General features: G+C 40.1%; 3 protein-coding genes across 9 annotated transcripts; 1 reads left to right on the top strand and 2 right to left on the bottom strand.

Moving 5' to 3' along the window:
* Positions 1-22,521: 22,521 nt before the first annotated feature.
* On the bottom strand, positions 22,522-33,421 carry ets2 (ETS proto-oncogene 2, transcription factor). Its single transcript, XM_088921819.1, has 10 exons — positions 33,169-33,421; positions 31,486-31,554; positions 28,101-28,221; positions 26,895-27,014; positions 26,289-26,489; positions 25,931-26,014; positions 25,302-25,523; positions 24,563-24,826; positions 24,349-24,467; positions 22,522-24,008 (listed from the first exon to the last, which is right to left on the bottom strand). Exons 2-10 carry the CDS (start codon positions 31,546-31,548, stop codon positions 23,793-23,795), a joined length of 1,410 nt encoding a protein of 469 aa, XP_088777945.1. The 5' UTR covers positions 31,549-31,554; positions 33,169-33,421; the 3' UTR covers positions 22,522-23,792.
* A 15,317-nt stretch (positions 33,422-48,738) lies between these two features.
* Positions 48,739-111,352, top strand: erg (ETS transcription factor ERG). 7 transcript variants are annotated; one of them, XM_088921118.1, is made up of 12 exons: positions 48,739-48,810; positions 69,499-69,593; positions 94,009-94,223; positions 100,357-100,508; positions 102,323-102,370; positions 103,343-103,546; positions 106,353-106,433; positions 107,051-107,122; positions 108,012-108,074; positions 108,602-108,658; positions 108,869-108,916; positions 109,200-111,352. In XM_088921118.1, the coding sequence occupies exons 2-12, from the start codon at positions 69,555-69,557 to the stop codon at positions 109,718-109,720; spliced, it is 1,500 nt and encodes a 499-aa protein (XP_088777244.1). In that variant the 5' UTR covers positions 48,739-48,810; positions 69,499-69,554; the 3' UTR covers positions 109,721-111,352. The 7 variants fall into 7 exon arrangements, with proteins under 7 accessions (XP_088777244.1, XP_088777248.1, XP_088777246.1 ...); XM_088921122.1 differs by lacking the exon at positions 106,353-106,433; XM_088921120.1 differs by lacking the exon at positions 102,323-102,370.
* A 4,435-nt stretch (positions 111,353-115,787) lies between these two features.
* Positions 115,788-119,964, bottom strand: kcnj15 (potassium inwardly rectifying channel subfamily J member 15). The gene is made up of 2 exons (XM_088921125.1): positions 119,806-119,964; positions 115,788-117,828 (listed from the first exon to the last, which is right to left on the bottom strand). Exon 2 carries the CDS (start codon positions 117,800-117,802, stop codon positions 116,732-116,734), a length of 1,071 nt encoding a protein of 356 aa, XP_088777251.1. The 5' UTR covers positions 117,803-117,828; positions 119,806-119,964; the 3' UTR covers positions 115,788-116,731.
* Between the last annotated feature and the right edge of the window lie 24,215 nt (positions 119,965-144,179).

The following is a 144,179-nucleotide window of genomic DNA, read 5'->3' on the forward strand; positions in this document are numbered from 1 at the left end:
GGGGGCGCTCACCCTGTGGTCTGTGTGGGTCCTAATGCCCCACTATAGTGACGGTGACACTATACCGTAATGAGATGAGACGTAAAACCGAGGTCCTGACTCTCTGTGGTCATTAAAAATCCCAGGGCTTTTCTTGAAAAGAGTAGGGGTTTAACCCCTGGCATCCTGGCACACTATGGCTGCTGTCACACCATCCAGGTGGGGCTGCACACTGGTGGTGGTGGAGGGGATCCCCATTACCTGTAAAGTGCTCTGAGTGGAGTGTCCAAAAAAGCACTATATAAATGAAAGGAATTATTATTAATTAGGTTTTTGTGTGTATCAAAAAAGCCTTTCAACTTTGCGAAACTTGCATTTTAGTGCTGGGCTTAAGATTTGTGATTGGTGGGTGGGAAAAAACTGGTCTGTGTCAGTCAGAACAGGTTGAAATAATTGGAGAGAAGGTAAAAACAGCCACAAATGAGCCAGTGAGCACTTTATATACTCACGATGAGTCATGCATATGTGAGAATTGAAGCCATTGAAAAGCACTGTCTAGATCTTCTGTGGAAGTAGAAAAAAGGGATTAACTATAATTATTCTGCAACCTGAGATGAAAAATACAGAACTCAAATGCATTTCTGTCATCATTCTCTCTGTGCATTAAATTAAAAGAGTAAATCATTGGTGTATCTTGCATTTTCCGTTTGAATACTTTTTAAATAATTATTTTGGATCCAAATTTGGATTGGAGGAGGGAATTGCTTCACAACACTTAGGACTCATGTTTATTTAGTAAACAAGTAATAAAAGTAATAAAATCTTTTCATTTTGTCATGAGGTGGCTGGTTTACTACTGAAATACTTGAAAAATTGAATTACTCTGGCACTTTTCCTATAAATACATATAAAATCAGATGAAGTCATTGTCCCAAGTAACCTGTTAACATCATAATGAGAACATGGAATTATGTTCGTTTACCTTAAGTATTTTAATAATGTTTTCTCTCAGCCTCTCTTTTCTCTCTTTAATGAGCAAAAACTATTTTTTTCCAGACACATTATATGAAACAGGAACTAGGAAAGCATTAAAAATGTGATTAATTAGTGACAAACAGTATATAAGCGCATGATTAAGATGGGAAATGAATATGATGGGCATATTAATTTCCACTGTATCTCTCAGATAGTAACCTAATTGATGATGCAGGTAACAAAATGGAGTAATTCAATGCTGCTTTCTTGAAATGAAAAATCAGTCTCGGGGCATTTCATAGCTGCTCAAAAAACAAGGAATGTACACAATGAAGGGCGAAGTCTTCAGAGGGTTTGATCAATATAATACCTTATGAAGGCTTCCAATGCATTTTCAAGATAGGCAAAATGCCTGTTCTTGCTTGCAGAACCATGGGCACAGTTAAAACTCTTTTCCTTTGCATGTATTTACAGATCTCTGTTTCTGTGGAATGAAATACCCCTGTTGAGTTTGGAAAGGGTTCACCGAGAGACCCTGGCAGCAGCTTTCTTAACAAAATTGTTCTCTGACTGAGACTCGGGGACTGTCCTTTCTCATCTCAGTAATACTTACCGCAGTGTTCCCAATGCTTCCCAGCACTATTAGTTAAAGTGCCTTTGATTTTTTTCTGGGCAACCAAAAACTGTTTTGACCTGATCTTATTCTGTTGTTGTTGTTGGTTTTTTTTTTCATTTAGAGTTCGGTCAACCAGGTCTCGCCTTTCCCAAAAAGGAAAGCTGTCTCGGTTTGCACCGCAGATATTGCAGGACACAGATGCTTAACACATGCAAGATTATCTGCGAGAATAAAACAAAAAGTCACAGCTACGTTCAGACTGCAATTAGCCTAAATAACCGTAGGGACAGGCATCATGGAAGTAAACATGATCCTCCCTTGTTTCAGGAATTCACACACTTTTCAGGTGAGCTCATGGACTTGTGGAAGTGCCTCACCCCACCCTCACAGAGAGGGTGGGCACGGTTTTTGACGACTTACGGTAAAAGCAATCTGGGTGGACCTTATCCAGGAAAGTGGCTGTGCCTGCTGCTGGCACACTGTTCTTTGTTTGGCTGATTTTCCACTCATCAGAGCTGGAACTCTGCCACTTCAAGCAAACCAGGTGCTTTGATCAGATTACGCACTCTGGGGCTGTATGGGGGGGGGGGGGGAACCTCTTCATCTCCTGTCTAGGAGAATGTCTGATAAAGACAGAAGTAAGAGCTGGCTATGATAGTTCGCAGACGTGTTATGAATAGATTCACCTGCGTACATTTTCACTGTGTGTTTAGATATGTATTTGTCTAGCAGGTTTCATTCCAGTATTGATGCATCTCTTGTTTTGCTGAGGTGAGAAGTTTGACGAGGTGAGAAGCAACTGAAGGGACTCGTATTCACTTTAACATACAGACTGTTACCCTTAGCTATGCTCGTCGATGCGCAATTAGTGTGTTTCGGTTCTTGAAACAAATAATGAAACATAATATGCAGAAGAAAATTTTCATGCTTTTTATAAATGTTGTGATATTTTTAAAGAACTCAGTATTACGAGAGATTGGTGTGGTGATATACTCTTCTGAATGTTGTTTGTTGTGAAAGGTGTACTTTTTTGGGGGGGCAGACTTCAGGCATATTTAATTTAAATGTGAGGTGGATTCTTTAATTGTTTTCCAGTGTTTACATTTGTCATTTTGAGTGTTTTGGTTTTGTTCCCTTGAAGGCCAATCTTAACAAATCATCTGGGGAGAACATCTGAATCTTTTACAGTTTGATCAATAATAGCATGTCGTTGTTTCAAAGAAAAGGACTGTGGTCTTCTTAAATCACATCACCCACAAGTTCCATGGTTAACACTCATTTTGGGGTGCCCCTGGATTCTGTGGGTTTCCACAATGTGGCCTGTCAATCTTTTTGACAAAAAATGGTTATATGGAGAAAATAAGGGGACAAGTTAAACAGCACTATTTATTTCAAATGGGTATGTCAACACTGGGATATTTCCTACAGTTTTCAGGCCTCTGTGGTCTGAAACAGCTGTGCAATAAAAGCTTGTTGTAATGATCCACTTGAGCATTTTAATGAACCAAAGAGCAGGTTGCCATGGCAGCCAGACGTCACTGGTAAGAATGATGACAGGGTGTATTATTACATTATAACACAGCTTTATGTTTTAAAGGGGGGTGTGGGGTTGTTTTCTTTTTTTCATTAAGATGCTGTGAATCATGCTTTGTAATAATAATAATGTTAAGGACATACAGTACAAACCAATGCCAAGATATGCACTTTTTTTATTGTGGGGCTTGGCAGTGTGCATGTGGGTGCTTTCATTTTTAATCTTCAAGTATAAATTCACAAAAATCCAGGAAGAGTAAGCACTGGGGAGGAAGTAAGAGAAATGAAAATTAAAAAATCATAACATTCTGCTTATAATATGCTACTGGACATTCTTTAACTTTTTTCTCCTGCTTAGTCACTTATACAAAAGCAAAGAGGGAGGGCGGCTCTAGTGAAGAAAAGTTTCATTCCAGAATTACAAGTTTCCGAAACACTTAACCAGGTAAAAACAACTGGTTCCAAACGCAGTGCAGATCAAAGTGGACACACAAGGTCTGGTTTTCAAAGCTGCAAGGCAGTAGAACTTCTGAAGTGCTTGTGAAAAACACAGATCTGCACAAAAGTGGTACCAGAACACATTTGCCATGTCAAAATGAAATATAACCCTTCACAGGTTTAGAACTAGGGTTTCAGGATGCTGTCATAGTGAGTTGATACAAGATCTTGGGATAAATGCCAGCAAACATAGTCTGATTTATTCCCCATGTTAAACAATTTTATAATAAAAAATGATCTACACGCGATTCTGCTCTTTCCACACTCTGTAATCTGTTTTGAAATGTATTCCTCTTAATGTTTTATACCATGTTCTGTTTATGCTCTGAATAATTTTTATTTCGACTTTTTATCTCAGTGAAGAGCTACGTTACTGGCCTGTTTTCCCAGACTTGAGTCAATGACACTAGCCATGAAGGTTCTATGAATTATGCAGTTTAATGGCATTAGAAAAACTGTTTTGGCATTCTTGAGCAAGCTCTGCTGTTCTGAAGTTTTGCCAGCTTTGGGTATATTCTACACCAGACACATACAGACTGTCCTTTGTAATGCTAGGCGATGACCGGAATTCATCATTATTTTATGTAGTGCTTCTAAAAGTATCTTCTCAAAATGTAAAAAAAACAGTTATGAAATGAAAACGGTAACAAAGTTATGAGGTAACAACATTAGCACCAAGAAATACAAAGAATCGGGAAGATACAAGCAACAGATATCAATTACATAAAAGCCTTTCTGCAGAAGAAGCTGGATTTGAAAGTGCTCAGGGTAGGTGAATCTCTGATGTACCTGGGGATACAATTCCAGAGCTTTGGGGTGGGGAGTATTAAGATAACAGGATTTAATTCATACACAGGGGAGCTTATTGTTTTAGTTCTGGCCCTAAATGCAACGTGGTACAACAGATCACAATGTTCGACATGTTCATCTTTGTGACTGAGTTTGACTGTCTTCTCCAGAGTTGATCTGTGATTTTGGCTGATGGAGATCCCCATTGTAATGCTGCGTGGAGCAGGACCCTATGCAGACGGTATAATCCAGAAGTGAGTGGAGTAGAACAACCGGGAAAAGACGAGGATCGGGGAAGGTTGACAAACGGGGGGGGGGGGGCGAGACGACAGTGAACTGGTGCTCGGGGAGCTTGGCCATGGCAAACAAGTCCAAGGGAGTCCAGGCGAAGTTTAAAAGTCCAAAAGTCCAAAACCGGGAAATCCAAACGAGACGAAAACAAGACACAGTTATAAACCGGAACGGGATCCGGTGCAGGGACGGGGTGCAGGCGCTCCGAGCCCTGGACTCAGATGGGTCAGGAGGCCTATAGGAGGCCTATGCCCTCAAGCCACGCATGTAGGGCGACTTGGTGGTAGGTGGGCCTCTCCTGGCATCTGTCTTCCAATGCAGAGCCCAGAGTAGCGAGAACACCCAGCTTAAATAAGGCGGGGAAGGACTGGGGGCAGGTGCATGGAATCAGCCAAAATGTGAAAGAGCCAGAGCGCCCTTAAGAGGAGGGATTACGATTGTGATAACCAAAGTTCAATAGGCAGCATGTCCAATTTAGGATCAGACATTCATGCCTCAGACAAGTCCCTCATAAGGCTGTGGACACTGAGTGCTACTCCGTCAAAATCCTTACAAGCAGAAGTGAATCCAGCAGCCTAGAAGGGCTGAATGCCACAGGCACTACTCACCAATACTTACACAAGATGTCATGACAGAGCACATATGTAGGTTCTGTCTGAATCATCACAGGCAGTCATACGAATTGTGACTTGCTGAAGAAAAATGTCAAGACACTGGGATGTTTGATGGAAAACTGTGACTGTCTTGGATCAAATGTTCTGGCTTTGATGTTGCAGTTCTTCCTATAAAAGAGATGAATATACATAAGTATAAGTATTTCTGTTAGGGATGTAGAAATCCTCTAGATCTACATTTCCCAAAGATCCCACAACATTGAGCCTGCATACAGTAGTTACACTTTTTCAGATTTCCACAGGCTTTTAACACTAGACAATTGTTTCCATGTTCAAAATAAAAGTAGGCTGCAGCATGTGTCATTGTCTGGAAATGATCAAGGAAACATTTTGCTGTAAATAAGAAAAAGACCCAATTTACTGTATTTGTACAATCAAGAACGACTTGTGTGGGATTGTTTTGAATTCCAGAAGGGATACTTGCTCCCCCAAGAAAAATGCCTGGTAGCACAGGAGTACAGTAAGTGAGCTTTTGTTTCTTCAAGGTGACAGTAAAACTGAAAATCCAAGAGTCAAAAACAGTACCTTGGGTTTTTACCATGATTTTGTAGGATAACTGTAGTTTTCCTTTTCCACTTTAGGAAAATAGTAGGTAGTTAAACAGGTAGCACTAGATTGAAGATATTCTGCAGTTGAAAGACAAAAATAATTCCATACCTCTGCATGTGTCAAATAAATGAAAAAAATAGTGTTACCTTACAGATTTGTACTTTATGCTGTATTATTACCTTTTAGGAAGAGACACCCCTAAATAAAGCCAGTGTTGCTGTTGAGAGTGATGTTAGTGGACCAGTAGGTGGTGCTCTTCCAGACAAGTGCCCAATTGTAGCAACTTAGGACACTGCTGTATGAGTTGTCTTTCTTTGGATGAGACATTAAACTGAGGGACTCCCTACAGGACTGTCCAACAGAGCTGGGGTGTTGACACCAGTGTCCTAGTAAAATTCCACTCTGGGCTTGCGCCTTGCGGCAGACTGAAAGCTCCCTGTTAATGGAATTACTGAAGTCACTTCTCATTTGTCAACCTGATTGACTGTGTGGTGGGTTGGTACTGCACTTACAATTATTGCAATTGGACAGTGATGTTACAACAGCTTTTTCCCTACTTTGCTTATTAGTAATCTGTTCACAGATCTGTTTAAAGTGCGGTGACATAACATGCCTCAGACTGTTAACAGTTCATCCTCTTTTTTTTCAGAAGAGCGTAAACTGTTATTTTATACAGGCATTGGAATGTGGCCAAGTTACTTTGTGAAAACACATAAAGTAAGTCTTCAGTGTTAGGACACGAACTGGAATTTCCCAGGTGTGTCTCAGAGTACAGCTGCTGGTATCTTTCCTTCTGTGTACATATTCCTGTCCTGAAACACTGTTCAGATTAGTTTTATACTGTAGCTTCACTCAGTTTCACTACTGATGTCTTATTGTGGAGGCATTTCTGTATGGGGGGAAAAATAAGGAGACATAAAAAATACTGGTTTCCATGGTTTGGCCTTTTTGTTGTTCCAATTATCACAGGTTAAAAAAAATGTGGCACTGCTACCCAGTGGTGGATCAAGTAGGTTTCCTTTTATATGTTAAGGTCGTTCGGATTAAAACACTATACAAATAAATACACAGCAGAAAAATGCAAAACAATACTATTATGTATGTCAGCTCTGAATCAGTAATTGTTTCCCCAGTTCTGAACAGAGGTTCAAACACAGGTTACCCTTTGCCTTTCACCCAGCTGGCCTGTGACACATGCCTTGTTCAGAAGAGGTGCCATATAGCCTTTTGTTTCACCTGTTTCGGTAGTAGATGAAGTGTGTCTACGTTATGGTTGTAGGAGTATGGAACACCATGCTGGTGAAGTCAATACCCTGACTGCCTTCAGGAAGGAGCTGGAGGAGATCCTCAGATCAGCTGGCTGCCAACTCGATAAGCAGAAAGACCTCTGCTCGGTCGGAACCGTTCTTGTGATCGTATGTTCATGCTGCTGTTCCGGTATGAAGATACTGGTATAAACCTATCCTGCTGGCCACTATTCTGTGGCTGACAGATGATCTCCCAGTGTCCCCCTGCACCTTGGCTAATTTTGTGCAATCAGTCAGGCAATCAAGCAATCAGGACACCCTGTGTCTGATAAGAAACAGCACAGTCTGAATTCAGACACTACGTTATAGTAGCTGTAGTGTTAACCTTGCACTTTGCAACCTGCATTTTGGATAGCTGTACAAAGGTCATTACAGACCCCTGTCAATGCTGAGGTGGTACTGGTACAAAGTACAGGATCAGGTTTTTCTGTGAACTCTGAAGAAATTGACACCCATTGCCGTAATATGTAATGTTTATGGATGAAATTGTGACAAAAAACATCTAAAGTTTAAATGCGATTTTAGTAAGTGCTGCATATGGTGCAGGTAATAAAAAACAGAAAAATGACAAAATCATGTTCTTCAGCATTACAGTGGGTTTATTGTATTGGTTTAATACCCAGAAAAATGCTACTCAGAACTGCAAGCAATACTACAGTGACAAAAGGATGCAACTTATTTTAAAGAGTCTTAATGTCTTCTGGTAATAAAAAATTAACACATGTTCCTTTTTCAGGATGTCCTGAGAGTGGAAGCATTTCTGCTGCCACTCTGCTATTTTTCCTGATTTTCTTCAAGCAGAAGGTACTTCTTTGAATGGTAGTTTGCTGAATATCTTACCACTGGTACACAGAACAATACGTGATTGGGGGGCGTAGAGAGTTTCAAAGCAGTCTGACAAACAGCTGGGAAAATTGCTGCTTTTATTACTCTAACAAGGGATCAGGCCTCAAGATAGAAATAATTACTCTGTTTTCCTGCAGTTGTATCCCACATAGGCCAATGTAGCTGATGGTAATTGCACAGGAAGTAGTGAGAAATGGAAAAATAACAATTAGACAAAATAATGATAAAATCTGAACAGTTAAATTTTCGCCGACATGTTTGCATCAGATCCCTATCTTCATAGTTCCAATTGAATTTGAGAGGCTGCGTGTTCTTCACTTCACCATCTTCACTGAATTACATGGAGCTGAATGACTCTTAAGGGTTCAGACTCAGTGATGTCCAGCACAATCATCTTATTGGATTAATTTCTATATTAATTGCAAATCAGCTGTGCTGTCTGCTGGCTGTGGTTTAATTTAATTTACTCTGCAATGTGTCTTCTGGTGCTTTTAAGCATTATTTTTTGTCGCGAGTCACAATATTTCTGGGCAGAATTACGATATTTGGCCCTTCAGTTGAAGAGATAAAATAATCAACCATGTGCCTTTTAAATCAAACTGTCCATTCAGTAAGCACTGATCACATTTGCCAGTGCTGAGTTACCAGCTTAAGTGTGGTTTGGAAAAGCGTAACATCGTCCAAAGTGACTTTGCTGTCAGGGTCAGTTCTGCTGGCACAAGGCCTAGGTTGCTAGGCGTGTAAAAGACGAAGTCCAAGCCCATCTGCTTATACTTCATCAGTGCTACTTTGAGAGAAAAGATTGCTCAGGAAGATTTCAATACTAATAATTATAATAATTGCTTACACTTATATAGCGCTTTTCTGGACACTCCACTCAAAGCGCTTTACAGGTAATGGGGACTCCCCTCCACCACCACCAATGTGCAGCCCCACCTGGATGATGCGACGGCAGCCATAGTGCGCCAGAACACTCACCACACATCAGCTATCAGTGGAGAGGAGAGCAGAGTAATGAAGCCAATTCATAGATGGGGATTATTAGGAGGCCATGATTGGTAAGGGCCAATGGGAAATTTGGCCAGGACGCCGGGGATACACCCCTACACATTTCGAGAAACGCCCTGGGATTTTTAATGACCACAGAGAGTCAGGACCTCGGTTTTACGTCTCATCCAGAGGACGGCGCCTATTTACAGTATAGTGTCCCCATCATAGACCCACATAGACCGCAGGGTGAGCACCCCCTGCTGGCCCCACTAACACCTCTTCCAGCAGAAACCTTAGTTTTTCCCAGGAGGTCTCCCATCCAAGTACTGTAAGCACTGTATCTTGGTGAAGACCACCTGAAAGTAATCTCTATGATGATTGATTGATTGGTGGACGGTTGGTTGATTGGAAAATGACTCCACAGTTGTGGTCAAAACATCACTGACAGAGAGCGCTCCTTTGACATGTCCTCTAAAAATACAAAGAAGGACCCAGTGATGGTACATTCAGAGAATTGTAGCTTTCATCTGGCCCTTTTCTAGAATCAACCTTAGTTCTATAACAACAAAATGGAGTATTTAACAAAATGCCTGGAGGGATGACAGCAACCGAGGTCTCTTGCTCTCACTTGCCATCCTCTGTGATGTAATTTCATGAAAAGCCATCACCACCACAGCGAGCCCCTCTCTCTTCCTCTCATCGGTCTTCCTGCATCCCTCCTCCAGCCTGTCTCCACCTTCGAGGAGGACATGGACACAACACAGAAGGCTGGCGCCCCCGGGGACACAGGGCAGGACTGGAAACAGAGGAGGGGTCAACAGAGAGCAGCAGAGGAAGATGCGTTCTGCTCTCTGCATCTGTTGTGGAGAGACAGGATAGTGGTGAACATAATGGACTATATTGTTTTGGACTGACAGAACCGAAGAGGAAGCTATAGACATTTGAAGGAGAATGAGGAGTTTTGTGCTTTCTTCAGTGTGGCAGGAGGAGGCATGCTAGGATACTGGAAATTAGCGGATTTGGGAGCGTGGTGTTTTGGGATTTCTGGGAGGACTTTTGTGTTTTGGTTACTGGTGACCAAAATGTCCATTTTGCTTTTTTGTGTACGTCCCCTTGTGGACTGTTTGTTTTTCTCATGTATGTTCTATTTGAGTAGATAATGATGTACAGTGAATGGAATAAAAAGGTCAATTCTGTAGTAAACAAAATCTCCACCTTTGCAGCTACCCCTAGTGTTAGCTCCTCACTCTGCAAAGAGGTCCTACACGTGTTTTCCTTGTCCTCTGCCAAGAGTATTAAGCCCAGGTTTCTTATGCTTGACTTCTCTATAAACTTTCCAAAGTGCATTGTCTTATTGGATGTTGCTATTTCTTGACAGCCCTCAAATACATTGTAATGCATTCTTGCTTTTCAAAGAGTGACGCTCTTCGCACACTGTGAATGCATGCTCAAATAATGGTATCTGTATACCAGCCAAATGGCTCCGAACATCATCCCTGGGAACTGGAATCAAATGAAACATGAAATATCATGACAAGTAAAGAAATTTATTTTTTTCCATGTTAAAGCTTGTTGATTCACAGCATTTCAGTGATGGCATTAACAACACTGAACAATAGGTGACACTTTAAGATTATAGACTAAGAATACCCTAATCACATTTCAATTTTTTTTTTTAATTTAATCTTGTATTTTTTAACTGTGTATTATTAGAGGAATTTATAGTCCCCAGAGGACAGCTGAATTGAACATGTGCTTATTTCACATGCACCAAAAATTGTCAACTATAATTCATGTCTAACGCCAGAAATCCAAATCTTTGCGAATGAGTTTGCTTGCCAGCCTACAAAATTCATGACCTATAACGTATTCATGACTTGTTTACTTCTGGTTGTTGTTCAGTGATTTTCTGTTCCTTGACACCATTTTTTTCTAGTGAATTAGCAATCAAATGGCTTCCGAAATCTTTAACAGCCGGGAGACTATGTACGAAAAGGATTCGTTGCGGATTAATATACAGAAAGCATCTTAACCACATGATATCACTAGCAATACTTGCAGTATTGCAATGATAATACTGCGCTGGACAAAAAAAAACTATTCTTCATAATTATTTCACTTTGTATTTTAAAAAATAAAAATGAATAATACTTCAAGGTACAGTACATAAAAAAATTAAATACTGGGTACAGGGAAACGCTTGGTCTACAATGAAAAAAGTTATTTTGAACGTAAAAAAAACATTCAAAAGCGCACCGAAACGTCGGGTTGCTGCCATTAAACCAATGTTTAAAAAGAGTTAAAAAATAACAAGCTTGAAATTCGCTGTAGCCGTGCAATATCTACATTTAACAGGCGTTATTATCTTAGACGTGGGTATTTCGTGCATTGTCAATAAAAGAGTATCGCATTATAAAACCCGGAGAGCCGTCACCCCCACTGAGCCCGTGCCAGAGGTGCCGGGCCACCTCCTTACTCAGGAATGGGTGTGCGAGACCAGTGACGTCTATTGAAATGCCCCAGGCAGCTTCGCAGGTAACCGCTTGCAGATGTAGCTGCCTGTGGTACTGGTGTCAAGAATGCAATTCTAGCGCGCCCTTCAGCTATTGCAACAGCTCAGGTTGCGATTCCTGGCGCCGGGCCGCAGTTCCGCGAAGTGAGAGCAGAAACAAACAAGACGTCGCAAAGAAAATTAACATCGAGGAGAAGTGGGGGGTAGGGGTCCACCCAGTGTGAGTCAGTTCACTGTGACTCTTGTCGCTTTGACAGTTTGACAATGGAAAGCAATGTGACTGGACATTCCCGCAATTTGTCGACGTGGGAAAGAGCTGTTCGTTGTTTCTGCCCCTGTTTTGGACGACTTTTTTTTTTCACCCCCGCCTAGAGCAAGCTATATCAAAACCGTCTTTCGTTGGGCATCGTTGGTCGAGCCAGATCGAAGACTAAAACACTTATTTTGTGCCCCTGAATGCTGATCACTTGGGCTTTAGTTTCCATCCACGGTACTTAGGGTTAGAAAATTAAGGGTACACACAAAGCCGATATTTTGGTTTGTTTTGTTTTAAGTCAGGGCGATTTAGCACACTGGCTAAGCAGCCGAACCCGCGTCCCCTGCGCTCAAGACCGCTCTCACCGCAGAGCAGAATGAACTCTGGCCTGAGGAGTAGCTGAGATTCTGGTCTAGATGTTAACTTTTTACCTTATTTAAACTGTTATGGAACATGTGGCGTTATACGAAAGCGCTTCGAGAAACAAGAATCATGTTGGGCTGATGAAGCGCATCGTATTCCAACTAAAATTAATAATAAAAAAAAAACTTTTTCAATTGTTTCTCGGTTTATGGATTTCATGTGCGCCTGTAACGGTAAAAAAAAAAAAATCCACACTTTTTAATATTTTTCGTTAAAACGCACCTTAGCTGCGTAGATTGCTAGTAACCTAAATCCAAACTGTGTAACTGGGTTTCAAGCAAAATAGCTATGGATTGTCTTGTGATTACTTTTATTTTGGGTTAATTTTCAGAAATCCCGAAGAAGGATCATTCTTCTCCTGGAAAGAAGAGTTATAAGAAATGAGAAATTACACCATTTCAGAATAGATGAGTGGAGCAATGTGAACATCTGGTAGAGTTTGGAATAGGCCAACATTAAGCTCTTTATACTGGAATGAAGAGCACTGGACCTTCCATTTTAGTTTTGCAGCTGGCTGTTTATGAGCTTCCTGTGACTGTATTTAGTAATATCAAATAAAATAAAATACAGCAAACATAACATCCAAAAACTGCAGTGAATGACGACACAATCTCTCCATGTTTGCGAGAACTTCCTTTTGTTGAAGAAGATAATCAAGACACTATGTGTTTTAATCGAAGGCTCGGCAGGAATGGCAGAAGCCAAGGTCTTCCTCACCTCTGCTACTCTAACCTGTAATTCTCCATGATTCTTCTTTTTCCTGAAAAAAACTACCAGTACCATAGTGAAGCCCTCTGTCTCATTTGTCTTTCTGCATCCTTCACCCCATCTGCAATGTTTCAGTTACTGCTTGATTCCCTCCTTGCGTGGCGGTCCTAACGTCCTCAATCAAGTGGGTTAAGGCAAAACATCATATGTGATTTTACACTCCCTTACTGTAACTCTTCTCAAGACTTAGAAAACTGTTTTTGCAATTTTGTGCAGATCAGCAAGCAGGGTGTGGCATTTCAAGAACTTCGAACCTCTGTGAAACAAAAGCTAAACAAAAATTACATTTATTTTACATACACATATATGCTTTTGTTAAATATGTTTTTTTTTGAGGTCTCATGACATTTCTATAAGAATCATGAGCTGGTAGGCCAAATAATCATTTGTCTAAACAGCATATACTGTATTGCTGATTGCTTCTAATGACCACATTTCTGTATTAACTGGAGTGCCCCCTTTCCGTTAAAATAATTGGGAAAACAGCTGTATTAAAGATGAGAAATGAGTTTTGTTGTCTGAGGAAACATTTAGTTGCATGTATTTTTGGGGTCAATCTATGGGGCCAGGTTTTATAGCTTCCTATGTGAGGGCTTTGCACAAAGCTTCTCATCTGGATATCTTAAATGCTGAAACAGCAGAGGATGTACTTTACGTCACTAGTTTGTTGTAGGACGTGAGTGAAACTTCATATTCAGCACTGAATGGTACAACAGGAAGCTTTCTGATTGATATCTTAAGGTTGAATTTCCTTTTGACAAAAAATATGCCTGTACATAGCACACACAGCATAATTGGAGGTCTCTAATACTTTTTTAAGCTCTTTTTTGGTCTTTGCATGTTTCGGTCTTGAATAATGTAAGATCATCATATTTTTCTCTCATTCATATTCATATTGTCTTCACGCTCATCATCATTTAAACTCACCACAGTAAACAAAAGTTGATAACAAAATTCAGTATTCTGGATGCCTTAAAAAAATATATTTTATAGGGGGTCTTATAGAACAACCTGATACAACAGTGATCACATCTTTAATTTTAAACATCTAAATTGCATGGTAAAACTACAAAATATCACTGTAAAACCTTCATCATCTCTGCACTGTTCCTCTATTAAAAAACATTCTATTATGACCTATTGTTGTTTTGTCACAGCCAGTAGAGATGGGATCCTGTTTTCACTGGATGGATTAAAGAGATATTAAATTTGTACACTATTCATTTTAGTTGGAAATGAATAAGTTTTACCTGCAGTGCCCGTGTGGTGCAAACTACTGCTTGAATTTACAATTTAGGTATTTAAAATAAGATGAAAAATGATTTAAGGTCAAAATTTTAGGTCACTTTAAGGCTTGTTATGAATTAAGGAATTAAGACTTGAAACATCTTCAGATGAATCCCAGGAATAATTACATGTTATAATATATTGACTCTGTAACAAAATAATCATTAAATTAAACTGCCAGGACATCGAATAAAAGAGTATTAAGAAAGGGAAAGCAATGTAGAGCCTTTCTAGACAGAGATCACTTTTACTTTTCACAGTTCTTGCCTTGGCCAAAATTAGAGCTGGAGGTCAGGAGGGCTTATGGCTGTACAGTCTAAAACAAACCAGCTTTACATTTGCTTTTCAACAGCTTTCCGTTTCCTCGGTAAGTTTATTTTAAATAGTTTGGGTGGAATTTTTACATATACAGTATCTCTCTTGTGTACGGAGGGCATCTGAAGCATGTATTTACAACATGATGCAACTACTGTTGAAATGCAGTTCACATAAGTCATTAGGTTTGTTACATTGCTCTGTGGCTTGCTGTTTGAGAACATCATACTTTCCAAGGTTTACAACCTATCAGAAATGTATGAGCTGTACCAGGTGTTTCTGATAAGACGCTGACTGCCGCGGGGACAAGCTGAAAATGCATTCAAGTCTTCTCAAAACTGGCAATGTGTGTGATGTGACTAATGCACGTCTCACTTTGTGTGAACGTTCTTTCAAGGGAATAAGAACATTGTGCTGTTCTCAATTTCATGACTGTTTTCACAGGCCTGGATTAACACTTATCAAGTTATACCAGACTTGACATAATATCTGGTAGGGGAGTATATAAAATTTGCTGTCTTTGGCACTGAAATACCCTGTCATCTTACTAGGCATTGCTGAGACTTGTATACTAAATGTCTTCTCTTATCACTGGATCTGCCTGATCCTGTGTAGACAAAGCTCATGAAAGATAGTTAAGAGGTATACATTTGGAACAATGTTCTGTGTACTGGAACGTTTCATTGGTCTCTGTTTTTTTATTTGAAATCTTGAAGGGCTTTGTAGGTACCTGCCATTAGGCCTTTCCAAAAATCATCTGTCTATACCTGCCAGGTTAGTTTTGCAGATACTGTACAGGAGTCTTTATTCATTTACTCTTAGTGGTTTGGCAAATTCTGAGCATCAGCATATGGGGTGAAAATTAGGACATCTTGCGGGCATGACTCAGCTGACGAGGTGATGTTAAAGTGAGATCCAGCAAAAATAAGTCAGTTTAGCTTGTTCTGAAGGTAAAAAATTGATCTCAGAGGAAGGGCAATATCCAGCAAGCCCTCTGCTGATATCAGGATGCCTGACAGATGACTTGTTAACGTTGTTTCCTGCAATAATTTGACTTGCAATAATTTTGACCCTGATAAGGTTTTGTTTTACAGTTCCAGAGAGGTTCAAAATTAGTAAAGGCTTCCATTCAAAGCGCAAATTGGGCTTGAAAGACACTGGTACAAATATGACAAATCTTTGTCAAATGACGACATTGCCTAGAATTTTCCCGTCAACACAGCTGAGGATCACTGGGGATTGATTGAGTTGAGTCGACTCCACTTTCTGCACAAAAGCAACCCGCAAGGTTTGACACCTGTGAGCTTGTAGTGTTGTGTTGAATGTAGTAGTGTTGAGTAGTGTTGATAGCTGCACCTGTACTCCCTCTGATGCCCTGTTTCTTCCCCCCTCACAGTGAGAATGAAGCAGGCAGCCAGGTAGTGTATAATTCAGAATGTGTGCATATCTTGTCTTCATCTTTTCTGTGCTATTATGAGAGCTGACATGATGAGCTGATTAAGAATTGTCTTCAAATTTCTCATGGCATGGGAGATGAAGAATCCAAATAAAAGAAAAAAAAGTAAATGAAAACATTTTGTTCTCTTAGAGGACTTGGACCCAATTGAACATGTGTGCACGCACAAAGACACACAGATGTATGCGGAAGGATGTTGAAATGCTTGATACCAGATGGTTTTCAATACAGTGTTCAGAACAATGCAGTGAGCAGTGGGCCTTCACTTCTATGGCTCAAGGCTGCTCTGATTTCCACTGAGCTGTATTTCTCCTGTGTGAGGCTCAAACAACCTCTTGTGTTGTGGACCGAAATGGTTGGTGCTCTTTTTGCATCGCTCTTCTTTAGTTGCATCCACTTCAGATAAGGAGGGTCAGGCGTCAAGGCCAGCCCTTAAGCCTCTGCTTCCTGTTGCAGATAGTGCTTTATCAGGCACTTTATCAAGCATCTGTGATAAAGATGCCAGTGCAATAGCACACCATAGTCATCAAATAATAGACAGCAATGCCTTGCTATAAATGCCTGTCCATGTTATATTGTGTATAGGAACAGTCACACTATGAAGGCTCTCATCAGCCAGATCTGCAGGTATGGAAAGCTGGCATTTATCAATCTTGGTCTGATTCTTTGACATCTTGCCATTAGACATCATGGATGATGTTCTGGGGTCAGTTTTCCCCAAGACACGGCTGCCCTCACTGTCACAGTACTCATTTACCTACTGAGCTACAGTAGGTAAATTAATACAAGAGCTACTGTAGCTAGAAGATAAGGTTTACAGTATAGTCACAGTTCACCAGCCTGCCTTGTTCAGCCAACACTGGAATTTAGCAGAAATAGTTATTTAATGCTGGGTTTTGTGCAATGCTCATTACACTTAAGCAGCTGTTAGTGAAGTATTCTTACTGCACTGAAGTTGCCTGCCTGTGTAAGCACAGCAATAGGGCCTGTAAGTCTGTGGTTTGCAAAGTGTGTAACCTGTTAATTCTTGTTTTGGGCTTGTTTCAGTCATGTACAGTAGCACTCATGTGCACCACAAAGCTGGCACAGCAAATTACAAAGCAAAAGGCAAGTGTCTGCCAAAAATATTAGGTAACTGAATTCATTACCAACAAATTAAAATATTTGCGAAGTGGCCATGTTTCAAAGCGCAGTTCTGAGAAAAATGGTTCCTGCATGTGTGCAAATTTAATCTCTCAGCAGTTGATCAGTGTGTCAGTCAACTCCTCCACTGAAGATTATATGTTGGCCTCCTCTGTTCCCTCTGTTTATATGACAGAAGAGTAGGCGTTTCTATCTCATCTGCAATCAGTTCAAATAACCACCCCTCAGGTCTCAATGCAGGACTGTTTCAATATTACCAGGTTAAACATACACCCTTTATTATATCTAAACAAACACAATGCCTACACTAATTATTTGCACATAGTCAATGATGTGGATACGTGCTTTCAAGGTTAGTCTTTTTAATCCTGGAGTCAGAGTAACACTAAGATCAAACTGAATTGGACAACTGCATGAAGTTTTTCCTGAAATCCATTGAACTTATCTAAACCTTTTCTGACTTCATTCAATCCATTTTCAGTCCTGACACATTCTAGGCACGTCCCCCTCAAGTCCAAAGTCTACCGCTCAAGAAGTAAAGAAGTATTTTTAATAAATCAGGTTGTGCAGCATTAATATCAGGTGGTCATAGTGAAAGACATCATTTTCTATTATTGTTTTTTAAAGGTTCCTGTTTGGCTTTTATGTTTTAAATAACTGGTTACGTTCCTTTTAAAATGCACTGTGTTGCTTTTTTCAATTTTCTAATTCTTCTTTGGAATATCAATGTTTTTTCTTAAAAAAGCATTTGATGAGCTTTGCCGTTTCTGGCTACAAGTTTTCACATTAATGCATATTTTTTTAAAGTATTTTGCTTATTTAGCTGTGGGTTTCCAGATCACTCAACTATGGTTAATGAATGCATCTATTTTAAAATGTGTGAAGAATTATGAAATTATTCTGAATGAAAAATTAAACTGTTTAAAGGGTGTCAAAATCTGTGCTGCAATGCAGCTATTAGGGTGTGTGCTGAGTATTTTAGATGCTACACTATATGACATTGAATTCATTCCTAAAGAATTTTACAATTAAGCTATGTTTTCCTTTGGAAAAATATACTGAATGTTTAATTAATGTGTGGTTATTAGGATTTAACGTTTTAGAAGACCTTTAACATCTGCCTTTAGAAGATGTTAGAAGACCTTTAGAAGACCTTTAACATGGAACCTTATTCCAGATGTCAAAGGTATTCTAAAGCAGGATTCTAACATAATTCCATTTTTTAAATCAAATCTACTTCCAGCCTGTGAAACAAGAGAGCAACATAGTGTTGCAACGTCCAAGTCACTCATTAGAAAATTGAAGCCCATGTCTACAAAAATCTATCTTTTCTCAAGTCAGTACATCAGGGGCGAGTCAGCCACGTGCACTGACACGTCAGTCATGTTCCTTTGCGATGAAAACCAGATGCGTGAAACATGAACACACACGAACACATGTACACAAGTCGTTAATAAAACAGCAGAGGCTTGTCATGCATTACTCATGTGTGACACACAGTTAAAACACACGCACCCGGATTTGGAGATTTGGAATGGTCAGTTTTTTGTTTCCAGCACAGGAATGCCAGTATAATGGCTCTGTGCCTTTGAAGAGTGTTTACAATATGAATCAGCAAATGTCTGTCTTCAATAATCATAAACAAAGTCTGTTCTTTAGCCGCCTTGGCACCTGATGCAAGAAAACACATTCTTAATCACTGTTCGTGAACACTGTAGGAAAACTACTGGTGAAAATCTTGAATAGTTTTGTGTTTTTTGAAAGCACAAAAAGGGCTGTGTTGAGACTGCACTTCTCGTTTTAAAGTTGTACTTATAGTTTTAATAGTCATCAATCTATAAACCCCTCTTTACTTTAGCATTTCCAGCGTAGCTGGTTCATTTATCTACAGTTATCTTCAGTTGTCTACATGAGTGCTTATTTGCTCAGAAAAAAATAATTTTGCTTGTGTATACATAAAGTGCTCTATATGGTTATCATTATGTCATTGTCTTAGGATGCATCCCATTGAATTAATTAGCTTTTAACAACCACTAGACTGCATGTAAAAAGTATTTTTTCGTTGCGTGTATTACTTGTGCATTAGCTTGATGATATGACAAAATAAAATCATATATATATATCCTTTCTAATGCTGGTTTGCTTGCCGATTTTGTCTCAAGAAAATACATAATGCTGTTCTTTGATAAACATTTTTGTTTCTTTTTTTAAAACCAGGTGAAGTGGCTCTGTGCAGGTTTGGAGTACAAAGTGCTCTGTGTTATTTTAGTGATGTTCCAATGCTTTCACCCTCTGAACCTCTCCACCAAGGACCACCTACGCTTTGGATAGCTGCCAGCTGTAGATCTGCCCCCAGATTGGGGGCCTGCCAAGACAAGGCAAGCCAATCGCTGGTGCTTGTTTACGAACATGCTTTTCACTACAACTCATCTCTCTCTCTCTGACAGAATAGGCACAGCTCAGTCAGTGATACAGAACCATAGCTGATATGAGAACAAATGCTAACAGTCTTTCCACAGCAGAACTCTCTAAAGCAGACTTCCAATTTCAATTTTTGTCCATATAATCTCAAAGCCAAAGACTGCAGACTGCTGTTTCAATGCTATTAGGACTCATTAGCATGACATGGCAATCATTAACTGGTGGAACAGGAATATATTTCTAAGAACATCACTGTGATTAATGGGAATTAATATAAATCAGATCTTTCACAACCCTGAGATACTGAACCGTCTAAATTGTAGACTTCTGAATTTGTTTTTCTGCATATACAAGGTCAGCTTTGTGATAAGTCCTTAAACAGGTGAAAATGTTTTCTTTTACTTTATAGACACAAAAAGCACGATTAGGAGTATTTTTGGACAGGTCTGCCTCCATAATCATCCATAAGGACAGCTGCAGACGTGGGGTGTCCATTCAGACAATCTAGCCTGTTTGGTTGATAGTAGCTAATTCACCCAAGGGTCTCATCCTGCTGTTGCTTGAGCTTCAGCAGCATGGCTTGGTAGCTGGCTAGTTCCCCTCTCCCACAACCCTTTGTTAACACAATTGTCTCCCGTCTTCAATTTCAAATCCACTTCCATTTGTGTCTTCTGGTTTATACTTCACTCTTAATTCTGAGGAAGTCCACTGGGATGACTTTGCCAATGCAATTGGAGGATTTTGAATATTTGGATCAGGAGACCCTATAGGCTCCTCAGTTCAAGACTAAAAAGCTTCTGTTCTTTCATTTTGAAACTGTAGGACATTCCTTTAATCCCTGGAATGTATCTGGTTGCTCTTTTCTGGACTGATTCCAGAGCAGTAATGTCTTTTCCCTAACATGATGAACAAATGTTTATTCTAGATGAGGTCTTACCAGTGTGTTAAAGAATTTTAACACAACACCCCTTAATTTGAATTCTACAGTTCTGACTACATATCCTAACACTGTGTTTGCCTTTATTCTGCTTCCCCACATTGTCTAGAAAATGACATGTCAAAATAAACACTTGTAGTTTTTACTACCTGTAAGCGGAATCGGGTGATGCTGGTCATTAGTATTCCATGTAATTTTCAATTCTTCTTTTCCTGGATCTCAAGGCTGAGTTTTTACCTGCCTTGTTCATTTTGTTTTCCACTTGCTTTTCACATGCTTTATTTTCATTTTTCATACAAGATGGTGCATGAAACCAATTTTGCATTCCTGGGCAGGATGAATCATGTTTTCCTTATACACATTTTAAAAAACACAAGCTCTACAGGGAAGGGAGCCTTTTAATAGATCTGAAAATGATTCAGCCCTTGAGAAAGCAGACCAGTTCTATCCCAGTGTAGGCTGACAGTTTACAATCATGAGCTGAAACACAACAGCAGCAGAAACATTCCCTGTGTGTATGTTTGCTATATACTTAGCACTGAGTGCTTTGCCTGTTTCTCTAAACTGCAGAAACAACCCAACAAAAAATCCAATATTTCACCTTGGATTCAGTAAAAAAGTACTACATTGATAATGCTCCTGAACAGGGAGATCTAATAAAAGAATTGTTTACTTTAAAATTGTGCAATTATTATTGTTCTGGCTAACATTTACTGTTCTCCAATGAGAAATTTATTGCTTGTGCACTAACTGCAATAAACCTTCCTTCTCAATTATATTGTGTTTTATTATAGGGGATTGGCATAAGGCATTTGCCAATACCTTTTGTTTAATATCCTCAGGCCCCAGAGGATCAGCATAGCAACTATTACTGACACTGTGCAACAGCAGCTGTGTGATGCTCATTGTTTGCTGAGCGTTTTACAGACTGTTTACACAATCTGGCCAAGTTGCACACAGTTAATTGTATTTGGTTTTAATAATGTTTTATCTTCTGCAGCTAGAGTACTTTTATCTGTGTTATGTATGAATAATGTTTCAGGTATTCGGGCACCAGATGTTAAAGATCCCATAATGCTGGGTAGTTTTACATATTTGTATTTTCCTATATAAATACTGTGTTATACTTTCTCCAACAGATATGCCTGTGACTCAACTTGTCATTGAGACACTAGTGTCCAAGAGTATCATACTGCATGTGCATTTTTAGAGTAGTTTATTGCCATGTGTACAATGGAATTCTTAATCGCACTGATCTCTCAGGACATACACAGTACAACAGACAACACTACACAGTGTAGACAACAAAAACAATGAATATATTGTGAAAAAATAAATATGTAGTAGTGAGACCAAGAAAAAAAAAGGTAAGACTATGTAAAAAAGTGCAGAGTGCAGGTGTGTATGGAGTCTGAGGCCCTGCAGTTAGCTGTTGTTGAGGATGCACAGTGCAGTGGGATAGAAGCTGTTCTTGAGTCTAGTGGTCCTTGCTTTAACAGTGCAGTATCGTTTGCCAGAGGCTAGGGGGGAGAACGGTTTGTGGCCAGGATTGTTGGGATCCTGAATGATGGGTTGGGCTTTATTGCGACAGCGGATGGTGTGGATCCCACCAATTGATGGTGAATCACAACCTATGATCCTCTGTGCCTTTGTAGTGCATCTCTGTCACGCATGGTAGCACTGCTGTACCACACAGTGAGGACACTGGTGAGGACACTTTCTCTGGAGCTGCAGTAAAAGTTCATGAGGAACTGCTTCCCCAGACGGCATTTCTTTAAGCACCGCAGAAAGTGCAAGCACCGTTGTGCCCTTTTCAGATTTGCTACAGTGTTTTGGAGGTAATTTAATTCTAAATTATGTGTCACATGGAATCCTTTACCTGTTTTTTTCCTCCTGACATCCACTGGTTTGAGTGACAGTAAATAGTTTTAACAAAGAGTGACAACACTAAATGGGTAGAAAAAAATAAAGATTTATTACAAGAATTTGTTAACCTCTTAAGGTTTAATTATGTGCAGTTTAAAAAGCTGCTACACAAGCTGCTCCTTTTGAGACAAAAGGGTCAATTTTAATGTTTTAAAAAGAACGGTTAAGCATTCATTAATCTTATTAATCTTAAGTACACTTCTTACAACTTTGAAACAAATCACATACACAGGGATGTTGATACAAGATGAAAGCACACAATACAGTACATAATACATAATACAATTTTAAAAAGCTATTTACATCAGTGTATCACTTTGGCCATATAGAATAATAATCATAATGTTTAACAGCTCAATATAATAACTAAATCCAGTCTAATAATAAATTACACAGTATGTAAACCTGCTATCAAATCACCAATACATTTTAACTGTCTCCATTCAATTCAAAAATGTGAATTCCTCAATATAAATATATATTTAAATTCTTTGAGACTAGCTTCTTTCAAAGTACATTTCTACAAAAATCAATTCCCCCTCAAACATGTGCCTGTACGATCTTTAACAGCAGTTTATGCAAAAGCCTTATGAGAGATGTTAACTGCTTTATGTGTTGCAAAGATGTATGTGTTGGAGTCAGCCTTTAAAAAAATGTCCTTTTCCCCTTTAAATTCAGTCTGTCAGTACCCAAAACGCAAACTTCAAAGTCATTTTCATTGGCAGTTGATGAAAAGTAGTTAATAAGTAAATCTTTTGATGTTTTTTGGTTTATCTGACTTCTAACTCCATGTATACTCTGAAGCAAAAATGCTTAAAAACAGACCTAAGGCAAGTTATTTACACAAATCATTTCCTTGACAATCAGCCACGTGTCTATCTCTCCACAGAAAGCGCGTTCAGTCCTCCTGTCACCTCCAAAATCAGATTTTGCAGCTGCAGTGCAAAACAGAGGTGGAGAGGAAGGACAAAAGTCAAGACGGCCTTGAACAACAGACGTCCCTTTGTTGGCTGTGTGTGTGTGTGCGAGTGCGCTCTTGCAGTTTAAGCTTAAAAGCGATAAAAGAAGGTCTTTCCTCCGCCACACATGCTGAGGATCAGTTCTCTACAGACGAACATGTACAGAGATTCCTGTTCTTATCCAGCTGTACCCACCAGCGCAATGACATTTCAAGACAGGACATCTTGTGCAGGGTGACCAGCTCAAAGACCGTAAATACGACCTCAAAAAGGACCGAACCGTTACTTAAAAAGTGTCAGGAGGACACCTCTCCCCCTTTTTTCCAGAGCACAGACAGCGGTTCAGTCCTCAGTGTCGGGCTGAACTCCCAGCATGACGTGCAGCTCCTCTGCGGAGTAGCCCAGCAGGTTGTGCAGGTCACAGACAAAGCGGTAGACGTAGCGCTTGCCCGACGTCTTGTGGATGATGTTCTTGTCGTAGTAATAGCGCAGACCCCGGCTCAGCTTCTCGTAATTCATCTTCGGCTTGTTCTTCCGACGACCCCAGCGCCGGGCCACCTGGAGGAGCGAGGAGAGACAAGGTAAGGGAGAAGGAGGGACAGGCAGACATATCCAACATCGGCTGAATGGTCCAGAGCTGCTGTGAATTTCAGTTTGCTCATCCTTCTGTGGCACAGAAGAAATTAAGACAACAGGACAACAATGTGTGGAGACTGGCTTGCGAAAACGGACTTCCAGGTCATGCAATACAGCTAACGCCAAACACAGGAGTGCAGAGTTTTTGCTGGTGTGATAGTTTCAAGGGTCTGTTTCTCTTTTTTAAAAAAAATAAAGCCATGTACTTTAGGTTAACAACATATTTGTACATGTAAAGGCAGAGGGGGACAGCAGGACTGACCTCATCAGGATCGGTGAGTTTGAACTCCCAGCCATCTCCGGTCCAGCTGATGAAAGACTGGCAGGACTTGTCCGTCAGCAGCTCCAAAAGGAACTGCCACAGCTGGATCGGTCCGCTTCCTGCAGGAGGTAAAACAGGAAAACGGTCAAGGGCCGGCCACATTAAACAGGAAGATGTTGCTATGCCACCCCAGCAAAAGGAGACAGGAGCTGACCTGTGAATCCAGCGAGGACAGAAGCCGGGATGACTGGCTTGCCCAGCTCCTGGGGTTCGTTTCTCTCCTGCACGTAGTCTTTGAAGGACAGCCCCTGCTTGTGCAGGCCCAGGGCCCCCCCGCTGCAGTCCTCGTCGAAGCTGTCGTGGGAGGGAACCCGCTGCATGTCCGCCAGAGAGGACTGGCTGCTCCAGGACCGCAGGGCTGACTCGCTGCTGTCGAAGCTGTCTATGCTCTCCACAGAGCTCTGCTCCTGTGGGGCAACTGCGGAGAAGCAAACAGGGACACCATTATTTTTGTGTTCTATAACTGTTGGATTCATATACAAAGCAACAAAACCCGGCCAATATAGAAATGGGACCTCACACACAAAACTAAGCAGGGTGAAGAAGGGGAATTCAACATATTCTGGCAATAATGTCATTAAACAGTTGTGTTAGAGGGCTCGTGAACAAATAAGAGAAACTTATTTTCTCTGTCATCGCTCCTGCAACTTGTACCAGGGCAGTATTTAGATATTACGTTGTTGTCAAGTGTTGTAGCTCCCATGAAGGCAGACGTTTGCTAACTCTTAGGTTTCCTCAAGCACACAAAAACAGATAGAGGAGAAGGATCAGATTTTCCAAAAAATGCAATTCAGTGGCATCTCTTTGGAGGAATAAAGGAATTCATTTTTGCCCACCACTACACATTAAAGGACTTTGAATCATATGATAAAAAAGCAAAGATTAGCACTTACAGGGTTTACAGACTCCTGAGTTTAGGTTGTTCCTTGAGAAGCCCTGGTTGACAGAGAAGTAGCCAATGTTGACAGTCTGCAGTTGGGGTTTGGGAAACATCTGAAAGTCTTGTTCTGTGGCCAACACTGTGGTCTTGTCAGTGCTCTCAAACAGTTCTCTCAGCAGACTGCTGGTGTTATCAGAGATCTGCAGAGCACACTGGGTCTGCTCAAGACTGAATCCTACAGAGGGAAAGAGCTCACTTTTACCTCCACTGGACATACAGCATACCAAAGGGGTCACAACAAAGCTTTCCTGTGTAAACATGTAAAACATGCCAGTGCGATGCCTATTTTTGCAATTGATTTGAGTCATTTTCACACACATCAGGGAATACTTCACCTTCCTTAGCCAATTCAGAAACAGTGAAAAGTGTAATAAATAAATATGATGTTCTTCTGATTCAGTGTTACCTGGATACCATGAATATAAAGGTACAGTGGAAATAGAAATTGTCAGGTGTAATGATAGAAAAAAACAGGAATACAGAGGAACCCAACTCTATACAGAGCCATTGGTGAGGGCACCGCTGTAACTTTAGCATATCTAAAACAAAGCAGTACAGCACCTGAAATATCCAAGGACTTACCTATGGAATTGTTGTTAATCCACCTGGACATTGTGGTAGGAGGGACACTAGTGTTGTTGCACTGAGACTGTTTGTCCTGAACATCTGTGTGAAAGAAAGACAGAGGTACATGATGTGATTAAGCCAATGATCTTCAGCTGAAAGTGTAATACCTACAGTATCTGAAGGAATCTGATTCATATTCGCAATTATCCGATCACGTGTTGAGATTCCTGCATTCCAAAAGGAGGAAGTCCACCTCTAGGGCTTTAAGGTGAACCTCCACTGTTCTCTTAGTGATGAAATGTTTTGACCGATGGGTTGAATAGAGTATTTAACACAGGGCTGGAAATGCATGAAAACCTAATTCCCCCTTTACCTTTCATCATCTGCTCCAGGTGCTCCCAGAGGATGTCCCCCACAAAGTCAGGAGCTAGCTCCAAGAAACGCTCCTTGCCCAGATCACACAGCTCCTGCCCGGTCATGTTGAAGCTGGAGAAATTGACTCCAGCCAGACTGAACTCGTTCGCTGACCATCGAAGCCACTGAATAACTTGCTTCTTGCTCCACACACGTGGGTCTGCCATGGAGAGAGACTAATCAGCACCCTGCCACAGCCCGATTACTCCTCAGATTGCTGTGCCAAAACACCTGCCTACCAGTAGGTCCATAAAAGGCTCAGTGTTGATTTGAATGTCTTCAGGTATCTTGTGACACAGTTACTGTATATACTGCACAGTACAATAGCCTAATAAAACAATAAATAGCCTCAGAAAACACTTAAAGCTGACAAACAACCTAATATTCCCTATTCACCTTTAGAAGGGTAATAATAAGGACTGAGGCTACAGGAGTAAGGGGGCAATCTTTCTGAACGACAGCCGTGAAGGGCAATGGCACAAGGCAGTTTTATATATGATTCAAAGCCAGGGCTTTGGGGGTGTCCGCTGTGAGAAGGTGAGAAGACATCTTGAAGGAGACTCACCGTTGGGGATACCACAGCGCAGCTGCTCCTTGGCAAACCCGCTGAAACTAGCCTTCAAAGCCTGGCTCATGACCGCTTTGCTGCAGGGCGTCAGCAGAGGGACAGTGCAGGAGCCCAGATCTAGGAGATGCAAAAGAAACAGACATATTGATTACTAAAGGCCAGTGAAATGGGGTTCCTGGTGTTTACTTTCTTCAGTGCAGTAGAAGATGGATCTTGCCGGCCACATGGGCCTTTCACTATGCTAGTTAATAACAGACTGACGTGTACCACAGATTTATCTCTGCACAACTGGCTTGGCTTATGAGTTTAATTACTAGCTTAGAATCTCTGATGTTTTAGGGATCCTTTTCTTCTCTGAACATGTTCTCTGTGTGAGGAATATAACAAAACCAAGTTCCAGATTCCAGATTTGAGAGTACTGCACTCAAAGAGATCCGAGCTGTGCACTTCTGACCAGCTGTTTAGAGGGCAAGAGAAACAGCTGGATGCTGTCGGCTTGAATGAATGGAAAAGCCACAGTTGCACAGGGAGATTCCTGTGGGCCAGTTCTGGCTTTGATCTTCACTGCAGGGTTGCTGAGGTTGTCAAACCGTGGTGGTGGTGTGCGTGTGATTGTTAACAACAATCTCTGACGACTCTTTCAAAAAACTTCCCCTTTTTATTAAGTAACATCATTTACATCATTCTGGTCTATGATGTTGTAACTATGTTTCATAATTCTCATGTAACACTAAGACGCTAATACTGACACATACTGTACATTACACAGGAGTTTAATGACAAAATTTGCCTACAAGGGGCCTTTGTGCTAAATGAGGCTAACACACTGGACTTTTGCAATTTCAGACTGGTTCCACCTTGCTTGGGAACAATGTTTTGAAAAAAAATTTTTCCCCAACTTGGTCATCAACAAAACAGTGCAAATGATCCTTGTTTTCTGAATATCCAAGGTCTTGGTTTATTTTTTTTCTCCATCAGCTCAACCTCTCTCAATCTAAAAGTAACATCTGAGAAGGACATTCATTCACCTTTTTTGCATTTACTCCTAAATTTACTCTATAACTATCCCAAGAAGTGAAGATTTATGCACAATTTTCCTTTTGAATTTTCAGTTTTTCATTACTGAGGTCAGGCGAAAAAAGTATCATTCTATTATCTTGGAGGACAGGATCAAGTCTTCTGGAGGTCTGTGATGTATCTTACCATGTGAAATGGAGTCAAGGCCTGAAGGCACCTCCTGGACTGACTGTTCATCATCTGAAGCAAGATAGCATCCCGCAAATAAGGACATGGGGTCTTCTAGGACATCAAATGCAGTCTGACGCTGAGGAAAAATAGGAGATAAAAAGAGAGCTTAAATGACAACCTCTGCATTGTTGTTTTTAGCTAAAAGGTGCTAATAACCATTCCTAGCCTGCTCTTAAATTAGATCTGGTTGCTTTCATTAAAAAAAAAGTAATTAAAAAAAAACAGGTTCTATCTATAGAGTAGGTTTATTCTCTCCATATTTTTATAGTCTTATGGTCAATTATCTGGTACATTGAAAGTCACTGAAAGGATATCGGTATGATGACATTTAAAATGTAGCTCACCATACTCATCCAGCTGCCAGAGCAAATAACTCTGTACTGGCACAAAAAGTGTTTATATCTCAAAAGATGAAACTGAATGGTCAGAAATCAGAGAGTCTACAACTTTTACAATCCCAAGTTTGAAATTCCACTAAGCAAGCTATGAAGAGAAACAAACTGGTATTTTCAAGAGTGGAATTAAAACCCATTCAATGGGGCAGTGCAGCTGAAGGACAGTCAGTAGGCCTTAGCAGACAGCACTGTAGAGAGTCCACACCTTTTCTCTACCTTGTCCTCTGCCACCGAAAACATTCCACTATCTGAGATGAACTGCAGCCTAAAGGCGACCATATATGGACTTCCGTTTCCAGTGGTGGTGGTGTTAGGGGGGCTTTAACTTTATTATCTGAGAGAGGTGATAATTCATCTTGCGGCTGCCGGCTGCAGCTCCTAACTGTATATGATCTTCTGCGTGGGAGTGCGCTGTTTCAACCCAAAACTGCAACCAATTCCTGCCTCCCGTTAGATCACGATGGGTAGATTGCTGCCTTATCTAGACATATAAAAGCAGGTCATGCCCTGACTTAGACAAATCTGAAGTGCTTCTTTTCTTTTTTGTTAAACCAGTCAAAGTTTACAACAGAGGTTGACTGATTTTATCATCTTTTATCCTTCCCAGTTTTTTTCACAGCTTACTTTCTCTCTGACAGCCTTCTGTCAGCAAACACCAAAGGGCCAAACCTGCTGTCTGCTGCCAAGAACAGTACTTGGGCAAAATTAAAAAAGAAATCTCACCTCTAACACCTGCTTTCACCCCCAGTTTCTTAATGAGAGTGCTTAGCCACAGGAGCCATCATTCATACTCCCACACCTTACTGATAAACACACAAAAGCTTGGCTTGCTGGGCCAATACTGACCTTTTCAGTTCAAACACAGACCTGCCACTGACGTCTTTGGATATTTCAGTGTTTTGTTTCTGATAACAAGTAATACAACCAGAAGCCTCAAGCTTAGCACTAGGAGTTAACTGTATTTCCACACATGCGCGTAACACTGTGTGAAGACAGCTTGTGCGCACCATCTGCGACATTAAATCATTAAATGCAATCGCTTGAGGGTGATATCTTTGTATTTTTTATATATTTTACTGGAAAAAAAAGTGTGTGTGGTATCGTTCCAAACACACGAATAAATATCAATGCGAAAAACGCCCTCACTTTGATCTTGTTTGCCGAATTTTAGCCATGCGAGTGACAGAAAAATAAAGCTCAATAAAAATAATGTGCCGTGATCAGACACCTTGCTGTCTCCTTTCCTCGTGTTTACTCCAGCTTCTGCATTTAATGGGCAATTTAGGCTTCTGGAAACAGCACATCTCATAAACAATTTAAGAAAATAAATGTGCTTGGCCTGACCTTTACCGGAGTATAACAGCCCATGCTATGGCTAATCTAGAAGGTGTTCAGATGAGAATTTTAGTGTCCTTATACAGCTAATCTTTACAGCACATGGTTGAAACATTAAAAAGCCACAGCAGCTGCAGTGGAACCTGGTGTATCCCTTAGGCACCCTTAATACACCCACTGTAGATTACTGTAGATTAAAACTGCATTGTAAATATTAATATCAATAGGATGACAAATGTTTAGGAATTACTGTACTGAAAAAAAGCTTCTTGGCACACACCAGTTAGCAATACCTGGTCTGTGTTATTTCTGGCCTCACTCAAGAGTGAAGACAATCTTCTTTAATTTGTTTTGGTTTTTCATTTTGTCAACAAACTGATAAAAAGACCAGCAGGACTGTATTTGCATTAGAGCATACTACAGAGTTTCGACATTCTCTCTTTGGGCTGACAGCCCCTGGGCTGGGCTTGAGTCTAGGTAAGAGGAGTATGGTATGAGATTACTCATAGGGTCTAGTCACACTCTGATTGTGTCTGTTTTCACATCTTCTTCCAATCTAGCACTTGGGTCACATTACTAGTGCACAAGCAGTGCGTTGTTAAAAAAGGAGTAAATATAGAGAAACCTAGTGAATGATTTATTCAAATAAAGCAGTTACAAGTTCAAGGTGGAATTAACTTGAATACAAGACACAGTAGCACAACAGAACCTGAAGTGTGTGTCAGTATCTTAGACTTGGGTTTAACCCTGCTTCTGGAGAGAAAGTCTTACAGGTCATCCTAATCCACTCAATTTTATAGCTCACCATAAATCAATTATGCAAGTAATCTACTCAATTACAGAAACCTTGATCTCAAGGGCTAAAGGTTTTGTTCCAAAATGAACTGTAAATTACATTAGTTAATGAATCACCTGTAATTGATACAGCCTCAAGTATACCCTATATACTCGCTTGTACACATCAGACCCAATTTTGTAGAGTATACAAAGATGTAGGAAGATATTCTTTGAAGATGACCGGCACTTTTGTTCTCTAGAAACAATTTTGATGTTTAAAACCAATTTTCCGGTTGAAAGACTTTGGGTGTTTGCACTGAACCATTTCATCATCCCTACTTGAAAGGAATTCAGACCAGCACAGCCTCTCTTTACTGGCAAGTGAAAGGTTTTTCAGAACAACAAACACTTCAAAGTCTCTGGATTTGTATGTCCCTTTGTTGTCTGAGGACTAACCGAGGTTTTCAGAAGAGCTTCAGAGTTGTATGGATTAGATACCTCAAATACAAAAACTCTTCTACAGATCATCCCGTTTATTACTACAGTACATAGTCGGACGCAGCATTTTTCAGTGGAAGTAAAACTCACACAACTGCTACTGAAGGTAACAATTTCAATTCACAAGTCAAAGGCGATACTCATACGTTTAACACAAAAAGACATGAAAAGCAACCATCATTTACGAGATTAAAGCAATTTATGTCATTGTGCAGTGGCATTTAAATAAACCTTGATATATTGCAAGTGGAGTAATCATGAAGTATTAATTCTCAAATTGTGATGACTGAAGAACACACTTAAGAAAGGGTGAATTATTTTCTCCGTCTTCCTACCTTAAGAATGCCGCGGTAGCCGCAAGACAGAGGAGCCACCTGATCCATACCGACCTCACACATCGCGATCTAAAGCAAGAGAAAACACGTTAGATTTGTGCAGCGCTTTATTATAAATTATTCATTCACAAGTGAAACACCAGGATGAGCAACAAACCTTCCCAAACAGCGGTAAGTGAAGGTTTGTTTAAAGACGTTACAGTGACACCCTGAGACAAAAACCAAATACGATAGCGTTCAGCGACCAAGCAATTACAAAACAGGACCCCTTTATCACCGTGCAGTGTCATTGCATTTGACTCCTAGACGGTCTATGTATTTTGAAGTACCGCCATATATTCGACAAGAGAAATAATCATAATAATAAACTAATTTTACATATTAAGCAATTATCCCGGGGCGCTAACCGAATAATGAGACAGGGATACACGACCTTGCAGATAATATTTAAGATGTATTTAATATTTAAGCTCATCCAGAGAGTATACAACTTAAAACAGACGAGTAATGATAAAACTACAGTAAGTTTATTTCAACAAGTAGACACAGATATGAGGCGCTGTATAACACTTTATTTCAACCAATGCTTTACTTAATGTCTACACTTTAATAAGAATGGTAGAGTTTGCTATTTTTTTTACGAGAAGCGGATGAGTCACGTTACTTTCTTTTTCCACGCTTTGAATTCCGCCTTGCGTTTTACACCGACCAAACAAACTGATTCAGTTCCCACATCAAAGACGCGAGTGGAGCTCCAGAGGAAATCTGGGAGTCCTGTCTGTGGGTCTTTTGTTTAGAAGCAATGCAATTAAGGAATGAGAATTTAAACCAGAATTAAGAGTAAAGAACCCAGACAGCAGGTCTCGGACGATTACTCATGTATGTTTTACATCACAGTCGGAATCTTTAATGATGTCTCTCATATATAATACGGCGTTTCTGTTATTACCTAATCTATACACTCCTTACACAGAAAAGCGCATGATTTCCTCATTGGTCACAAGTTTAACAGATACCAGAAATGACTCACGCTCGCTCGTCACAGAGTGGGAGGCACCCTTGATACAACTGAACAGCGAGCCTAACGTGTATTACTGACAATTACCTCGTTCATTTATTAAATCCAATTCAGTGTTGCACCGCAAGTTTGATTCATTAGAAAATCGTTCAAACGCACAACAAGAACCGCACGTAAGATGGAAATGGTCAAAACTTGACATTTTTTGTTAGTGACTTAAACCTCGATCACCGAATTGTACAGGCAGGAGAGCAACGTATTTGACTTAACCGATATCGGAAAAAATAAGCCGGACGTACACTACTGCATTGTCGAAATAATAAGTCAAAAACTTCACGTGATAATGCAAAAACCAAAAAAAAACAAAACAAAACAAAGATCCAACCTAAAACGCCGGTGGCTTTTAAGCGGTTAAGGAAAATTGTGTCGTTCAAATAACAAATGAAAAATCACAGAACGACTTTCAGAAATTCTCATTCTTACAACAATACAGGTTAATAACTAATATAATATAATGCCGCACCCAAATGTAAATAACTATGTTACATTGCTTCAAGAGAAAGACAAAAAAAAAATTAAATTCGATAATTAAATTCACCTTTACTCAGGTGATTTTCCTAGCCCAAATTTGGGGCTATGCACAAGCAACACCGCACACTGCTTACCTGTTGAAGACGTTCTACAGAGAGAGAGAGAGAAATAATAACAAATCTATTCTTCCGAAAAGCAGGAAATGTGTATATCCACAATAGCTCGATCGTATTCCAGCGACGTCCTGGCGGACTAAATTCCTCAAAACAGACAACCGATTGACGTTAATCTTCGATCTGTAGTAGGTGCTTGAAAAGACGGCTGCAGTTTTTAACCTGCTGTCTTCGGTGGATGTGAATGATCCGGCTCCGTGCGGCTCTAATTAATGAGGAAGTACAGATCACTTTGCTCCTTTCATAGACTGGAGACCAGTCGCTCCGGGGAGGAGCAAACAGTAAACACTGATCTGCCATTCACACAGAGTAGGTGTTTCATCTACCCAGACTAGTACAGTACTAGTACTACACTTGTGCCGCCGAGAATTGTAAAACACCACGCATGAAATAGTTTATGATTATACTACAACCGTAGCTGGAAACGATATTTGGAACTGAAACTCCGCACGTTTCCTTTAGTGTGGCTTCTTACTGTACGTATACGTAGAGGTCAATTCCACGCTGAAAAGTAAAAAGAAATAAAGAGAAAAAAAAATAAAACGTTTCCACAAACTCGTGAAAAGGACTCCACAGCCCACACGTGCTTTTCCATCTTTTTACTTTGCAATATTTAATCAAACCTCTGCCGTACTCGTTGCCTTGTAACCCTCAGACCGAGGCAACTCCCTGCTCTAGCTTCTTAATGCACTCCACATGTTACAGCTGCGAATGAGCGCCATTTCTGTAAATATACAGTATGTACCTGATATAAAGTACGCAGGCAGTGCTGACGATGTACGTTATTTATTGTACAAACACATACAGTACACGTCTATGTAAGAATTCAAAGGAACACGTAAAGGTTTATTCCATGCTGAAAAGAGAAGAAAAGAAACACCACGTTTCGGCTGTGGAGCCTTCTTTGGGTGTGTTTGAATTCTATCTCGCACGTGGGGAGGGCACATTGCTTGTGTTATTGCATACATAAAATGTCCCTGAATGCATGGGATAGCTTGTTCGTTTCAAGAGCTCGTTCATTATATTCTAGAAGAGATCGATTGGAAGTGTATCAGTAACCTTCAAAACCCTGTTCCCAATGGATTCGCTAAAAGTTGCTTGAAATCAATTTGTTTGCCCTTGAATTTCATAAATTGTGCTCTGGGTGCATGATCACTTGTGTTCGGTTTGCAAGTCTTGGTATGAGAGAAGACTATGAGCATTAAAATATCTGACAGAATGTGAATCATTTTTTATTGGCAAGGTGTACTAACGGGATTCTGATTTTGAAAAATAGCAAAATGGGAATGCCGCATCTGAGATTTTGCAAGCCCTTCCAGTCAGTGCTAAATTGTAATTATATATGTAATTATAGACAATTTAAGTAGTTCTTGAAAGAAATTGCAGTCTTATTTTGGCACACCACTGAAGGTGGTAATTGCATTTATCCTAGACACTTCATTTGCTGGGGATTTTGTACCACGAGTCTTGGTCAAAGAAAACACCGTAAAACCCTTCCTAGCCATGAAGTAACTCTGTACCGATGGAAGCTGTACAGTATAAAACCTGATACGAAAGACTTCATCTCTGTTACATAAAACGCAGCAATTGCTATGGTACTGCACATGCCAAGAATATACTTTTCAAAACACATCACCCATTCTTAGGCTTGTCTCACAGAGAAGCACATCACGACCAGTCAGTCAACAGGTTTTGCTCATCAATAAGTGCCGCGGTACAGCACTGCAGTCTTGTCAGAAGGCTTAATGACATTGATAACATCTAAACTGGAATTACTGTGAAAATCACAGCAGGGTCGTGGGAGTGTGGCACAAGGTGCCCACCCGTGTTGCTGAAGCCGATACCCTGGTTTCTGTGAAGAAATGGCTGGATGTGACACTTGGATCAATTAACTACCTGCAGTAATTGTCTAAATAGGCAGAAGGGCCTCCTCTCATTAGTAACCTTGCCTACGTTGTCACGCAGTCTGCTCTTCCAGATTGTGCTGCTTCATTTACTAACGACATGCTGGCACATTAGAGCTACAGTATCTCCCACTATAACAGAGCTCATTACTAAAGTAAAACAATGGAAATAACACAAGAATCTAAATAGTTTTATTGATTGATTTTGAGCTGTTTCAGCTTTTTCACACAGGCTGACCTCTGTTTAACCCATCGCTTTTAAAAAAACATAATATAGTCCAGGCTGACATCCAGTGGTCTTACCATGTCTTGAGAAACTATTATTTTAGTGTGACTAGATGATTGTTGTGGTAAGATTGGGGGAAATCAATGGGGGGAAATCTACACTCTTTTTCTTCTCCTAACCAGCCCATTCACACAAGTGCAAGATGTCCATTCATGCACGTGATCTATAGGTTTTAAGCTCGGCAGTGCCTGTCAATAGAGTTCCCGTTCAAACTGGTGACAGCATGACATTAGGGCACAACTTACTCTAGCATGACCTTTTATTGCACTTGTTTCTGGGTTTGATTCTGTCTCCTCCATTAGCAGCTTAATGGAGCCAGTTAAGTGGATAATAAGTACAATCAGTGTTTTCCAGGTGCTGATTGAAGAATGCTCCTAAAACCTACAGGATCTCAGCATTCAAGTACCAGCGTTGCCTGTCCTGCTTTGTTGCTTCAGCCTTTTCGAATCAATTGGTTTTCTAGTACAAAAAGGTTACCCATATTGGTGAGGTGTGCACTGGTTTTCATCATACAACAGTGAGGTGCACAGCATCAACACCCATTTCTTTTCAATTAAAGAGCTGTTCTTCAGTATAAGCTTTTTGGTACTTCCTATTGAGCAAAATCTTAATTGCAAATGTGTCAAATGCTCTCTAAAACATTAAAGTAAAAATGATTTTTTTTATTATTTGTTTTCCCATGTTAATTTCAGCTGTGCTTTGACTCGCTGAAGACTCGCAGTTATCCGGTGAAAAAATGTTAATATCGGTTTATTGATCACTATTTGAATATTTCATTAACATTTTTTTGGTCATTCTTTCAATTCAGTAATCCAGCCTATAACTGAATAGCTCCTTTCATATTCAGGTTCCCTTGGGATCCAACCACTGTCATAACCATAAAAATAATGATTTTATAAGTGTATTACCAGGATGTTTATTAAAATGGTAGTAACAGCTGCCAAAAAGGCATTTCACTCTTATAAAACCTAATGCCATCAACCACAGTTTTCTGCGCTCTGGATTAATAATTCAAGAATAACTGATCATCTGATGTAGTCATATCCATAGCTACTACAAACTGTGTGACAAATAAACGTGCCTAAGACCACGCTTCAGACCTGGTGAACGCATGAAAGCTGTGTGAACCTGCAGATGGATTTTGTTTACCACTAAATAAGCCATCGCCTAGCAACCCCTACATCTGGCTTTCCCTGTGCCTTTGTTGTGAGGCCTTGGTGTACAGGATCATGCAGTCAGAGGCTTCAGATGAATACATCAATCAGTACAATGTCTTTAGCTGCTGTGTCTCTGTTAGCTAGCCGGTGACAAGACAGTGCAATAGTTTCAGAAGGACAATACCATAAATAATACATGAAAGCAGCTGGAGTGTTAAAAATGGACACCTCGGAGCACGCAATCAAAGCAATATTCTGAACATGCTTTGGCCAGTCCGTGACTATTTCTGTTTCTTTCACATTTCATAATCTGCATGACCCACTGTGAATGAAACATATTGAACTAGTACTTTTTTCAGCACTTGCTCTTTGAAGGGTGTGTACAAGATTTCAGATCTCAGTTTTTGATTGCCCTTCGTATAGATAACAGGATTTTAGGTGGAGTTGTCCTCTTTTATACACTTTCACACTACTATAGAATACAACCTATTCCAGTGGGCTCTTCACTGCAGATTTAGTAACTGAATTACCAGGACAGATTTAATGGCCTGATTGAAAAAAACAACCTTTAACCATTACATTAAGTACCCAGATCTGACTGGACTAGTAGTACAGTCTCTAATCTGATACCAAAAAACTAACTACACTTTGCATATTAGCTTTGCAAAAAACTAAACCATTTGACAACAGCATCAGTAACGCTCCTCAGAAGTAGTCAGCACATTATTTGTGAAACAGCACTTGAAAAATCTGTATTTAAAGATAAAAGCATGTCAATTCAACATCCACACTGATCTGAGTGCTATGAAGGCCTTTATAAACAGCTTAGCGCCAAGGATTTTTAATTGCAATGCATGAATTATGTTGGGAAAATATCAAGTCTTTGTATTCTCTATATCCTCATATGAATCACAGATAATTGTGTTCTTTAGTTTAAATTCTAAATAAAGCAAATGGAGCATTTCTTAAAAGATGGCACTGTGCACATACAAATGATCCGCTGTAAATTAGAAAACAACAGAGTGAACAATTCATACCTTTTTTCAGTAAAGGACAGTAAAACTACACCTCTTTGAAACCTTTCATGCTGGTGCAAAACTTTCTTCTTTAAAAGCAGATATCAATAAATTACCCAGACTATAATCCAGCCATAACATGACATCAGTGTTGTGTTGTAGAGGGTTCACCTACAGTACCATGCCAGAGCACTCTAAAACAAAAAACTTTAGAAAATCTGATTGATGTCTGTAAACTGTAAGTGCCACTTTGCACATTACCACTTGCATTTACCTGGGTGATATTTTAAACAGATAAATACCAGCTGCAAAAATAGAGTGGGTTAGCATACTTTAAGTTCCCCTGTGTTTTGACTGCATGATTGCTTTTCCATATAAGCCAGCAGATGGTTAAGAGGCACTATAAAACAACACTAACCTAAGAATTAAAAACACAAATGATCGGTAAATCTCACATTTGTTGGTAATGATAATGTTGATGATAATGATTGGTAAATTTCATTTGTTTCCTTGTCTGATCTGTACAAAACTCAAAAAGCCATCATGCTTTAATATGACTTCTAACATTAGTATGTACAGTACATCATCTTTACATTATATATACACATCATTATATACTTTCTTCTATGAAATGTTTGTTTCAAAACAAGTACATTTCTTTAGCACTATGAAAGATGTTATATTGAAAACCTTGAGGTTTCTACCAAAAATGATTGATAAACCCAGAGATAAATCAATAAATGAATCAGGGAGCTGAAAGACAAATTAACATTCACAAATCACTTTCGTCTTGCTATGTTTTAGGCTGATCTCACAAACCAAGAATGGCTGGGCCTGGTCAGTACTTGGCTTAGAGACCTCCAAGGAAATCCAGGTTGAATGGGTTAATAAAGGAGACAGGATACATGGATAAACCTGGGCTTTAACTGAATGGGGAACACCAAGTGATGTCTGACCATACCAATGTGTATATAACATTGAAGAAATAATGTTATGTGCATGTAAAAGGGGGTACCTATAACATCAGGCAATGCTTTTTTAAAAACACATTTTTTTTAAAAAAAGAGAAGGTTTGGAATAGGTAATAAGGCTTTAGCGGAAGAAGACTTTTGAAGAAAGTGGAGCATAACACTTCACGCAATTTCTATATAAATTAGACATCGTCTGGTAAGGTTCACTGTAGCATGCTGACCCCAGTTTGGCCATAACTCAAAATCAGGACATTAAACTCCATAGGAATGATTTTTACGATAACACATAAACAACTTACTTAGTTGCTTACTTAGGAGAACCAGATGCTGCGTGAAAGTCCTTGACCGCCTTCATTCCTAAATGCAGGTGAAGTGAAATGTTTTGTTTTTCTTCAGCGCAGCCCATGAAATTCAGGTCGACAGAGAGATGCTTTATGAAGGCACTGGTTGAGATGCCGAAAACAGAACTGGCAGGAAAAATGCACCTCAAGCAATTTGTTATGCTTGTGTTGTGAAATCTACACTCACCTTTTCCACAAAAAAAGCAGAAAAAAAGTTGTCCCGAGAGAATGTTGGGAAAACCCAAAAAGATTAAAATTACTGGAAGTGGGGGAAAAAAGCCGACCGACTAATGAAAAACATTAATAGTCTTTGTGATTTTTAAGTGTTGAAATATTCAGGATGGTGATTCAGGGTTTCAAATTATGGATACTGTATACTCAGACAGCTTTTTGGCAAATTCATCTTTTCCCTTAAAGGCTTTAAACCTTCACTTAAGCAGACAAATTAATGAACAACAACTTAACTATAAACTAGTATCTATCAAAGAAACTGAAAATAAGCGACTTATTGCTTTCAAGGTTTAGTTGGCATTGCAATCTCGTCAGAAAATGCAAAATTGTAAATAAGTGTCACAGAGTGGCAAAAAATGGGTTAGGGTCAACAGGTGTCAGGGTCTATGATGACTCATAGGTTTGTAATGAATGGCCGGTGTCATTTGTCTTTGTCTTTCCTTGTGAGCTTCCTGTTGATCAAAAGTGGTCCTTGTGCGGACACTCGTTAATTACCACACCATTCAGAGTCGAGGGATTGGAGTCTAAAGTCTAACTGGACCTCAGACTGAGTGGGGGATCTCTAAAACAGGGTGTGGATACGCAATGGCCATCTGCACACAGCCCACTGTTACCTCGACGCACACCCAAGACAAAAGCCCCAGTCATGAGAACTCAAGAGCACACAGAGGTAATGAAACTGGAGGAAACAGTTTGCACCAGAGCACCTAGGAGAGGACTTGGACATCAGGGACTCCACAGACAGCATCCCTGCTACCTGAAGCTGGACTGTGCGTTATGATGAGACCTGAATCTAAGGCTACTCATGCCACTCACACCTGACAGCGCACTGAAGCTCAGCAGGCGTGAGCCTGGCCAGTAGCTGGATAGGACACCTTCGAAGGTTGCTGCTGGAAGAGGTGTTAGTGGGACCAGTAAGAAGCTCTCACCTTACAGTCTGTGTGGGTTCTACATGCCCCAGTAGAGCGATGGGGACACAATACTGGAAAAAAGACACAGTCCTTCGGATTGGACATAAACCCAAGGTTCTGACGCTCTGTGGTAATTAAAAATCACAGGGAGTTTCTTGAAAAAAATAAGGGTGTTACCCTGTTGTCCTGACCAAATTACCCTCTGGCCTTTACCAATCATGGCCTCCTAATAATCCCCGTTCATCTATGAACTGGCTGAATTTATTGGTGCACTTTGCTGCACATTGGTGGTTGTAGTGGGATTCCCCATTACCAGTAAAGCAGTTTGAGTGCAGTGTGCAGAAAGACCTTATATAAAAAACATTATTATTATTATTACTACTAGTACTTAGTAATTAGTCATTAAAATTGTCACTCTGGGCTCAATCTGATGGCCTCAGGTTGCCCCTTACTTCAGATGATGAAGTGATTTCTCACTTCTCATTCCGAATAAATATACTGTTTGTTTTGTGCCGTTAGGCTGCTTGAGGATATTGGCTGACGCTTTATAAATACAATGGATTATTTAAGTATAAAGCTGGATTTGTATACGCTCTAGGTGGGCATTCGGTGTCTCGTTACTAATTAAAACCAGTGTTATAAATTCTGCGCCTTGCTTTCACACACAAAAAAAGTTGCCTGTTCTTACGCGGTCGTTGCTAACGACTGCTGATTTTGATAGCTCGGCCTGTCACGAAACCGCGAGAAACGTTTCCCCCTGTTTTTAAATTGCGTGGCTTTAGGTCCCTCTGCCGGTGAAGTATGCGGTGTGCACTTCAGTAAGTTTACGTAAAGCAAATGTATCAAAACAATACAAAAGGGGTTAAGAGTATAGATTTATAAAGTATATATATATGAAATGCGGCACTATTTACAACAAATGTTGAACTTTTCTTTTAAAGGATTTTTCTTATGTTTACGCTTCAGAACAGTGCAGTAGGTAGTCTGTTCTAGACAAGACAGAGAGCTAAGCCAAAACAAACTAGTGTGTGTGGGTGGTTGTGCCTAACTGCGTTAATAAACATGTCTAAAACGTATTAAACTCTGAAATGCCGTGGTTAGAACACAGAATGAGAAGAAATACAATTGAAGTCTGTGTGTTTGTGTTTCAAATACAACTGAGTTTATCAACCCAGACTGCCATAAAAGTGACGTTTAATTGAGTGCAGTCCAATTTTGAAAATGAAAATGCCGGTAATAACGGCAAAACCACTGTGACACACCTTTCAAATATTGTTGATTTCCAAAGGGCCAATTTTCAGAGCAAAAAGTCCCATGACACACAACTCTTTTCTTTTTATCTCGCTTCAGACTTTCCTTTTTTCGGTTAGAAAAAGCTAAAAAAGATTATTAACGGAGTTAAAACTCAAAACATTTTAACAACATCTGAGCGTTTTGAGCGCATATGCTGATGTAAACAAATTGTAAATTGGATACAATATCTCCTGTTGCTCTTAAAAATATTGTTGTCCAAGAAGCAGCGCTTTTAACATAAACTATGATTTATAATAATCTGCTTGGGTTAAATACAATAAATATGAGTATTATTGCAAATAATGTACAGGAGGCAGTAGCATTTAGCATTTAAAAAAATCACCAGGAAAAGAAAGAGAATTTACTGTTAGGTGCTTCAAAATTCTGTTCTGTGTACAACACTTACTTAAGACAGCCGCCCCCACCTCAGAGTTTTACTGCAGAAAAAAAAGTGAAAAATGATGTGACCATTTTTCATGTGTAATTAGTCAGTGAAATGTGATCCTTCACTGCAGTTAGGCAGGCCATGTGCTCCAGCTTGAAGTGAATGGCTTCCAGATTTGAATCCAATCTCTTCTGTCTAGACTCTACGTTGCTTTTTTTCCCTTCGTAGCTGAAAACACTCTTTACACAAAACGCCAACAGCTCAGAGGTTTCTGTCCCACTTTCTCATAAAGATGAGGGACAGGCCTTTCTGCAAGCCAGACCGAAGACCAGCCTCACTCAAGACTTTTTTTCACAGAACACGTGTCGTCTGGGACAGACAGACAACTTCAGGCTCTGCAGCAGGTCATGCAAAGAACCCTTCTCCAAGAAAATCTGGTTCTGATTACTTTGCTTGAATAAACAAATGCACTATGGACTATTTTAATAATGCATGCATGCTTGATACTTGATGTGAACTTTTCAATATCAGCTGAATCTTTTCATCATGCTCCAAGGGCCTGCATTGAATTCAAATAGAAATTTCTACAGAGCATACCTCTGTTTTTATTAATGTATGCAGCTGCTGTCAACATTCATTTTTGTTTATTAAACTATACTTAATCTATCATAGGTTATTGAACAGCAATCCATTCTATCAGGAACATATACGGATTGCAGATGAATTAACTAATTTCAGAAAAGGAGACGGCAGTTCTTTACCATCCAACTATGCAATATGTCAGTTGTGAAGAGTTAAACATCACTCTTCTTATCAACATCTTTTAGACTAATGAATCCCACTCCTCTTCAAATAAAATTCAGTTTTAACCTTGGGGCAAAGGGAACTTGATGTGAAGCAGAACAAATACGACTATGATGGAAGACATGTTAACGCTGATTGTTAGGAATTCCTAGCTTGTGAGGGCTCAGCCTAAATTAACTGTGTCCAGTTTCTCAGAAGGGATATGAGCTTTACCTGTTAGCCGGAGCCCGAGCCTGCCCTAGACAGACAAGTAATTGACTTGCAGTTTTCCCAGGCTTACTTGTCAGATTGATTGGTCAACATTAGTATAGTACATTTCTTTGCACAGACAGTCACCCAATCAGCTACTTAGGGAGGGACCTCCAAGTATATAAATAATCCCAGTAGCATGATTTCAGCTTGGACTAAACTGGTGAGATCCCTTGGCTATCCATGTGACTCACTGTTGTCATTTGTTTCTAGAGCTTCTGTGCTCATGATATACTTTATGGTCCTACACCTTCAAAAAGAAAACACATTGGATCCTCTCACAATTATAAACATAAGTTTGATATTTTTATTAGTGGCTACGGACTTGGTCAGTGTCAGGAGAAGAATATCTTAGTAGATTACTCAGTAACTTTGCTGATACGCAATGATCCTTTTTTTTAATAAAACAGAACTCCATGTAAAAGAATTAACGAAGTGCTGATTCATGTGTCTCCAGGTGACATTGATATTAACCACATGTCCTTGCATAGTGTAATTGCTTGAGAGCATACATTGCCAGACTCCACTTAGAGAACTTTCCCCAAAGTATAATAGCAACACCTACAGTATGTGTAACAGCTCATTTCAAGTTCAGCAGAACATTTAAGGAACAATCTTGATGCCTTGATAGGAATAGGAATGAATCAGTTCAATTGTCATAGTTTAATGTTAGTACCTTAAGCAAGCATTTGAGAATGACAGTTGTCTAACAATGGCATTGCTCTGTATGACTAATATAAAAGATGAAATTGCCATGCCATTTAACACAAATGGTTATAACATCAGACATCGAGAAAACTATGCATGACTAATTGCATGTTTTTCTCTTTGCTTTTATTAGTTTTAGAAAAACAAGGAAGAGTCAACATTTGTCTACTGGAAAAAAGCTGCTCTCCCTTTCTTTGGTGTTGATTACAGAAAATTAAAACAATTCTTCATTGCACTCTTCACAGAGCTCCGATGTGCCCCGAAGAAAAGACTGTGTCAGTAATCAAAATGAAAATGTAATTTCCTGAAACAATTGTAATAGCTCTACTACAGAGCTGCAGCTCTTTTCCAGTCTTTCTGAACAGTGTGGAATTTGATTAAATATAGCACAATAAGGTCAGTTCAATAATATTGTACTGGTTTCCATATTCTCAACCAGATCCACATAAAAGGCACACATTTATTTATTCTTATTTAATATATAAATATTTATATTTTTATTCATATTCATACATATATGTATATTTCTTTTACATTATAATTTCTAAATGAATTCATTTTTCTAACGCAATGTGCATTTTCATTGCGTTAACCAGTATGGTTTTCCAGGACTGGAAGCTCACCTATTCAGGCAACAAGGTGATAGTGATGAACAAAACATTCATTAATATTTTTTTGTATTATGCAGTACTGAAAGAGTCAAGTTCAAGGATCCCTTCCCCCCAAAAAGGTACCTCAATGAGGTTCATTTTAGGGTACATTGATGGTTACTTTCAATTAATTCAGCCAGAGTGTTTAAATTAAATGCTAGAGAAAACAGAACTCTATTTTGGCTTTCCATTCTTCACTATGAAGTCATTACACAATTGAGAATACATATACTGTATATGAAAATAAGATCTGCTTATGCAGATGTAATTTTGTATAGAAAAGGTTTTAGGAAATGGATAGGTAAATACTCAGCCTGAGGTGATATAATTAGCGAAGTAACACAGGGATTAGGATCACTTCTCGTGTTTATTTATATCAATAATCCAGTATATTTTATATCCAAGACATCGATGATTCTGGCATAGTTAGAGAACAAGTCAAACTTGTAATGATTGAAAAATAGCAGGATTAGCAATCAATGTAGAAGCAGCAAATGAAACTCAAATGGATTTGGTATATTCAAGACTGGGCAAACTTCTCAAAGACATTGACAAAGTTAACGCAGTGGAGATCTGCAGAATATATAGAGAAACACAAACCAGAGGACACAAGTGAAAGCTATATGGGAGAGCATGTCTTTATGCAAAGAGTTGTGGGAGTATGCAACAAATTACCCATCCATGTTGTCAAAGCCCATACTCAGGCGTCTGGAAACGACTGGATAAGATCATTGGATCAATTAGTTACTGACAAAATAAATGAGGTAGATGGGAAGAATGGCCATCTCTCATTACCACACGTTCTATTGTTTGTTACATTTCCTGATTAAGGCTTTCATTTAGCATAAGAATGGCAAATTTGCTCACATTATGCTGAATTGTAAGTATGTGGTGTGGTAAGAGACAAAGTAGAATGCATGTTATGAGATCCGAGTGCTTTTCAAAACATGGAAAGGTCTTTGTAGACAGGCAAGGGAATGTTTCCAAATACACTCAGCCCTTGTAATTTTACTTTGAGCAGTTTGTGTTGACAGATCTTGTATAGTGTTTTTCCAAGCCCATATTCGAATCATATTGTTGAAATGTACTTCCACATAAAGTAAACGTCAACGACTTTTCTGTGCTCTTGTGTTTGAAAGTGGAAAGCGGGTATCCAGAAAACACACTGATTTCTATTGACTACCATCGAAATTAAAAGAGACTGCGTCTCACATCACGTATTCAAGCCATTCTCTGTTAAAAGCTGTCACTAAGGCCACTAAATGTTTCGATCATACAGTTTTTAGTGTGGGAGAGAAACTAAAACCTGCTTTTACTTTTGTAGAGCTGACCAATGAATCTACAAGCCAATCCTCGGTTTTCCCCGATTCTGTAGAATTCTGTGCAAACCAGGATCAGGTTGCGTGACATTTCTTTATTGCCTTATTCTCCATTATTATTGCCCTGAGGTCTTTGTTTCTTGCTTATGATTTGCATTTTTTTGCCATTGTAAGATCAAGGATTCATGTTTACACTGGGTTTAGTTTGTGGCTTTGGGCATGTCTCTAAAGGCATTTTTTAAATATTATTAATATGTTTCTTTAGTTGGACAATCTGCCCTTTTCTTTTGCATTCTTTTAGAGCAGATGGCCTCCCGTCTCTTCTGAAGGCTTACCTCCAGTGGAATGCCCTTCATGCTTCTCTCATAGCAATTCCTGTGTGGTACTTGTTCTGCAACACTCTGTCTATAGGATGTCCAGTGGCAGAACAAAATCCGTGGAGAACACCAGACATGCCCTGTTCTAAGACTGACAACCTGAACAGAACTAGTAGCAGGGCTTGGCGTGTCTGTCTGGCTTCCTGCTTTTCTTTATAAAGTTAGGAGTCCACCTGTTAAGCTGTTATTATGAAACCTCTTTTACTTCAAGCTGGGATGTACCCTGAGTAATTACACATCAATTTCAGGGAAAGGAGACACAGCAGCAATACTGTACATCATGTCAAAAATGCAGAGGACTGAAGTGCCTCCGATTTTGTAATCATTTAGCATTTTTGTCCTTTTTTTTTTCAAAAAAAGCGCCAGGATCTTTGAGAGACCATAGCATTGACATCTTGGTGCCTTTTCTGAGGCATCCATCCCAGCCATTTCAGAACTAAGACGCACGTGTAATTAATAATAAATCACCACAGCTACAGCCACAACAGCAGCAGGCTTTCAGTAATCAGGGTTGGACAAACATGATTTCTCTCTTTCGGTCTTTAAAAACAGGACGTGAACCCCAGCAGGTTTTGAGGAAGGGCTGTGGGGGTTGGACTCTCATCACTTCCAAATACAGCCCCTCGGCTTGACCCAGACTTGGGGGTCTCTGTGTGTGTTTCTTTTTTTTTCTCTCGTAATTTCTCCTTTTTTTCCCCTCTGATTTCTGGCAGACTTGCGGAATGTCTGGGAGCCGAGGGGATTGGGCCTTGCTCATGGTGTAGCATTTTGAAACGAGAAAAAAAGGAGGGAGAGAGAGAAAGTAAGAGACTAGACCACAGAAATGTAAACACGTCTGGAGCTAAAATAACTCTGCTTTCATTGAAAACACCCCTCAGTCACAATCAGACTTCTGTGTGCTACACCCTGTCAAAAACCCATGTCAATACGTGCCAATTAATTAATTAAATCGTAATTGTTTTGCTGTTACACAGGCACGTAAAAGCACAAATTTCTATATCGATTTTATTCACTGTAAGTAACTGACTTTCTTTGAAAAAGAAATAGTAATACGATAAATATGTGAAATAACAGAAAAGAAAAGCTATGAGAACTAAATTCAGAAATCTTCATCTTAGCATTGTTAAAGAATTTCTTTAAAATCAAATGCTCACAGCTAAAATATAAAAACAGAGATTTAGAGCTCTGCATCAAATAGATAATGTCTGGTACTTATGCATACTGTATATTGTTTATAAGTGGCTGGCTCAGAGAAAAATTAAATGTTGTACATTCATTATATTATCCTTATTATTTACAACCTATTTTGGAGATTAAACATATAAAGAAATAATAACTAACAATCCTTTTTAAAGGGTATAAATTAATATAAGTCATTTAGGCATGTAACACATTGTGATACTTCAATGCAAATGGTGCACATTTCATTTAAAAACAATGACAGCAATTTCCTTTGCCACTCCTAATACATCAGACAAAAAGTACTCAATTTCAATGACTTTGCATGGTTAAAAAGCCAACTAAAGGGAAACAAATATATGCCATTTTCCCTACAGCGTCTTTGCTTAAACATAGGTTCAGAGCACATTGAAAATGACGACGCAGTTTTGAAAAAGGGATTCGGTGAATTTGTTCTTCATGGGCTCGATGCCAGGCAAAAAGAGCTGACGTCCTAACGTCTGGAACCTAACCTCAAACATTTAGACGTAAATTAAAACAATTAATTTCTGAAAAGTCAATAAGGGTTTTTAAATTTGTACAATTAAGTAAAAATTATGTTTAATTAGCTAATTTAGGAAAATAGACGCAACAAAATCCGGGACCTCTTCAAGCATGGTCTTTGGGACACCTGTACTGATGTCTGTGTAGAGACTTCATGAAACCTCCCCAGAGCCCTTAGGTTAAATACTCCTTCCTCATGGCCCACAACTCTCCATACACTACAGCACGTATGTATTTTCTCCAGCATGGCACAGTCCTTGGATAACAGTCTTAGCTATTAATGAAGGGGATTCACTGTTCTCAACACCTACTGTATATACCCTACCAGAGTGTTTAAAATCAAGGTGAGGACAAGCTGTTTTCCTTCTTTTATGTGCGCTAGCTAAACACGTGGTTATTTTTAAAGAAACATACTTTAAAGATAAAGAAGCGCAAATCGTCATAAAAACTTAAATGTTTAGAAGTCTGAGCCTCTGCAGGGATATTTTGTTGGATGAGAAAATATGAAGACAATAGGCGCGATATGAATGAATGAATAAACAAGTTAAATTTCTCTTTAGCTTTAAAACGACGTTGTAAAGGTCCAATTAATGGATTAACCTCGCAGTGTTCGCAGTGTAACTTAATCGAAAAGGCTGTGTGAAATTATTTCCTCGGTGAATCTGTTCAAAAGAGATGCGGGCAGAACCATTGCTGCCAACTTTTTTGGGGGTCATTCGGTTTTTGCCATTAGGTGCTGAGCAATATCAACGGTGTAAAAACAGCTTCGCTTCCATTCAAAAAAAAAAGAAGAAAATATAGCAGATAGCTATAGACAGCTGCAATTTGTCTTGATGAATTACATCTTTGTGTCTTTTTCAGTCTGAGTGAGTTGATGTTTTGTCTTTTCTCGACTATACGTCGTGCTCATGGTGAGTTTAAGGCTGTATTGTTGTTATTCTGTAAGTAATTTACCTAGACTTCAATTTCTTTACTTCGCCTTACTTCTCGTTCCTTCTCTTAGTTTATTCTCTCACTCGCTCACTCGCTCGCTCACTTTCTCTCTCTCTCATTCGTCCGCTCACAGTAGTGTTTTGTGTGACTTGCTCCATGTACTCTATGCTAATATAGTAGATGTAGTCTGAGCAGTTGCACTGATCCATAGTTTAAGGAAACAACGAAAGTCATTCAGTCCTTCCAAAAGCTCAGTCCTTAAAGCTCAGTTAAACTTCACGGAAAACAAGTCGGAAGAAGATATTGTATATACAGTACGCATCTTTCCCGACTCCTTAAACAAACTGTAAGTAATAACCGCTACTGAGAAGTTTTTTGTACTCTAAAAAAAGTTAGCCCTAGACAGAAACGAGACCGGCGCAGTATTAAAATGGTGCTTGAGTTTATGATGGGATCTGTTTTGACGCGTAGATTAATATGGCACATTTACAAATATTACACAGCCCAAGGTTTCTGAGATGCTTTTGCAAACCGAACAGGACAGGACAATTGGTCCTTACGAAGTGCACCGGCAGGGCGCTGCGTGTTTGACAGTTGTTGTATCACATTTCTTCTTGCTTGATTATAGGTTTTTATCTTAAAGACTTTTTTTCAACAGGGTATTTTTTTTAAAAGCATTTAATTAAAAGGTTATTGCAAGTTAATAAGTATTGCTTTTGACGCAAGATGATCAACCAGAATAAAAAAATGTGAATGTTTAATTTTCACTCGAGTTTGCAGCTTCCTTCTAAAAATGGAATAGGTAGATATGTTAGATATAGATATGTTTGGTCAGGTCCTTTTATTTAGTTTGTGAAATGTTCAGATAAAGACAATTTGAAAGTTTATACTTGCATTATTGTGTAGGAGACCTCTGGCGAAAGAATCAGGGGGTTCAGCTTGATTTAACACAAACTACAACCGTAAATTGTTTCTGATTAAGAATGGTGTATTTGTTGTACCGAGGGAAACTGCTTTTATCTTTGAGCGTTTGTGGAGGATGTTTAAAACGACGATTCTTTGTTTGATTTTATTTATCCTAATGTAAACAGGGAAAGATGTATGTCTGGGATGAAACGATATAAAAAACGAAAAATATTTCCATATCAAATTGATATAATGAGTTGCTCTGCGCCGAAACCCATTTTATTGTAGACGCTTATGGGTGATAGAGTATGCTCTGTAATTTTATTTTTATCCCCGGAGAGATTTACTTATGTTACTTCTACGGCCAATCACATTTCGGTTAAATGTTTTATGGGACCACGAGACATTGTGAATTTCAATATTTTAATAGTGTATTTTAAGTAAAGTTTTATCGAATCCACATTTTCCGAAACTGGAGATGACACCTTTCTAAAATTTAAGCACTGGCTAGATTTGTCCTGACAGATAGATGAGGGTAGATTTGTAGTAATTGTATCTTGCAAAGGCTGCACAGCGGTGTCAGTGTTGCTGCTTCTCAGCCTTTGGGTCTCTGGGTTGCTTTACAGTATGGAGTACCTGCTGTGTGAAGTTTGCATGGTTCCTAGTGGCCTAGTGGGTTTTCATCAGGTACTCCAGTTTCTTCCCACAATTTAAAGGCATTCAATCCAGGTTAATCTGTGTCTTAATCTAACTTGTCCCCTGTGTGTCTGTTTGTGCCCTATGATAGGGCTCCCTGTGTCTCTGTCCTGTGTTAAGAGAACACTGAACATTGGATGTGTATTTCTGGATAAGGTACTTACTGTAGGACACGTTAACTTTATTGCAGTTAGAAGTCATTATCCAAGCCGCGTCGTGTAGATTTTGTAGTGTTGTCATTTGCAATTGGTTGTACTAAGGTTTTGTGTTTGATGTAAATTACCAGAGTGTTCTGAAAGTGAACAGCTTATACTACCTACACTGCATTGCATGTTAATGTTTAATTGTTGCTTGTAATATAATAATAATGAAATGACTTAAAAGGTTATTTTTTCGTTCATTTTTTTTCTTTTTCCTCATCTGTTTAGAAATAGCTTGTCTTTGCCCCTTCTCTTGGTAGAACCTTGAAAAAAGCATTAGTCATTAAAATCTAAAACAGAAGGCTAAATAAACCATTTAACTGTGACGTAAAAATTGGAAGAGCGACAGCGTCGATTTGGGTGTGATGTGTTTTAACAAGAATCCCTCAGACAATTGAGTTAGATAAACAATTTAATTCCATCTAGTCTACCGCTGTTCCAATCTGTTGACTATTTAAGAATTCAATTAGGTGGAATAATTCTAAAAAAGAAAAGTTTCTTTTTTTAGTGATTTATTTTCATCCTACAATGTATCCTAAAATAATCAGACTTCCTACCACTTCAAACAGACAGGGCCTGTGCTGCTCTTTAAACTGTCACACATGTAAGTTTTAATGGAACCCAGTTCATACATTACAGCCATTAACCTCAAATTTGTGCCGAACAGTTCAACTAGCAAAAGCAGTGTTATCAGAAAATGTTTTTAGACATACATCATGAGGCTAGTTTTTCGGAGATCTGATAAAGACCAAAAGGGAAATGGTAGAGATTACTGTAAATTTCTTGTTGTATTGTTTTAATCATATTTGTTAACTGAAGGGCTGTGCTAAAATGTCATACACTAACTAAAAGACACAAAAACTGATGCTGAAATCAGCAACTTTTAAAGGCTGACCATCAACTGGAAGAAATTCACTTCAGCCTCCATATCCGTGAAGCCAGAGTCATGAATTATCTAAGGTCAAAGGAAGAAGTGAATGATCAGAACTTCTTAATCAATAAAATCGTAGAGGAGCTCCAGATCTAGATGAAGAAATTGCAGTTAGCATTTTGGTCCACTCTCCCATACTGTGAAAAAAGCTTTCTCTGTTTTTCTCCCACGCGATCCATTTTGCCAGACCTCAGCTCTTAAACTTTTGCGGTTTCTTCCAGAAAATGATGAGAAACTGTTGGAAGAGAAACACTTTGAATATCACCATGATAGTGTACAAAAGAGGGGAGATTGTTATTTTTGTATGAAAGTCCAATCTGGTCTTCATGAGCTAATCAAATAAAGTTAAATGCATGAACTATAAACTGCTATATTATCAGGGCAGAAGCCTGACAAATTCTCTGAGCATATGAACATCTGAGCATCTCTGAGAACGTTGACCTGTGTGTGTAATGGCTGATATATTAGTACTATTATTTTCCAAAGAGGTTGTTTCTTATGAAAAGAAAAAAGATCAATTTGTGATATATGTTCTTTTCCTCTGCCTTATCGAAATGTATTTTCTGTTCCAAAGGCAACACTTAAAGTTTTGTGCCAACATTTTTTTCACATATGTCACATCTTTCCAATTAGATTTTGGCTTTGCCGTTCCTTTTCTGACTCTTGGTTTCCAAAGAAAATTCTTAACAATGTTTTTCATACCATCGTGAAAAATACTGATGGTTTTTGTCTCTCTGTCACCAATCATAATTCAAGTTACATTATTGTATAGCACCCAGTATGAAAGGGTACATATAGTATGAGGAAACTCACAGAACAACATAATGCTCTTTTAGTCTGATAGAGATGTACAGGGGCTCTCTTAGACATATTGTAGATTGACTATGCAAAGCGCACTAGCCTCCATAAGACAACAATCAATCTAATCTATGGTGTACTTGCCTGCCTGTTACTGTTTTTCACGTTCGAGATCTCAGCCATATGGTCCTCTTTAATTCGAACTTTGGTACCTAGACTTATTCAAGTGGACTATTAGTATTTGCAACTCTGCGTTGTGGATTCCTTCAGTTTCTCAAGGTGTGCTTTGTGAACCCTTTCAGAATGCTGATTGGAATATTTCTAGCCTGGAGGCCATTGTGGAATCGCATGGTAGCCATATTATGCTGATTTCTTATGTATCTAAAGAGATGTATGGTTTACTAGTAGCCAAAACAGCTTTGGCTCTTACTATAGTATACTACATGTTACTGTTGAATAATGCACGTCTGTCATTTATTCTACAGAAATGCTTACCCATGGAATTTCTTTTCTGCTTTCTAAACTGGTTCTGATTTTTTATTTACATGGTGCATTGACCACTAAATCAATGAGTACAGATCAACCCAAAGACTGATTCTCAGCAGGCAGCTCTCCTGCAGTGTGCAGCTGAAGTGTAAGGAAAGACAAGGAGGTCTATGAAAGAGTGTCCCAAAGAATGGTATAACAGAGTGCAGTGCTCTTTGTTTTATGCATAGGTCAGTGTGCTTGTGAGAGCAGTTTCTAGGCAATGGCAGTAGTGCATTTCTCTACACCTGTCAAAAATCTTTACCATGTTTTTTGTTCTTTCTGGATTTTGTGACAGCATATTTTTGATAGTCTTGAGACGTTTATCACTAACATCTGTCTGTTTATACATATTAATATCGTCACAAGGCTTGAGGTTTGTGGAGCTGAGCTGTCTGATTGTTGTGATATCAGTTTAACTTGAGTAGGCTGGGATCACTCCTGTTGCACTTTCACAGCCAGCAACTATCAACAAGGCTGGTGTTTAAAGGCACGAGATGTTAGGTTAGAAGAGTTCAAATGGAATATTTGCCGTTTTTGCTCTCTGGCTGTCCCAATATGTCATGAAATTCTGCAAATTATCCTGTTCTATCGAGGGTTCACATGATACTGCAAGGAATAATTCATGCACCACTCGAAAGGAAAATGTACTTGTAGTATGTACGATTACCAAACCCTTGATCACAAAATATTTAGAAATCAGACAGATTAGAAGAACGGAACTTCCATGTCCCTTTAGTGGACCTGCAAACTACAAAATGATCCTTTATAATTATCAGGGATTATAGTATTTCTGGACTGCACGATGTACTTCCCACCACTGTTGTAAAATTAAAGCAGCCTCAGACAAACATATACAGTAGATTTATCTTTTCAATTTCCTGTCTTGTATGCATCAGGGTAAGATTGAGAAAATTATAGCAAGCTAAATATGTCAGGGATCCCAGAACATCTACGCTCTGTTAATAATTCCTGTGAAGTGTGAAATGTCACAGCAGTCACGACTGGCCCATTCTGGCACGACGTCCTGACCATGAGATGGCTGTGCTGACTGGTATGAATGGCCGGGGAGGAATGAAGTGGTAAGCCCCACGGTTGGCCGGTCAGAAACGGAGACCCGGCTGCCTAATTCAAACCGGGTGTGCGCCGGGAGGCGACTCTGTCGTCCACCCGCTCAGGCGCAGGCCTGGATTAGCCAGAGAGACTTGTTTTTGTTCTCCGGGCTGCTGCAGTTTCTTAGCCCCAAGACTGCAAATTAAACCATCCCATAAATCTTCCATTATAGGTAGTAAAAGCTAATTTTAGATTTCCTGCTCACGGCAGCATCGCAGCTGATTGCTACCACACTTTCAGAAGGGGCCTGAGCTGAGCTGCTCGAAGGACAGGGGCTCTTTCTGTCAGGAGCAGTTCTTTCCGGGCCCTATGCGGACGACACGATCCGGAATGTGAGGATACAATTGGGAAAATAGTCATGCAGGAGAAGGGTCAGGAGACAGGGGGCGTGTCCGAGGAGTGCAGGTGTCCGGGGGGGAGTGAATCCAGGGCGAACAATCCAAGGGTCAATCCAGAGGGGGAATCCAAGACGGGAGGTTTAGTCCAAGACCAGGGGATCCATCCGAAGTTAAAACCAGAACCGGCTCGGGACCGGCGGGGCAGGGAATCGGGAACAGGAAACTAAAACCATAACGGAGCCAGACGCGGCAGGACCCCCGGGCTCTCACGATGCGGGAATCAACGAGAAGCCCCGGGTAAACGCCTGCGTCTGGCTTTAAAGGAATAAGGAACAGGTGTGGGGAATGGGACAGAACAAGGAAGGGCTGGAGCGCCCTTAAGAGGAGGAGTAACGATCGTGACCCTTTCACTGCAGCCGTGCCGTGTGAAGAGCTGTAGTAAAAACCTTCATTTACGGGCCACACCTTGCCCGTTAAAGGGCTTTTATCGTGTGTAAAGGTTAGCGCCCGTGGCCCCGCTGCCTGTTCGGCGATTTCTGTCCTGCCACTGTCCCTGTGTCATCGTCCGGTCGTCGGTTCGGCGATGGCCGCTGTCCCCTCCAGCAGACGCGCAGCAGTGGTGACACAGCGTGACCCTCAGTGTTACTTATTTGTGCTTCATGCGCTCATACGGCAAAACAAATTTACTGTCACACCCCCGCCCCCGACCTGCGGCGTCTTCTAAGCGATGTGGTCAGGAGCTGCCAACATTTAACCAGAATTGTAATACATTTGGCATTTCCTTGCTTGTGCATTCATGCAAGTCCAACACCTTGGTTTCATTTTGCAGCTTTAGGCAAGGAGAGTTTGTAGACATGTATTCCATTATAGGAATTATAAAAATGTGTATAAGTTATGCTCAATTAATTACCCTTTTCACAATTTAAATGTTAACCTCACTTTATCATTTTCTTGTTTTTTTTCATTGTATTCTTCCAAATTGGATACGTATTGAAAAACACTTTTTTTAAGGGAAGATGCGTCACACTGCACATATGATACATGTATATCATGCAGGATGTTCTCCAAAAGGGAATAGCGAAAGCTGCCATTTACTGTACTTCTCCCACTTTAAGAATTTCAAAATTCATTACATATGTATGATACAGGAAGCAATTTGCCTAACCACGTAGGCTAAAGTTCATAGCTTTACTCTGGTAAAGATAGTGGAAGAAGCTCGGTTCATTTTTGGTAAAACCTGGAGGCTGCTACAGTATCTATCCCGTTTTGATTAACGGCTGCATATCTGTGATATTATACATTTGTTTCATTTCACAATCACCCTCTACAGAATGGCATTTTCAGACAAGGTTTTGTTCCCTGCCTCATCAAGCATGAGTTATGTTTTGTTTTTTGTATGGAATTTTTATATGAATGCTTGACAGTACAAACTGCAGTATTTTAGTTTAGGGTTCATAAAATATGTTATAAAGAAAGGTGCCAGTCTGGAACTACAGTATGTCATAAATAAAGCAGATTTACTGGCTTGAATTTTGAATGGCTGAATCGTCTCCTTTGGAACAGCTTCTTGGCTGCCAGCTTAAAAAATATTTTCTGCAGGTAAAAATATGTTTAGAAATGGATATTCACATTTTTAAGGCTGAACAGTTCTCTACAGATTCTCTACACAAAAAAGTCATCATGTTGTACTGATATAATCAGCGTATTTTTATAATGTTAGTATTTTACTTAAGATGATTAAACTGTCACTACAAAACCATACCCTTTATATAATTGTTATTATTAACAATTAAAAAGATACACTTCCTGAAGATAGACTAGTATAGACCTCAAGCTTTAACAGTTCTGTAGATCTTAGTGTATTTTGAATTCCGTGGTAGCCCTGCAGTTCATCTGAATGCATACCAAAAGGCCATTCTCCCTGGCTTTGTGTCATACAAGCTTATATGGACTGAACAGCAGGATGAGTCAAATGACGGTACAGGGTTAAAGTGCTGCTGAAGGCGAAAACGGTCATTAAAAAGTGATTTGTTCAGGTCAGGTACGCCACGTCACGTCAGGTACAATAGCAATATGATGCAACACCTGCCATAATCCCCATTATCAGATCAGATTCGCCCATACATCTCTCTGTAGGACCTAGTGCCCACCTGCATCTTATAGTTTGTAATGAAGTAAAACACAATTCTGAATTTGTTAGCCCCTCTTCCAACAGGCTTTAATACTGTTTGGGGAAAGAGTATGCAGATATATGCTGCATTTCCTTCACTTGCACAAATAATGGGTTTTGAGTTGTACCATTAAATACATCAAATTATATGGTAGCTCCACAGAGAGAACCTGCAGGAGATTCAAAGTCCACATGTGCAGGGGCTTCAGTGTAAATTACCTGGATTAAACTTGGATACTGAGATGGAAAACCAGTACTTTTTCATAAATACAAGTGGAAAAGCATTGTGATTACAATGGTATTTCAATTCTCCAGAGAGTGTTGGGTTTTTTTTTATTATTTTTAAATGAGACTCGTAATTAATTTTGAAAGTATGGAAAGTCAGTTTTAACAAGTGGGAAGTGCTGAAAGCCCAGCAAGTGTTGCATTAATATGCAGAGTAAAACTGACAGCAATGACATTAAAAAAAAAATACACAGAGTATAAGCACACCACATTCTAGCTTGAGATGAGTCATGGATTTTGCTCAAGTTGAGCAGGTCTGGAGAAGTGCACTGATACCACCTGAAAGCAATGTCTTATCCACTGTACTGGGGCCCACACATATGGAATCATTTTATAAGCCCTCTTCAGTTTCCAATATACTGTAAATGCAGAGACTTTGGGCTTCACTGAGAAGAGACGTTGAAAGCTGAAGGTGTTCACACAAGCTTACCATTCAATTATATTTCTATTACAGTGGGTAGATGCTGCCAAAGCCTACCTGTCTTCTCACTAAACTGAACTGGATTGCATATCTGAGGTAGGTTATGTACAGTAAGCAGTTATGTTTTGGAGAGCAATAAAGAAAAGTAGACCTACTGTATGAGAACACTTTATTGTCATAAATACTAGTACAGTAATTTTATTTTCTAGCCATCTGATAGCAGACTACCGGTTTCAGGTACTACACTCAGTCATTGAGTGTTAACACACGATTGAGAAGTGGCTCATTGATAAGTCTCTTGCTCTTGATAAGAAGCAGGCCTACTTAATACTGGACTTTGAGTTGTCTATAGTGGAATATTCCATGGTCATTTAAAGGGAACATGCCAGATTTTTGTTTCATCATCCACTAGAATTCATTTTCCAGTTGTCGATGCTTTGCAGCTTCATTATTTCAGCTACAAATAATAAGGACTTTAAATCATTACAATACAAGAACAATACACCATTACAATTCAGTCCCAAAAAGGTATGTAACAATATGACCTCCTTGTAAAAGAGACCTCCTTGTCAGACACCTGCCACTAAAAAGGAAGGATATTATTTAGATATTTTACTTCATTCTGTTTTGGCTTACTGTGCCTAATTGTTGTAAATTAAGATGATATGCAGAAAATAAGCAAGAAAAGATGTATAAATAAACAGCATAATGTGAACAAATAGTACTGTGCAGATTTAAAGTTGTATTTAAACGAGTTCAGTCTTTTTCATTTTCTAAAAATAGGTAGGGAAGTGATGGGCATGGCTCTTAAGAACTTAATTCCAATAAAGACCATTTGCAAGTTGTTGCTTAAGGAAACACTGTATGATAAATTCCTAATACTCAGGAAACTGCTTTATTTTATGTATGCAGTATATTTTAAGGTTTCCAGTTACAATTGTTTCTTATTTTTAAGAGACCTATGTCAGATAACAAACGCAAGAGATTCCTAGTTAAATTTAATCTTTTTAAAAAGGTATATAATTTGTCACTTGGCTGAGCTCAAAATATCCACAGGTTCTGTAGGTGGAGTCTGTCTCTGTGCAAGAAGTATCATTTTCCTCTTGGTTTATATATTCTGTTGCAGGTTTAAATATCTTTAAAGCCCCAACTTTAATATAGATAGCATATGCATTCTGAATCAAAGCCTCCTTTTCACTCATGATCCTAATGTGTCATGATCATTCCAGGACAACAGTACGGTGGAGTAGTATTTGACTATACTGGAAATGTATTGTGGAAAAGTATCAGCATGATATTAAACATGTTCAAGGTTTCATGGATTGCTTTACTCCAAGCGGTTGTGTTTATTACTTTTTATTTGTTGTTTTAAGACACTCTGATACTAAGTTATTATCCAAAGTGCGGTTTCCACAGACACACATTTTCCATTAATTTCCTCTTAGACACTTTTCTGAACATTATGCAGATGTAGAAAATTCATGTTCAAGTCAATGTCCGTGTGTACTAGGGTAGATGAAGATGTACGCTCTTTTTCCAGAGTGGATCTTGTTGAGTCACTTGAAAAAAGTGGTGCAGTTTATATACATAATTAAATGAAAGACCGTTTTGTGGTTCTAAATGTTGAACCCAAACGGCCTGCTATTTTTTTTCATTCTTGTGAGCCACACAAAACCATCATTGTTAATGCTGTTTTTTAGACTTTGGAGGGTAGGTGTACGTTTTGACCCAGGGTTTTGTGTTGCATGATGGCTCTCTGGCGGCTGCTAGTAATGTCTTTCCACATGTGTGACTTCTTGCCAATTTTATTTACTTAAAAAATCTGTAAGAGAGGCCTGGGAAGGGGGTGCCATGACTTTCTTAAGGTTGAAAAAAATAAAAACAGATTACACCAAACTGCTCATAACCAGTAACACAAGTGGATACCCGATGGTTTTTTAGCCTATATGTGGAATAGGCCACAGACCCCAAAAATGCCACAAGCATGCACTGGTTTTGAATGTTATGCATTATAACTTGGATTTGCTCGAAACAAGCCACTTGATATTCTGAGTCTGTACATGAGAACGAGAATAGCTGCATTTCTTTATTTTGACTTCCCTTTTCACATGTTGTTGCTGGTGTAACAGTGTCTTCAATGGTTAAACAATCAGAGAGCAGACACAAATCTTCCAGTCTTTTTACAGGCGAGGCGAGCGTGGTTGAATGTGGCCTTTTACAAGCCAGGAGTTAGGAGACCTCTTTTCCTGCAGGAGTTTGAGGGCTGTGAATGGGATGGAAATGAACAGAGACAAGGGTTCCAGCAATGTGTAAAAATACTGGGATATTCTCATTAATACTTATTCATTTTCTTAATTGGAATTGGAGCTTTGCTAATTGAGCAGAATCTTCACAATCCACCCTTCCATATTTAATAGATCTTAGCAGCCATGTCACCCTGCAACTCACAACTGGCAACCCACTGAAGCTCAGCAGGTTTGAGCCTGGTCAGTACCTGGATGGGAGACCTCCTGGTTAAAACTAAGGTTGCTGCTGGAAGAGGTGTTAATGGGGCCAGCAGGGGGCGCTCACCCTGCGGTCCATGTGGGTCCTAATGCCCCAGTATAGTGACGGGGACACTATACTGTAAACAGGTACCGTCCTTCGGATGAGACGTAAAACCGAGGTCCTGACTCTCTGTGGTCATTAAAAATCCCAGGGCATTTCTTAGGGGTGTAACCCAGGCGTCCTGGCCAAATTTCCCATTGGCCCTTACCAATCATGGCCTCCTAAAAATCCCCTCTATGAATTGGCTTCATTACTCTGCTCTCCTCCCTGATAGCTGATGTGTGGTGAGCGTTCTGGCGCACTATGGGTGTCGTCGCATCATCCAGGTGGGGCTGCACATTGGTGGTGGTGGAGGGGAGTCCCCATTACCTGTAAAGCGCTTTGAGTGGAGTGTCCAGTAAAGCGCTATATAAGTGTAAGCAATTATTAATTATTATTATTATTAATTAAGTGATTTCATTGATTGGCATTGATGACTTTACATCACGATTTCATACACAGAAAATCTCTTTTTGAAAACATAACATAATTTGTTCGTGTTGAGCTTAGCCTGTTCTGCACCATCTCCGTTGAGCTATGGGACAAAAACATTTTGGAGATCGCCCGTTTCCCCTGTGCCGTTTGTGCTAAGGAGATTGACAACTTCCATTTTAGTTCAGGACAAACGACAGAAATTTGTACTTTTTGTTAAAATGCTTTTTTTAAAAAAAAAACCCAGGAAATATGATTATTGCCTCCCAGTATGTTGAAAAAAAAATCTATAGTAGAGGTTTATCTCGGAAATCAATCAGATTGAGTTGAGTGTTTAGCCTGTTTCGGTCTTGCAGACTAAATGCTTGGGGAACAGGGAATTAAACATTAACATTTTTGATAACAGTATGAAGAGTGTGCGTAAGCCAGCATTTTCAGTAACAGATGTACCTAATTTGCTCAAAATATGCTAAGTAGGGTAATTCTTTAAGGACTATTAAACAGCCCGATAAGACCACCCAGTGCAGGTTTCATTAAAGTCTTTTTTATCAACCTGGTAGATAATGAGAACCAGGGTAGATGCTCACAGTTTTTACCTTTATTGCGTCAAACGGATTGTGTGAAAGCGATTCAGATCATGCTTCCTCTCCTCCCGCTCAGTTCAGTTAAATGTCAGTTCCTGGATGTTTTCTTCAGAGAAGCATCGCGTATGAAACGATCCCGGCACACGTCATTTCATTTGGAAGAGCAGCTTTTCTTTTCACCAGTGTGCCCTTCAGTTGCTGTAGCACGTGGTGGGAAACTAATCAGGTACAGATGGACCTTCCTGAGATCAATCCTGTATGACGCAAAGTCGATTCCCTTCCATAATTTAAACAAATTAAGCAAAAAAGAAATCAAATTAATTTTGTTCCTATATAGATAGACTAATGCTCAGCATTTTCTTTAACATTGTACTTCATTAGAAGAGTTCATTGAGGGTGCCTAAAGGTGAGAGTCCATGTTTTCCCATAAACTTTTTCATGTTTCCTGTTCTTTCACAATAATCTGAAAAACGCTGAAAGCAGTGATTTCTGTTTCCTGCATATGGCATCATGTTAATAATATATATTTAGTATGAACTGCGTAAGAGTTTAATAACAAAGTAACTAGTCTTCTACTGTAATGGATTGGTAGTTACCTATTCAATCATTAAGGAAAGACATTGTGAAGCAGAAGGAAATGAAAGAAACTGACAGATTGCTGCTACAGGCCCTGTTGGGGGACCAGTTGATGATGATATTCGCCCTCCGCCAGAGTTTCCAAAGTAGTGCTGGACAGAGGGCACTGCGCACAATCGAAGGTGCCATCCTGTAAATTAAAGACATTAAACCTAGGTCCTCACTACTTGGCCTTTAAAAATCCCATAAATGTGAAATTAAAACGAAACTCCACTCGAGGCTTGTACAATCTGGCCTCCTTAACATTCTCCCCCTGATTCGGTTGTCGATACAGTTTCTCACCTCTCTGCCTGATCAGCTGTGTAGTGGGGATTCTGGGACTTCAGTGGTGGATGAAGTTATTGGGCTCCTTCCATATTTAAAATGCTTTGAGATGAAAAGCACTGTATAAATGCAACTAATTAGAACTGATTGGTGCTTAGTCTATTGCTATTTTGTTTGCCATTTGGCTTTTTCACTGTGTTGCCTTTCTCCCAAAACAACAAGGATTATTTTTTTTTGCACAATCCCCGTTGTTCCAGGGTGTTGCCCTTTCCAGAGAGACCTGATCACAGAGCTTTTTTTAAAACCATCATTTCTCCTCTACAATATTCTCCTGTGATGTCACCCTACTACTTTTCAGCCGGGGCATGTTTTTCTTTGGAAAGTTTTATTTCGGTAAAGAAAACAAGGGATAATTATAACCCCTTGACTGAAATTACATGCCACTTCTCTGCAGAGCTCCACGTATGGTCCTCATGGAGCCTGTCAATCACTCCACACCTTCTCCACCGCGGCACAGAAAGACTGTGTGAAAAGCTAGGCTGGTTCAGGAATGCCTGGGGGTGGGGTGGGGATGGGGGCACAGCCAAGGGCTGGGCTGTGCTGTTGCTGCCTTGAATGTAGGACGTCGTAGTGAGAACCAGACCTTATGGAACCCCAACTATCCCCCCATCCATTTCCATACTGTCACGGATGTTGGAAGGGCATGCCGTGGAATGGCCAGGAGAGCAATAAAGACCTGCGTAGCGGTAAAAGGGGGCAACATGGGGGTTATCCCAGGCTCAGGGGGTCAGACGATGTCGGTATAGAAACCAATGCCCTCAGGCAGCGGATGTGGGGCGACCTGGTACTAGGCGGGTCTCAGGATATCCGTACCCTCACTGCTGAGCCAGGAGCGGAGCAGACACAGGAAGTAAATAGGCTACACAACAAGACACACTGGAAAGACATGAATAATCACAGGGAACTAGGAACAGGACAGAAGTAGAGCGCCCTCGAGGTGTACGGGGCATGACACTAACTGCTTTATCCAACTCGGGGTCCTGGGGAAGCTGGAGCCTATGCTGACACGCAGTGGGCGCAAGGCAGGGTACACCCTGGACAGGATGCCAGTCCATCGCAAGGCACACACACACACTCATGCCAGTAACCAGTTAATGTACAAGGGTGTTTGTGGACTGTGGGAGGACACCCACTTGAACACGGGGAAGATTATGTATATTCAGTGCAGGCTGCACCCCAGAAATTCAACCCAGGGCCCCAGTGCTGTGAGGCAGCAATGCTAAGCACTGCACCGCCATGCTGCCTCAGAGCCCCAGATATGTGCACTCGAGTTCTGAAAGAAGTGAGGACAATATGAAGACACGAACACTGCTAATGCCGGGAAGCCAATTCCATTAGTGGACTTGAACAGTGTTGTGGACTGGGGCATGTGGTATGCCTCATACTGTATGATATTCCTTAATAACAGGTTTCATCCATGCTTCCCTTGACGCTTTCATTAAATCTTAGGATTAGCACTTTTGCGCTTGACATTCTTATATTACCTGTCCAGCAAATCCTTAACTACAAATGTTCTTTTTCCACGTCTTTGGAATGTTATTTCTTGGTTTGAGGCCACTCTTATGTTAACCTTGTTATGGTGTTGATTGCTTTTGGTCGCCAATCACATATTTTGCAAAATGGATTTTCCCTAATATACTGCTGTGCTACTCCTGTGCAGTTGGATCAATTTTTCCCTTGGCCGCTCCTTACTTGCATGCTGGTAGTGAGAATGATTGCTTGCAACAGGAACTACAGTGCCGTTGAATTTCTGGGAGAAATGCAATGGAAAGCTTTCTCATCTCTTAAAGGAATTGTTACAGTTTCTTGTAATTCAAGTTATGCGATTGTCTGTTATGGAACTCTGCTCCATGCTATGGCAAATCAGCGATGTGCACACTGTTTTCTCATCACTTAACAGTGTTTCTGCTTATGGGCAGCTGCGGTGTGTTACACATAATTCATTTGCATTAAATGAATACAGTACAGTTCTGGGATGAATGTCAACCAGTGGCAGTGGGCAGTCTGCTGTGCTCCCTAGGTGAATATTTAGTCTTTCTGAGCTGCAGTGAGCAGGAGAGCTGCTGTGTGTGGGAGACTGGTCTGGCTAACAGGGTGTTGGTGACATCAGCAAATGACATAACCAAGCCCTTTCTTTAGAAACGCCTACCATTTCTATTAGTGTGCTAGGTTTCCACTAAAAAAAGTGTCCCATGAAACATACATTCTTGGGAATTTTCCACTGTTTGCTAAAGCGGTAATACTGTGTTTGGATGTAGGTTTTTAAAGGGAGGCAGTTTCACATTGAGCATCTGCATTTAGCGTCACCTTTTCTTTTGTTCCTGCTTTACACCCAGAGTGTATGTGCATGTGCACTCATTTTTTTCTCTTTATTTAACATGTTACTGTACTGTTCGTTTTACACTCACCACATTTGTTGCTCTGTGTAACACCCACTCCTGGGATGTGTATGGGGTCAGCAAGTTTGTAGTTAGTTCATTACTTACACTTACAGTATACAGCACTTTTCTGGACACTCCACTCAAAGTGCTTTACAGGTAATGGGGACTCCCCTCCACCACCAGTGTGTAGCCCCCACCTGGATGATGTGATGGCAGCCAAAGTGTGCCAGGGAGCTCACCACACATAAGCTACCAGTGGGGAGGAGAACAGAGAAAAATTGATAGATTATTAAGAGGCTATGATTGGTAAAGGCCAGGGGGAAATCTGACCAGGGAGCTGGGGTAACACTCCTACACTTTTTGAGAAATGACCTGTGATTTTTAATGACCACAGAGAGTCGGGACCTCGGTTTCACTTCTCATCCGAAAGAATCTTTTTTTACAGTAAACTGTCCCTATGACTGGGGCACTAGGACACACACACACAAACCGCAGGGTGAGCGCCCCCTACTGGTCCCACTAACACCTCTTCCAGCACCAACCTTAGCTTTCCCAGGAGGTCTCCCACCCCAGCACTGGCCAGGCTCACACCTGCTGAGATTCAGTGGCATGCCAATTGTGAGTTACAGGGTGATACAGCTGCTCGCCATATCAATCAATTCAATCAGTCACTCATGGAGTCATGTTTTGACACACTGCAAGGCTCACAGTACCTGACAGGAGAGTTTGCATGGATTGGAGGAGCAGAATTTCCCTCTGATGTAATTGCAAGCCTGTAGGCGCCCAGGATGTCATAGGAGTCACCTGTTTCAGGATTCTGGGGATCCCTATCCCACCATTTCTAACTCTATTCCCAGTGGCAGTCTTCCACCAGGGAAATCCAAATGACAATCAACTTGAGAGAACTTTCTTTTTGATAGTACAGTTCTTTTTCGACTGGACCACCTAACCGTACCACTTTAAAATAATGGAAAAAACAAAATGAAAAAATGAAAGGAATTCTGACTGAATAGGATGAGAATAACAAATATTTCAGGCACTTCCTCAGGTTTCTGGAGATATCCTAGTATGCAGATGCCAGTAACGAACAGAACCAAATTCATAATGAATACACAATGAATGGTGGTACTTTTTTTACTTTAAGTTATTTTGCATCTTTGCATAAGACGTAAAAAGACAGATGGTCACCATGTTTGCAGTTCTCAACCTAGGAAACAGAATATCAGGCGTTAATAATAAAAGCCTGTCATTGATTGTTAATACAAATAGCCTTATATAATAAGTTTATAGAACATATCACTAGCACATCTGTCCTTGTGAAAGCCGTGAGTCGCATGCTTTTGCAAGGAACTGCTTCTTAATACTATACGTTCTGAGCACCACAACGATAGTCTGTGCTGTGATGGTTCCCAGATGTGGAATCTGGGACGCTGAGAATTGGAAACGTGCTTATCTCAGGTTGACTGGTTAACCCCAATAGTTAAATATTATTAAGTTAAATATACAGGCTTGCATTCATGGTAATAATCGGGTGTGATTATCCCAGGCATGTCATTAAAAGAAAAAGTTAAAAAGTCCCACACTGTCACACAGTTTCCAAATGTAAATGGCACTTGCACAGTGAAGTAATTGCGACGAACCTCTCTCTCGTTAGTGCTCCCTGTTACCCTCTCCAGCCTTTTACCTTGGACAGCACAAGCCTTCTAAGCTCAGGAAATATTGACCTTCGTTATGAAAGCAGCAGGCATATTACGCCGAAAGTGAGAAAGTTTTACACCAAAACCTTTGAGAAATTAGATAGCAAAGCAGAACGGGAGACGGTAATATTTCTCACTATGCGCTGCATATTCTGTGGTATGCTGTTCGTGCCACCGGTATTTCCCTTTTCACAAACTCTGGGAAATTAGGACCGTTTCATTACTTGGATCGGAATGGCTGCAGAAAGCGATCCAGGTGGTTGTAGCCGCCCTATATAATGTAGGGTGACTCTATTTTCAATAGAGAGGTTTTCAATAAAGAGGTACGAGGGGATAATCGACACTCGACACATGCCTCCAAAGTAATGAATCTTTATTACTTTTTCTAATCAAAAAATCATTTTAAATTCTCTAGTTTTTATTAAACTTCTTAGTAAACTTTTAAACAGTTGCAGGGTTGCTATTTCTCTTCCATAATGGCAAAACAAGGAAAAAACAAAAATATAGCCCTATTTAAAAAAAAAAGTTTTTTTTTCCCATTTTAGCAGAACAAAAGTCTTGACATGAGGAAAAATGAAGACATTATAACTTACGAGAATTCCTCATTGGTTTAAAAAATGATCAATTTTAACGAAACATTTTGAAATATAATGAAACAAGACATTGTTATTTTTCATGGCCATAAAAACAGCACAACACACGCAAAAACCCTTTTCAAGCTACAGTACGCTGCGTGCAAGTTCAAACTACCGGTAACGCATGTAGAACGAGAATATGTAGGCTGTTTACACCGTCTGAGTAACGAGCAAAACAAAATCCCGGACAACTTTTGGAAATGTATAAATCCCGGTCGGACCGATATTTTAGGTCTCAAAAAGAGGACATGTCCGGGAAAAAGAGTACGTCTGGTCACCCTAATGTAATGGTGACGATGAACAGAAATTCGGATGGAGGTGGGACTCTCACGCATGAAAGCTCAGTGGCTGAAAGCTTTCGATGAAACGATGATTCCCACCTCATTCGTTAGTGCTGCGTTTGTGCCGGTTTGTGCAGTTGAAAGTAGCGTTTGTGCTGCTTTCGTTCCCGAGATATAGCGCCTCCAGTGACCCCGTCTGCCGAGTTCAAGCGCTCTTTTATAGTTTAGCTCGTACCCTTAACATTTTAAAGACAATCAATATCCATAAACATATGAGCCTCCTTAGATGTGAATAATACTGAGACATGACGCATGCCAACAAGTTAACCATCTATGACATAAACCTGTGGTTGTAATGTATGTAAAATCACCGTGATTGTAAGATTTATGGTTTTTTATTTTCTTAGGCACGTTTTCCTTTTCTTTCTCTACCGTGACACGCTGTTGCCAAACGCGTAACTGTGGGATACCGTCACGACAAGACCTCCGCAGCATGTTAGATAGGGACCCCATGTATAAGGCGTGTATATCGCGGCAGTGTATATCACGACTGGCGCCTTGCTTCCATGCCATCCTGGCACTGCTGTCGCAACAAAGGTCTCATATCAGGACATGATATACCCAGATAGGACGTGTCGCAATATATGGACTTTGTGTCGCAACATGGGGTCAGCATATCCTATCAGGGTATGTCCTATCGCAACATATGGACTCCATGTCGCGACATGGGGGCGGGGGCATTTTGTAGGGGTATGTCATATCGTGATATACGAGCTTCATGTCGCGACATGGGCGGGGGCAGGTTTTGCCATATCGCGATATACCGGCTTCATGTCGCGACATGGGCGGGTCCGTTTTTCCATATCGCGATATAGAGCCTTTCATGTCGCGACATGGGGCGGGGCACTTTTTCTGGGTTATGTCATATCGCGATATACGGGGCTTCATGTCACGACATGGGGGTGGGCGTTTTTTCGGGGTACGCCATATCGCGATATGCGGGCTCCATGTCGCGACATGGGGGCGGGGGCGTCTTGTCGGGGTATGTCATATCGCGATATATCGACTTAATGTCGCGAGAGTGGCGCAACGACAGCGATGTGATCGTGATGCGCGCACTCCTGTCGTGACATGCTATCGGAGTCATGAACGCGCTGTGGATGCCATGACATTCTTTATCTGCTATTCAGTTTTGACCTCAGTGTGACTTCTCTTAGATTGATCAGTAATTGGAAACCAATGGATGTGTTACTGTATATCCAGCGTGCTCATACAGCACACACGGTACACACAGAACTTCCGCTGTGGCGCTTTACCCAATCAGAGAGTCGATTCTCACTCTTCACCCAATCGCGGCCCGAGCTGTTCGGGGGTTTAGCCAATCACAGGTCTGAGAGCTGTTCAAGCCAGCAGCGCAAGGTGGATCGGCTTGTTTACTGTCAATGACAAGCTGTTTTAAAAATGCTTTACTTATTTGCAAAATAACTACATCGCCTTATTTTTTTAACGTCTTTATTGATTCACAATGTCCCGTACTCTTCAATATAAATACATTTTTTATTTGCAATATAACTGTCTTCGCTGCTTTCTGTAATGAATACATGGTATTTTAACTATTTTAATCGTATATTTAACGTAGGGGAAACACCTTTTGATTTGTACTTCAAAAATGAATAGAAATGTAAAGTCTATAATCAGTATATTATTATGCTCGTGCTTTCAATTTTGTTTTTTATTGTTAAATTATACCGATCTTGAAACTAATACCTAAAAATGTGAATATGTGCTCTTGTCTTGTACCACCGGTAATTTGGAAACTGGTGTCTCTTCCCCAATGAAAGGAGCACACAAGCAATACATTTTCGAGAACATGGTTAAAAATTAAAATAAAACACCTAACCCAATGAACTGACATAGTAACTCCTCCCTAAATGTAAGACCGTTTATTCGTGTAAAGGCTGCATAGTCTGGGGTCAACTGATCAAAAGATCACAACTGAAATCTGGTGGTCGTGATTTTGCTGTTTTGTACATCACAGAGTGACGTCACAGCCAGGAAAAGAAGGCGCTGTATTGAAATGACACAAACATAGCACTAATGAATGAGGTGGGTTACAGTTTGTGCCGTCTGTAGTGGGGGGGCAACTTCACGGAGCTTAGCAAGCATCCTCCCTGGCTCACACCTCCAAAATGGGGGAGGGGGGATGTGATGGCGCTGATCTTTGCCCACCGCAGTCGTGTCCTCAGCCCGGCCATGTTAAAAGCAAAGTTACTTAGCACGGTATCTCTTTATTCCTCAACTCGTTTAGCCTTTACGAGAATTTGACCGCACAACTGTTTTTGCCAAGATGCCGAACTGAGAAAAAAATTAAGTGTTATACTTGTTTATGAGCTACGGATAGTTACAGTAGACTGCTTGTGAAATAACATTATGTTGTAGCGCCCTCATCAGGCGGTGATGGGATAGATGGGAACCTGTCTGGGATTGTGGGGATCAGGGTGATTAACTCCTGGGACTTGGGGGGAAGGAGAGGGGTTTATGTACACGTTGTGCGCGTCTGACTAGTCCATGTTTCCCCATCCTGATCTGTGATCTCGGGTTCCCACCCTGAGCTCTCTAGCCTGTATTAGGCAGTACCTTGCGCCTTCAGAAACTGTTGCAGTGGTTTTATTTTTGCTGGTTGTTGAGAGCAGTTCTTTTAAGGATAGTGGTTTTATGTCTTTGCGATCAATCAAAGAGCGTTTCTGGTACTACTCCTTTGCGTGATTGTTGCCCACGTTACAATATTAAGTATTCAGGGCTCTCCTGTATTTCAAGGAGGAGTGGACAAGCCTTGTGAGCCGTTTCAGACGGCTTTTGCTTTGACACAAACAAAATATCTGCCGTTTTGTGCAATGTGAGTCTGATTTAAAACAACCATGTTTGAAGCAACCTTAGCATGCTTGGTCTCTTGACATCCTCTTAACATCTGAACATAAAGTTTAACTGCAATGTGCCTGATGTCTCAAACTGCTGTCTAAAACACATTTTGGAAACCTCACATTGAGGCAAAGCAGAATGTTAACCTGTCTTGTCTTTTGTGTTCCCTTGACCAGGAAGGTGTTGGGTGGACAGACTTGCTGTGGATCCTCCCACATGCCAGCAGAAGGACATGATTCAAACTGTCCCAGACCCTGCTGTCCCTGTCAAAGTGAGCACGCTGTTCTCTTTTTTTATATAGTTCAAAAGGGTGCTGAGATAACATTAATGTATTTACACATATTTCAACTGAAGTGCAGCATACAGTATGTCCTAAGGACAATGGAGAAGTTTTTTTTGGATGCTCAATAATTTAAACTTCAGTGTATATCCAGAAACTGGTTTTCAGTGGTCAGCATCATGGTCACTCTTCCAGCCTGGTAGCAGTCATGCTGGTTAATATTGACAAATCAGCTAATTGTTTTTCCTTTTCGCTTTAGAAGTAGTAAAATCTCTATAAACAGTCACAAGTCACTAAAAAGTGCAGTGTTAGATCTATGTGGAAGTTCTGACTATTCCAAATGACGCTTTTGTCAGTTTGTCTGCCAAGCAAGCGATGTCTATGATGGAGCTGCAAGCTGGATTGAAGCTCCTTTCAATTCTAAATGGAAACCCTGTCACACTAAAGTCCAGCTTCTCCAGGTCTTTAAAGGAACACGCAGTATCAGTGTCACCCAACGTAAAAAATAAAGAACCATTCCAGGAGAGACCGTGTGCCGTGCCTTGCTGAAGCGGCACTGTATTTATGAAAGCTGTCTGTAACGTCTTGGTAGCGCAGGCCAAAATAAACACCCCCCCCCACCCCCACCCCCCCGAGAGCAGACTTTTTTCCTTTCTTAAAGTCAATAGGAAATGACACACTAGCGAGTGAGATCAGAAATGGAGTGCAAAGGAATAGCTATGCAAGATTTATAACACGGGGCACTTTGCCGTTCAAAGTATTGCCTTTAGGGGGTAGCAGGCCTGTTTTTCTCATTCCCGTTTTGTGGCCATAGTTTGGGGAGAATTCACTTTTCTTATTGTTATGTCTACATCTGCAAAATTTATGACGCTTCAGCCAGGGGTGTTAATTTTACTACGAGCGGTAGCTGACAGCTCAGCACTTTTTTTATCACAGTTATTTTCATTATTTTTCCCCCTTTTTTGGTAGAAATGAGCAAAGCCGAAGTTGTAAGTCTGATATCCCAATATTAACTCTTCTACACTTGTTACCAGGGTGGTTTTCACAGTAGTGCTGCCACATTAAGGGAAAATGTTAGTTGTTGATTTAGTCAGGTGTATTTCATATTTTCCTTATTTGTAAGAGCTCCTTTACAGCACTTGTCCAATTGCAGCTGCATGTCTAATTGGAGTCTGTACTGTATATAGTGTGTTCTGTGTGTCTTGGTTTTGTTCTTCACATCATTAAAGGAGAAGTAAATTCATGAGACATCTTTTGATTTGTTTGGAAGTTTTTATTTTTCATTTTGTTTCTTCACTTAACAGACTGGGAGCACACATACAGTATGTGGTGGATGCCTTTTATAAAAGAGCAATCTTTCTTATACTATTGCACATGTGGGTAGCCTTTAAGGTGTGCTAAAGTAGGAAGCTCTGGCCCTCTTGCACCATTAGAGGTACCTTTCAGTTGGAAAACACAGCTGATTTGACTTCTGATTCACTTAATTAGTTTAATCAAGTCATTAAGATCCGATCTTAAATGAAATCCGGGAACGAATGCACCACTTAAGGGCAAAGCTGCCTAACCCTGGAATTGCACTTTTAAAAAAGAAACAAGTAGCTTTAAAATGATTAAACTAAAATTTGTGGTAAATATCGGGTTGCATACAATCAAAACAGCAAGTGTGCCTGATTTCCTTGGCCAAAACAGAGAAGCATTGCAACAATGCTTGTTCATGGTGTCATCGTGATTAATGTTACCAGAAGCTGTTTGGTAAGCACTGGAATTTGTAAAGAATAGCTCATGACCAGAGGAAATAGTTCTCCATAAACACTCAAAGCTGTGTTTTGCTGCTATATTTAAGCAGGTCAAATATGTCAGTAAAGCTCCCAGGCCAGTTTTAATATGTAATTTTTCTTTTAAGGAGCTTGAAAGTGGGACTTCAAATCCTTCTGGATGTTTTTTATTGTTTCTTGTTGTCAGGTTGAATAAATGTTGTAGTTATGACGTCAGGAAGAAGAAAGGCATAGATTTATATCTCCCTTGCTCTGCCTTTTCATTACAAAATTCACATAATTGCTTGGAATCCCTTTTAAGACAAACCATCCTAAATCTTAAATCTGTCCTGTACTCCTGGTCATAACTGCTATGTATTGAGGAGATACTGTTGTATGGAGAACTTTGTAATTAATAAAACATGAATTGGGGCCAAATCCCCCCCCCAGCCTCCTAATAATCCTCAACTATCAATTGGCTTTATTAATCTCTATTCTCCTCCCCACTGATAGCTGATAACTGAGCGTGCATGCTGTGCGCAATCTGGCTGCTGTCGCATCATCCAGGTGGGGGTTACACATTTGTTGTGGTGGAGTGGATTCCCCATTACCTGAAAAGTGCTTTAAGTGGAGTGTCCAAAAAAGTGCCGTGTAAGTGTAAGGAATTAATTAACTACAAGGTCGTCCTATATGTCCTAGGAATGGGTGTTACACAGAACATCAAGGAAACTCAGGGCCATTCTGTTCGGGCAATTCTGGAAACTCCAGTGAAACAGGAGACACAGTACAAGGATATGACAGTGACGTTATTATCAGTTTGAGCTCTCCAAAGCAAGGGAGTGAGGTTTTGGATTTGCGTGCTCATCAGGTGCTGCGTTCTGTCTCGGGAGTGTGGTCGTGGCCAGATCGTGGTCATGGACAAATAACCGAGACTGGTGCTTGTTGGTCTCTGAGGATGCTGCTGAATTTGTTCAGTTGAGTTGAATTGGGGAGAATGTAAGAAGACTCACAGTGGAAGATAAGACTCTTACTGTGAGGTTGCTCCCCAAACCCCCTGATGGCATTTTTGGGTTGACCAGGGCAGAGGGTAGCCCTGGCATCTCAGGGCTCATCTGCTGCTCCTGTGTGCCATGCAGTTTGGAAGCAGCCTGAGGCTTTACAGAGACCGAGAGTGAATCCCAATTGAGAGCCGCATGTTTTACTAGTCGAGCCACTCTGGAGCCCCAGGTGTGCTGCTTTTGATCTAGATGAATTGAATTTCCGATGCATGGTGAATATCCTAAGCAATCCTTGATCTCATATGATGTTCAACTCAGATTGCTGTTCTTTGGCCTTTTGTGAGTGGCTGTTGCTGTGCTTCACTTGGTTTTCATAACCCCTATTGCTTAAGATTGAGGGGGCTTTGTCAGGCTTTATAGTCAATTATGCTTGTAATTTACTGTAATTGCAGGTCTAATAAACACGTTGCCAAGCAATGCAACATTACTTCAATTTTCTTGTGATCCTAAACCTCTTCAAAAAAAATTTAATACGGAAAAGAGGAAATGGCACTTCATTCTACACTAATTTAGCTGTAATCGTTTTTATTTGTTTACTTGCTTGCTTATTTGTTTGCTGTTGTTGCTAAGGAGGTAAAAATCCATGAATATCAGTCAAAATATAAATCTTTACACCCTGCACCCCCTTCAGGACAGCACGCAGTACCAAAAACAGCACAAAACTGCAAAGGACTCCGAGGAAGGAAGGGAATTTTACTGTAAAGAGCAATAAATATTTGACCTGTAGACTCTGTATCTTTTTTCCCCTTTTTACCGTTTTCAACATCATGAAAAGAGAAAACCCGTCTTACCACCTTGCATTCCTTTTCAGGTGGTGAAGCTCTGCAAGCATGGGTTTCCATGGTGTACAGTATATTTCTGTGTTTCACTTTCCAGGCCTGCTCAGTGTTTTCAGTTTGGTGATGGGCCCAGCCGAATCCTTTCCATAGCGTTAAGTTGTTCCTGCTGGATTTGTGCTTTGTGGGGAAACTCTGTCTCTGTGTCCAAGATGTACAATAGCCGGTTTTTCATTAGTTTTCTTAGTAAGTCTGAGTCCCATTGTAAAACAGGGTGGTAGCTCCCAATCTTCAACCACAGAGCTTCCTTCTCTGCTGGAGAATGCCATGCCCTCTGCAACAGCGTGCAGCCGAGTGTTCCTTTGAGGAGGATCGTAGATCCATAGAAAATGACCGTCTGGTCGGAGTGTTCTAAAGCACAGCAGTTAAACGCTATCCCTGGCCTTACGCTCAGAATTCCTCCTGAGGAGCAGGCCAGACGCCTTGCGCGGCGTTCCAAGAAATCCAGCATTCAGGAATTTTATTTGTGGTGGGGTCAGACCGTGGTTTTTTTTTTTGTTGTTTTTTTTCTTCCTCTTCAAGAGTTTTTTTTTTTTGGTAGGGACCTGCGGTCTGGTCACGTTCACTTAAATTTTAACCAGCCTCGGCATGTGGGGAGAATCTGGGCAGATATTTCGGTCGTTCGTTACCCAGCAGACTCCGCCGCGCTGCTGCCAAGAAGTGACAGAGCCGCCGACACACTTGCTCACATGTGCTCAGCTGGGGCAGCAGGCAGGGGATCCAGATGTGGAGCTGTGTGGCAGCTGAGGAGAAGCCGAGGCTCCAGAGCACACTAAGGTAATCGGTTCTCCTGCATTTTCAGACATTCAGTCTCTGCTGTGTTGATGCCATCTGCTTAAGAACCTTTGTGAGCAGGGAGCATGTACAGACGGGGCAGAGGACGCGTTTGAAGTTTGGGATCTCGGTCTCTCTCCTCAGTCTGTTGACCAGGAGCTGCCACTTGAACGGTTAGAGATGGTGTCATTCGGAGTTGTTAGTTTTTGTGCTGTTCAGGGCATACATGCACTTTAGAGGTTGCCTGATGCAGGTGTTTAATGTGGATTTAAAAAAAAAAAATCAGTGTCTGCTTGTCAGCATTTACAGGGATGTAGGGGGGTCCAGATGTTTTTTAAATCAAAAAGAATGAGATACCTCAAGAGCCGATGAACCTGGAAATTGTTGATGGTGAATAACTTCTAGAACGATCCGCCAGTTTACCAGCTAATTGAAAGTACAACATTTCCATAAACCTAAACTATTTATAGTTCAAGGCGAAATAGTTAGCAAAAACTGTATACTGTATAAGCTCAGTGATATTTTTTCCATTAGCATGACAAGTCACTGTAGCTTTCAAAGCCAAATGCATTCTATTAGATATGTAAATCATCCTCTAAAAAAACTATCACAATAGCAAGATAGATTAAAAATGACGTTTTCTTAACAACACGTGTTGCTTTGTGAGCTGGCACCATTTTTTTCTAATCTGAGAGAATAACAATAGGGTCTCCTTGGGTGTGAAAGTCTTTGCTTTTCCAAATGGTCTCAGAAACAGATTATTTTCTTGTTGTGGAATAGAGCTTTTTCTTTTTTTGGCTAATTTGTCACCAGCTTTCCTGGAAATGTTTTTAAACAGGTAAAAAGTTCAGGAAAAATATTCTTTCAGAGCAATAAAAAGCAAAGCACAGAGGTAACACTTTCTCTGTGGGTTGTTGATCCTTATAAAGGCATTTCAGTGCACAGTTTGCTTAGGAGACTTTAAACATTATTTTTTTCACCTGTCCCATAGCTTTGCTAATAAAATCATCAGGTTGTTGTTTACAGCTAATATAGAAAGGTAATATTGTGATCCATTGTGAAGGTCTATTTTAGAATAAAAAGTTCTATAATAATAAATTGAATTTAATGTTACTATTAGAAGTGTTTGATTAATAAAAATAAACTTTTTATAAGACAATTGGAAAGCACTAGGTACTGTAACTTTGTTTTGCACATGTCCTCAAATTGTGTATGTATTTGACAGAACCACACTGTACCATGCAAAAACCACACAACATTTAGAAATCACAAAGTATCTATGCTGGTTCCATTAAGAGGTGGCCAAAATTGTCTGTTTTTTTTTAATATTTGGAAAATAAAAAATGTTTTCCAAATAAGGAAAAAAAGTTACTTTTATTTTAAAGTTCCCTGGAAAGCCTCACTGGCTTGAGAGAGAAACTAAGTTTGCTTTTCTAATTCCAAACTTTCAAATAACAAGGATGTGCTGTGCAGTTTTGCCTGAGATTTTCTTGTGTTCCTGAAACGGCTTAAAAAAACAGGAATGTGAGAATGCAAGCATTCTTTAACGCACTACTTGAGAAAGGAATTCTTTATGGAAGGGATTTCCTGTCCAGTGGTCTGACTGCTGGAGCCACATACAATGATTCACGTAGCTGACATGATACTGGTCTTGTCTGACGGAGTACAGGGTTTGTATGACACACTGGCCTGGAAGAAGACACACATTTTTTAAACATATTTGAGGGTTTGACAGGGAAGCCACTTTAACTCGGTCTGCACCTGCTGGTGTAAATGTTTTTAGAGAACAGAAATGCTGGTGATATGTTTCAGCGTGTGTTCTGTTGCCTCACAGTGCCCAAGCTCTGCGAGGAATCCTTCAGGAAGCCAGCTCCCAAGGCTCTGATGACTGGCTGTGATGTGGTTCACCACATCCTCTTGTACACAAACATACAAAATAAAATTTCTCTGGGACGTGTGTTACAAAACAATACAATTCTGTACTGCGGCCTTCAAATCAAATTTTCCAACCGCCCGCCAGTTACAAATTCAAATTCCTGGCTCTTACCCATTGCAAATCTGTCGACAAGTAGCAGGTTTGTTTTTTGCAACTGATGCGTGGGTCAGAGGCTTGATTTAATCTTGAAATACTGCATAGGTATCTCCAAGACACCACGTGAAACTGAGAATAATTCAAAAGTGTTTATTAGGCCTAATCTGTAGTCTAAAAAGTAATGAGAAAACAAAAATTAATTAAAAACAGAACTTTTTTTAGCTGTTGCTTAAGTGATATTTGTTGCTTTTGTAATGTTGAAGTATGTGCAAACGTCAACTATTTCTGGAGCAGCAGTATATATCCACAGTGTTACAGTTTTGAGAAGACCAGACCTTTCCCATTGCATGAGTAATAACCTGCGCATGAGGGTCATTAAATCAGAAGGCATGTGGTTTTATAACGGTTGTACATTTTTAATATCAATTGGAAAAATAGTGCTATCTGGTCATACATTCCAGTGTGTTCGGATGCCCAGAAGTACTTTCTTTTGAAGAAGTTTTCATCACATCAGATGTAAGTATGGGCTCCCCCTAGTGGCCAATAAAAACAGAAGGAAAGAATGCCTGCTGTCTTTTCATCTGTGCACCTTTGGTTAGGAGTCTATCCATTTTATTTGTTCAGTGATGATTTAAGTGTGAGCAATCATCATGATCCATTACAAATATCATCACTTACACGAGGAAGATTAAGTCCATAATAAAATCCTTAAGTTGTATTTTGCAGCTTTATTTTTGCTGTGGACTGAAGTAAATAAATAGACGACATTTGTCAGTATCGGCGCTGATTGAAACTACTGCTGAAGGACATTCATTCGGAACACAAGAGCGCTTCTAAATGCGAGCTTGACTCGCTGATTGAAACAATAATAGAACACGTACAAAAGCATGGTAAGAAAGCTTAATCTGCCCTCCGTTTCCTGCGATGGCAAAATGCGCTTGCTCCTATGGAAAATAGGCCCTGGGGCCCTGACAAGTGAGGTAATAACAAACACACCTGTGTTTTGATCACAAGTATGTGTTGATGAGAAAGCGAGCGTGCTCTTCTGCCATGCAGTTCTCCGTTGACGTGACACTTTGTTTTGATGATGTAGTACAGCTCAGGCTCCTCAAATGGAAAACACATGAGGTCCCCAGGGTGCACAGAAGTAAGCCAACAACTACACAGGCTTTGGGAGAGTGTTTAGTCAAGCAACAGACTGCCATTATGACTGAAGAAAAAAAAAAAAGAAGCTTATTTTTAATATAGCTGTCTGGCCACGTTGATTAATTCAAATCATATGGCCCTTCTTTTTCCTTCTCATTGCAATAATGCACAAGGCTGTGGAATGTGGCAGTAAAATGAAAGGGGAATGTTACAGGAATACAGAGTTGCAGCTTTCAGATGTCCCTTTTCAATTTCTTGTAGAAAAATGAAAGCACACCAAGGACACACCGACACAGAAGTGGGCACAGGCCAGGTTTATTCTGGGTTGGGTGTGCTTTCTCTAGCCTCTGTACTTGTAATGGCAGGTCATCCAGTTATTCAGTTCAGCTACAGAATTTTTGTTAGGAAGAATTCAGACAAAATAAAATCGCACCTAGTATAAACCTCTTAAAATATGTCTTGGAGACTATAAAGATTACATGTGATATGGTCACTGACATGCAAAACATGCATTACAGAAAAAAAGCCAAGTAAAATTGACAGTTTCAAATTTTATTTAGATTAAGATGATTTTTTAAGTGCAATAGTAAAGCCGAGACCCACAACAAAAAAAATGATTGAAAATGGGTGAATGTCATATTGATGGACAGTTCAGATATATGGCAACAAATATACAGGACAGGTTCAACTGCATATACACAGTATATCCCAATAATTATTGAGCAAGATTTATTTATTAGTAAAGCATTCCCATAATTTATCTAGCGCTGATCCATCCCATTTAAGTGAATTAGACATGTTAGGAAATGGGGTGCTACTGGAAGCACTTAAGATTGTGAGTCCTGCTGTCACCCCCTTTCTGAAGCCAGTTCGCTCCAAGAGAGGACACTGACTGCTGACCCTGCGTCCCTCATTCATGGGACAGCACAGAGTGCTGAAGGCAGACACAGGGATGGATGTCTATCCCCCGTTCGAACCCGAGCCTGTCACGGCCTTGGGGTTACAGCAGGCAGACCACCGGGGCAGAGAAAAGACTGGCCCTCGTTCTCCGTAAACTGTTGACTGTTGTCCTCGTTCTCCGTAAACCACGGTGAATACTTTTCTCCCTGAACAGTAAATCGAAGCAGAACAAAGCGTGGGCAATACGTGGGTTATTGCGAATTCAGGCAGTCCTGCACACTTGCCTCCTCGTCCAAGAAAATGGACAAAGAAAGTATGTGATAGGAACCAAATGGCTCAGAGGAAAGGATCATCTCATGCTGCTCTGATTCCTGAAGGCTGTAAATAGACTGTAAATAGCTTACAAATGTTGGTAATAGCCTGTTCTGGGTGGCAAGTGCTTACAACTACCAGGCGGTAGCTGGTAAGCCAGAATTTCTACAAGGCCTTGGTTACAATTAACATGTTTTTTAAACATCAACGAAGAGTTTTGGAATTTGCCTGGTGTGCACTTAAACAGTTTTAAATCAAAGACAATGAGATCTTGGTGTCTTTTTTGCAATGCTTGTTGAGTGATTGTTTCTAGGATGTTTTAGTAAGTACAGTAAATGATTCTGTTCTGTTCTTGATTGTTTAATATACATAGTACATAGCCATCGCAGACTCACAGCTTGAAAGGACTGGTCCAGTTCATTTAAAAAATAACTATATGATGTAGTCAGTGTAACTGAATGTCTGCAGCACATTCAAGAAGTGCCTTGTACTGCTAAAAACCATGCTCCCGTTGTAAAACAGTAACCAGAGTTTGAAAATGCAACCCTGGGTGCCAGTTTTGCAACTAGTAAGAACTGATTCCCATGGAAGAACAAAGTTGTCTACTGAGTCTGGAGTGTCAGTTGGTAGGGTGTTGAAAGACATTTACAATTACTTCCTTTAGAGCTTTCCGTAAGCTTAAAAAACACAACCACATTATTCTAAAGAGGTTCGAACTGCATCAGTGTGCAGAGTTTAATTCCACACTGGAAAGTAAAAGAAAAATTTGAAAATGTTTACTGCATACATAACCCTGTCACTGTAAAATCTTCAAAATGGAAGAAATAACTGTAAATAATAAGAAAATAAACAACAACCACAATAATAATTGGTCAGTATTATCTCTGGAATGCTTTCAATATGTTTAACATGAACCTTCTGACATGAACCTTTCCTGCTTCAGAACGCCATGACCCTCTTCCATCTCAAAGCCACGCCACCTCTGTGCTCCTGCACAGTGCTGAAAGCTTTCTGACCGCCACAGGGCCTCAGGCACCAGGCAGTCAAGGGGTATGAAGGGAGTAACATGGTGTCTGAAAGGTGCGGAGAGAGACTCTCACGACTGCTACTCCCTAGTGTTGCACACTGTTGTCCAGAGATGGAGCTGTTAATTGCAAGAGTTATGTGTCTTGTGTTCCCTTAGCCCAGCCTGTGTGCCAGGCTGGGCTAAGGGAATATAAAAATATTCAATAATAAATGAGAATGTGTGTTAATCATCCTTTGTTTTCTTACCACTAGTTTCATTCATTATGGCTTGTTACGATTTATTGAACCAGACAGGCTTCTCTGTAAAAATGTAAAAAAACCAAACATGTGGTGCTTGTATTGGACAGTTTGGCAGTGTAGATTTTTTGGCTTGTGTGGTCCTGATCTCATTCTATTCGCTGTGGGATCGCGGAAGGTGAATCATGTTACATTGTTGCATCTCTCTGGCGGGAGGCACCAACCAAAACCCTGAAGCTGCACTGGGTCCTGTATCTCACGGTAAAACCATCAGCAGCAGTTCTGATCGGCGCTGCTGGTTGGATTGCACAGAAAGTAATACGGTATAGTGAAAATGGTTATCTTACCACATGATCGCATTGGCCATTCTGGAGGATTTGTCGTGCCAGACTGGTGATAAAGACAGCTGTGAAGTTAAAAATGCCTTTAACGAGTCTCATGAAGTATCTTCCTATTTTGCTTTTCTGGTCAGGTACAAGCCGTGCTGGTTTAGTACATTATAATGTGGAATGGCTGAACTTCCCAGCCTCCCGTGTGAGTGTGTTTTCACTGCAAGACCACAGAGGGAACAGAGGGTCATTTCCTACAGACTTCCTCCCTCAGCCAATAAAAAAAAAAATCTAAAAGCATCACCCAAAAAATAGTTGCCGACAGTTAAGTGCAGGGGAGATAAATTCTCCCCACAGAACTTGAGGAAGCCATCTGTACAGTATATTAATGGTGGGGTTTGTGGTATGTCTGGGAGTGGAAGCAAAGTTTGAGTTTTTGGGAAAGAAAAGTCGATCAGTCAATGTGCTTACTTCACGCAAATTTCAATCCCAAACCCTAGCTTAAATTTTTGCTCATCCATCTTCCTTTTCATTTTGCTTTTTTGGGTTGGTTTTCAAATCCAGCGAAGGTCTTGCCCGGTAGGGGCTCCTGTTAGGTGAGTCATTCATAATTCAGGTAATTAAGTGTTTAAATGGAAGTGTTGGGAAAGGAAGCGCTTGGAAAAAAAATGACCAAAACATTTTTGTGGATATACAGTACTCCAGTACCGCAGTCTTAAAAGTGTCATGAAGCCAACTGTTAGAATTTATAATTCAACTAGTTCTTTTCTGACTATTAAGAGACTTTTGGAGATGCAGCCTTTGAGCAGGATATTTAAAATTAAATCAACCTTTTTTTTTTCGTTTATAGAACTGCGACATTGTGTGCTTTGATTTCATTATCGTCGAGAGCTTTTTAAATGCTGTGAAGATCCTGTCAGAAGTCTCCTCACCTTTTCATTTCAGCCCCCCCCCCCCCAAAAAAAAAACTCACACAGCGGTCCCAGCACCTCTGCCAGTGGGCCTCTGGGTGCTGGTGCTGGGAGGAGCTGTGATGTCGGAGAGCACCTGAGGACGGGCCAGGCCTGAAAAAACCCAGGCTTCTCCTCTGGGACAGGTGGCATTAGGGCTTCATAGTCACACTCCCTGCTGCCCTGCCGAACTGCTCCAGAACAAGGGATGTGCTGTGGGCTCAGCTAAAGAGGATGTTGGGCATGTGCAGTGCTTGTTAGAGCAGACAAAGGATAATATTCAGAACGTGAAAGGAAAGCTATTCATTAAAAAAATATAAAAATAAAATGCAAACGCCTATAACAATATGTCAAAACACCAAAGCTTACGTATTTGTTCAAATGTAGCATTTCTCTTAATATGTACCCTTGGCGCTGTGTTATCTACTTCTTCCATAAGTGATTTCAAGCAGTTCGCTTTTGGGCAACCATACACTGTGAGAATTGTCTTGAGACATAGGTATTACAAATAGCTGCCGAGTACAAGCTCTTGCAAAACTCATGTCCAACAGCAGGGCCTGAAGCAACACATCTTACTTGAAGCCCCGTCTTAAGTAGAGGATTTTTTATACAAAATGTTTTCATATTGCACAAACTGCCAAATTCAAAGCAGGTTGCCAATAGGTCAGCTACTGTATAAGGACAATTATTACTTCATGCATTTTGCCTACAACCTCCAAAGCTCTAAATATTTACTGCAGGTGAGCAGTATTCAATGGGAGATGCATTTCCACAATAAAACGTCTGGCTACTGGGAGTCACAGGTGCTACGTGATATCTTTTTCAACATTTTTGTCTTTTGTATGCAAGTGTACAAAAGGTGACTGATATGTCTGTTTGCCTGCAGAGATTTCTGAGAGCAGATTTTTTTCCCAAGATCCAAAAAGTGCTCTAGTGGTAAATGGTGCCAGTGCAGGATATGGGAATGCTTCGTACATGAGGCTGTGCCTGTGCACTTGTAACTCGGCTTGGCCATCTTCTTTTCTGACCTCAGAAGCTAAGCAAGGCTGAACCCAGTCATTACTGGGATGAGGGTGCTAAGACGAGACCAGGTCCTGGCAGCTTGGTAATTAAAGATCTCATAACACCGTTCTTAAGAGTAGGAGTGTTACACTGGTGTCGTGGCTAAATCCCTCTCCTGCACTATACTGTCTCCTTAAAGTTCACCCTTAATACAACTGATGACGTAATTTCCCACTTCTTAACCTGATCTGCTGTGTAGTGAAGCTGCAGGTGCAGAACAGCTCTTGGACGGACATGAAGCAATACATTATTATTATTATTATTATTATTATTAATTCTAGTGTCCAGTGTGCTATCATTTAGGATTAACCAGCAATTGGATTAAGTTTCACAATAGTTGTCTTGTACTTGAAAGATTGATTTAGTCACTTTGTAACTTTTCATGATTTTTTGGTTATTTTAGGGTGGAGACGGTCATTGGTGCCTACTGAATGAAAGAAAGAAAGAAAGAAAGATAGAATGAGTCTATCTGTGCTAATCGGTGACAGTACACTAGCTTCTGTACTTCACATGCTTACACCAAAGTGGTTTTAATGGTATTTTTTAAAGAACACTTCTGTGCTGTTTTTAGCAACTTCCTTTTTTTCTGTAACTCTGCTGTTACGCAAAGTCAGAACTGGTCTTCAAGCACAGTGCGGCTTTGTGCTTTCTCTTGAGCAAGCCTCAGAACCACAAATCTCAAATAAGGTTGGAAAAGAAACTGCTCTTCTAGAATGAGGCTCTTTCAACAACCTCAGGGACCTTTCTAAAACTGAAGGGTGTGCAGAGGCATTGTCTGCTTCTGATGTGATCATTCGCTAATATTATAGGGTCTAAATCAGCATTGCATGCTTCCTTATTCTAGAACTGAAATCTTGCAGTTCAGACTCTTTTGCCTTGCAGGTGAAAGGTGCTTATGAGCCTCCCTGCTCCTTAGGCTTGAAAATAAGCCTAAATTTAGCCACGCTGCCTGGTTTAACAGGGCTTGATCCAGATCTTCTGACTTGCAATAACTTATAGTTTTGCAGGAGGCAGTAGTAGGATGCGGCTTGATACACTATTATACTATAATACCGCTAACAGAAAATACTAACAACCAGTTTCTCTACTCAATTCGGCATCTCTTTTGGCATCGTTACAAAACTCTGCCTCAGACTGATGCTCAGCATCCGCTACTGAATATATTTTGAAAGGTGGTTAAGTGAAAGGTGGTTAAGATTAGAACACAGAATTTGAGGCCCATCTTAAAATAATGTACTGTACTGTACATTTCCATTTTGCAGTGATGCCAATTGAGAAAGATCCATGAATCTTAACATAGCAGCTCTTCACAGGGCTTGGGGGGAGCAGCTGTCTCCCCATCTATGTGTCTCCATCCACATGTGGAGATGTGAAGCTCTGCTCCTCCAGTACACTACCGTTCAGGAACAGCAGTAAGTATGATCTGTCCCCCAAAGCAAGGCCATTATGTAATGAGCTGTCAAGAAAGGGAGCTAGTTATAGTTTCTGACAAGATCCCTCAGTCAAATCTTTACTCACAGATGTCTTTTTTTACTTTTAATGCGTCATGAGGAGTAACGAGCCTGTTTTTACCTCTTAATCCTATCCGGCAAGTGTTTTGATGATCATTTATGAACTTTATGAACAGGTGGGCTCCTGTTGCATCACTTGGAAATGGGTGAAAAAAATCAGCGCCCGGAAGAGCAGTTTAGTCTTGGAGATGAGGTGGAAAGGTCTTTTTTTAAAACGATCCCTTTGTGGCAAATGGCTGCATGTGCGTTAAGACGGTTTTACTCTACGGTTCATTCTACAGCAAAGCAAATACAGTTACAGAGCCTTGAACCTCTGGGGACATGTGGCGTGAAACCGTGTAAAATTTGGACTGTATGATCAGACATCTGCATCCTGCCTCCGACTGGTATGTCACACTTATAGCACATCAAGACGCACCTGCCCCATCAGAGACTTTGGCTGCACCAACCCGCCCTCCCATCCCCCCATCCTTCTGCTCCTCCAAAAAAATCTTCTAACACACATCATCAAGAAAAACAACATTGTTTTTAGCCCTTCTTATCTCTCCGCTCCCAAATATCCTGTTTCTTCGAGTTGCGGTCACCAGGACCAATAGAAACCTCTTCCTGCTATTGGCTGACTTCATTTCCCAACGTTAGCACAATCTCATCCGTTCCAAACACCGCCAGCAAACCTCAACACTTGCCTGCTCTCCACCAAAAAAAAAAGTTGGGACCGCTTTATTTACACCAGGACTCGATCAATAGTCCTGATCGAGAATGGCCAGTACCATAAAGGTAAGCGACAAATGTTTTTTTTGTGTGTGACGTTTTTAGGGTTTCTTTTGAAGCTGTTTTCGCCGTGCGAAGAGTTTCGATTCTTTTCATGCGCTCTAGAGAGAAGAGATAATGTGGGAATGGGTAACACCCTTTCTGCCACAATGGTACTACAAGATTTCCTTTTCGCTGCCTTGTAAATTTCCTTTTTCCTACTCAAACTGTCTGCAAGGTTCAAAATTTCTTCAGAGGCATCACGAAAAAGGCCATCGCATTTGTACGCTCTCTTGGACATCGGAAAATGAGCAGTGGCTGCAAAAATAGAAATCTCAATTTCTAGCTGTAAAAGGATACTATTGGTTTGTATCTAAAAGTGTTTATTTTTTCCTAAAAATACTTCAGATTTTCAGATTTGCAAAAAAAAATGCTTTGCACGTGTTTTATATTTTAATAATAAATAGTTAAAACATTCATTGTTCATTGGTGAAAAGAATTCGTTACCATGCTGTGGGATACTGTAGCTAATCTGTGTTTCTGTTTTTTTGTATATGCTGTGTACAAACCACTGAAGTAACAATGTTTCTTTTCAAGTTTGTGATCATTTCATGTGGATTGTAAATTTGTGCCAGAAATCTGGATTTTTTCAATGTCGCAGTCCGATGATCTCCTGCTGAATTAAAGTTAATTTACTAATCCTAATCATTAAAATGACTTCAGTCATTTTTTAAAGTATTTGTTATAGTAAAAAGTGCTGTAACATTCTCAGTTCCAAATCAAACCCACAGAACACTGTGCTTTTCGAAGCACCAGTGTGCATTTCATGCCAAATGATTTTTGTAACAATTTCAATGCTATATGAGATTATCGCTGGCTGTTTTTTATTTTTTGTTTGTAAAGCTACATCCATTGAGGCTATTTTAAATAGTTATTTTCTGTGAGCAGTTATATACAAAATATTTTTAAAGCATACCTCAGATTCTTTTTTCTGAATTCACTTGATGCCCTTTTTTTTTAGACTGTCATAATTTAATGATGTTTGGAAGTGTTTGCAGGGATTCTGTGGCAATGAAATAGACTGAATCCCTTTTGAAAGCATCCTGAAAATAGATTTCATGTCGAAGTAATGCAATGTCTGTTGAAAATGTATTAAAATAAAACCTCATATCATTTGTATTAATGTAATCAAATCATACCTGATGATTCGATTCCACAAATTCAGAGTTAAAGCAAAGACAGTGGTCGGAATATTCCAAAACAGAAGATAATTTGTTTCTTTTGCTGCACTGTCAAATCAGTTTAATCAGAGAAGCACCAACAAGTCTCCTTCTGTCATAGTATTAAATCAACACTTGGCACAAAAGGCTGGATAATGTTATGGAGCAATGGAATATTTTGTTGGTACCATATTAAAACTGGAATGAGCAAAGCAGTGAGGTTGTTAGCTGTAGTGTGCACATTGGTATTTAAAGGACACGCCTCTGAAAGAAAACTAAATCTGTAAGCACATTGTTGTGGCCTGATATGCAAGTTGTTTACACTGGAAAATAAAAACTGCATTTTGGCAGACAGTTCAGCACGTTCCCTGTATGTGAGTACGTTCAATAAACTCTGGAAAGATCTGTTATTTGAATTGCTTTTGTGATCGGACAAAGAAACGAGTTGTCGTGGATCCTGTGCAATTGTTTGAACAAAATATGTATTCAAAACAAGGGGTGTATATTAGATTGTCAGACTGTGTGCTGTGGAATGTCCAATAAATTTATAGTTATTGCATCTTTGTTGATAAGCAGCAGCTGTGAGTGTAAAAATGTTTAGTAATTTAGCGTTACCATTGGGCCTTGTGCAATATCTGCCAATGCAATATGTGCCCAAGGAAGAGTGCCGACTACTCTGTCAATGTAGTCTGTAGATTATTGCTGCACACTACAGATGACTCATTTTTATACAGTAGCTGTTTGCTGAAGTAGGGCAGGTAAACCACTAATGTGAATTTTTGTATTTCTTCTTTCATTATACAAGACATCTTTGGAAAAGGTCCATGAAACATTTTTTGGCTAAGTTTCCCTTTAAGTCTTTGATGTTTTCAAGGAGCAACTTGATTAGTCACCTGTCTCTAAGAATCCAGTACTGTGATCTCTGTTGAGTTCAATGCATCTGTTCCCACAGTACAAAGATGTTTGCAGTAGGAGTTTAAACACTACACAAACCATAAAGCAAAGGACACAAAGTTTGTGTGGAAACAATAATTACAAAATGATGCTTCTCACTGGCTTTGAACGTGAACAGTATTGTAAGGAAATCAGCGGGTTCGAGAAAAATCGTTTGAAAAGGAGTTCGCTCATTTGTGTTCTGTGAAGATGCTGGCTGTTACCCATAGAGGACTTGGAGGCTCAGCAAGAAACAGCTGTGTGAATGAATGGAGACAGAGGCTGCATTATTTTTATGTCAGAGGTAAACATTTACTGGGCATGGTATTCAGGTGTTTTGTGTGCTCATGTTTGGTGTGTTGTGCTTCCATTTTTCCTCTACCGTGTCTAGACCTCTACCATCATATCTAAGGCTAGATTTTCTTCAGCCTGCTGTAAGACCATTAAGCCATTTCCCCAGGTATGTACAGCAAATCTGTCTGAAGGCCTCAAGACACAAACATAACAGTGGAACAGTGTTATGGAAGGAGTTGTTGAAATGGCCAAGTTTAATTAAATGAGTTAAGATGGTTTGAGTCATGTATGGGAAAACTGTGACAGAACTGCACTAATAAGCGAATACACAGACTTTCAGTTTCAAGTTTCATAACGAACACAGAAACCTTACTTTGCCAGAGCACTCCTGAGTACTGTATGCTCCATGATAGGTTCCAGATTACTGCAGGGATTACTGTACCAGGAATAAATGGTTTTCTAATAATTAATGGATATAACAGAATGAAGGTTAACAGTATTACAAAACCAAGGTAATACTCAAGTTTACCAGTTAGAATGTGGTAGGTACATTTTTTCCATTTGTTTTTGCTGGGAGAGGATTGAATCAATTTTTATAGAGTATTTTATGTGTTCCTTCCTGTTCTTGTCAAGTAAAAAAAGAAAATTCTGTGGTGCTCATTCATTGACACATAGTCATTCATTGGCACATAGTAATTAAGACATGTTTGATATGTGGTGGCTTTTTTAGGTCTTAATTAAGTATATGTGTGTGTTTCTTAAAAAGGGGTCATTTTCGGAATTAAGGTATTTTTGTGCGAATATCTATCTCTGTAGGTAAGACTTGGCTGACCTAATCTACCACTAAATATACACCAAGTTCAATTTCTATTACTGGTTTCCTTTCCGGGTTTTTTAATGCTCAGTTGAGCACTAACTTTCTGTCCTGTGTCACTGCTTTTCTGAAAATGAGTTGTGGCAGTGACTGAAATTAAATTATTATCCAACATCTTAACTGATTTTAGCAATGATATCTACTACTATTGGTTGACAGGACCTCTAAAGATGTAACTTTGAAATTTCTATATCCTTCTGAAGGTTTTGCAGTTTTTTATGCTTATTTTTCTGTTACTGTTCCCCTGAAAACTGCCACAGTGTGCTTGAAGCAGACACGGCAGCTCTGTCATTAGAGTTAGTAGGATGTCTGTCTACACATTTGGGTTGAATACTAACATACAGAGACAGCAAAGGACCCTGCTCTCTCACTTTTCTGAGTATTCTTGAACCATTCCTTAGGGCTTGAGCTTGTCTTCTCAAACCATGGTCAGTTATTTACTTCACCTTTGTCAATGGCGGAAACTGCAGTTTATTCATTTTTATTTTTACTTCAAAACCCATAAATATTGGCTGAACAGTGTTTACCTGTGTGACAAAACCCAAAGGCGGACAGAAGCCTAGGTGGCAGTATTGACACAGGCCTATAAACCCTACAAAGGCCATCTTTGTAGCAGCCCGTTTCACTGTTTCCTTGCTGTAGCAACCCTTTTGTCCGGTACATTGAATGGGCCTCCATAAGACGAAACGAAGATTTTCAAAATAGGAAAGTGCTGTTAGCTACAGCAAGGAAATGGGGAAAAGGAAGTCTAGAATCTAAGAGATTTGTCTTAAAAAGTGTCCAGTGAGTGAGGGCTAGTCTTTCTTCAGATTTAGTTCTTCACTGCTAGTAGCCAGCTTTCACTGAGCTCCGAGTCACTGACCCATTTACTACAGGACACAGCGTGAGAGGAATTAACTTCTTGAAAACTACAGCCATTTCCTTTTCCAAAAGGTTTACTTTAAATCACATCTGCTCCAAGCCATTCCTGATTGAGGGCTGTTTCTGAAATAATAAAACAACCAAAAAAACAGCAGCGAGTGGTTGTTTGACTAGTCGTCTCAGAAAGAGCCACACACAGAAGGTGTCAACCATCCAGGAAAACATTTCAGGTTTGTGGGGAGTCTGAAGAAAGTCCGTACAATGTGAAACCTTGATGAATCTGATAATGAATTTAAAGATTGATGTTCCACTATGAACCTATGAGAAAGCAATCATTCTGAGGACTTCTTTAGGGATAGTTAGGCTACTCCTATTATTTATTGAGGATTTTAGGTTTGAAGGGGATCACACGGAAAAGATATACATGCTTCAGAAGTGTATTTTGCATTGATTAACATGAGTTTTAGAGCTTGCTCCTTAATGATAGGGCGTTCTCCGGGATTCTGTGTTGTTCATTAGAAAGGATGAAGCATCTGGTGGCTCACAGCAGTAGCTATAATCAAAATACGATAGACAAGCACTTCCTTTTTCCATGTCCTGCACTGATATCTAGCCCTATCAGGAACTTTCAATACAGGAAATGCTTTAAGAAGCAGTTTCCTGTCTGCAGTCACACAACTAAGAGAATCCTGTTGGTACATGAATGAATGGTGTCTCCCATTGAGTTGAGTGGCTGTAAATTCATAAAATCCTCAATTTTTGAGGTGAAGAATGTATTTTAAATATACAGTATAATAGTGAGTTGAAAAGTGTGAATTCTTTACTTTATGACCTGCTTTGTCACAAAATGTAGTGTAATGAGGGAAAGCATGTAAAAGTATGAAAAGACATATCATTTAAAACTTTTACATTTCAGTTAAACAGCTGCCTGTTGCCTGAATAAATGCTATGTTTGGAGTTAGTCAGTTAGTTATTAAAAATAATCAAATGTAACATTCAGAAAGACATCTGTCTTAGATCTCTGTGCTTTAGGATATTGGGTGTATAACAGTGAAGAATAGACAACTTTGCATTGTAACGTCTCCACTTTATTTTCTAAATGTGTATTCTGATACGAGAAAAAGATTGATTCAGTAATATCAAAGTATAGAACATAAAAATGTTTTTTTCCCAATACACAGTTTTATACAGAGGTAGAGTCAAGGTTAGAAGCTGTACTGTAATTGTAAGGAATGTGATCAAATTTAAAATAATACTTCCTGTAAAATTGATAAAAATGAACTGTGGCTTAGATAAGCATTTGTAAATGTGGAAAGTGGAACATTTATGTATTTTATGTGTCCAACTTCATATCATACTATTCTCACATCTGTTTTTCTACTTAAAGTTTATTCATTTATCAGAATGTTAGGCGGGGTAGATGGCGTACCTACTGCTGTTACACTGGAAACATGTGAGGTGTAAAGTAGCTCGAGGAAACGGAGGGTTTGGATTTGAACCAGGGTGTCAGGAAGTGTAACCCCCCTCCACACAAACACGCACACACATACTGCTCCAGAGGACAGCCGAAATCTGTCCTGCCTGCTCTTTGGTTGGTAGAGAGGCGGATAGCCTGTTGATCTTGAGCTATCTTGAGGAAACAGAGTTCATCAGCCTCTATCTTCAGAGTATGTTGTCTTTATTAATTGAAAGGCTAAACAACTCGCAGTGTGCTTGCCTGGTGACCAAGTCAGGGTTGTTAAAAATGACCAATCTTGCAAAACCCTGTTTAGTGTCCTTAAATGATGGCTGTGGAGAACTGGATTCACTAAGACTGCTTTGTCTGTTGGAGTGCTACTGCAATGAAATTAACAACTGTTCTCCTGTGTAGTAAAACAATGGACTGTAGCAGAAAGCTTTGAAGGGCGTGTTTTAGAAGTACAAAGTTGTTTTGTTTTTTTTGGCCTCATCCTAGGGTTCAAAATCTTTAGGGATCCTTCACTGCTGCCTTAGTACTTCATTTAAAACATGCAGTACAAGGGTTAAGTTGGTGCATTGTTATAATACGTTTGACAGTATATTTCATTATGTGTTTTATTATGATACTGTTCCCCACTGAGTTTCGTCGGAGGTTAAGTACCTTAGATTATTACTTTTCAATAAGTTTTTTGAAAGTTATTCTCAGAATCAAGAATGTATACAGTGTGTATGTTGTAGCAGTCAGCAGCTTTACCGGAGAGCGCGGGACCAAGTAAAAGAACTTTGATCTGGAACTGGTATTCAGTTCTCTTCCGTGGCATAATTTTACTGTACGATCAAAACAGAGGAAGGTACCTGCTCACTCGAGCAGCACCAGTGCACATTGCTCCTGGGTGGATGTAGAGTTTGTTTTGCTTTACTTCCAGAGGAAGAGAACCATCTTGTGCTGGCTTTGGAAGTCATGCGCAGTGGTCATCAGGTGAAGGTTAATTGCCCAGCCGGCCCAATAATGTGGTTTGCAGCTGAGATATCAGGGAGGAACAGTGGCTACAAGATTAATCTGGTTTCCGACACAGCTTCCCTTTCCTCCAACTGATTCCAGTCCAGCCTCTTGACCTGTCATCAACCGTTACCAGGGAGGGCGGCTCTCTCGTTCGCACAGAGGAGCTTAAACACTTTCACAGCACTCCAGAGAGCAGGAGGTAGATTGCACCTCTCATATCTCTGCAGAGCAGCCTCGACACTGCAGCTTCAGGACTGATTTTACAAACAATGGAAGCAATTAAAAACCAAATGAGCAAGCCTTTAGTCTTAATTAGGACCCTGAGAAGCAAGGAGACCTTTACTTCATGTACCGTCATGCCTTGGAAATAAAAACATGAGTAAAAATGGAAAAAAAAGAAAATGACTTAGGTAGTGATATGCACTTTATGGAACAAAACAAGGCTTATACACTTCCACTCTGAATAAAATTTGGACACAGACTAGCACAAAACTGCCTATCATCCATTATAGTTTGTTCTTGTGGGCCGAAAAAACCTAATGATTTTGTCCCAATCAAGAAAAAAGACATTGCTATTTTCCAGGTTAACTAGAAAAAAACACTAAATATTGTTTGTAGTAAGCAGTACAACCAACACGTCTGTAAAAAAGCCTTAAAATATAGTTACTACACACAAAGTTAAGCCATTGCATATACTTTCCAACAGCATGGTTAAGTGCTATGATAGGTTTGAAGTCAATGTTGAAGTCGACAAGTCCAGCATTGTGTGTAGCTCTTAAATAGAGTTGAAGCTCATGGCTAAATAAGATGGGAGTTCTGGCCAGTGAAAATCCACATCCAAACCAGTGCTGTAATTAAAAACATGTTTTATTTGATGGCAGTGGCTGGCTGTTTCACTACACAGCCATGTGTATGCTGTGTAAATATATTGGCACTAGTGGGTAAAAGTTAGCCTGTCATCTGTTTTGAAAAGAATGCCTGGTTTCCCCCAATTATTCCTGTCATTTGATGTAATAATGTTTTTTCAAAAGGCCCAACTTTCTAAACAAGGCGCACATAAAAGAGAAAAGACTCTGTAATTATATAAATAACAATAATAACATCTACGACAGATAAAACCATCAGGCAGCTTGGCCTTTCTGTTCTGGGTAGAATTAGAGGGTTTCCTGAGGAACATGCAGCTCAGGAAATGCATGTGGAACTCAAACATGACTGTGATTTTCTGCTCTGAATCAACTAGAATACGAAAGGGGATTAAGGCCTTTATCACCATGTGGTATGAGCAAGGATATCCTAAAACCAGATAATGTGATATCTGCACGATTGTGGTTGGGCCTGTGGCATGCTTCTGCCAGGCTTGAGCCTCAGATATCTTACGGGAACTCTACTGATCCTCTTTGTCTCCGGCAGGGAAGACCAATGGGTCCAGCTCTACAGTGAATCACAGCAGCTAGGTAGAGTGATCGATAGCAAAGTAGGACAAGTTTGATTTACATACAGCAGGCAGGCTTCTCTTTAGACTTCATCATCTGCCATGTGTCATCAAAACTATTTGTGCAATTTACAAGCTTTGGAAAATCTGCAGTCTGCATTTCAAGGCAACTTTCTTAGGCTCACCTTTGTGAGCGTCTGCCACTGTGGGTTTGCTTTGCATATTTGCAGACTGACCAGCAGTTTGCCATGCCTATATTCCACACCAAACTGCTTTTACAGTACCTCTAGATGCACTGCCTGGTTTCACTGTGCTTTGCTACCTTTTTTTTTTACTGTGGTAAACTACGGTAAATCTAGGAACAAGTTAAGGTTTATTCCATGCTGCAAAGAGAAGAAAAGAAACAGTGTTTCGGCAGTGGAGCCTTCTTGGGGTGTGAAGGCTTCTTTTCTTCTCTCTCAAGCTTGGAATGAACCTTTACTTGTTCTGTGGTTCACTTGCTGTGATTTTCCTCCTGTTCCACAGCGGGGTGCAGTGCTTTGTGTTTTAGAGGGTATCCATATTGCCATAACTAGCAGGTGCACAAATCAACAGGGAAGATTAACAAAAAATAATTATTGGTTTTGTTACGTTCAGCTGTGGCTTGAATAACAATTCATGTGACACATGAATAACAAGGGGTTCTGGTTCCCAGGTAGTGGGTTTGATTGTTTTCTTACACTTGTACCACTAACTACAATGTTTATTTGATGAATTGACCTGCTAGGCTTCTATAGGTTTATATTAATAATTGTTCCACTAATTACCATCAATCAGCAATTAATGGGATGCAGTATAACAGTGTAAAAAGTAACAATTCTTGTCCTGTTCTGCAATTCCTATGCTTTAGTGTGTCAGATTTAGGTAGAATCAGACAGGTATAAAATTACATTGTGTGCCAAATATATGATACAATGGGAAGTTCCTCCAATAAATGCATTAAGGAAGTGAACCTCTACTGAATGGAAAAACAATAAACTTAGAATTATTTTAGGGCCTATTGTCCAATGTATTTCACAAACCTGAACTCTGAGTTAGACAGCAGATAATATTGACAGGCAGATAAATATAGTTGTTTTGGATTTTTAGCATTTAACAATGTACTGTAGCTCATCTGGATATTACAGTACGACAGTCAATCCTGCCAAGTTCTTGTTTACTGGAATGTATGTTATATTGTATGGTTGTGATACACACAGCTTCCCAGATGAAACACAGTGCATTACAGGCATGCTCCCAACCCAGAAACCACACAGTGCCTATTCCAACAGCTAAGGTTACCCTTCCATTCCAGGATAATTCAACGTTACAGGCTAACGTAGGGGGTCATGTCACTGTAGCGTGCCCATATACCACATATAGTTTGAGTTAGACTGAATATCTGAAGGGTTTTTGAGGAAAATGTATGGTAACTGTAAGAAAACAGCCCTTAAGCTTTTGTTTTTAAGTTGTGAAGTTTAGTTTAAAACATTTAAAACACAATATGTAGCTTATTTCTTAGATTTAACCTATGGAGAACTTGTTAGTTGGAAACATGTTGTGTGAATAAGTGCCACAGTAGAGGCTGCTCAACGATGTCTTAACAGCTGGAATGTCTGTGGTTCTCCCTCCTCAGGAAGCATTGTCAGTGGTGAGTGAAGACCAGTCGCTGTTCGAGTGTGCCTACGGAACGCCACATCTTCCCAAGACGGAGATGACCGCGTCCTCCTCCAGTGAGTACGGGCAGACGGCAAAGATGAGCCCCCGTGTCCCCCAGCAGGACTGGCTGTCCCAGCCTGCTCGTGTCACGATCAAGATGGAATGCAACACCAGCCAGGTCAATGGCTCCAGGTGTGTGTGTCTCTCTCTCAGTCTCCTGGCTGTCTCTATGTACTCGTCTAGGTCCTCTCTCAGTCTCATGACCATCAACGTATGCTGGTCTAGGCCCTCTGTCAGTCTCATGGCCATCTCTGTGTGCTGGTCTAGGTCCTCTCTCAGTCTCATGGCCGTCTCTGTGTGCTGGTCTAGGTCCTCTCTCAGTCTCATGGCCATCTCTATGTGCTGGTCTAAGTCCTCTCTCAGTCTCATGGCCATCTCTATGTGCTGGTCTAAGTCCTCTCTCAGTCTCATGGCCGTCTCTGTGTGCTGGTCTAGGTCTTTTTGAAAAGTGCATGCTTGCAAACGCACGTGTTCTATGTGTTGCTGGGTTTTCTGGGTAGTTACAAAATAAGGCAGCAATTGCTAACAAACACTGTATAGGGACATTTGTTCCCCAAGACATATTAATATTGTCACTAGAGTGTAAAATATCTACCATATCACAATATGCACAGTATCACAAAGACAGTTAGAGGTCAAGGTGACCCCATCTAAAGGGCCCACAAACGGAAAATAAAAGCCATTTCATTTGCAAACAGCGACGGTGTGATGAAGCAAAACAGGGTATATTGGAGCTATTGATATTATAGATGATGATATTTTAGAGGAGCACTTTTACAAGTCAGCATAAAGGTGACTATAGCTTTATTTATCCTCTTTTATCTGGATGGTTGTTGAAAAACAACAAACTTCAACAAAGCTTCAACATTGATCATCTAGTTGGTTAAGCGAATGAAATCTGTTTACCCTTGAAGCTCCTAATTAATCTTTAACACATCGCCTGTGCCATAAGAGTCAGCAGCCTGTGGTCTTGCCAAGCACATTAGAAACCTTAAAAAAAAAAAACAATTCTGCAAATCTGTCTGAGCTCTGACCAAGAATGAGAAGCTGCAGCTTGACTTTAAACTCAAAGCAGCTGTCCCTGCTCACAGAACAAGCGCCACACTCAGAATATTTATAGAGCGTCTGTGCCCCCTTCTCTCCTCTCCCAGCTCTTGTGAAGCGTGCCGCTCAGCAGCCCTGGCCTAGCGCACACAAGAGCACAACCAGTTTATCCACCGGTGAGAAAAAGGGAAAGGTTTTTCCAATTAGCACCAGGTTGGAGTGCTGTTGCAGTGCTTTGCACATGCAAGAGGGAAAATAAACACGTCGCAAGCCTCCTGCTCCCTGTGTGCCTGGTTAGATGGAAGCACTCAGGCTGATGAGCCAAGCCTGCCAGATGCACAGAGGACACTGTTATAGAGGCGGCTTTGCAGTGAAAGTGTGAGAAACGACAGCTACGGCACTGAACTCACAACTGGAATGTTGCACAACTTTACGCAAGTCAGGGAAAGCAAAGGCTTGAGAAGGGCAAAGGCCCATGAGCATGAATCAATATTTCCCAAGACAGTTTTCATCAATGAAAGCAGGGAGAAACTTGGTATCTGTTGGGGAGTCATCCACCTAATTTGCAGTGCATGCCCGTATTACGGTTTTAATTGAGATGTCGATCTTGCACAGCTTGGCAGCGGTTTATGAAGGTTTGGAGGTTTGGAGGTTTCTACAGTTTATGAAAGACCCTATGTGAAAACTGAAACTTATTCTTTCACAATTATACTGCTACCCGTTTCATTGCATTATCAACCACAGCACGGCATCAAATCTTTTTATCTTTAAAATGAAAGGCAAGGTGAGCTAGATAGATGTTCTCCATTTCTGTTGTGTTCTGTGAGCTGTTATTGGCTGATCGACAATCAGTAATGAAAATGCACTCAGAAAGGGATAAGGTCCATGAACAGTGAAGGAATACAGCCATACAGTGTCCCACAGAGCGACCAGCTAGTGCACGCAATTAGAAATCATCCTAAACCCTCTGATCTCTGTTTGAACTGAAGTGCAGTCCTTGTATTACTGGCGAAAGGGGAGTTGAGGAATGCTTTGGATGTCTTGCCTTATGGCAGATTAATTAGCCACACAATGCGAGGAACAATAAGCAGTGTTTCTTTAAGACAGGGGAGGGGAGAAGTCTGCTCTTGCCTGGGCTTCCCTTTTTATTGTTTATCCTCAGCTCGCAGTACCACCCAGTAGTGGCTGTAGTTGCTGTTTATGTGAGGCTGCCAAGAAAAAAAAAATCACAAGGGCTGTGTGAAACACTGGGGCACTTTCCTATTTATAAAGAGAGACATGTAATCCCAGAGCAGTCTGCCTGAACAGGGCCTTCAGACTATCTTCTCTGGAATCGGTGGTTTAGCCCTTAAATGAGGGACACAGTGGGACTACCTTGCAGCACAGAATGTTTATACCTAACGGTGACTGAGTGTGAAAACACACATGGCGTGCACGAGGGGGTGGGTCAGTGAATTGGAACGTAGGGCTTGAGTTTCCTTTTTTTTCATTCACTCAGCATAAGGTGTCTTTTCTTTACTACTCCAAGAAGCTGCTGAACTGGCAGATTTGGAAGCTGAATCCCTGTGTTTATATACTGCTCAGTTACAGTGTGGGCCTTTTTCCCAAAAAGACCGGTGTGCCTCATTTGAAGAGAAGAATTTGTGTAGGAAGCTTAAGTCTCCTTGCTTTTCAAAACATGGCTTTGTGTTACTGGATTACTTAGAATTTGTGCAGGGATTGTGTATGATGGTATTTTAATTCAATTTAGTTCAGTTCAATTCAATTCAATTCAAAAGACTGTATTCATCCCAGGTGGGCAATTTAAGAGGTATTCATATACTGTACGTACTGTCTAATTATCTATTGTATATTGGCTAATTGCCAATCTCATTTCACTTGGGACCTGAGTTTCCATTGAAAAATAGCCTCAAAGCCACATGAAGCACATTTATTTTCTGTGTGATAGCGCTGACCCCTCTCATTGTGTCGTCATTTGGTTACAAATGGAGGTGTTTACTCATTCCCATTTGAAAAACTGATTTTACTTCAGCGCCATCTCAGCCTATACAATGTAGCTTTAGTAGTTCTTCTGCTCTTGATCTTAAAATCCTATCACATGCGCATAGCAGTAATTCCATGCATTTGTACATTGCTTTACGTCCCAAAGGATCTCAAAGTTCTTTGCATATAGTAAGAACACACCCGGTTCAGCAGGATGGAACAACATTTCCCAGGAAGCCTTGGGGGAATGAGCGGCTGCTCCCAGTCACCTGACCAGTTGCTCAAAGACAATTGGTCAGGTGACTGTTTAAAAAAGCAGGAAGTGGATGCATTCTGGGTTCATCAGTTCAATTCAGCTTCAGTTTAAGATGCTTTATTGGTATGAGCAATGAGTAAAATCAGCATTGCCAAAGCACAATAAATACAAACATAAAATTAAAAAAATACTGACATTTACAGACATTAACAATGCAGACACATCATAAGATATTCATCAGTGACTGTAATATCTGACATCTAGAGGACAAAAGGCAGATCCTTTATAAGATGAGATCACTTTATTAGCCATATACAATTTCTTGCATTAGAGTTCATCTTTTTTCACATACCACAGCTTGCTCTCCATTAGGCACACAGGCAGGGAAAGAAGCTTGGGTTTAGAGCGCAGGGTCAGCCATTATACAGCATCCCTGGAGCAGTTGGGGTTAAGGGTCCAACAGAGTAGGATTCCTCTGCCAGCCACGGGATTTGAACTGGCAACCTTCCAGCCGGAGGTGCAGATCCTTAGCCACAGAGCCACTACTCCACCATCCTTTGTGTGCTCCATTTACCAGAGGACAGAAAGACTGACCATAGACAGGGACTATGAATTTTGTGAAGCTACATTTGTTCATTTTGAGAATTTGGAAGTTGGAAAAGTCTCTTGGGAGTCTCTTGAGTAGTTTTTTTTAATGCTGCTAAGTAGCTCAGTTGCCTGCCTGTGATAGTTAGGGACTTTGTGAAGACTTTTAGTCAGGCAGTCAAAAAGGAGCATAGGCTTTTGTTTTGGTGTTTAGGTTTGGACTGATGTTTCGTTTTCTCCAAAGTAAATGCCCTCACACTTGCACCAAACAACCAAAAGCCAGCAGTCATCTAACCCAGCGACTCACAACTGACAACCCCCTGCAGGGTTGAGCCTGGTCAGTACCAGGATAGGAGACTCCTGAGAAAAACTAAGGTTAATGCTGGAAGAGGTGTTAGAGTGGCCAGTAGGGGGCACTCACCCCGCAGTCTGTGTGGGTCCTAATGCCCCAGTATAGTGATGGGGACATTATACTGTAAAAAAGGCGCTGTCCTTTGTATTAGACGGAAAACCAAGGTCCTGACTCGCTGTGGTCATTAATAATCCCAGGGTGTTTCTCGAAAAGAGTAGGGATGTAACCCTGGCATCCTGCCCAAATTTCCCATTGGCCCTTACCAAGCATGGCCTCCTAATAAAACCAAAAATGGGACCTATTCAGAACTAAAAGTGAGGCGTAATAAATCAGTGGCAATTTGAGAAAAACATATTTATTAACAATGACAGAAACATAAACAAAACAACACAACATACATTTCCAAATAATGATCTTGCACATGAAACGTTTAGTAAAATTATTAACAGTACAAAAGCTCTCTCTTTTATGTCTATTCACAAGCATTAAGAGCACTCAGAAAAAAGGTGGGACATTTACAATCTACAGTGTGCATAGCCTTTCACAAATAGATTCCAAGGTTTCAGTGTGATAAGTTGTCATCTCTTTTATACTCCTTAAAGTGGAAATGACCTTATACTGTAGATTTTTGTAATAAAGCAACTTAAAATAAAATGCATATATAATCTTGTAAATGTATACATTGTGGAATTATACAGTATAAAAGGCTTTGATGAATGTTGTCTCATTCTTCCCCTGTACATGTGATGTTATAGAAGATGTTTGAGAGCCATGTCTGAGCGATTTCAATTCCACCTGAATGTCATATTTTTACTCCTGTGAGGCACTAAATTGTATGTGTCAGTCCAGGCAAGTTTAGTCTTCTTTTGGAGACAATTGTCTGCCCTTCATGAACTATTTTTTTCCTTACTCTTCAAAGAAAAGAGAAAATAGTTATTTCCGAAACAAATTCAATATACTATATGCTATGAAAGAGCTTTCTAATGTATTGAACTGTTTCCAAAAGTTGTAGAAGATTTGACATAAAACATATAAGACCACACACTTCTTATTTGTAATACTAAATGTAGTATTTCCATGTTTTAATAACAATTCTACACGACTCATGAATTCATAATAAAAATAGTAATATTTTCCACTTTGGTGAAAACACGCAGCTTACAGTAATTCAGAAGTGCATTGTTCTGGTGGCTTTCTTAATATGGCTTCTGAAATCCAGTCCATTAAACTTAGATTGGCCATTGCAACACTGACAGTGTGCTACGTGATTTCCTAGGAAGGACAAACAGTTGGTTGACATATGAGTTTGGTTCTAATAAAACCCAAATTGTTAATATTGCGGCCATGTTGAGCGCACACTTATAAAACATTCCAACTGTAATCCCCAACATCTGCTGGCTGTTTCTGCAAGGTATTCGCTAGAAACAATAACAGTTGCATGATAGATGCTTGAGGGGTCATGCGTCCGACACAAAGCCACTTGCGAGTTTTTTCTTTTCTTTCAGCCATGTTCCACTTTTTAATAAGATTTTTAAACACGCATGACAACCCCTTAGGGTCTGTGATTAAACACACGCATATATATACTCTATGTGCTGTATATAGGGACGTGGGTGAGCTATTACGTTTGGGTGAGTGGGACAAAACGGTTACTTTTATAATGTGCACAAAGTAAAAAAAACACAAAACCTCGAAAACCATGGACAAGTAAAAAATAGAACTGCTCCCACTTCTCTAAACCTCAGGATTGAAGGAGCTTCTAGCTTTGTAGGCTTTTGACAGTTTTCTGCAGAACGCTCAAAATTCTGCCTCAAAAAACAAACTGTAGAATAATTAATGCAAGCTCTGCGCCATGCATGGGCAACCACTATCGAGTGAACATACATCATTATCCCCTTTGTGGGATAGTATGAAGATGGCCATTGGGTTTTAGTTTCTTATGTTGCATTGAATTATTAATAAAATCGAGCAGTTAGTTATTGGGATTTTTTTCGTCTTCTTCCCTGGCTGTTCTCACCAGTTTCCCGTTCTGTCTCCCTGCACAGAAGTTCTCCGGATGGCTGCGGCCTGGTGAAGGCAGGCAAGCTGGCCAGCAGCTCCGACGGCGGTCCGATGAGTTATGGCAGCTACATGGAGGACAAGCACATCCCCCCCCCCAACATGACGACCAACGAGCGCAGAGTCATTGTGCCCGCAGGTGCAGGAGCTGCTGCTGGGTTCATCCCTCGGACGTTTCTGTCCCTGTTGCCTTGGAAGGGGGTGGTGGGTGTGGGGGAGTGTGTGTGGATGTGGGGGTACTCCTTTCATCTGGTCCCCAGCACTGAAGCTCTAAAGCTTTTGTTGCGAGAGTGTGCAGCGCCTCGTCTAGACTATTTCCTACTGTAGAATTCCAAGAGGAGCAAAAAGGGAAAAAAAAAACACTAGCAAATGCGACACCTTCTGGGAAACAGCAGTACAGGCAACCCTATCAGGGTCGTGAGCAGAATCGCATGTGGCAGAACTTCAGATATCTGCCCTGCACAGCTTTACATAACCCATGTCTTGGAAGTGGGTCGCGCTGAATAGTTAACAACTAGAGGGATAAAATTGAAGTGTAATCATTCTTTATTGGGAACAGAAATAAGAATGTACTTTATTGTCCTTCACTGGAATGTGAAAAAGACATACAGTAGTTCAGTGGTAACAAGAGTTACAAATTCAAGTTCCCAGCTTTACTTCAAACTTTACTGACTCTGTAACACCTGTTACAGTTGTTATTGCATACTTCTTATACTGTAGTTTGTGTATCTATAGTACCTATAGGTGACTAATTAATTCATTACGTTCAGGATGTAAGTGCAGCAAAGTTACACTTGTCTAAAGGCTGAAAAAAGTATAGAGGGGAAATGACTTAATGTAGTTACACACTTCCTGTCACCAATAACGATATGGAATCGTTAATTAGCATTACAGACAACACATGCAAGCAGAAAGAGTAGCAGAAATCATTTCTGAAGATGTACAAGCACCAGCCACTGAAGCTAGAAGCCAAGTGTGAAGAATTGAAAATTCCTCTGAAGCCCAAGGAGACCACCCGCGTGTGCAATTAGCAAATTATTTTTTGCACTCCATTGAGAAGTTGTGTAATAGTTTCAGTCTTGCGGTGCAACTTCCTTTCTAACCGAAGCTGACGGAGACAATGATGAGGCATGTTTAGTACATCCTGTTTTTGCATTTTTTTTATGAAAAAGGACAATGGGAATGCATCTTTGGAATTAAGGCAAAATGGAAGCAAGGCTTTTTTTTTGCTCTTTAAATAATTAATTTTGACTTCACTACCAAAATAAACTAGACCCTGTATTTGAGCTCTGAACTACAGAAGTGTGGTGTCTGGGCACTGAAGAGCATTTACAGCCTTATTTTCTTGTGGTAAAGCCTTATTTTGTTTGTTTATTTATTCATCCATGAGGCCTGTGCCAGAGGCTTTTCACAGGAAATACCAACTTTACTCTATAAACCATCATGACCCCTAGGACTCCTCCTCCTGGTGAAGTGATAGGTCCCAATATTTAGAAGCGTGAAAAATAAACACTACGCATCACTTTGGCAGCTGAACAAAAACAATGCCCTGTATAATTTTTTCTTTCTGTGTTTCATCAGTAAATTCTATATAGTTTGGGAATGTACTGTAGTTAGATAGAGCTTATTGGGATACATTAAGCAGATGTGTCCAGCTGTTGGATTTATACCCACTAGATACATTTTAAAATGGTGCACCATATGGAGGTTTAAAAACAGTTCACAATTTTTAAATTAATTTTTGCTCTTTTGTATACAGTAAGTCTAAATGTAATGCATTACGTTATATTATTATACACTCGGCTGCTCTCTGTACGCTGTGCGCGTTGTGTCTTAAAAGCTAGCCCAGTGAGCTTCCACCATCACTTCTTTTTTCTGTTTGTCAAGAAGGATAAAAATTAAAGGAAAGCAATCTCGTTAAATTTCATTTTTATCCTGCTTGTCTCTCTGTAGAAAGAAGTGATCGTGGAATTGACACTTCTCATCGCGTTTTGCGCCTGTGTAAGTACTTTGTTCGTTTTGGCTCTGTTGTGTATTCGTGGAATCCAAAAAAAGCCGTGTCTCTTCACCCCATCTGGAAGAAGGCTGCAATATACTGTAAGGCAATGGTTCATGTGTATTTTAAAGAGTGCTTCCATTCCAAAGCAGCACATATCGGCAGAAAAGCTCTAAAAGCTGTTGAATTAAAAGCTATTGATTTCTCCTCTGCTGCCCTGACGCTTGCTTGCAGTTATGTGCAGGTATGAAGAAGGTGGTTAGAGTGTTCCAGGTTAAGTTGCTTTAAAATACAGATTGCCAAAGCCTGTAAACTCCGGGCTTGATGATTTGCAACAATTACACGAACAGAAACCCATTTCATAATTAATTATTCACACCTGTCATTTAAAATGTACATCTTTAATCTTGCAATCCATACTCTTTTTTTTTTTTTTTTTTAGTAAGAAAGGGAAAACCCTCAAAATATTTTGACACTCCAGTTTCTTTAGCAAAAGCTTCCTACACCAAATATAGAGTCTTTGAAATCATAGCAAAATGCCAAAAAAGTCTTTCCTGGGGTAGCATATCTCTAAGTTGGTAGACTCTTCTTCCTATGGTATTAAGTAGCTGGCACAGTAATGCGGTAGGTTTCATTGCCACTTCACAGTGCTGGGGCCCTGGCTTCAGTTCATCTGTGTGGAGCTTGTATGTTCTCCCCGTGTTCGTGTGGGTTTCCTCTGGGTGCCCCAGTTTGCTCTCACAGTCCAAAAACATACTGGCAGGTTAATCAACATCTGCAGAAATTGGCCTGGTGTGAGTGTGTATGTGTTTGCCCTACAATGGACTAGCGTCCCATCCAGGGTGTACCCTGCCTTTGCCTGCCAGGATAGATTCTGGCTCCCTCCCCGCCACCCTGTACTGGTTAAAGCAGAAAGAAAATGGATGGATGTCTCTGCCCGTGCCCCGATCACAGTATGACCCTGGTGTGCCTTGCAGATCCCACGCTGTGGACGACGGAGCACGTGAGACAGTGGCTGGAGTGGGCGGTGAAGGAGTATGTCCTTCTGGATGTGGACGTCTCCTTGTTCCAGAACATCGATGGGAAGGAGCTCTGCAAAATGAGCAAAGAAGACTTCCAGAGGCTGACCCCCAGCTACAACGCAGAGATCCTCCTGTCCCACCTCCACTACCTCAGAGAGAGTGAGTGTAGCAGCCGGCTCTTGGCCAGGCCTCGGAGCAGCTGGATACCTGCAGTGCAGCACGTACCTCCTGTAAAAACTTGCTTACTGCTCCTGATGTCAAAATCAGGCTGGCTTACCCTGCCACAAGCCTTCATCATACTATAGCGTGAAGCTTCGCAGTATCTATAGAATCCTGCATGATCTTTGTCTAATTTCTTTCTTAAATGAAAATAGCAAAAAGGGGACAATTGTACAGTCATTCAGGACAAGGTATAAGGTGTCTTTATGAGAGTTCTGCTTTGCCATGCCTCTATTGCAGTCTGGTTTTCTGCAATACCCCCTTACTGTATCACGCACCATTTGTGTTCTTCCCACAATCAAAGGTTCTTTTCAGCCATCCTTACATCACGCTGTGGTTATGGGGAGGACATGCCAGGCTTGTCAGAATGTACGTTTAAGAGTGTGTGCAGATTTTAACAACCCGAGCCAGAGAGGATCTGTTGCTATAGTACAAGGCTCACTTTTATTAATACTATATTAGCTCACACCAGTTAAATAGGATAGGAAAGATACAGTATAACAATTATTCTTTTTACTCTGAAATATCTTTCGGACTATGTAGAGGGATACAAAATAGAGAAACAGACATTGCAGCAGTGTTGTTCTGAATCATTTCATTTTCATTTTCGTAGAGATTTTCATCACTCTTATTAATACATTTAAAAAACATGGGAAAGAAAATAGATAACTAAATAGTTCCGTCAAAGCTCTGCTGATAGTTTTCTCTTGAACGTATTATTAGGTCTAACATACTACATATTTGGACAAAGAGAGTTTCTGTTAGGAATTGATGATGGCAGTGTTTTATCTTGTGCGGTTTAATTACTGGACTTGTTTTGCTTTATTCCCGTTCATCTTTTTATGCTGGGAACAGAGCAATTTGGATAAAGAAGAGGAACAACACATACTGTATATAGTTACAGAATAAATTTTCAATGCTTGAGGCTTTAGAAAATTTTGTTTTTTCAAAAGTCTGGTACTGTATATTATCTGACATTCATCCTAAGACTACTCTCTGTGGTGTTCCAAGTACAGATACATAGCTTTTCATTTTAACTTTTGATGTTTTAAAATTAGTTTGAATGATGGGACAATTCCTTGTTTCACTTGTTTGTTTGGGCAGTGCTGTTTTTTTGCGATCAAATGCGTTTGAGAAAAACACAGTTAAGAAGATTGCCTTCCCGAAAACTATTTTGGGTGGATGCTTCTCTCTGTCTGTGCCAGCTTTTCTAATGGTCAGTGGACCTGGTTCATGATTCAGGCATTTTGTGTTTTGAATAAAGTCCAAATCGAATGGGATTGAAGAGAGAACCAGGCACAGTCAGAAATGTTTTTAAATGACCTGAAGAAATTGCTTTTTCTTCAGCTACTGAAAAGGCCCTTGTATTGTAGCTAAGACACTGCAACATTGTAACAATTAGTGCTACTAGACAGGCATATCTAAAATCTTTTTAGGGTGTTACTTGACTGTTCTTGAAGAGCGTGACTAGATTAACAGGTAGACAGTACTTTCTAGAAGTATTTACTTTTTTAGTTAATGATGTGCTACAGTGTGTCATTATAAATGCCTTTGACTAAAGGAGAAATATTTATCTACAGTACTATCTACCATACTTTTAAATGAGATATCTTTAAATTGGTAGACTAGTCCTACTATAGCATTAAGTACTGTACTTGGTTTCAGGATTAGGTCCCTGAAGAATATCCAGGTTATGACAGGAAATAGGTTTTGTCAGAGTTAGCACACATTGTTATTTGAGGAAATATCCACAATGTTATTGGCATCGTGTTTCATTTTTAGTTCTAATTCCTTTTAACATTGATCGAGAATTCTCCGATTTTTCAGGACTCCATCTCCTGAAGTTTCAACCAGTGTTTTAACCTTACAAGCTCTGAAGGTTAAATCTGGTTCAATGGTCATAATTTTAGAAAGCACATGGTAAAAAATATTTATAGGATGGAGAATGTTTTAATTTAAAATGAAAAACAACACAAACACAAAGGTTCTCAGTCTTTTTGTGTTTTCTTTGGAGGTTTGGGGTTTTAAAACTTTTGGCACAATGCAAAACCTGGTCATTAGGAATGTAGGCACAATATCAACACGTACCTATCACGATCAACTATGAGAGATGGCAAATATTTCATGAACAATTGAGCATAAACCTGCTGGTTTTAAGCTATTTTTTGGATCATCTCTTTTGTCAGAGTTAGGAAATAGTAAAATGAAAATGGAGGAAAACTATGGCAAATCATTTTGTTTTTTTAAAAAAAAGGCAGAGGGTTTAATGAGAAAAACATGAAGAAATGCTGGATCACGGGAACTCTTCTTTATAAAAACTGGGGTCGCTAAATGTACAAAACTTTGGGGAGCCTTGCTGTTGACAGCTCTCAGCAAAGCACATGCAATAGCAAAGCTTGCCTTTCATCCTCTTCTCCTACTTTCTTCTGCCACTGCTCAGCTGTTTCTTTTTCATAATATGTACACAGGCTTGGAGAATTTATTTTAGAAAAAAAAACTGTCAAGGCATGCACTTTTCACAGATGATTGTGGGCAGCGGCGATGCGCTGTGTGTGTGTGTGTGTTTCCTTGGCCTTTCAGCCTTCTCCTGCGCACTCAGTCGATGTGGTGTCTCTCGCGCGCTCTCTCCTCGCCTGCCCCCCTCTCTCCTCCTGGCCCGCTGGGGTTACTCAGGCCTCACAAATCGCCAGACGTTTCGAGCGGTTCCAGTTGATTTCCTCTTTCAAAAGAATGTTTTCTTTCTCAGCTCCACTTCCCCACTTGACTTCAGATGATGTTGACAAAGCCTTGCAAAACTCCCCTCGGTTAATGCATGCACGTAACACAGGTAAGGAGAACCTGCACACCTCTCTCTGCTTTGCCAGGGGCACCTTACTACACTGATAGTGCTGATTTCTAATAAATATGTATGGATTCATATATATTTATCCTCTCCTATATAATTTTCCTATATACTGGTACAGGTATGTGTGAGTTTCTAAAAGGAGAACACTTCATATTTGGTTTGATCAGTGCAGGTTTGACTTTGTTCCCCATCTTTTTTTGGTTCTGTCAACTTAACGGCAGACATTATGATAATCCTGAGCCAAACCGTCATGCTTCTTCATTTCAGGGGGTCTTCTATAATTAGTATACACAGTAATTCCATGTAATAACGGTGTAATTAAATACATAATGGTTGATTTTCCCTATTATTATATTGAATTATTATTCACCTGCCTGCCTTTCACTTGTTTGTTGGCTGATAACATTGTGTGTGTTGCCCGGTTGAAAAGTACAATACGATTGTGTCTGCAGGCTGGCCTTTTCTGCTTTGCATCTCTACTGCCTTATACTACCTTATATAGTGTAATCCAATAGTATAATCGGAGATGCTTTATTTGCAATGCAGTCCTTTATGATGTTTCCAGACTCAAAATCTCAACGGTTTCGTTTACTTTCCAGGAGGTGCCACGTTCATCTTCCCCAACACCTCTGTGTACCCAGACGCAGCACCCCGGGTGTCGACTCGGCCAGGTGTGTTGAAGATCATGCACTTGGGCGCGAGTTTAAACATGATACCGCCAGCTGTGTTTCTGTCTTGATAAACTGTGATGGACTGGGACTCTGATTCTGGTCCTGGAAGAATGCACTTTCATCTGGTTTTTGGTCTTCCTAACAGGCCAATTTGATTTTAGTTTTCCGTTTGGGGCATAATAATCAGTTTGCTTTTGACTCTCAAAAAGTCAAATGAGATTTGTGATTGGTATCCACCCTGTATGAATTTCCGATTTAGCCACCAAATGGGCTAGACATGCTCAATAGAGTCCTCAAGAATGTAACCCTTCTTATGTTCTTACTGTATGTTTGAAGCCCTGCAGAAGGAACAAATGCTCGTAGTGGGACAGTCTAATACAGTGGCATTCCTGCCTGTGTGTGTTCATCATCAATTCATCAGCTAGTAAGAGCTGGTTAGTCAGAAATATCAGCCAGGAAGTTGAGGAGAAGCCGTGTACAGCTCTGTCTGCTGAGGTTATTGGAAACTGGACCCTTGTAATAAAGTTAAATAAAAGTCTGAACAAGCAAACAGATTAAATACCGTAAGTCATCGATTACCACTGGCAATTTAGAGCTCAGCTGGAATTAAAACCATTAAATACACTATCCCCCCAGGATCAGTGTTGAGAACCATTTATAGCAATATGCCTGATAAATGAAAAGTTTAATTTGATGTGCTTATACACCCATATCTACTTTTGTGAAGACATCTTTTCTTCAGATGTTAGATTGTACACTTGGTAACTTGTTACTGTGAGGTGTGTGCTCCCCCTGCTGGCTTGATATTGCATTACAGAGACTAGCGATGGCTGAGTGAACTGACTGCTGGACTCTTCTGTCCTTTTTGCCGACCTTTTTGGTTTTTCAGACATAGCCTATGAAGCAGCTAGGAGGTCAGGATGGACTCCCCAAGCTGTATCTTCTTCCAAGGGTGAGTAAGAAAGGGGTTTCTGAAACCGGTTTGCCCGTTCAACCTCTTGCTTGAATTGTCCTCGTTAGACTTTAATATCCTGAACTTCAGACTGTGCCATTTTTCGTTGTAAATTAACAAATAAGTGACTGAAGTGTTTGCTTGCAATTGGGAATGTTTTTTTTCTTCTTCAAAAAATAAGAACCAAAGAGAATTAAACAGATCGGCATGGTGGTGCAGGAGCTGAGTGTCCCCGTGTTTGCTTGGAGTTTTGCCTGGGTGCTTTGGTTTCCTCCCACAGTCCAAAGACATACTTGTAGATTAATTGGCCTCTGGGCGCTCTGGTGTGAGTGTGCGCATGTCTGTGTCTGTTTGCCCTGCGAAGGACTGGCGTCCCATCCTGGGCGTATCCTGTCGTACACCGCTTGCTTGTCGGGATCGTCTTCAGCTCCTGTGCGACCTTGTATTGGATAAAGCAAGAAAATGGATAGAAGGAGAATTTTCCATCGCAAGAGAAGTACTGCTCATGTTGACCTGTCTCTTCCCAGGCACCCAGCCCTCATCGTCAGTAGTCACCAAAAATGAAGAGCAAAGACCACAGCTAGGTAAGTTATGTTTTAGCTTCCTTTAAAAATGGAACCTGCAAGGTTTAGTATAACCCTCTTAAATGACTGCGCTATTTAATTTAATTATTTCAAAAAGAGAAAGCTTGACACCTGCCATGCACAAGTATTTAGAAGGATCATTCAACAGAGACTTGCAAAAGTTCTCTGTGAAACCAGGGAATAATATATTTGATCTTTGTTCCCTTGTAGATCCCTATCAAATACTTGGGCCGACAAGCAGCAGACTGGCAAACCCAGGTAAATTCAAAGATGAATATCATCACACCTGACACCGACAATGAAACACACCTGACTGGCTCTGTAATATTAAGCTCTGTGCCATATTTCTGCAGACATATTCACCAAAGATAGTAACTGTATTAAATCTACACTCTCCTATGAACATCGTCTTTGCAAGATTTAAGCATGAATAACTCCAGATGTGTGCATCGCTTATGTGTCCTAAGCCCATTGTAAGTTCTTTAGAAACAGACGTCCAGTAGTCACTGGTTGCTGTCTCCCTCTTTCCTCTGTCCTCCAGGGAGCGGACAGATCCAGCTGTGGCAGTTTCTCCTGGAGCTCCTGTCGGACAGCTCCAACTCCAACTGCATCACCTGGGAGGGCACCAACGGGGAGTTCAAGATGACCGACCCGGATGAGGTGGCCCGGCGCTGGGGGGAGAGGAAGAGCAAGCCCAACATGAACTATGACAAGCTGAGCCGGGCCCTGCGCTACTACTACGACAAGAACATCATGACCAAGGTGCACGGCAAGCGCTACGCCTACAAGTTCGACTTCCACGGCATCGCTCAGGCCCTGCAGCCCCACCCCCCGGAGTCGTCCATGTACAAGTACCCCTCGGACTTGTCCTACATGAGTTCGTACCACGCGCACCAGCAGAAGATGAACTTTGTGGCTCCCCACCCTCCCGCCCTCCCTGTCACTTCCTCCAGCTTCTTTGCCGCCCCCAGCCCTTACTGGAATTCCCCCACTGGGACCATTTATCCCAACAGCCGGCACCCAGCCGCCCACATGCCCTCGCACCTGGGCACTTACTATTAGACAGACCGCCGGCCCGCATCTTCCTATTCAGGAAGAATAATGAGGGAAGTGAGAGAAAACAGGACATTTGTTTGCAAATGCGAAGTAAAAGATATATAGAACCTAATGAAACCCCCAAAAAAAGAAAGGTAACAAGCAGAAACATGAAGGGATTTGTGGAAAGTGTGAATTGGTATGAAGGGATGAAAGGATGATTCAAGAACTGAGAGAGCGAAAGAGTTCTAGATACTGGAAGAAGAAAAGCAGGTTGCTGGGAGCTGCAGTATGGCTGACTGTTAAGGGCAAGTTGCAGGTGGTCATTGTAGATAAATGCTGGGAAGACAATAGAAGACGTAACTTTATACCTTCTTATTAAAGGTAATGAACATACTACAGGAAATACACAATAACTGCATGAAAAGTTAGCAAATATATATATATGAATAAAGTATTAAACTACCTTATTTAATAAAGCAAACATATCAGACTATAGACTAAAGACTATAGAAGTGTGTGGAAAAGTCAGGCATAGCACAAACACGCAATGGTGTAAATTAAAAAAAGAACAAAGACTCCTAGACTTCTGCGAGAGGTGCAGGAGAAAGGGGAGGTGTTAGCTGTAGCAAACTGTGAAATAAGCGCGTGCGGAGCGGGAAGGACTCGAGCTGAAGGAGTGGACTTCAGGACAGAAGCTCATGAGAAAAGGGATAATGCCAAAGCAAGGGAATAGCAGAGGAGAATGGAATGGATTCGGCTTAAATCCCGAAACACTGTCCTGAAAACAGCAAGTCCTGTATCACTGACAGGACAGTGAAGTATTAGTCCTTTGGATACACGCTGCCAGTTCTAACAGTATTTTACTGCACAGTGGTGCACAAGCCATTATTGAAGGTAAAGGAGGTTAAAGGAAAACCTTTTTACTTGACTGTTATTTTTAAAGGGAATACCTTGAAAACATAATGCATCTCTGAAATTTGGAAAACTGGAATTATGAGGATTTTTAAATGTATTAAATAGGACCTCAAATCTTTTTTGGGGGGGGTTTGGGGGGAGTTTTCTTGACCTGTTTCTGAATATAGAAACTCTTTATACTGCCAAAGAGATTTCATAAAAGTATCTGTTTTTTATGACTTTTTTTTTTCTGAGTCGCGAACGCTGTGCGTTTGTTAGATCGAAGTATCCAATTCAGTGTTATTTTTTCTTTTTATATTATAAATATGTAACTTATGCATTTATACACTACGAGTTGATCTCAGCCAGCCAAAGACACAGACTTTAAAAATATGAGATAAGAAATACGGGAAGAATTAAAAAGACAGAAATGGGGAAAAAATCAAACGGCAAACCATTTGTGGCCTTGGCATTTTTAAATTCTGTAAGCTTTTGTTTACAATTCAAACTCTAAGTGCGTAGGAAAAGCTGATTATATGTAACGAAAACCTGAGTTTGGCCTGGCATGGCGTTTCAGAGCTTTTCTGCATTTTAGCGCTAGAGGTTAAGGGTGGGTTAGGGGTACACAGAGAATCTCTAAAACCAGGGAAAATGGATGGGCTGTAATGAGGCTGGTCAAAAGGGAAGGGTACATAGAAAACATTTTACTACGGTAAATTATATGTTTTTCTATTGTGTAATTCAAATAAAGTATTTTTAAACTACAGACGGTATATTGTATTATTATGTCGCTTGAAGAAACAAAAGCATAGTGAAGTAATACAATTAGCACGGACGTGTATCGCTGCCAACAAGGAAAAATACATTGTGTGGTATCTCCTAATTACCAGAAAATTATCTTATTATTACAAGAGAGTACATTATCTTGTAATTACAAATCAGCAAATTATCTTGTAATTACAATGTGGCAATGCTCATTTGAGTTTATGATCAACCTGTTCCATTTCGGCTGGAACTTTTTTGGAGGTTTAGTGTTCGTGACAGTGTCCAATGCTGCAGAATGAACACAGGCTACTTTCCACTGGGGTTTAGTCATAATGAAAGGTTATGACTTGTACCTTATATGAACACCACCAAGTGTACCATGCCATCAACTCCACTGCTCAAAACTGAGAGTCAGCTAATGATAATATAGGTATTGTATGGAAATTGTGCTATCGTGTGATTATCATACAAAGTACAGGACAATGGACGATATTGTAATTACAAGATAATTTGTGATGTCATAAGTACACGATAATGAAGTAACTCTTAATTACGAGATCATTTACGATCTCATAATAATGAGATAATGTACAGTGCCATCTCACAATAAGGACTTCAATTTCTCATAATTATGAGATACCACATGAATTTGTTTTTCCTTGACAGCAGCGATGTGCTTTCCTAAATACATAGTCAGCAGCAATCTGGGACAAGGCTCACTCACACTGACGCCTTGTGGCCAGTGGAGCTCAGAAACTGAGTAAGGCTAGGCCTAGTCACTATTGGGATTGGAGATCTGCTAGGAAAACGAGTGGTGGGCAGTGCTGGAGGACCAGTATGCAGCACTCCTGTTCCAGAACAGAACTTTCTCTCCAGGGGTCCAGTATGGCAACAGTACACAGTGTGCTGGAGAAGGTGATCGTCTTTGAAGGAGATGTTCAACCTTACTTTCTCCCTAAATTCAACAGGTAAAGTCATTTCTCACTTCACACAGTCTGCAGTGCAAGGAGCTGCAGCTTGTCAATGAGATGGGTGCTGCACTTTATTGGTGGATGATGTTACAATATGTAAAGGGATTTTTTTAGGGTCCTATGGAGTAAAAAAACAAAGAATTATCATTATTGTTTTTAGAATGTCATTATTGCTTCTTGACCTGATCTACAGTTCCTTCCCTTTTCTGATGTTACATGAGAGTGTGTATATACAGTATTTGGATATACTGTACATAGTGTGTGTATATACAGATGTGGTTGCTATGCATCACTAAAGAGGTGGTTTTGCATTTGTTGTTTGCTGGACTACTTGCCTATACATCCAGCTCCATTCATGTTCTCTTTTCATGTCCCACATTTCAGCATATTATTAGACAGCCATACATTCTGTGACTGGGATTTTCAAGCTTATTGCTGAGCCATTGTGTTTCTATGCTATGGGACACCTAAGTCTTTATTCTTTTATCTGCTATCGGAAAGCCACTCATTCCTGCGACTGGTCACAGCAACAGAGATCCCATCCTGGAAAGGCACAAGCATGGGACTACACCCTGGACAGGACTCCAGTCTTGTGCTGGGCTCACACAGGACACAGTTAAAAAACAGGAATCACCCTGATCAGCTTGTCTTTAGAAGGCAGCAGTGTCATACTGTGGTCAGGGTCCTGGATTCATAATTAAAAGATTCTGTCCTCAAATTCTGAGTAGATGCTGATGTTGTACCTTTGAGCAAGGTACTTCACTTGAAATGCTCCAGTAAAATATACCAAAGGGATAAATGGGCGCAAAGTAAGCTACTTTGGAAAGAAAGCATCAGTAAAATAATCATTAAAGAAGGGAAGAAACACAAGCACGTGGCAGAACCCTATGCAGATACAGGGTGCAAGTTCACTTGAAAGGTGTCCAAGGCTGGAATTGAACCCGAGACTCAGCTACACCACTGTGCCTCCCATTTTATCTCCTGCTCAGCCTGTAAAGCAGTCCACTAATACGGATCTCTGACAATCCCCCCCAAAGATCAAAACCACACGGTGCACCTGCAGAACTGAGCGGCCTAGGAAGTGTCAGAAAGAACAAAAACACAATCAAATGACATGAAGGAGTATTTAAAGCCCTCTACCCTCCTATTATCATAACACAAGAGAATTATACAGCTGAACAATAGAGCATGGGATTCTATATGGATACCTGGCAACACGAAGGAGCCTGTTCCTTTATTAATATTTACAGGTCTGTGGCTGTGCTCCTGGTTTTCTACACCTCTCAGATAGGTGGTGCCTTTGAATTTACCCCTGGCCTGTCTAGGCTGTGCTTTTTCTCACTGCTGTTGACATGACACATGGAAGTGTTAAACTGCAGTCAGAAACCATAAGCAGACTCTGTTGACTCTCTTTTAACCAGTGTTTGGTGGATTTTTACAGAGGCTCTCAAAAAGTACCTAGAGCAAAATCACCCAAAATTTTACTTTTAAAATTTAAATTAATGGTATAAATTGTACTCTTGTACCATTTATTAAGCATGTATGGGACTACAGCATAAATGTGCAAACCCTGCATGATATATGCATTTTTCTCCTGCATTATTAAGACGTTTGTGTGTGATAAAAGTAACAGAAATGGTTAAACATCACAGGATCTGACTTCCTATGTTTTTTGTTGCGGGTGTTGTTTTCAAATTATTGTTTTCTTTTATTTTTTAACTTGTCTTTGGCTGAGTATTTGTATTTTTGTATGAATAATTCAGAAGCTCAGGACTATAATTTTCACAGTTCACTGAGCTATGTTTAATATATAACTACCCCTGCTGCAAATTTCCTTTTTAGAGGAACGCTCTTGAAACTCACAGAAACAAAAGTCTGTAAATCTTCTCCATGGTGCTCCATTAGAGATGCAGTATAATTACATCTTCACTGCCATTGTTTTCATGTTTACTCCACTGAAAGATATCTCGGCTTTAGGTAATGTGTTGCCTTAGCAACAATCCTGCACCCTCTCACTAAACCAGCTCTTCTATTATTTCCTGTCTCTCTGTTTCAAACTTGGTTACAGCTTTTCGGAAATAAGAGGACAAAAATGACGTGGCTTTGTTAATATCTCATGTCATGCATAACCTCCCTGAGTGAAAGTATTAATTGTAAAATATTCTGTTGGTCTTATCGGTCACTGAAGCTTATAAAGTGTATTATATACATTGAAGTTACTGACGTTCACTTCACTTATTATAATTCTCATGAATAATTACTTTTTTATAGTGAGCTGTGGAACTGTCAAAAAGTTTTGTTTTGGCCAACGTTGTGACTAGCTCCTAGTGATTTTCAGGAGCTCGTCATCTGTAGCTGATGTGTCTGAATGTCAGGGTTGAGGCAGATTTCTCGCAATTTCCAAGGTAAACACAAACAGGCCACACAGAACTGAAGCATCTCATGTCAATTAAACAAGAAAAACTAGAACTGTGAATTCTTCTTTTCGAAAACCTGCTGGGCCAGTGATGGGTAGTTAATGTATTCAGACATGGAATTGTGGTTCAGACCTTTAATTAGGCTTGGGGTTAATTGCCTTTCTCACTTTGTACATTTCTAGCTGGAGATGCCTTTTCAGGTTGGATACATCAAACCAGGGCTTCCACCCTTGCTTAAGCCATGTCTTAGCTTTACTAATGGAATCTTTTATCTCCTGGTTCTTCACCTTACTGGTGGTTTTCTTTACTGAAGTGAACTGAAGCAGACAATTTCATCCATATACACATCCCAATTGTAGGACTGCTGTCCGAAGTAAAGATATCACCCCCTTGGACACAACTTCTGAAGTTGTGTGCACTCGGTGCCCAGCACATGAGTCTTTTTCAATTTCTCTTCTTTAGAAAATTGTGAGGCTATTTTTTGTAACAAATCCATTTGAATTTTTCGAGTTGTTACCCCTTTCATGCTTGTACCTCTCCTACTGGGGTTTCCTCCTTTTCCTTTTAAGAACGAAAGTCAGTATTCATCAAGAAAGAGGTATAGTAAATTATGATCGCTAATGATATATTTAGTGTACACCCTTAAAATCTTATAAACATACTTCTTGTGAAAAACAAAATTCAGATCCAGGAAATTTTAATGTTTGTTTTTGCTTTTTAAGAAGTAGCAAAAGTAACAGTGTTTGATTTTCTGTTGATTATTTTGGAAACGTAGAGGACATACTTATGTATGTACAGAAATATTACAATGATTTATTCACCTGATGCGGTTATACAAAGCATCTTATAAATAACAGTTTTGATAGACATTTTAGTAGCCATTTGTAGAAACAGGATTGCTGGAGTTCTTTGCTCACGTGTTACACCCAGGATGTAAATCCACAGTCCTGCAGCTGAGTCCTCTACCCTGGTGCTCTAAATCACAATATACTGTAAGCATGGATCAAATGTAATCTTTTCAGAAATCTTAAACTAAGAAAGAAGATTCCACTTCAAAAACAATATCACTTTATTTTGTAAGTATAAAAGAGGCAATTAATTTGATAAAGTGACAAAGCAAAGTGCAAGGATTTATTACATTATCATGACCATGAAATATTGGAAAGTAATATTACAAAAGCAGAAAACAGATTTCCTTTGATTAAATGAAGCAAAGCCTTCCCCTTAATATTTTAATTAAAAAATCAACTGTTTAACTAAATGCACCAAGAAAGTGAAATGGTGGACCAGTATTGCTGTTTTCTTATACTGTATATCTAAACATTGATGTAGGCATATAGGTAACCAAAATTATCTTTTTTAGGAAATTTCTTTGCCAAGATGACAAGACAGATTCATCTGTGAAAGGGCCTGCTGTTGAGACACAATTTGTTGTTGAATGAAATGCATGTCAAACACTTAACACTAGCTTCAACACACACATCACCTTAGTCTGTTAGTTGTGCTATAAGCTTAAATATGTCTACCTGGGATTTTTCTAAGACCCACTTAAGAAAAACAAAGACCTAGATCTACTATTGCTTTGGGCCAGGTCAGCATAGAATTCAGACAAGAATAAGGACCAAGCACAAAAACTGCAAGGAAAGGGAGTCACATTGAGCAATAGGAAAGAATTAACCTGCGTAGCAATAGCATTACTATTGATCACTCTCTCCCTCCAAAACTCCTTCCTCCAAAACTGCCTGTATTGGCCTTCCATAAAGGACACTACAAAAGAGTCTAGGAAGAGCGGATACAGCATACTGACATGTGCATCAACAGATATTCGAATGTGTACAGACATTAAACTGATTTGTGTGTTCTTTCTAGTTAGAGAAAACTAGGGGAAGCAAGTGGACCAACAATTGAAAAAAGGAAATAACTATTTTGTTCGTCTGTTTCCTCACAGAGTTCAGGTCTCCCCCCAGCGTGCTCTCTCCCTTCCACCTTCAGGCTTCCTTCCTGTACTCCTCCTCTAGTTTCAGCTTCTCCAAATCATTGCAGAAGAGGCTGGGATCACCGCAGCGGCGCACTCCATCGTACTGGCTGAAGTCGGCCACGTACTTCCCGCGGGGAGACATGAAGAGCATGGGCAAGAACTCGTAGCCCCAGAGGATCTCATCCGGGACATAGGAGGTGCGACTCTGGCAGGAGGAGGCCGTGGCCTCCGTGATGGCGTTGAGGATCACCACCAGTTCAAAGTCCTTCTTCCTCAGGTCTTCCGCCGTGAGGCCCATCAGCGGACTCTCCTCGTCTATCACGTGGTAGAAGGTGAGGGGCAGGATGAGGAAAGGGCTCTCCGTGTTGGAGTCCACCTGGAAGTTCACATTGGCCTGGCTGAGCGGGATCTTCTCCCCTTCCTTGGTCTCATAGCTGTGCAACAGTTTCCCCGACAGCCGGCACTGGATCAGCAAGCTCTTTCTCATGTTGGCCACGCGGACCATGAGACACAGCTTGCCCTCGTACTTACTGATTACGGCGTAGTGGCTGAACTTTATGGTCTCTGCTCTCTTCTTGGGCCTGGCCAGCTTGGCCAGGAAGGCCCCGGTGACAAAGATCTCAGCCAGGCAGGTGATGACCAACTGGGCCACCAGAGTGAAGATGGCGAGGGGGCACTCCTCGGAGATGTAACGGAAACCATAGCCAATGGTGGTCTGAGTCTCCAAGGAGAACAAGAAGGCCCCAGTGAGAGTTTTCACATTCATAACGCAAGGAGTATGGTTAGACGGTGTCTCGGGCGCGCTCATGTCTCCATGTCCCTTCCCAATGACATAAAAGACAATGCCAAAGATGAACCAAGTCGTCACAAAGGTGGCGGAGAAAAGAGTCAGCTTGTAGCGCCATTTAATGTCCACAACTGTTGTCCAGATGTCATGCAGGTAGAGCTTAACCATACCCTCAATATTGTCAACCTTGACAATGTTGTGTCCGTCCTTCGACACCACCCTCCGTTTCTTCCAAGAAGCTTTTCCTTCAGAGTTGGAAAGGAAAGGTTCCACTGAAATGTCTGCTGGGCTCATTTCCTCTTAGCGTTCAAATTAGGAATCTGGCGTGGAAAAAAATACAACAGTCATGGGCAGAAATGCTAGATGACCAATCAGATTCGCATCAGGGTTTCACAATGCGCTTTGCTCCAGACATCTTTTCTCATTTTTACTGAAAAACTGACAGTAGTACAAAGCTACACATTATAAGTACAGCGGAAAATGAAGAAAACATGTCCTCAAACACGATGTGAAATGGAACTAATCATGGTCATTGGATTAATGTAACTTGGCATTAATGGGATCTAAGAATATGTTTACACGTTCCAATTTCTACTATTAGCCTACTGTAAGTAAGAACTACATTTTCCTTTTAGTCTTTAAGTAGTGTGCAGCATTAATATAAATAATACAAAAAGGTAGAGAATTACTTGGACATTGAAAAGTCATTTAAGATGTGAATATACAAAATCTCTGTCCTCATATACAAGCCGATAAGTTTCCTAAATTAGTGAAAATGTTTTTAATCTCCTAAATATTTTTTTATCTTGACATGTCCTACATGAAGCACAGGCAGGACTGACTGATGTCACACTGACGTCAAGTTCTGTGTTAAGATAAACATGTTTCCTGAGGTGACTTGAAAGTCATTTGCTTTGAGATATTTCCTTAGAAACCATTGTAGTCCTGAAACAGAGCTAAAAAACAAAGAGTTTTTATTTTGTTTTACAGCTATCATAAGCTATAACCTAAATTGGCCCCAGGCTTATATGGTGGGCCACTCCAGTTTTACCATGAGCAAGGCACTACTTTCAAAGTATTTCAGTAAAATACCCTATTGTATAAATCAGTGGAAATAGAAGGTATTTTCTGATAAGTGTTACCAAAATAAATTCATAATAAGCATTAGAAGCACTGGGTGCAATGAAGTATAGGTACACTGTAAATATTAGCTCTTAATCAAAAAGACAACTATCTTGTAACTTCTTATTCTGCCTTGCATGTTAGTAGCCAGCGATTAAACAGGACTTGCCAACGTGCCATAGCTAATTACGATGCAGCGGTGTCTCCTGTACCAGTGTGATTGGATGAATAACTGAATAGTGTTATGCCTTTAGTTACTGGATCACTGTACTGTGTAGTTTCTTAAATCACAGTTAGTAACTCTGTAAAAATCTAAAAAATAATTTAATTTCTGAAAAAAACAGAAGGGTTACAAATGGGATAAGGGATCGTTTAGAGATACAAGGATCTCATCCAATGCTTTCTTGAAGGAATCCAGAGTCTCAGCTTCAGCCACATGGCTAAGCATCTTGAAGAATCTGGTAATGGTTTCATTTATTATTAATTTACTTGCACATGTATCAACAAAGTGGGCATTTTACCAGAATATGTCAGGGGAAGTATCTTCATCAAAGCTCTATACTGATGTCCTATAAAACAGCCACAACTTTTTTCTGACTTCATACTTCTCTTGAACCCAGCAGAGACCTGTACACTGCTTTTTGCTTCCTTAATCTAGCAAAATCCCCATTTTAGGCTGAACAGAAAAAGGAAATGTGTTAATCTTTAATATTATCTGTAATATATTTAGTACCCTTTTACATAACAGTCTTTTGCAAACATAAATAACTGTCATGTTTGAAACAAATGCCCGATTTCAACACTGACTCTCTTTAAGCGACCGTGCTGTGTCACAATACACAATAATGTGGCAAATTATTGTGTCACAGGGGCTTGCAGTGACTTCTCCAGTTCCCTGTTCTGTTGGTCTCCTTGTTTGGCTCCATGTACCATGTTTGTGGAGCAAAATCTATGTTCTCACATGGTAAAAAAATTTCGTAATGGGTCTGTGTGTATCAAGTGAATTAAAAAGAAAATGTTTCCATATTCACAGAAGAAAAAGTTTTATCTCTTCTAGATCTCTGCCTAAAGAGATGAGAAAGAAGATGTTCTTACAAGAGACAAAGATCATTTAATATTTAAAAAATCAGTTCATTTTAAAAATAATGAATTGGAAAGTTCGACGATACACTCACAGTGGTTCTCAGGTCCTAGCTATCCGTCTTTGGGTTAGAAGTCCAGAAGTCTGCAGCTTGTAATGTGGAACCTGTTACTGCTGCTTCCTTGTTTATGCACCACGGTACTTACTCCACTGTTATTCCTTCTCATGTGTAATGAACTATAGCACAGTGATTATGGGAGCAGAACAAGACTACTCCATTGTTCCCTATGTCAGATTTAATTTGCATGTTTTATTTTTACTGCAAATCAGATAGCATTTTTCTTTTCATGTGCATTCCTATCTCCTCCCTCTTACCTCTACTTAAGAAATACCTTTTATCTTGTGATTATATCTTTCGACTGTAAGAAGTACAAACACACCCTCATTTACAGTCAATACTCATGATTCTAGCTCCAAGACCGTATTGTTCCCCTCCGACGATTAACCTATGCAGCTGCTCACAATCAGCCAATGAGTTCAGTTTGCAGAGAACATTTTTCAGTGTTTCTATGTTCTACATCAGGTTCTGCATCACAGCATCACTGGCACAGAATACATGGAGAGATAAGGCAGTAATAACGCAGGACAAGTCTGTCAACAAAGAAACCATCTTACTGTATGTGAGAGAATGGAATAGACTGGGATCTGTCCCAGTCTTGGCTTCACACAGAAACACTTCCAATACGGAATCAGTCCTAAGATGACAAGACCAGTTATTTAGTGAAATCAACAAGTACTGGATACGGATTAATGAAATCTTTAGTGATAAGGCTGCCAGCGCTCACCCTGCGGTCCATGTGGGTCCTAATGCCCCAGTATAGTGACGGGGACACTGTACTGTAAAAAGGCGCTGTCCTTCGGATGAGATGTAAAACTGAGGTCCTGACTCTCTGTGGTCATTAAAAATCCCATGGCGTTTCTCGGAAAGAGTAGGGGTGTAATCCTGGCATCCTGGCCAAATTTCCCATTGGCCCTTACCAATCATGGCCTCCTAATAATCCCCATCTCTGAACTGGCTTCATTACTCTGCTCTCCTCCCCACTAAGAGCTGATGTGTGGTGAGCGTTCTGGCGCACTATGGCTGCCATCGCATCATCCAGGTGGGGCTGCACATTGGTGGTGGTGGAGGGGAGTCCCCATTACCTGTAAAGCGCTTTGAGTGGAGTGTCCAGAAAAGCGCTGTATAAGTGTAAGCAATTATTATTATTATTATTATAAGTAAACCCTATAGAGATGAAAACCTTAAAATGTACCTATTTCTCCATGTTTTCCTCCATTTCCACCTGGTGTGATGGAGCCCATTTCTATTGATTTCTTGCTACTCAGTAGGTTAAATGGGTTATCAGACACCATATTGTACAGTATTTACTTTCCTTAATCTGCAACATGAAGTTTTATGTTGAGCTGTAATAGTCCTATAGAACAGGATACTTGGAGTGTAACAGCTGAGGAATGAATTTAAAGCGCAGTACTATTTTTACATGTAATGTTGTATTTCAGATCAAGTTGATAATCCAGCAAGCCAAAAAAAGGCCATTAGCTCATCCTAGGGATTCTGAAGCACTTTTTCTGCCAAATGTTGTGGTATTTGGGAAAGGTATTCTGGAAACATTAACAGGTACACATACAGTAATAATTGCATTATTGGTTTTTAAAAAATAATTTTTCCATGTTACTTGACTATTGGCAACTGCTAAACTTACTGGAGACATTTACCAAAAAAATGATTGATACTGTATGCCGATTGCATTTGGCTTTGGTATTCCCAGTTTCCAGTGGTATCTTTAATAAACAGGACTTAATTTGTAACGGGAGGTAATAAACTTCATTATAAACCATGGGTCTATCTGCACGTTTACATTCTCCTTGTAAGAGTTTTAGAATATATTGTGGTCTTTTGTGGTGTTTAATTCCTGTACGTAGAGGGGTATGATGTAGCTCATCACTGAATATTTCCCTACATGCTGAACCATGATGTGGTTGTATAACTTGTTTCATTGTTATACTGTACATGCCCCTTCTCATGTAACCGAGATCTCAAAGACTTTGTACAAAGTTCACTTTCTCTTCACGTTCACAAACAATTCTGCTTCCCAAACATCATGCAAATTGTTTGATCAGGTTACACTAGTTGATAAAAGTTTAACTTTAATTTATACGCATAGTTTTGCAATTAATTGCTTTGTTCCTTAAAATAAATGTGATTCATTAATGGGAATTTTTTACGTAAATGGATCCACAACTTGCATTTTTAAACTTGATTTTTTTTCTAAATAAACAATGAAACAACCCTGCAACATACTGTATAAATGGCAGTATAATCAGTTTGTTATAGCTAGAACAGATCTGAAAAATATTCTTCATTGTGTTTCTCAATTTTACTATGCATAAAAAGGATCGGAGTGTTCCTTAGCATGTCATAAAAATCATATCATAATGACATACCTTCACTCAGTAGCCGTCCATGGAACAGGCAGTTTTCCACATGGAATCAAGTCCTGGTCTTCAGGTCTGAACCAGCTTCTTAATTTGGGTTCAGTGATTTGTGCTAGCGGAATTTGATTCTGGGACAGATTAGGAAGGTGAACGCAGGAGCACGTTCATGCACACTCTGAAATGACAATGCAGAACTATGATGGGCAGGATAAACCTATGCCAGTCTGTCTTAGGCTCACCTGAAGAGCCAGAAAGCAAAAGAAGTGTCAGTCTGTAACATCTTCACCAAGTGCCAAGAGAGATGCAGGAAGGTCTCTTTCCTGCACTTTGTACAGTACCTACCCAGTCAGCTGTTTAGGATTAGAGGTACTGCACACTTTGAGGCATTTGCAAATTCTTAGATTTGCTATTAACCCAACTCCTGTCTTGTGCCAACACTAAGAGAGAACGTTCTGCTCTGTGTGGCATAAACTAAAGCAGTTGACTTCTGACCTGACATTGTAAGCTCACGAAACAGGGTACTAAGAAAAGTGCATTTACATACTGTACTTTGTGTTTTTATGACTTGTTTAGTTTGACTGTGGGGGAAGCACTAAAACTGTCTATATTCCAATTATAGGCAGCTAATTCATTGTACTTTTAATTGAACTAGAAGATGTTGTAGGGGTTGTTCTCAGTAGCTTTTAGCTAATTAGCAAGGTTAAGGTCAAAAATGTAGTTCTAGGGATATTTTTCCATTACTCATTTCTGGCATTGCCTTAAATCAGTGGATCAGTGATGAAATGTAAGGCAGCAGTTAAGTGTAATGATACAGGCAATGTGTCAGCTCCAGTGCACAGTGCTACTGCACAAGCCCTGATGCTTGGTGGTGTTTACTGTGACATACAGTAGGGGATCCAGGCGCTCTGCGTTAGTGGAAAGGCTGGCTAACAGCCCCTCTGAATCGAGCACCTGCATCCGCGGCCGCAGTGCATTGCTCACTCACAGAGCCGAGTAGTGTTAGTGTGGATTTGTGGCCTGGGCTCGGAATCCTTTGTTAAGAGGTTGTGGGTTCACATCCCTGCTGAGTTACAGCTGTAGCGGTCCTGAGCAGGAGTCACCAGGACGTAGCTCCAACAAAATACCCTGTATAGACGGGTATGTGAACAGAAAAAAATACGGAACCCCTTGTAAGTTTGCTTGAGTAAAACGATAGCAAAAACTTTAATCGGAGGATTAAAAACCTCCTGCTGATTAACTGGCTTGATGACACCTGGTATCTTGGACTATCGGCTGGTTTTTCATTTCATTTTCACTGAACCTATGATAGCTGTACAGCGATGAACATATTTCAAACTCAAGCAGTGCTGGAAAAAAACTGAACTCCCAGGTGTTGCAGTGCAGATTCATCATGAGTCCATGATTGCAGCTTTAGACACAACAGTCTTCCCAGTATTATTTAAAAATTGAAATTACACAGCATTTTAAAAAATAAACGTTGATTATTTCATATTTATGCACACAGAGGTACACACAGTGCCACCTGACAGGTTATTTCCGGAAAAGACTGAGCGAAATATTCACATTGGAACAGAACTACCAGAATTAGACAGATGCAGAAAATAGTTAGGCCTCAAGCTCAATGGGCTGAGAAAGGTGACTTCAACCCATACTCATCAGGTTCTTCTGTTTGAATTCTGTGTTTACAAGCCGATTCCAGCGTGTAGCAGATTTAGATCAGGACTAAAATGTGTGATTATGTGCGTCAAAAGACTTTAATTCGTTAATGTTATGTCGCACACAGCGTCCATTTGAGGTTTACGACGCTGTAGCGCTTTTTTGCTTTTGGGGTGTTACGGCGGTTGGGTGGCCTGGCGGGGTTTTGCCGTTCTGTGTTATGCAGAATAAAGAGTGGATATCTGTAAAATTTGTCCGCCTCGGTCCTTGGTTTTTCGCGGTGTTACAATTGACACCACTACGACTAAACATTGATAAACAATACATGAACTTAGTTCTCCGTTTTTGAAATCGTGCACTTTCATCATTACGAGCGATGTTCCCCTGTTTTCACGTAATGCTGGAGAATGAACAATGAAACTTCTGACTGGCGTACTATATAACACGTTTATATGAACACTTTTTGTATTACGTGATTCGGTGGAAACTAGTCTCAGGTGTTTTCAGTAAAATGGTTCATATAATATGTGAGTAGTCATGTTAGAATAGCAGCAATTGCTCTATAAACCCTAGCAATTAAAGGAACGCATTGGTCTCATAATTATCGCTCGTTTCTTTCTAATTCAGCAGCAATTTTAGAGTCAAGTCGCAGGTGTGTTGCTGTCGAGAGGTGACGTTGGAAAATCGCGCATACAGTACTGTGTGTAAGTCAATAGCAACATTAATCACTTCTTTGTGGAAAAATGTTACAGAATTTGTTAGCTGTTTTACAGATCTTTTTGTTGTGTGTATGTATTATCGTTGTAATTAGCGCTAGAAGTAGTAGTAAGGTAAAAGTAAAAATTAGATCCGTCCTGCAGACGGTAACATGATTTTTTATCTGAACACCAAATGAAAGAGGAGGACCCTCGAGCAAATTTAACCGTTGTTTAATGTGTATTCATTCAAAACAGATGCCCACTGCCCGTCCTGCTGTTAGCAGTTTGCTTATGGATGTATCTCCTCTAGGCACAAGTGACGGACTTAAGACATGGGTAATAATAATATGAATTATTATTGAGCAATTACATTAATATTATCATATGAATGTTATTGCTCAATAGATTGTTTATTAAATAAAGCGCCTTGACTAACCCAACGACGCAGTACATAGTGATAAAGAACAAATACACAAAAGTACGGTATAAAAGAAAAAATAAACAAAACATAAATGATCTCATAAATGAGATGGAATGTACTGTAGAACAATCAGACAGGCTCGAGTTTAAAGACAAGTTCATTGGACTATTTCTTTTTTTAATCAGAAGCGGACTGACTTAATAAACGCTTTAAATTGTAATATATGAGAATAGTTTCCTGTCATCTGATACCCCTGTGTATTGTTTTTTTTCCCCAGTACGATGGGGTGAGATATATTAACATACTGTACGAACGGTTACAAACAATACATTTGGCCCATGTCTGTTAATAGCTTATTGGGGCGATCTTACCCAGAGGTTTTGAGTGAGCAGCTTATGCTTCCCAAAGATGTGTATCGAAATCCCCCTGTTCCCAGTTTTAAATGCACTTGCTCTTAAGACGCAATCAAAACGGCGTTTTCGAAAGTACATTGCTGTGGTCTTCCCTACCATGTTTAGGCAGGGTACCAGAAAATATGGGTTGTAAATGCTGTTTGATTCAGGGTAGGTATTTGGACTGAGAAACACCTTTACCAAATCCTTTCACTGTAAAAGCTCGTTTAAGTGGAGCTAAACATTACGTTTAAATTGCGTTACCTAAAGCTTTTCATCTTTGCAGGCCAAGTGATATTGCACGTTTGGGTCACTTGAAACCGACTTTTGTCAATGTTTGACCAAAACAATAAAAAGTTTTCATACAACACACGCATATGATTACCCTTCTGACGTCTTATTTAGCAATCTTAGCAGGCGGCGAATGCACGATGTCCGCAGAGACCTGCTAAAGAGTTGTGCTGAGTTAACAATCGGTAATCGGATTGTGTTCTTTTTTTTTGAAACGGCAATTGCTCCTTCCACTTAAGGGGACTTTATAATGTAAACTGAGCCCTCTGTCCCTGAAGAAATCCAGAAAACTATCAATTAAGTTACTGTAGGTTAAAGAAAAGAAACCGAGGAGTGTGCAGAGCTGAAAAACGGGTCTAGCAGCCTTCTACAGTATATTATAAACGCCTCTTCCACCGACGATTGATTTTCCAACTCTGGATCAAAAGTTGGAAATTGCAGAGTGGCAATGCAAGTCCTGCAAAAGAGACTGGCAGCTGGACCCCCTTCCCTCGCAAAATATGAAAATTAATCAAAGCTGTTTAGCTCTCCATAACAGAGTTCTCAAATTGGCTTTGGATCAACCTTACTTTTGTCTTGACTCCTAAGCGATTTATTGCTGCCTTATGGAAACAATCAATATAAAAAACAGGCACCTGTTTCAGCCTTATTTTAACCAAAAGCTAAATTGAGTATCCTGAACATGAAAGTGGGTTTTAAATTTTGTGTCCCGTTGCTCCCCTTAATGTTTTTAACATCTACAGTAAATAGTGCATTTAATACATCTTACTTCGTCAGAGATGGAGTCAGAGGAAGACCTGTGGTCTTCAAGTACCCCTTCTCTAAGGAAAACCAGATTGCTGTTGTATACAGTAAGTGGCTTCCGTCTCTGGATCAGAATTTCCACAAAACCTATACCTTGGTACAGTATGATGACAGAGGACACTGCAGTTACAGTGAATTTACAGAAATGCAAGCAACTTATTTTGTTTAAACTGAAAGAACATGTAGATAATGCAATAAGGTTTTATTCAGATTACAGTTATCTGATTGTCTACCTAATCTGCAATTGTACTGTCACATCCTGTGGAAGCAGACTATGAATATGTACTGTGCAGTAGTTTTATTCATCTAAACCATTTTTTTTTCTTTAGGAAGTTATAAGCTGCAATTTGTGGATGTTTATAACAAGGTTTTTTTACTGTCCTCTGATTTTTGGCTTCGGGTGACCTAGATAAAGTGTGCCGAGGAAAGCTGTAATGTCATAATTATGTCTTGGTTGGGGGTGTAGTTTGCTTTAGTACAGACCTTGTTTAAATGAGAATGCAGACCCACGTACAGTATAAACATTCAGGAATGCTTGGCAGACACCTGCTGCTGCCTTAAATTGCTTTATTTTTCCAGTGGTGAAAAGCTGTAGCTTTTCAAAGCCTGTAGCTGCCTGCATCCTCACTGGACTAACAATCTGCCTTACACAGCCCAGGGTAATGGATTTTCATTAGGTGAGTATTGAGCAGTGAAAGAGAAATTTTTTGTAGAAATAGAAAATCAAGGGTAGATTTTTCAGCTGACACAATAATGGGAATCAATATGAACCGACAGACTCTATGTAATGTCAAAAACTGTTGGGGTGTCAGATATCAGCAGATGTACTTTAAAGCAGTAAATATTGGGTTTTAGTGATTGTGGGGGTTGTAGAATAATGGAAAGATTAAGAGCTGAATTTTCCAAAAGTGAGAAATATTAGGGTACATCTGCAGTGACCAGTGTTCCTAATCATTGTTTCTCCTTAAATAGGCAAAATAAGCAGAAGGATTTTATTTTAAATTGACCATATAATTAAAAATGAAAAGGAAGATGAAAGACACACAAGTGTAATCAAATCACGTAAAGATGATCGCATTTCGTAAAACAACCATGTAAAGTGAAAATCACGATGCATTGTTTTCAGAATTACAAGAATCAGTTTCAGACTACATTGTTTACTTCATGTAATTAAACCTAACTTCATATAATAAGACTACTTTTGTTTCAGCATATTCTGCCACTGAATGTTTGAGAAACTACAGTGTGGTTTCTACTCCTTTCTCATATTGCATCAGCAAAAGTGCTTACTCTAAATACAGTCAGGGTGATGTGATCCCCATAATGCAGGTTGAAGCCTGAGCCATAGTGTTAGCCAACTGTGGCCAGGATTCCCTAAAGTGATTGAAATAAGCTGGCCAGGGCTCTTTTGACTCCTGTCAAAATGGCCATTGGCCATCTTTCTAGAGAGCAATAGCTTCTTCCCTGCTACCCCGCCCTAAAAACAGGGAGTGATTCAGTCTTTTCATTAGGGTGGAGGTATGAACTCTGACATTAACCAAAGTGAGAGAGTCCTGCAGATCCTTCGACATTTCTCTGAGGTTCTTTGTGACGTTCTGGGTGGTTTCCAGTGCTGTGCCCAGAAATTTTGAGTTTTGTATTCTTTATATACTGTAGCACTTGGCTGCTCAAGCTCAGCTTTATGTCTACCAAATCGGTGAACAGACTCAATCTATTCACCCCCTTAATTCTGTTAAGTAAGCTAGGGGTTAAAAATTTACGTTGCATATCTGAATTCTTCCATTTTTTTCTACTTCATACACTGTTACATCTCAAACACTTAAATGGTCATTAAATTTCACCCTGTTGGATATGTATCTAAGAAGGCTATCCTGGCCAAACATTGTACTGCAGCTCTGACTGAATTATTTACAATCTTGTTCTAATATAATTGTGACTTATACAATACCTGAGAGTTGGCTCACAGGTCAATGAGGGGTAAAACAAATTCTAAAAATGGTATTGGAAATTTTTACTTTTGGAACCTTTAGAGACAGCCGCTTCAGAATTCATTAGCACTCCGCTGTTAAGATTATTGAGTGCTTTCGTCTTTTTGGTGTTTTAGTGGGGGAAAAGGGCATCCTGGCTGTAATAACATAATTGACTGTTATGCAACTTTTAAAATAGATATTTTGATTAATTTACCTAGTAGGCACCCAGATCCATGAGTTACATGAGTTATGAGTTACAAACTAGAGATTTTTTTATTTAAATGGAAATACAGAGGACTATGGTGCAGGTGCAGTAAGATAAAAATGAATAAAGTGACAATGGAGCTAGCAGAAACTGGAAGAAAGACACAAATGCCACACAAATCAATATAATGAATTATATGGTGCAATCCAAGGAAAACAAGCAGTGGAGGTTTCATCCAGCCTGAATGCATTCCAGGTTCACTAGAATGCTTTCATACCCGCGATACTGATGAATGTCGAATGCCATACCCTATACATTGTTAAGAGGTGAGTGAAATTGCCCAAAACTTATTTGTGTCAGTTATTTATTTGGGAGAAAATGTACTGTAAGCATAGGGAGCAATTCTCTGCTTATCGTTACGAATGCTGGAAAGAAATATCCTACGTGGTTCAGCGTTCAGTGTAATTTATACACTGAATGTTTTTTTTGTTCACTTTAATGACGCAAATAAATAAAATACTGGTAAAGTGAGTTTTCCCTTGATGTCGGTAATGATAGCCATCACTAAGACACAGCACGGCCTTTTCTAAAGGACCAAGGCGGAAAGCTAGAACAAAGTTGATAAAATCTTGTATGAAGAAGCTTAACCTTTTGTGAATAGTGTTCAGCGTGCTGTGTGTACAGTAAATAAAGAAATGTGCACCCCTGTCTTAAACCATTATTCTGTTCCTGGAGACTTGCAGGTCTCTTTAAACCAGAGGAACTGGCAAGCTGGGGATGTTCCAACTGCTCAGTTCAGTCGGATAATAATAGATCAGTCAGATGGTTAAGAGTTATGAGCCAGACACAGCGGAATTTGAGTTTCATACAGTACGTACTGTACTGTATGCTTGAAGAGACTTCCTGGTTGCAGTATGCGTCATCGTCAGAAGGGGGTGGTAGAGATTTCTCTTAAGTCAAATATAGTTCTTCTTTCTTCATCAATACATTCTATACTGAACTTTGCACACCCCCCCCCATTGGTGAAGATTCATGTATAATGTTCAATAATAGCATATTGTGCAATTTTCTGTAATGTTTTCCCAAATACAAACGAGCTGTGTGTGTATTTGTACCCCTTGTGTTCCCTTTACAGTGCCAGGATGAGGCCTGCATGACCACATTCAGACAGTTGCTTCAGGACTTTTAAAAGGGAACTCTGGGAACATAACTGAGCAACTGAGAAGAGCAGAGCATTCTCTTGATCCCCATAGGACCTGTGCTTGCCTGGTGCAATTTGAGAGACCAATACACCAGCTAGTCTGGGGCTCCCTGTAATTAGGGATTTCCTTGCAATATCAAATGGGTTTCATCTGGAAGAAAATGAGCTTTAGAATGGGGGCCAGTATGATGTCTCCACGGCCTGTGCTCACACAGTGGTGTTCTTTTGCTATAAATTATTTCAGATTGTTTAAGGTGCAGCGCAATATTTGGCACTACCTGCTTGGTGCGCCAGGGTCCTGCGTTGGATTCCAGCTTGTGGTGCCTGTCTGTGTGGAGTCTGCATGTTGTCTTCCCAAGTTGGTGTGGCTTTTCACTGGGGCAAGGTTTGACTGGTTATTCCCAATCCTCCTGGAGGAGGTCAGGGGGCTAAAGGGAGTTTCATACCTCGGGCATCTATCTCCAGCACAACACACATAGCCATGGTACCATTGTCCTCCCATGTGGCCACGGGGGGAGCATGCAAACTCCACACAGAAGGTCCCCTGGGCTGAATCAGATGGACAGCATCACTGACCATCATGCCACCACGCCACTTATCTCAACTTTATAACCCAGTCATTTCTGCTTTGCATTAATTTTCCATCTCTGAAGGGCACCAAACTAGATCTTCTAAACCCTTCTTTATTTCTGGGGATCATCATCTGTGGCGTGCTAGGTGACTTATTTTATTAATCCTGCCCTTTTTTTACAGTTCTGGTGTCCTATTAATGCATTTGCGTGCATCTGTCACTTTTCGTTCATTCCATCAACATTATTTTGACTTCTCCTTCCTTTCCACTTACTGGAGAATTTAGAGAAAATATTTAATGTGAAACATCAATCATGTGACAGCTGTATAATACAAAGCAGCTATCTGTGACACTGGATCTTAGAAATTAAATGACAGTCTTTATCACTGGCTTGGCAATCTACTAATACCTTTTAAGATGGATTTTCAGATAGAAATAATTCCTATTCTGCAGTAATTTCTAATTTTGGCATTTCAGACATTGTGCACATTTTCAAAAGAATTTAGGCATGTACAGCAAAGAGATTTGATTCCCCCCCTTAATGCACTCTTATTATTAAAATATTTTGCTTTGTGATCTTTGCCATTGTCCCTTTTTAATGTTGTATAATAATCTATCATTAATGCCTTTATAGTAGTCTTTTTGAAATATCTGTTCTGGGTATAATACTTTTACATTCCAGCTATCCTCATTTCTTGTAAAAAAATAAATGAAGGCCTGGTTCACAGAATGCCATTTTTCAGTGCAAATTTCTGTACCCTGCAAAGTGATGAGAATCCGAAGAGACACAGTGCTGTCACCAGTGTTTGTGTGCTGGGACGGGCCGGTGATATTGTGGATCTGATGTGGGAGTTGATTGGAAGGCAGGCTGCTGTGTGGTACAAGGCTGGAAACGAGATGTTTTTAAAAGACCGGCAGGCTGCTAAGACATTTGAATTTCTCTCTGGTGAATTTCAGACTGTTAAAGTCATCAAAAGGCGTGTTGTATTTTAAAGATATCCCTTCTAGTCCCACTCTTCCCTGAGGGAGCTAAGAACAATTTCGTCTTTGTAACGAGTTCTGTGCGTGAAACGAGTAAGGTGAGCCTCTGCTGAAGTTTGACCCAAATTAATATCCTTCAAAAAGCTATGTATGGCTGTACAGCACTGCTTATAGCTTCTTAATAGAGCAAGGCTATTTACTTTGAAGATCCTGTAGATGGCGTATTTAATTTCTTTTTAAAGCTTTTGGTTCTATTTGTACTCTAGTTCAGTGTGACAGACCACGCATGACTAATATTTACGGCTTGACTGACTTTAATGTTGATCTTTAATACATAAATAAAACTCTTAAGATAACCAGACATTATTTGAAACACTTAAAAATCTTTAACGGTACTTAAACATTGAACCTATTGATCTTTTTTTCTCTCATTCTGAGTTACTGCAGTTGCTGCCAATAAGGCTAAATAATGATTATCTTGGACAGTGATTTCCCTGTAAACTGTGTATATGATCCTGCTATTCTACGTTAATCCACTGTACTTAAACTACAGCACCAGATGGTGTTGCTGATTATCGCTGTGCTGGCATGATATAGATCATTTTCTTCCAAAATCTTCTAAGCCTTACTTTCAGCAGATTTTTATTCCACAGCCTTATGAATAACATCATGTGGGTCCACAGTACAGTATCTGTACTTGAAAAGCAAGTTCAAAGCTTGTTTCAATAATGCTATTATCATGATTGAATGTATGAATAGCTAAATATCTCTTATTATTGCCCGGATGACAGTTGAGACAGATGTAGTTTATTTTAGCATCTCTGAGGATACAAACATTGTGATTTGCCTTGATGTTCCTTCTCTGAAGGACAGAAATAGAGTATGCCAGCTTGCATCAATATTATGCTTTAAAAAGGTATTTTACTGATCTTTTCTAAATATAACCTCCACTATATTCCACAAGGTTAACCTACAGTAACTGTGTTGATGAACAAATGAGATCTAAGTAAACTAAAACAGTACTTTGTCTTCTGCCTTCCACAGAGATTTTTTTTTTCTCTGGGGGGAAAAAAAAGCTAATCTTTTCCAGGTTCCCTTTCAAAACTAAAATGCATCCTTTATCAAGCTTTCGCGCCATATGTCTTTCATCCTGACGAACATCTCCGAATTAGTAGGCAGTGACAGTGGGTTACACTGACATTGTGGGAACTCACAGTCTTTATTTTAGCACTAGTAGAGAGCAAAAGTGAGGTGAAGATTTTGTGTGAGATTAAATACCCATACCCTTTCACATTTCTAAATGATCAAAATCATTACATGCCACTGTTGATGTACAATCTTCAAAACTGAATTACCATTTTAAAAAAAGTCCTTGTACTGCATTTCATAGCATGAAATTGTTTCATGAACCCAGCAGTGACGTCTCAATCCGTTTTCTGCTATACATATTAACATCTGATAAAGGGAAACTCTTATTGATTTTACTGCCGCCACAGAGTGTCTATTTTTACCGACTGTGCTCTGATTTTACTCCGGCCTTGAGCTGTGTCATCCCATTTTCGAATACTGGGGCTTCAGCTGCACAGTTCAGTGTTCTACAAAGGGAAAGACTCACTATAATAAGAGCTAGTCCTCCAGAGAGGTCAGAGCCCAGGGGTGCAGAAGGGCTGGAAATGCAGCAGAATTAAACTCGTAACTCGGAATTAAAAGAGATTTCTGCACATACCAGGATGAGAGAGGAGAGAGAATGTAAGGGCTTCATGATAGAAACTCAACCCCCCCCCCCCCACCTAAATTTCAGTTGCTGTTGAGTATCAGAATCTTTTCAATCAAACCCCATTTTAACAGACTTTTCATTAGAGCTGCTAGAAGACTAATGACAGTGAATCAAAGGTTCGCTACTGTACTTTTTTCCCATTAGAAATGTATATTGATTGGGCTGGAACAAAATGTTGTCCTGTTTGGAGAAAAATGTGAAATGCCATTTCTTCTAGATGCTGGACATGATGATGCAGTGATAAACACAAACCTGCCCTCATTAATAAAAAACAATAATGATCCTACTACCGACTCCATCAGGCAGCGTTGTGAGGGTAAAGGTTCAGGTCTTCCAATCTTTTCCTGCAAAGTAATTAAGCACCACTCAAAACATAATTAGCTAAAATGTAGGAAAATGAGTGAGACTGGCCATGAGGTAAATGGCTCTGTTAGCTGCTCAATGTTGTTATAGAATTAATGTGAAGGGAATAGTCAAGAGTGGATATTCAGAGTTTACAGTAAGTAGAAAAGGCGATCATGAATTATAAATGTACAGTATATCTTATAATAAATTTCAACAACTGAGCAAAGGTCCAACTGAGGAATTGGAATTCAAGTTCAGCGTCTCCACAGAGCCCCACAGAGGACTCGCAATGTGTGCATGAGAATCCCAGAAGAAGGTCTGGGCCCCATTTTAAGTAAGAGTGTAAAATCTCTACTTGTCAGAGCAAGTTTAACCACAGTAGTTGTTAATCCTCCGAGCACTGCATTGCGGTAACGCTATCACAACTTTTCAAGAAGAAGGATCCCAGGGGTTCCGGTGATTTTAATAACCGGAATGAGAGCCCATTGCTCTGATCAGAGAGCTCTGGTCAGGTTTTCCTCCTCCGTGCCTGTATACCTTAATGCATTTCAGGAGATCTTTTTTTTTTCCTTCTTTGCATTGCAAGCTATAATTTATAATTCATGTTCGTACTTGAGGCTTCAGCCTATATTCTGCAGTCCCATCTGCTCACCAGCTCACAGTCGAACATTAGCCTGCAGTACAAAAAAACGGAGAGGAGCTGTCTGTTCTTCTGTTCTTTTGCTGTGCATCAAAAAGCACAATTGATTTGCTCTTCAGAAGGCTGAAGCACAGAAATTATCAAATGTATCTCCCAGATTGGGGGGGGAACATACCTGGGACAAAAGTGCAGTAAATGGAATATTTTCAGAGCTGACGCGTTCGGGAACTGGAAGGCTTCTAATTTTCCATTTATTTGGTTTTTCCGGTTTTGCAAGAATGTTTCATAAGACAAGTAACTGGAAGGAAGGAACCATTACACTTAGCCTGTTTTGTACAAAAAGAGTGTCTCCGTATCAATTTTTTGTGTCCTGCTAGGATTTAGCATGGATTCCCTTTGTGACAGCTTCTATAAATTCGGTGGAGAGCGCGAAACACGTCGATAACATTTGCTCTGGCCCTGATGGAGGTTTTATATACAGTAGTCTCTGAATCATCACTCCATTACAACCGTCGGCTGCAGTGGCATCTTTGCCTTTAACAGACGGATAAAGATCCCTTAAATGACGTGCTGCATGTGTTGAATTATTTGTATCGATTTCATTTTTATGTTACCTGTGGAAAAAGCTACACTTGCTCCCGAGGATGAGGAAATGGGGTTCGTGAAGGTCAGCAGTTGACTGCTAGGCCCGCACTGTTGTGAAGGCTGCCTGAGGTCTTCACTCGCTGTCAGCTTGGCACAGTTCCTTCTTTCACGAGAAGAAAGAAATTGCAGTGTGCCCACCCAAGGTCACAAACTCCATTCTGATCAAGCAATTTGATTTAATTAGCTGTAATTACAATTCAAGCCTATCTGTGGCTGGCGGCCCACTCATCTTTCCACGACCGAAAGCGTTGGGTGCAGAAGATGTCTCATGAAGTTACCCACTACCCACTTCTCCTGCTAGGCTATGCAGAAGGGGTCCAGTTTCAGCTGGTGGTGACATTTTGGTTCTGTTCTTCTACAGAAGGGAATGACTCTGTGGTTCCTGCCTCCTCCTCCTGTTGGTTGTTTGTCGAGAAGAGGCTGGCAAAGCTGTCTATCATAAACAGGTCCCAGGAGTGCATTCAGCTCCTGTATTTCCCTGTTAAATTAAAAGCCTCTACTATTATTTCAACATGCATGTTTTATGCTGCAATAGGGTAATCCTGACAGCCCAACTGCCTGTTTCATTTTGTGTACTTCCGTTGCATATTCAGGGCTTTTCTGGTACATTTGCTCTCTAGTAAAGGGGCACTGCAGTATTTTAACTCATTCTGAATCGGTTATGTTTTCCTCATTGCAGGCATTGGATGCAAGATTCATGAGAGGGTTTCTTTCCTTTCAAAAAAAAACAAAAGCTTGATTTGGCACGTTGTAGTCAGAGGGCTGTGTTTGGCAGAGAGGGTTTCATCCTCCCAAACTGTGCCCTAGGAGAGCCGTCTGCTGCCACTACCTGCCATCTGTCCCTGACTCTCTCTCTCCTCCCTGTTGATTGTGTGGCATCTTCCTCAACACCGGTGGTCAAGGTCAGTGTGGGAGCCATGCCGGATGAAGTCAGCTCCTGCTGTCTGCACCTGCTGTAGGTGTCAGGAGAAGTGACCAGACTTCGCCCTCCTGCACGCCTGTGTGCAAGCTCACAAAGCCAGCAGAGCAAGGGGTACTAGTGTCAGCTGCACGGCGTCTTGTGCAAAGCAGCATCCTTCCTGGTGTACAGTACATCCAGCATGAAACACTGAAACTTCTAGCTGAAATTCCACTGCTGCTGTTGTACACAGATATGTGATTTCCTAGTAAGTACACACAAAAACTAAACTAATCCTGCTGTGAGACTGATATTTTTTAATTGCTGTTTTTACACAGTGTTACACATTTTAGTTTCAATTCTCTTTTTTTGAAGTCACATCTTTTTTTTTTTGCTCAGAAACTGTTATTTTAGACACTGTTTATTTTTAGGATCTTATAATAAATGGTGTAATTGTAAGAGTGGGAGCATGATACCAGCATATGCACATACTGTATATACAGTATAGTGCGCTTACCATTAATCTCACCACCAATTTGAAATGGCTCTCATTCCTAGACCCTTTCTTTCTGCATGTTTAAAAAAGCAGCATGGGATATTGGGTCGCTTAACGGTTTGGAACCCTCCAATAATATGCCAGAAATATCATCTTTGTTTCTGTACAGCCGTGAGTCTTTCTCCGATGGAAAAACCGGAGGGTTTCGAGCGGATGCTTAGCTCTCCCCACCCGATAAGGGAGTGTGCTGGCTGAGTGCGCTTCAAAGGGACTGTGTCAGCTCCCCCCCCTCCCCCCCAGCTCCTTTTAGTCCTGGGTGATCGCAGCCCACATCAAGGAACATTTCTAATTGCCCGGGATTGAAAGGTCAGCTGGAGCAAGCCAAAAAGTGAATCCCTCGAAGTAAATTATCATGCTCAGAAGATAACTAATGTATGTTGGCAGACTGTGATGTGAGGGGAAATGAAGAAATATGATTCAGTGTTTCTGAATGAGCAAGCCAGGGGGATGGGCTAAGATTTCTTCCATGATGAGTAAGAAACGTTTGTGCAAGCAAAGCTCCTTTGCCAAAATCTACTTTTTAATCTGGAATAAAGCCAGAAAGCCAGTACTTACTCTGTGGCGGCTGGGACAATGTTCTACACTGACAGACGTAGGGAACGGAACCTTTTTAATAACCTTTGGAGTATTAAAAACTAAAAGGTCAACTCAGTGGACTTCTTCAGTATCTGTGAAATAAACTAGAGCTCCCAAGAGGAGACTATGTGGAACAGCATTTATATCTGATAACGGACTACCCAGCAAAACCCCGTCTTTCGAGAAACAATCAGCTGATTGTCACGTCAATTAGCTCTAATTACCAAACAGTTATACTAATAATCACTTCCACTTATATAGCGCTTTTCTGGACACTCCACTCAAAGAACTTTACAGGTAATGGGGACTCCCCTCCACCACCACCAATGTGGATGATGTGACGGCAGCCATAGTGCACCAGAACACTGGGGAGGAGAGCAGAGTAATGAAGCCAGTTCAGAGAGGGGGATTATTAGGAGGCCAATGGGAAATCTGGCCAGGACACCGGAGTTCCGGTACATACCTACTCTTTTTGAGAAACACCCAGGGATTTTTAATGATCACAGAAAGTCAGGACCTCTGTTTTATATTTCACACGAAGAACAGCACCTTTTTACAGTATGGTGTCCCCGTTGTTATACTGGGGCATTAGCACCCACATGGACCACAAGGTGGGTGCCCCCTGCTGGCCCCACCAACACCTTTTACAGCAGTAACATTAGTTTTTCCCAGGAGGTCTCTCATCCACGTACTGACCAGGCTCACACCTGCTGAGCTTCAGTGGGTTGCCAGTTGCAAGTTGCAGGGTGATATGGCTGCTGGCTACAGGCCAGATAAACTGAATAGCCTCATCTCATTTGTAAACTGCCCTATGTTCTTAAGCATCAAGTATTATTGCACAATTATAGAACAGGTAGAGGTTAATTCTACGCTGAAAGAAGGAAAAATCCACATGGGTTTGGCTGTTCAGATGACAAAATGTTGTTTGTCACAGCCCGTATGCTGACACAGCACCTCACTCAAACCACAGTGAAATTCTGCATTATTGAAGCAAATCTGAGTGCTGAACTTTGGCACTCCTGTTCCATTTCACACGTGATACTGACAGCCGGGACCATCTGCGAATGCAGTAGCAGCCTGGAGCTGTGAGGTGTAGAATATACCTGCAAAGGAAGACGTCACACTGGTCTCCACACACGTCACGTCGACTGATTTACAGTACACATGCCCTTGCGTGAAGCCATGGTTTGTATACAGTGCTTTAGGATTCAGCACTGATGCTGGCATGACCAAAAAAAATAGGTTTTGTTGAAATCCTCTTTGCATAAATAACAGTGTTCCACATCTTTCGGATGTTGTGTTGACACAATATAATTGTTGGCAAAATACGACCATCTATTATGATTGTGCCTGGTTAAACGCTGTCCTCTAGACCTGCGAATATACAACAAGTCTTTGACCTCACAATGTCAGTCCTTGTCTGTATTTCCATGTTTGACACTTCAGTGCTTTTGGCATTATGCTCGATTAAAAACAAAGGAGGACACTTGCGGGAGATGTCCACAGCGTGTGTCACTATGGCACCATCATGAGGAGGACGAATAGCGAAGTAAAATTTCAAGTGGGAACTGGAATCTATTCTATGCAGAAAAATCGGAACTTGCTAAATGCTTTGATCTAATCAAAAGCCCATAATAATAAGAAGTGTTGTAAAATTGTCCTTAGTTGTATACAAGTTATACTGTATGTAGTACATGCCATACTACCATAAAGAAGTTACTTGGTGAGATCAGCTGCTCTGTAAATTGTATTTGGATTCCGATTTTAATGTGTCCCATACTTTTACTAAATTTATTCCTAAAGAGAAAAAGGAAACCCTATATTGTTTATGATGTTAAATAAATCAGAATCCATAACCTTAGCTGGATGCCTATATTGGGTTTTTTTTTTCAGATATGTGCTCTCCTAATGACATTTGGTGCAAGGAAATGACTTAATTCTGACTTAGGTTCCTGTTTTATTTGGGCATGTCTGTACAGTTGCTGAATGTTGGTGATCTTGTCTAATGTTTCTCAGTGTTGTAACTATGCCAGCAGACACATTTCTGCTTCTCGAAGGGCACTGAGTGAGGCGGTACTCGGGCATCGCTTTGAACTGTGGCTTCTTGGGAGCATTAGATTATGAAACTCTTAAATTCACACTCTCCCCCCTTTCCGAGCCTTGACAATTACACCGGTGGCAGAAGGGTGCCAAGAGAGCCTTTTCTGACTGTGAGAGGGAGTGGACTGATGGAGGGATTAGGTTTAATGGATAGTGAGATACTGTAACAGTGCCCCTCCAAACTTTTCTTTCTCTTTCTTTTCCTGTTCTTCTCTGATTAAATCTGCATTTATTACCTTTACCATCCAGTAAAGTAGAGGAGAGTACGGTAGTGTATAAGGCGTTCCCTTTCCAACTGTGCAATGCACTTTCTCGCTACATATATACAGTATCTCATAGGGAAATTTTAGAATGCAGAGTCCATATTACAGTATTTTCAATTTTTAAGTTTTTGCTGATTAAATACTGACATCCAAATGATTAAAAACCATTGCATTAATGCTGTTGATGAAGACAAGCCCTTCTATTCTATGCATTTTGAAAAAGCTTATTTTATACTGTATATGTAAAATACCTTTGATAACTTTGTTGAAATGCATGCAATCTCGCTACACCCTTTGGTGAGCCCAACGGAAATACCAAGTCATGGTACAGTATGCATACAATATGTAACCCTTATTTTCCCTTTCTATTAACAAAAAAGTCAATAGAATAATAAAAGTAGCATGATTTTATTTTGTTGTGCTCTTGTGGATCATAAATTAATCTACAATGTTATACAGGTATGAGCATGTTGGAGTTTTAATGTTTGTTAGAGTTTTAATGTTTGTTAGAAAACCCAATCTAAAAATCCTGTATTCACATTTGGAATAGTTATCCATGGATGTTCTTTTCAGTTGTGATATCTTGTCTTAGACAGATCTTTACAACAGTAATATTTTCTTTTGTAGCAAAATCTTCCACAACTACAGTAATGCTAGAAAACGGATACTAGTTGTTTGTTTTATGAGCTGAAAAACTATGCTAACATGGGGAGCTTTTATCAATATCCCTAAAAATAACCCTTGTTTATTACTGCAATCAACTAAACAGCAGGATTGGAGGCTACATCTTTTTTCCGATTTCTAATGCAGATTCACTCCTTAATAGCAAATGTACGCCCATTGTTACAGTATATGGCACATGTTATTGCTTGGACTGGCAGCTGAATAAGATTATTCTGTGTTAGCTCTTCTTGTAATCTTTAGGAGATTTTACTGATATTATTGTAGCCAGAATGTATGTTCTCATTAGTATTCATACCATCTTTTAGCCCTTGTATTATTGCCGTATGGTTTCTTGATAATCAATGTGCTGTATTGCACTCAGTGAAACAAGTTTTATAAATTTGTACTGTACACAATGCAAAAAAAGTTGTTTGTTCACATCAGCTCTATAGCCTTCACATATATTCAGCAGCTTATTTATGGCATCTACTGTTAAATCATATACGAGTCAGTACGTAGTGCTAGGATGTTTGAATGACATCGAAGAAATTCCTGAAACAAAAGTAGGCGTTAAATTTCATACTCAAATCCATTTTCTCTACTAGTATGGTTTTCCCCAAATTTACATGAACAATACGTAGAATAAGTGTGTTTCTCAGTGGTGCCCAAGCAACCTGTCTGTAAAATATATACTTCAGCTTGTTTTACACCACCAGATTCCAGATATATTCTACTTGAAATGTTTGCTTGCATCTCCTTTATTTTACAAGCAGGTTTCGCTGACACTTTTTGCTTCAAATCAAGACCTCTTCTGTTTCTTATCCAATAATCCTCTTGGAAAACAGCTGTACGAATGTCGCTGTGTGTTTACTGTTAAGCCTGTTTTGACCTTACATAATGGAAATTAAAAAAAATAAAGTCACATCAGGTATCATTTAGTGTTTCTGCATTTATCTAAATGCAGTCTTAAATTATCTTATTTCAGCTGCCTTATTTTCACAGGCTAAAGGCACACATTATTTTTACCTTATTTGCTCAATTTGAACTGACAGCTAATTTGTAACATGGAAACGCAGCACACATTCAGATGTAGCTGCAGGTCTGATTCTAGGCTAAGTGTACAGTTTATTACACACATATAATTATCCTTAATTACCCATTAACCCTGTATGTGGCATCCTTAACCCTAGGCTTCAATAAATCACAGGGTCTGGTTTATATTACACCCCAAATATTTATGATATAAAAAGAATTATCCACTTAACTGAAGCACTGTTCTGGGTCTGCAGAAAGTAATGTTTTGTAGATAAAGCCTTGAATTTATTCCTGCTTTATTTTATGTATAAAAAGTTGGGGTTCAGGCTGTGATGAGGCTCACCCCAGGGGTCTGACTGTTCACCCTCTAAAGATAGCACAACAATTTTAATGCTAAAACATCTGGTGTTCAGGCCAGCCGTAAAGTACCCTTCAATATTTTCATTTTCCATACAAATGGACAGTGATTAGTGAATAGACTTATTCATTAATCTATCCTAGAATGCAACCCACCACTTCAATATTTATTATGGTGTTTAGTAATTTGATTTAGTTAATTAATGTGTATTCTGTTTTTTTAACACTGCTCATGCAACAGTGCAATAATGCATCTCTGATATAAAGTATACATGTATTTAAATCTATAATCCTATGACTATCTTATGCCAGTCGACTTGCCTTATGATTCATTCTACTTCCATTTGGTTCAGGTCTCTAATTCAGTCTATGTACAGTATGTACATTATTATGGTAATGAAGAGCTCAATTTCACTTCGCTTAAGAAACTAAACACATCCATTTTTGTTTTTGAATCCACAAAGCCAAAGTTAGCAGCCACAGACAGGTCTTCAGTGCTGATTATTAATTAAAATATGAATTAGCTTAATTAATTAGGTGGTTCCACCTCCTAGTGTTGCGTATTGCCAGTTAATTGATGTCCATTTCCATAATTCATAGAGTCTGCTTGCTATTAAAAAGACACCATAATCCCGAAAGGTGTTTAGTACAGTATATGATATCTAATCTACAGTATAATCCACTGTATAGGGACTGTTGGAAAAACTATGCATGAATAATTAATAACCATATGTCCTAGCTCCTTTGCACAGCTCTGCACGTTAGGTCATGATTCACTGAACATTTTCACCTTATACATCAGCAAGCAACACAGGCAGTTCTGAGACGGAGCAAAGGATTTTTGTATTGGTGCAATTAGCAAAGTTTGACAGAGCGTGCGAATCTGTCTGTGACTGGCGTGCACGTTTCTCCCCAGTGTCCCATCTGAGGAACTGGATGTCATGGTGATGGTAACTTCTCACCCTTCTCACTTGATCTGGTCACACACAGGAGCTTTTCTAATAAACTCCGTAGCAGGGAGCCCAGTGTTCCATTAATTGTGATTTTAGAACAATGTCGGCGTTATGAGTCATTGGCCTCATTTCATTCTGAAGGGACAGAAGGGAAACATTTCCCAGGAGAATATGTGCTAATTAAAATAAAATTAAAAAGTTAGATATTAATAGTGGGAAGGTAAGAAAAACAGGCAGGCACACTTCAAATGAAAAAGGTTTTTCTACCTAGTTTGATTAATTGTACCCAGGTTGTTTGATGCAATCTTATAGATATTATTGTTGTTTTTTAGGTGGGGGCAGTCTGAATGACTACTGGGGGCTCAAGAGAAGCTGGTTTGCTTTACTCAGACCATATATAATTTGCTTTCATTGACCTTTGTATTCTCTTGTGTGTAACAGTGCAATTTCTTAATATACTGTATGCTTTCCCAACATCTGTCTGATCTGTGCACCAAAAGCAACAGACTAAATAAGAATTCCACATGTTGCAGTTGTATCAGCAACTGTTGATTCTTCGCACTAAGATAGATGATGGTAAAGTACAATAATGGTTCTGCATCTGTCAAACTGGTGTCTAAGATAGCATGTTACACCATGTTATCCCATAAAGTCATAGGAACATAAGAAATTTTACAAATAAGACGGGAGATGCTTACCCATGTCTCTGTAAACAAGAAACAACCTCTTCTACAGAGCTGTTCTTCACAAGTTTGTTTCACTTAAATCCACAGTTTTTTTATTTATTTATTTTTATCACATTGATCTCTTGAAACTCCTACTGAAAATTCTAATTAGAACAGCAGACTGTGAACACAGCTTTCCAAGCATATTGTTCACTGACAGTCCATCTGGCTATCTTTGAATTGCCAATTTAAAGCTATACTTCTTCATAAAATAACACTGAATTCTTCCCAGTAAAGTGTTCAATAATAAGTGAGCAACGCCCAACTCAAGTCAAAATGTAATAAGGGGAAAACTAGCGTGGATTAACCTTCGAATACAAACATACAGTAGAACGAGAGGGGAGAGATGAACCTCACTGACACTAACCCCTAACTTTGAGGACTTTGAATGCTTGAATCAGGTCCGCTCCTAGGCTTCTGTGTTCAAGACTAGATAGATTCAATCCTTTTAGCCTGTCAGAGTAGGACAATCCTTTAAGACTGGGAAGGCTCAGAGGAATGCTCTCTCTCTTCTCTAGACCGATTTCAGAACAGCGATATCTGTCTGCTATTGAGGTGACAAAAATGTACACAATATCACAAATGATGTCTTGCTAGTGTATAGTACTATTTTAGTATAACATCTACAGTACTTGATTTACAGTATATATCTCAACGATGTTTTGGTCATTTATTGCTTCCACCCATCGTCTGGAAGAGATCAACACAATTTCTTTTTCAATGCTTCTTCAAGCTCAACATTTTACGTTTATTTTTATACTTTCCTTTCTTGGTGCTTCCGTACATTACTCTGCACTTGTGTACATTAAATGTGATCTGACAGATCTTAGCCCGGATCCCTGGGTACTCCACTAATTACTAATCACCCCAGTCAGAGCATTCATCCCTTATCTTCTTTTTTTCCTTTAATCCAAATGCATGCATTTCCTTGAATGCCTACTGTGTGCAATTTAAGAATCTCTTCTGTAGCTTACTCCTAACACTATGCCCTTTGAAGCTATGTTTTTTGAAAGTCTGATATATTGGATAGTCTTGCAGACTCTCAAACCCTTGATTCCTCTAGGTTTTTAACTTCCAGTACATAAATGTTAGTGCTACACTTTCACCTCTGCCTTCCGTCTCGTCTCATCAGTATGCTTTGTATCCACTGTCATTACCACTCCCTGTTAGCCATGTTTCTGCGATTCCCATTACAAGGTAATGGCCTGCTGATCGCAGCTTCTTTTGCTTGTGTTTTCTTGCCAATATC

The sequence above is a fragment of the Atractosteus spatula genome, chromosome 7 (assembly GCF_055471065.1).
Source record: "Atractosteus spatula isolate fAtrSpa1 chromosome 7, fAtrSpa1.hap1, whole genome shotgun sequence".
Classification (NCBI taxonomy): domain Eukaryota; kingdom Metazoa; phylum Chordata; class Actinopteri; order Semionotiformes; family Lepisosteidae; genus Atractosteus; species Atractosteus spatula.

Coding starts and splice junctions, on each gene's coding strand:
- kcnj15 (XM_088921125.1), bottom strand. CDS start 117,802: ATGAGCCCAGCAGACATTTCAGTGGAACCTTTCCTTTCCAACTCTGAA.
- ets2 (XM_088921819.1), bottom strand. CDS start 31,548: ATGTGTGAGGTCGGTATGGATCAGGTGGCTCCTCTGTCTTGCGGCTAC. Junction 27,015..28,100: donor CCTTGACTCCATTTCACATG/GTAAGATACATC, acceptor TGCATCTCCTAG/ATCTGGGCTCCTGCACTGTC. Junction 24,827..25,301: donor CTCAGGAGTCTGTAAACCCT/GTAAGTGCTAAT, acceptor GCTTCTCCGCAG/TTGCCCCACAGGAGCAGAGC.
- erg (XM_088921118.1), top strand. CDS start 69,555: ATGATTCAAACTGTCCCAGACCCTGCTGTCCCTGTCAAA. Junction 94,224..100,356: donor AGCCAGGTCAATGGCTCCAG/GTGTGTGTGTCT, acceptor CTCCCTGCACAG/AAGTTCTCCGGATGGCTGCG. Junction 108,917..109,199: donor CAGCAGACTGGCAAACCCAG/GTAAATTCAAAG, acceptor TCTGTCCTCCAG/GGAGCGGACAGATCCAGCTG.